Source organism: Podarcis melisellensis, assembly GCF_964234715.1.
Source record: "Podarcis melisellensis genome assembly, chromosome: 15".
NCBI classification, from domain to species: domain Eukaryota; kingdom Metazoa; phylum Chordata; class Lepidosauria; order Squamata; family Lacertidae; genus Podarcis; species Podarcis melisellensis.
This window is the reverse complement of record NC_138532.1, coordinates 22,571,167-22,715,345: the sequence shown is the minus strand read 5'-3', so window position 1 is coordinate 22,715,345 and position 144,179 is coordinate 22,571,167. Positions and strand designations below refer to the sequence as shown.

General features: G+C 43.9%; 3 protein-coding genes across 3 annotated transcripts; 1 reads left to right on the top strand and 2 right to left on the bottom strand.

Annotated features, from left to right (window-relative positions):
- Positions 1 to 26,330: 26,330 nt before the first annotated feature.
- SC5D (sterol-C5-desaturase) lies at positions 26,331 to 36,173 on the bottom strand. Its single transcript, XM_081890012.1, has 5 exons — positions 35,954 to 36,173; positions 32,706 to 32,923; positions 30,658 to 30,790; positions 29,457 to 29,557; positions 26,331 to 28,007 (listed from the first exon to the last, which is right to left on the bottom strand). The coding sequence occupies exons 2-5, from the start codon at positions 32,913 to 32,915 to the stop codon at positions 27,555 to 27,557; spliced, it is 897 nt and encodes a 298-aa protein (XP_081746138.1). The 5' UTR covers positions 32,916 to 32,923; positions 35,954 to 36,173; the 3' UTR covers positions 26,331 to 27,554.
- Positions 35,957 to 53,973, top strand: LOC309357656 (uncharacterized protein). Its single transcript, XM_081890022.1, has 9 exons — positions 35,957 to 36,181; positions 41,135 to 41,248; positions 42,263 to 42,330; positions 43,885 to 44,128; positions 44,244 to 44,387; positions 47,705 to 47,825; positions 49,423 to 49,535; positions 51,733 to 51,816; positions 53,770 to 53,973. The coding sequence occupies exons 2-9, from the start codon at positions 41,210 to 41,212 to the stop codon at positions 53,776 to 53,778; spliced, it is 822 nt and encodes a 273-aa protein (XP_081746148.1). The 5' UTR covers positions 35,957 to 36,181; positions 41,135 to 41,209; the 3' UTR covers positions 53,779 to 53,973.
- A 154-nt stretch (positions 53,974 to 54,127) lies between these two features.
- On the bottom strand, positions 54,128 to 137,333 carry TECTA (tectorin alpha). Its single transcript, XM_081890087.1, has 23 exons — positions 137,255 to 137,333; positions 128,260 to 128,393; positions 125,933 to 126,220; positions 116,105 to 116,242; positions 113,348 to 113,513; positions 105,451 to 105,863; positions 103,910 to 104,483; positions 99,975 to 100,567; positions 94,878 to 95,451; positions 89,670 to 90,280; positions 85,265 to 85,826; positions 77,800 to 77,999; positions 69,658 to 70,041; positions 68,199 to 68,485; positions 65,631 to 65,911; positions 64,802 to 64,912; positions 62,058 to 62,260; positions 60,645 to 60,808; positions 57,673 to 57,921; positions 57,416 to 57,578; positions 56,845 to 56,932; positions 56,412 to 56,528; positions 54,128 to 55,417 (listed from the first exon to the last, which is right to left on the bottom strand). Exons 1-23 carry the CDS (start codon positions 137,316 to 137,318, stop codon positions 55,320 to 55,322), a joined length of 6,462 nt encoding a protein of 2,153 aa, XP_081746213.1. The 5' UTR covers positions 137,319 to 137,333; the 3' UTR covers positions 54,128 to 55,319.
- Between the last annotated feature and the right edge of the window lie 6,846 nt (positions 137,334 to 144,179).

The window sequence follows — 144,179 nt, the reverse complement described above, 5'->3', positions numbered from 1 at the left end:
ACACTGGCGTCATGCATCCCTAACCATAGACCTATGCGCAGTCATTTCTGACCTGTGGGACTTCTGGAAAACCACGTCTTTTCCTTGGGAAGGCAGGTGTGAGAACCTGATGCGTGGTGTTTTCTTTTTTAAAATAAATAAATGTATTTGTATTTACTTAATCAAGATCATATGATTCAGTGGCTTATGGAAATAAAGAAATAAAGGGGTGGGGAACAATGCAATTGAATTAAAATTAAGATTGCATGCAAACACATGCAAATGTGGGTCATTTAATGCACAATCCCTGGAAATGAAAATATTTATTTATTTATTGGAAATAAAAAATATTGGTGTTGGCAGGGGAAGGTGGTAATCGTTTTCTTTTAAAAGGTTTGTTTTATTTATAGATATCAGGATATTGTCCTCAAGGTCTTGTGATATTCTCACTGTAGCAATTTCTGATAGCCCGCAGCAAGGTGGGGGTGGGGGGGGCTGAGTCATCTTCCTGCCTGAGATGTAGAACAAGATGGTATCTCCTCAGTTTGCACACAGGAACTGACCAGACTAGCCATTGATTTTTATTATAAGAAAACAGCAGACCCCGGGAGGCACACGGCCCCCTCCTCATGACATCTTGCTGCCCAGTCCCCAGCTTCTGCAGCCTGAAATACCAACCTCGCTCTGCCTAACGGTAGAGCCGGCCCTGTCCCAGCGGACTGTCACAAAGGCACCACACACAGTACTGCTACCCCCCAGGAGGTGAATGAGCTACTGTACGAGTGGAATGACCTGACAATTAGTGTGTGAGGTTTTTTTAAAAAAACTAAACAAAGACTGTACTGTTAGGTCTGGCTGACCATTTAACTGCTAGTGATAACACTTGCTAAACTGCACAGTATGGTCCACTGATGTCGCTCATGTCACAGTAATTGTTAGGGTACAGTTGGAGAAATCAAGTACTTTGAAAGCGACAGGCGTCCGATGGAGAAAGTGGCCCTCCCCTCTCCCCGACTAAGGGAAAGGACCTGATGCTAGTGGATGCATGAGAGGAAGAGTGTGAAGAATGAGTATTTTGCATTTGGACTACCGTGTACACTTCTGGTCACCTCACCTCAAAAAGGGTAATGTAGAGCTGGAAAAGCTTGCGAAAAGGGCATTTGACCAAGGGGCTGGAGAAACGCCCCATGAGGGAAGGTTCCATTATTTGGGACTCTTTAGTTTAGAGAAAAGGAGAGTAAGAGGTGACAGGAACGTTGTTGTTGTTGTTGTTGTTGTTGTTGTTGTTGCTGCTGCTGCTGGTGCTGTTTAAAAAAGCTATGTGGAGAAAGTAGATAGAGGAAAGTCATAACACAGAACTTGTGGGCACTAGGGCTGGGTCATATATCGATATATTGTCCCAAACCTGCTTGAAGTCCACATCGTGTTCTGGGTTTCATCAATTTTGACCTGACAATATATCGTAAATCATGATGTGCGTTAGGGCTGGGCAATATATCATCCGAAACCAGTTTCAAGTCCATATCATGATATTGGTTTCAGAATTTCAGACCTGGCAATATATCACAAATCATGATATGTTGGGGGAAAATATCAATGTGGGGAAAACCGTGAAGCCTCTACATAGTGCCATCCTTATTTCAGACTTTGTGATATATCAGTATATCGTGATGTTTAGCTGGTGATATATCATGAAGATATCGCCCAGCCCTACTGTTCGCCTCTGCATAGTTCCATCCTTATTTCAGACATATATCAGTCTATTGTGATGTTTACCTGGTGATCTATTACGATGTTGAAAGCCATCTGTCACCCAGCCCTAGTGGACACCCAATGATGCTGAATGTTGGGAGATAAAAGAAAGTACTTCTTCACACGGAACAGAAATAATGTATGGAAGAGGTAGCAGTGGCCATCAACTTGGATGGCTTTAAAAGAGAATCAAATAAATAACATGGAGGAGAAGGCTACAAATGGCTACTAGCCACAAGGGCTGTGCTCTACCTCCACAGTTAGAGGCAGTAATGCTTCTGGAAAACACAGGAAGGGAAGAGGGCTCTTCTTGATAGCTTCCCAGAGACATCTTGGTGGCCACAGTGAAGATGCTGGACCAGGTGGGCCATTGGTCTGATCCAGGAGGCTCTTTTTAAGTAGCTTTCCCACACACCCCTCCAGCGTGGAGCAAACAGAAAAAGAAGTGGAGAGAAGGAGCTGTGGATTAGCTCACCTGGAAGCCCCTCCCCCTTTGGGTTGTGGACCCCTCTGTCTGGGGAACTGATGTAGGGCATTTGATCCATTCCTTGATAATCCTGGTGTCCGTCTCTCTTCACGCTCTGCTTGCGTAGCTGCACATCAAGCAAATATTGCAAATACACACAAGCTGCAATCTATGCACACTTTCCTGGGAGAGTAAGTCCCATTTAACAGAAAAGGCCTTCTCTTTTGAGTAGACATGCATAGGATTCCACATAGACGCTGCACACATATCATAATTCTGCACCACTCTCTCGTTTTAAGGGAAACAAATCCTGGACAGGCTGCCTTTGGAACTTATAAACCTTCCTGGGAAAGTGGAGAACAATGGAGCAGTGTTTTCTCCTGACTGGAGGCTGATGCAGGTATGAGATGAATTGTTCTTTCCTCTTAAAGGAGGGGAGGGGCAGCATCTGTAGGGTCTTTTTCTGGTGCACATGGCTGTGCAAAGTAAAAACATCAAAGGGGGAGCAGGCTAACTGACCACACAGAAAAATGAGGGGGGAAATAGTACCTATACCAGTAGGGAATGAGTTGAGCCTACGTTTTTAAAAATTCAAACTGGGAAAGACGTGGGCCACATTCCCACCATCTATTCAAAGTGCTGTGATGCCCATTTAAACAGACATGACTTCCCTCCAAGAGTTATGGGAGCTGTAGTCCTTTAAGGGAGCTGTTAAGTTGTGGGTGAACATATCAGATGACACAGCGATTCTTCAAACAGCTCTTGTTTATTCACAGGCCAGAACAGAACTGAACTGAAGGGTTCAGCCTGCTTATATAGAGCTCCACTAGAACGCAACAGTAACCATTTTCTGTAACTATCCAATCACTGAATGTCACTTTCAATCCCTTATTTGCATATGTGGATCTGAGTGAAAACTATCTACAGTATCCCCCTGCTGGCCCAGGGTGAGAACTTCAGTACATAACAGGAGCTAAGAGTTCTTAGGGGACCCTTGATTTCCTCACAGAGATGCAATTCCTAGAATGGTTTAACCATCAGCCTCTTTCCCCAGGAAACTTTGGGAATTATCTGTGAAGGGAATATGGGTCTCAGCATCTTTAACAAACCATGGCTCCCAGAATTTGTTGGGGGAAGCCGTGGCTGAGTTGCTCTCTGGAAGGATCCTATGGCCCTGTTGCTCCCACAGTAAGCTTAATGGATGGGAATCACCACCACGAACAGATTTTTTACAGATACGAAAGCTGCCCTATGCCCAGCTTTCGTATCTGTAAATAAATGCACATATTGCAAAATGCTCCTGTCAACTCCAAAATATTGGGAACTGTTAGAAAAAGATGGGGATAATTGGAAATTGCAGAGTATGGAGAAAATGAAGGATAAAGTGCGAGACTGGTTACATTACGCTCAGATTAAGGAAATTTTTAAAAGTGACAAAAAGCTAGGATTCCAGGTGGAGAAATCGAAGTTGGAAACAGAATTGTTAGAACCTAAGACTAAGGTACTTTCAAGAATGTATAATTTGCTGCTGAAATGGAATACGCAAGACGAAATGGTTAAGTCGGCTATGATAAAATGGGCACAGGACATTGGGCATAACATTATGTTTGAGGACTGGGAAAGGTTGTGGACCACTGGGTTGAATTTCACTGCATGCAATGCTTTGAAAGAAAATGTAATGAAAATGATATACAGATGGTACATGACCCCAGTTAAACTTGCCAAAATATACCATTCGTCTGATAATAAATGTTGGAAATGTAAAGAAAATGAAGGAACATTCTTCCACCTCTGGTGGACTTGCCCCAAAGTGAAGGCCTTCTGGGAAATGATATATAATGAGTTGAAAAAGGTGTTTAAGTATACCTTTACCAAGAAACCAGAGGCCTTCCTTCTGGGCATTGTCGACCAGAAGGTGTTAAAGAAAGATAGAACATTTTTCATGTACGCAACAACAGCAGCAAGGATACTACTCGCTAAGAACTGGAAAACTCAAGATCTACCCACACTGGAAGAATGGCAGATGCAACTGATGGACTATATGCAACTGGCGGAGATGACTGGCAGAATCCGAGACCTGGGAGAAGAAAGGATTGAAGAAGATTGGAAGAAATTCAAGACCTACCTGCAGAAATATTGTGACTTAGTGGAATGTTAAGAAGGATGCTTGGTTATAAATAATTGGCCATCATTAAAATAGATTAAGAATTGATGATAAGAGAGATTAAGAGAAACTATTAGTAGGAGAATTATCTTATGGTATTTAAGCAAGTGGTTATAGATTTGGAAATAAGATGATAATTTGCTTGACAAAAATTTATTAAAGATGTAAATGGGAGCGGGAGACGTGAGGAAGTTCAAGGTTATCATGAAATTTTGTTAAAACAAAGCAATAATGTTTATTACTATTGTATTTTTTTCTAAAAACTCTAATAAATATTTATATAAAAAAACAAAAACAAAATGCTCCTGTCAACTCATTCCAAAGGAAGCCAATGAGGGTATACAGTGGAACCCCTGAAACCTCTCACCGCTTGGAAATTAGAACAGTCTGTATGGGAAAGTCTGCCGTGAACATTTGGCTAAGGCATTCAAAGAATATCTGTAGTCTTTTTCAGCATGGAAATTCAGAAAGGATAAATTCTGGCCTTTGTGCAGGTCATCAGCTACAAGCAGCTGACTTGAACAATGTTACTTTTCAGACCAAGGGAGCTTGCATTCCATTTTTACAAAACCTTTCTAATATTTCCAAATCCTCTTTCTGCAGGAAACTTGACTTGGACTGGACAGAGAGTGATGTTCTTTGCAAAGGAAAGCCTGGAGGCAAAAAGATTTTGCATGCAATTTAGTGGTTGCCGCATTATTCACCAAAGGTGACTCCACCCCCCCAAACAACAGTATGGGTTCCTACTTCCCTTGTAAGCCACAAGGAGGGTGAATCAAGGCTTGTCTCCTGATAAAATAACTTGTGAAGTGCCATCCTAAAACAATGTCCTCACAATTGTGTGAGGGAAACCCCTTTGGGGTTAATGGAGCTTATGCCTTACAGCTGTACTTGGCAAATAATTTAAATTTTGCTATAGGAAGAGTAAAATCAATGGTAATAAAGAGGTGCTTGTGTATATGAAATGCTTTTTTCCCTAAAAAAATGTTTAGTGGTACTCTCATTTTCCAACTCATATTGAAATACTGCCCCACAATGAGGCCAAACTTAGATTCACAAAATGTTTAGGGGTATGCGTACCCCACAGAAAAAGCAGTGTGTTTGTGAGAGAGAGAGAGTGAGAGAGAGACAGAGAGAGAGAGAGATGCAACATCACCATCTTAAAAGAAGCACGCTTCTTAATGTGGCAGAAAAGGAGCACTGCTCTTTAAAAATAGCACTTATGCGCCATAGTTTTTTAAATATTTATTGCATTTATTTCCTACCTTTTCTCCAGGTGGCCTACATGGTTCTTCCCCTCCTCACTTAATCCCCACAACAACCCTGTGAGGTAGGTCAGGCTGAGAGGCAGTGACTGGCCCAACGTCAGCCTGTGAGCTTCATGGCCGAGCTGGGATTATCCTCTTGGGTTTCTGGGATGGGTCACCAATAGACCTGAATGGAAACACTTACCCTTTTCTTTGCCACCTGTAGCTAGAGACAAACCTCTCTTGCCTAAATGCAAACCTCTCTGCATGGCGTTTTACATAGAAAGCATTCAGACATAGCATTTTATGCATACTGAACTTATATCTTTAACATACTTAACCATAGCGTACCAGAAACCTGTCAGGCCAGCATTTCTACCTGAATCTGGTGACGATATTCTACCTTCACAGTCAGAGGCACGAATGCTTCTGAACACAAGTTTCTGGAAACCACAGGAGGAGGACAAGGCTCTTGTGCTCAGCTCCTGCTCGCTGGTTTCCAACAAGCATCTGGGTGGCCACTGTTGAGAACAGGAAGCTGGATTAGATAGGCCATCGGCCTGATTCAGCAGGCTCTGCTTATGTTCTTACATCTTTAATGCGCCCAGTGAAAACATTCCCGCTCTAGTCCTTTTAATTTGCATTCTAGATCTACTTAGTGCTGCAGATGTTTTTAAGCTTTTTCTAGCACACACACTCTCTCTCTCACACACACAGTGTGTGCACACACACATTATTTTAATCGTTAATGTGTAAAGTGCCCTGGCAAGTCACAACTTACGCAGTGCCAATTAAAGCCCAAAAAATCCCCCCCAAGCCTTTTTATTCTAGGGTAAACACAAGCATAGACCCAAATAATTATCCAATTAATTACATGCACTTAAAAGGCCACTGGATTGTACTCTTGGAACAGCAGAGACACACGTCGAAGCATCCACACCATGCCCTGCAACATTTTGCAGTGAAAACAGACACACACTTGTAATGACCGTATTATCATGTCAAGAATCACCACCTGATTTCTTCCCTTCCTTATACATTCCTGGAAGCTCTATTCACCCGCAGGACCCTGCATTCATCCCTCCTTGCAATGGCCTCTCATGCCCTGTAACCAGGCCTTGGGCTGATTAATGTCCTGTGGCCTTTTAAATGTGTTTGAAGAGAGTGGTAATTGGTTTGTTTTTGCTTTATGATGTATTTTGTGTTCTCATTTTGTATTTTTACGCCGTGACTGCCTTGTGGTCTTCGGATGAAGGGCGACATACAAATTCAGTAAATAAATACATAAATAATATAAAATAATATTTCCAAAGCCAAGAAGGTGCCTTTTATTTATGCTGCAATGTACTGGGAAAGCCTAATTGTGCATGATCTGTAATAAAAAAACAGACCATGGTGGCTGCAAGGCGCAAAACAGCAGGCTGTGCACATCATAGCGATGCTTTGGCATTCAGGCGCTCAGGGATTTAAATCTCAGAGAACCTGGGGAGGGAGCTGAACTCGAAATGAGGGAAAGCTCTGCCTTGGCCCACACAAACAACACTCAAAGGGTAAAGAATAGGGTGCAGTTAGGGAGAGCGGTTTCCCAGGGTTCAAGAACAAAAAGAAAAGGTGCTGTCTCTGGTAAATGGGCACATGGGCACATATGTACAAACACACGGATCACTGCGTTGCAAGGTGTCATTTAGGCAGTTTTCAGAAGCAGCCTGTACCATGATGTTGACAGGATGTCCAGAGGTCCTACTTTGTTTGTTTGGTTATTCATTCATTCATTCTTGCATTTATATCCCACAATTCCTCCAAGGAGCTCAACAGGGCATTCATGATTCTCCCCTTCTCATTTAATTCCCACAACAGCCCTGTGAGGTGGGTTAGGCTGAGAGGCAGTGACTGGCCCAATATCACACCCAGTGAGCTTCTTGTCCTAGTAAGGATTCCAACCCTGGTCTCCTAGGGTCCTGGGATTCTGATCCTAACCACTACACCACACTGGTTCTTTAAAGAGGTGAGCCCTCTAATTGCAGGACTATTGAACCCAAATCTGGTTTAAAGGTAAGAAACCCTAAGAAGGGGGAACTGCAAAGACTATGGTGTTGCTCGTCAACCATTAGCAAACCCTGGTTGTCTGAAAACTGAGCAGCAGGAGCATAAAAGACATCTGGCTGGCCACAGTCTTTCTCACTAGGGTAAGATGGGTTGTGTTTCTGTTTAAATTGCAGTACACATTTCTAAGTGTGCATCTGTACGTAGAAATCAGCATATGCATACCCTCCAATATTTCTCCAATGAAAATGCTGACATCCTAAGGAAAAGCGGGACATTCCAGGATCAAATCCAAAACCAGGACAGCTTCTGTAAATCTGGAGCTGTTCCTGGAAAATAGGGACCCTTGGAGGGTCTGCATATGTAAATTTTATGCAAATCTCCATTCCCCCACCCCACTGTCTAAGTAGCCACCACTGGTAACCCACAGTGGAAAGAAAATCCAGCTTGCATAACAGAAGAATTCCTATGATGTTCTTGCCAGGCATTGTGTAGCTGAAACCTTCGGTAAGTGTATTTACACATAAGCGAGTGCTGTCCCTCCAGCCAGTGCTGGGTTCAATAGCATTTTCTGCCAAGTTAAGGGTGCCTAGGATTGCAGCCTCAAGAAAACCGTTCTCCTCAGTGTGATCTGCATATTCCTGTGGTTTGACGTGCCGTCGACTGAATTGCAGCTGTGACGTGGGCTCTGTGGCATTGCCAAGAACAATGTAAACATGCGTTTTTTCCTCCCCTCCTGGGCTGGGAGAGCGCTTTGATGTGCTTCCCCTTTGCCAGAACACGAAAGCATTTAATAATTAAATGAGCCTACCACCCAGTCCGAAGTGCCAACATGTACACAGACAATGCCAACTGTGAACAACAGACCTCACCGGCAGCCTTCTGAGGATGCCCTCCGGGATCTCAGGTTACAGAATCCATTCAGCTCAGTCCATCAGGCTGTAAACATTGCTGCTAGAGTGTCTGATGCTTCACCATGACTGATTCCCTCTCCTAGCCAGTCTCTTTGATCACTGGTTTCTCTGGGTTGGTTTTGTGGAGTCTAGTGGCTCCAGATGGCTCAATTTTTCCAAGACAGCCCTTTTATTCTGAGTCCTGTCCTTGGGATATCGCTAGGGATGAGTAAATATGTCAGTTTCGGTTTCTCAGGAATCTCAGCACGTGGTCCCTCATCCAATTCGAAGCCATACCAGGCCTTCCTTAGCCTTGCAAATGTTTTAGCAATTTTATCGCTTCTGAAATGTACCCCATGCATCCACATTAAATGTGGTCAGTAGCTAAGAGCTGTCACATGTCACAAAGGAAACATGTTTCACTATCACGGCTACAAAAAAAGTAGAGGCAATGTTCTTTTTCATTTGATTATTATACCTCAAGTCCTACTGGTGCTGATTGGATCTAGAAAGTTCTGACTTTATATATAAAATATTAAGGCAAGGGTGAGGATCCTGTTGCCTGTTGGATGTTGCCAGACTACAAGTCCTGTAATGCTGTGATCTTGTTGCTCTTTTAACTTCTGTTGTTGGAACTACAATACCCATTACCCCTGGCAATTGGCCATGCTGACTGAGGCTGATGGGAAAAGGAGTCCAGCAAACATCCAGAGGACCACAAGTCCCTCTTCCAAATTCTAGGGGTCCACAGTACCTCCGTGTCAAGACTGAGATGGGAGAAAGGATTATGTGAAGCAGAGATTTTTTTATCCAAGTCAGCATCTGTTCTTGGTTTGATTTTTTTTTTTAATTATCTTATTATTTATATGGGTTATAGCCTACTAAATTCTACTCAGATTACAGGTAAAGGTATCCCTGACTCTGGGGTTGCACGCTCATCTCGCTCTATAGGCCGAGGGAGCCGGCATTTGTCCACAGACAGCTTCCGGGTCATGTAACCAGCATGACTAAGCCACTTCTGGCGAACGCCGTTTACCTTCCCGCCGGAGCAGTATCTATTTATCTACTTGCACTTGACGTGCTTTTGTACTGCTAGGTGGGCAGGAGCTGGGACCAAACAACGGGAGCTCACCCTGTCGTGAGGATTTGAACCGCCAACCTTCTGATCGGCAAGCCCTAGGCTCTGTGGTTTAGACCACAGCGCCACCCGCGTCCCTTACTCAGATTAGATATACAGAAATTGATAAATGTAAGTTAGCCAGGTCCATTAAATTTAGTGTGTCTACTCTGAGTAGGATTAGCATGGGCTACAACTAATGTTTTTATGGAATGCTGGAATCGCTTCAAGATTTCTCATAGGAAGCAATTAATAAATGGAAATAATCATAATAATTATATATTTGCCCTTTAATTCCTGCAGCTTGTCTTCTTGGTGTTTGCAACTACAGACATCAGAGGACAGAAACTGAGCTACTCTGTACTCTTGATTGGTGACTAAGGGGATCCCAAGGGATGTTCAGGTAATAGGGCTGGGAAGAATTAAGCATTCCTTGAGCAGAGCCGCTCCATCAAAGTCATGTCCTCTGGCCACTGTCTGCACATTTTGTCTTGTGCCATTTCCCAGATGGATGGAAAGTCAAGCCAGAGACACTCATTGCTGGAGGCAAGAGGAGGCTGGCAAGGAGGTGGGGTGGCGAGATGATATTTCAAGGTTTGCTTATGCATCCTCTTTGCTGCAGACAGATAAAAAAAGAAGGGATGGGGAGACTATTTCATCTCATTAATGGGCAAGTGTCAACTTTTTGTGGATTAAAAAAAAACCTTCTAAGGGGAAGGCCAGCCTTGTTGATAATTCAGCTAATCACGAGCTTGCACTTAGAAATTAAACAAAACAGCTCATCCTTCCTTCTCACCTTCTAGGAATATAGGAAGCTGCCTATATTGAGCTTGGGTCCTTCTGCATGCAAAGCAGGTGATTTACTGCTGAGCTACAGCCCTTGCATTCTAGCTGTGGTCATCCACTGCAAAATGGCTTACCAAGCAGACTCCTTTGAATGGGTGCCCCCCCCCAATAAAGACAACATTTATATTGCTCACTGATTGCATTTATATGCTACCTTTCTGCTAGTGGACTCGAGGCAGTTCAGAGTTCTTAAAATAAAACTCCCACTTTGTTGAAATCCAGGACTGGAAATGAGGAAAGGAAGAATTTTCCCTTTGAAGTTGTCATAGGATGTCCAGTGATTGACAGGTGGGCCATGCTCATTCTGAGCCCTGTAATTATTACCCAATTAGCTGTCTTGAATCATCTGGAGAAAATACTCAAGCAGGGCTTTATCTCATGTGTCCACAGGTGAAATTGCTTAATTTGGCAAGCACACAAGGCAGGGCAGGGGCGCACAACTTGGATAAAATATTGTGGGGGGAGGGAGGTAAGCCCTGCCCAGCATAATCAATCCCAAGATGCGGCACACACAAACACCATTTGAATGGTGATGCCCATCAACTTTGGGCGGGCCGGCCTCCTTAAAGATTTTATTGAGGGAAGAGGGCTGAAGGGACATTGGGCCCTATGACACAGGAACTTTCCGGTGGTGGCCCTGCAGTTGTGGAACTCTCTTCATGTTAAGGGTCCCCCTGGGTTGGTGTTTTATTGCAGGTGTATTCTGTACCCTATCACTGGTGCAATAATAGCGCATTAGTGCTGGATTTATACATGACTGTCCACACATAATTCCACTTTATTAGCTATTCTGCAATGCATCCCCATTGTTACTGCATTAGTGCCCCTGGAAGGGGAACTCTTGTTCTACAGTGCAACAAAAGTAGAACAATATAGAGAAGAAGAAGAAGGAGAAGAGTTTGGATTTGATATTCCGCTTTATCACTACCCGAAGGAGTCTCAAAGTGGCTAACATTCTCCTTTCCCTTCCTCCCCAACAACAAACACTCTGTGAGGTGAGTGGGGCTGAGAAGTGTGACTAGCCCAAGGTCACTCAGCAGCTGCCTGTGGAGGAGCGGAGACGCGAACCTGGTTCACCAGATTACGAGACTGCCGCTCTTAACCACTACATCACACTGGCTCCCACTGGCCAGAACATTCATGGTACATGATGATTTAGGTAAGAATTTACTGGGCATGCTCTGATAAGAATGCAAGCAGTATGACTGCCCCAAAACATCTGCAGGTGCAAGCAGTACACAGGATGGTGTATAACTGCCCCAATACCATGAGCACAGTCCATGAGGAATGTGTAATAAAAAGGACATAGGTGGGGGGTGGTAAGTGGTAGCTCCTTAAGCGAGTCAAATGGGGAACAGTCATGATCTAGGGAAGATAGATCAGGGTCAGAGGGAGACAGAATGTCTCTAAGAATGGGGTGAGTGGCTGGGACTGAGATATAAGGCAGCGATCCTAGTTTAAAAGGACCAAAAAGCAAGTGTGCAGTGAAGCCAGACAGGGGTCACAACCCAAGACTGGGAAAGGAATTTTTGCAGACAGTTTCCTTTGGCCTGTTTCCATTTGAGAAGTAGGTTTTTATTTTTAAGTGCTTACATAAATAGATAGATTGCTGTTTCTTTGTCATCCCTTGAGAATGGATATCTTCTCTAGAAGCTAGGACCCAGATATACATCGCCACCAGATGAACGTATGTGCTACCAGTTGCACGTCAAAAAAATATTTCCCTGACAGGTCTCAACTCTGGCTCATCTGACATCCACTCTTTCCCACTGCTTGTGATGGGTGAGTTTCGTTGGCGGCAGTAACGGTTTCAATAACTTGATCTATGAATCATTCCCTTCCACACTCTGCTTTCCCCACATGGAAGATGGCCATGCATTCTGAGTGACCCCTGGCTGGATCGATGGGTGGCCTTTTCGGAGCCTCTTGCAAAATGTTGCCACAGAAAGTCTGCTCTTGCATTACCATCCCCCAGGCTCTGCTTCAAAAGGAGGTTTGGGTGGCCAGGAATTACTTGCAAAGACTAGGATCTGTTAGTTGGATCATCAATGGATGGGGGGGAGAAAGCTGCGGGAGGTTGAGAGTGTTGTTCAGAGCTGTTTCACATGTTTCAGAGATGGGTGGACCAGGCACTTCAAAGCAAACCGAACATAGGAAGCTGGGTTGTATCCAATGTGACGCTAAGTTAATGTTACTTTGTGGTATACTTGTTGCACCGGTGGAAGGGGAAAGACGAGCACATTCCTGAAGACTGGTGTGCAGCAGATTGCACAAGAATCAGCTGTTGCCCAACAAGAATCAGCTGTTGTTCCATAAACTTTAGTTAGCACAACTCTTGCATTCGATTCCTTTGTTGCGCAACCGTTCAGCTCTGCCAGAGTTTAAACAGAGAGCCTTGCTTGAACTATACCACTGGCCTATCTAGGTCAATATTGCATGCACCTCTGAAGTTTGGCCCTCCATATGTCAGGCGTCAACTCCCAGCAACCAGCATGGCCAATGGTCAGCAATGAGGGGCGGTGCCACCCATCAACATCTGAAAAAGTTTGCCAGTCTTGGTCCATGCCACCTGGTAGTGCCAGTGCTGGACTAAATGGCACCACAGGTAAGGAGCATCTTTGGTGCCTTTGTTCACGTATTGGAAACCTTTTTTTAAAGACACCTGTAGCTCATTTTATGACTCAGATGCATGCCTTGCATGCAAAATTTGCCCCTGTCGCATAAGATCAGAAATGCGCACACATGCTGTCTGATAAGAACCACTCAATGTCACTCTCTCTCTCACACACACCATCTGTTGGTCACTGATGTCATGAATTTTCTTGTGAAAGCTACCTGTCTAAATACATAAATGCATAAATATGCAGAGAAAGGTGGCCCCTGTTGCCAGCCTTACAATTGAAGCTGAACCTTTTGTACTGTTACGTTTCAGCCGTTCAACATGATGCAGAGTAGGCAAGTGGGACCTGCCACAAAAAGTTGAACTCTATTTTCACCTCCTAACAGACACGTTGGCTTCCTGGAGACTCCATTCCATTCTTCTCTTTGAAGATTCCTCTCTCTCTCTCTCTCTCTCTCTCTCTCTCTCTCTCTCTCTCTCTGTTTTACACAAATGCACATACTTCAACTGTCCATGCCTCGTTAGCATGTTCAGTCCTCTTTGGGCTGCTTATCCATTTTGGATGGGGGATAAATTTAGGGTGAGATTTTCAGGATTTGTCCCTAGTTCACGGGAATGGAAATTTGGATGGATGGATCTGTGGAGCTGGCTGGAATCTCATCACCGTCTGCATTTCAATACATCTATCTCTATCTCTAGATCAAACCTCTCCATACTGAAGGAAATCAACCCTGAGTGCTCACTGGAAGGACAGATTGTGAAGCTGAGGCTCCAGTACTTTGGCCACCTCATGAGAAGAGAAGACTCCCTGGAGAAGACCCTGATGTTGGGAAAGATGGAGGGCACAAGGAGAAGGGGACGGCAGAGGATGAGATGGTTGGATAGTGTTTTCGAGGTTACCAGCATGAGTTTGACCAAACTGCGGGAGGCAGTGGAGGACAGAGGTGCCTGGCGTTCTCTGGTCCATGGGGTCACGAAGAGTCGGACACGACTAAACGACTAAACAACAACAACAACATCTCTGAACCCTGTTGAGCAGTTTGGTGTCTTCTGATGCCACTGAGGATTCTGCCATCCATTCTGGATTTTGGTTCACTAGTTCTTAAGTGTGACTACTTGCTCATCACTACAGGTGAAGCTTCAAGGATTGAATGTAGTGTCAGGAACCTACAGATTTATGTGCAGCTGCCCCCATGTGATGAGACACTGAACTGCAGGTGGCAACTCATCTTTATATTCAACATTATTATTATTAAAACTCTCTGGTTTGTTGGTTGGTTGGTTTTTACAAAAAATAAGTCAAAGCTACTTAACAACAGTAAATAAGTAATGTGGGGTGGTGGGTGGCACTGTGGGTTAAACCACAGAGCCTAGTGCTTGCCGATCAGAAGGTCGGCAGTTTGAATCCCTGCGACGGGGTGAGCTCCTGTTGCTCGGTCCCTGCTCCTGCCAACCTAGCAGTTCAAAAGCATGTCAAAGTGCAAGTAGAAAAATAGGTACCACTCTGGCGGGAAGGTAAATGGCGTTTCCATGTGCTGCTCTGGTTCGCCAGAAGCAGCTTAAGTCATGCTGGCCACATGACTCGGAAGCTGTACGCCGGCTCCCTCGGCCAAAAAAGCGAGATGAGTGCCGCAACCCCAGAGTCGTCTGTGACTGGACTTAATGGTCAGGGGACCCTTTACCCTTTTACTCTAGATATTGTGCATTACAGCTTCCATTAGTCTCGACCAGAATGGTTGATAGCCAGAGATGATGGGAGTTGAAGTCTAAATATCTGGAGAGTAGCACATTGGCCACACCTGCTGTCATTATTTAAAATATTTTTTCTGCTTTAGACATTACTGTGTTAGTTTGTATCCTGCCCTTCCTCTAAGTACCTCAGGCCAATGTATCTTCACAACAACCCTGCGAGGTCAGTGGGTCAGGGGATAGAGGTTTGCCCAACTCCCGCCCCCAAACCCCCATGAGCCTAACTGCTGAGCAACGCTGAACAGTAAATTTATTATAAAACGTTATCTTTATATCTAATTAGGATGGGCCAAAGCTGCTGTTGTGAATGTTATAGAATTGACCAGATTCCAATTTATTGCTTCTTAAACACCCTGTTTCCTGCCTACCTTCCCAACTCCATCTTGCTTGCAATAACAAGATTTTAAAAATCGCATTTATGTGTGGGACAGGACCAAAAAGGCAGCATTGTAGAATTGCAAATGGAAGTGTTTCCTTAAAAAAAAGGTGCTTGTGTGTGCCCAGATTTTTAAGTGAGCGTGGATGCTTTTTACACGTGCTAACAACATCGCTCCCGGCGTAAAAATTTCCCGACCCTTTCAAGGAAATTAGTTACATTAAATAGATGATGTCAAAGCCAGGTCTGCAGCCTTGTTTACAAAATGTACGTGCATGGCTGATGATGCCCCTTGCCCCCCAGTTCCCCGGCATGGTTTTGCATTACCGTTTCCAAAGCCCTTCCAGCGACTAGAGTGCCTAATAACAAAACAGTGGTGGATATTTATTACGCTTCCAGGTTTCTCATTTTCTCCATTTCAAAACAAAACAAAACATAACGTCCTGGAGAGTCTGCATTGCAGCAAGATGGTGATTTGCTGCCTAGGAGACTGTCTTAAGGACCGGCAACCATTTATTTGCTGTGCCCTGCCGGCGACCTTGTGTCTTTATGGGCACCGCCTCTTTGTTAGACTCCCAGCGTCCTCCCCGCACGCGAATGAACTTGGATGGCTGTTTGCAGATTAACTCAGGATCAATAGTGGGGTCAAAGGGCGAGCAAGAATAAATAATCAATCTGGAGGGAATAAATTAAGGCCTTTCTCAGGTTATTCATGGACGGCCTTCATCTCTCCCAAGTACTCCTTAGGCCAATTAATCTCCTTCGTTTAATTTACGCCTCCCAGCATCTAATAGCAACGAAGGTCGTTTCTTTTGAACCAGCCTGAAAATCGCCAGGTTTTTGCTGCTACTCACAAGTCAGTGGGCAATTTGGTACAGCCGCTTACAGCTCTACTTCTCTAGGGACGAACAGGTATAATTCATCCTATCCTGTGCATGCAGAGATGTGTGAGCAGATGGTGACCTATAAAGCAAGGATAATGTGGGGTCCTACAGGTGGTGTTGGACTACAAATCCCATCATTCCTGATTGTCGCCCCTGCTGACTCCGGCTTGTGGGAGTTGTTGTCCCAAACATCCCCTTCCATAAGGCATTCTGGAGCCCTTCCAGCCAACCTGCACCCAGGCATACTACTACATCATCCGTTCATTTGTATGCCGCTCTTCCACAGAATTATACCTGAAGTAAGTGGCGAAGCTGCATGCTCCGGCACCGGGGGTGGAGAGCAAGCGGGGGCATGGCTGGTGTGCATCCTGGGGGCATGGTATGCCGTCCTGTGGGGCGTGGTGTGTGTCCTGGGGGCATGGCGTGCGTCCCGGGGGCGTGGTGCACCACCCGCACCTCCTGCTCTAGAGGGTAGGACTCGAACCAATGGCTTCCAGTTACAAGAAAGGAGATTCCAACTAAACATACGGGGGGGGGGAGACTTTCTGAAAGTAAGAGCTGTTCGGCCGTGGAACGGTCTCCCTCTGGAGGTGGTGGACTTTCCGAGAGCCAGTGTGGTGTAGTGGTTAAGAGTGGTAGTCTCGTAATCTGGTGAACCGGTTTCGCATCTCCATTCCTCCACATGTAGCTGCTGGGTGACCTTGGGCTAGTCACACTTCTCTGACATCCCTCAGCCTCACTCATCTCACAGAGTGTTTGTTGTGGGAGAGGAAGGGAAAGGAGAATGTTAGCCGCTTTGAGACTCCTTCAGGTAGTGATAAAGCGGGATATCAAATCCAAACTCCTCCTCCTCGTCTTCTGCCTTGCAGGTTTTCACGTAAAGGTTGGATGGCCATCTGTCATGGATGCTTTAGCTGAAATTCCTGCATTGCAGGGGGTTGGACTAGATGAACCTTGGGTCCCTTCCAGCTCTAAGATTCTACAATTTTTAAACCACTCTGGGAACTGTAGCTTTGGGAAGGGAAAAGGAAACCTTCTAAAAACCCTAAAAACCCTCAGTAACAGAACTTAACAAAACTACAATCCCAGAATTTTGCAGGGGAAGCAATGATGTTTAAAGTGGTATCATAGTGTCTTTAGTGTGTGGTATGGGTGTGGTCTGAATGTACCTCACAGCTCCCCCCCCCACCATCATTGCTGGAGTTACATGCCATTTCCCAGTAGGTAAGGCAACTGAAGGAAACAGCAGAGAGTGGGTTTGGCCCTACATGTCTAATTTTAGCTTGTTTAGCACTTGAGAGAGGATTAGCTAGGCTGTGATTAGCTGAGCTTATTTTCCTCTGCATTACATGTGAATTGTTCATGCTTTTATAGCCTTTAAGGAAAATCTTAGAATGACTTGGGGGATGGCGGGTATTAAGCATCAAAGGGTAATCCAACCACATTTATAATTTCTCTGAACATCTCTGCAGATGAATAAATATGATTTCTGGATACCTTATCATTTCTTCAAAGGTAATTTGGCCGCACCAAATATAAAATAAAATAAAATATTAATTATCCACATTTTCTCTTCTTCTGCCACAGGGTTTAATGATATGCACCCTGTCGTAGATCTCTGCTTTGCCTATGAAATGCAATTACCGCTCCCTCCTGCTTTCAAAGTGAAGGCAGATGTTATATGAAAATTTACAGCTGCAATCAGCACTCGACAGGTTATGAACCTAAATCAAAGCAGCAGCAATAGTTGGGAGGGGGGCCGCAGGATCCTGTATCTGGTGTCTGGGCTGGGCTATTGGTTGCAGTTTAGGAACCAGAAGCCCCAGTACAAGCTGGTGGCTAGGATCAAAGGACAAACAAGGAGGCAGAGTCAAGTTGCTGTCAGCTCCCCCTCAAGTCAGATTTCCCTTTCTTTGATGGAGGGGCCATCCTCAGAAGCATTTCTGTCTGATGAGCCTATGGGGTCAGCACCCCTCTGGCCTGATGGTGTGGCATTGGTGTCCCTGGACTCCATCTGCCTGTAGAACAATCCCCTGCTCAGTTCTAGTAGGAGATGACCGGAGCAGGTTGGGTGTCTTTTACTAAAGAATCACCTTCCAGTGCAGGTGGAGCTAAAAGCTAGGATGCTGCTGTCACTGTAGGGCTCAGACTTAGCTTGTTTGTGGCCGAAGCAACAGCAGAGGTCTCTGTGGCTGGAGTAATAGTGAGCCCAAACCAATGAACCACCAGGGATACAGTAACACGGCAGAGACCAAGAAGACCTTGTTGCTTAAGCAAGACTGGAGGAGGAAGCCCTCTTCTATTCATCCCTGTCTAGGACGTTCTGGTGAGCAGAATCATTTCAGGGCTGAAAGGTACTGAGCAGTACCTTTGGCTCAGACCCGCCCCTCCAACACCTTGAGGACTACCTCCCCACATTTGGACTGACCTGGATGCTGTGATCATCATCTGAGGCTCTTATCCATGTGTCTCCACCATGGGAGATCTAGAGGGTGGCAACATAATAGTGGACCTTTTCTGTGGTAGCTTCCTGTTTGTGGGCTACTAGCCCCAGGGATGCCTTCCTGACCCCCATATTACTAATCTTTAGGTGCTAGGCGAAAGCATTTCTTTTCTGCAAGACCTTTGTCTTCTCATTATCCTTGGCCTGCTTCAGTGGATGGGCTGTTTTAATCCTGCCTTTTAGTGTGTGCGTGCGTGTGTGTTTTAATATATGATTACTTATTTACTGTTGTTACTGTTATATGCTGATATGCATATATATTACACGCCTCTGATCGGCAAGTCCTAGGCTCTGTGGTTTAACCCACAAAAATCTAGAGGATTCTGTGTTAAAAGGGGTTCCTGTGAGGCCAAAACATTTGTCACAGGGAGACTGCTTAATGTATCTCTGTATGATTGCTTGCTCTCTGTTCTCATCAGCTTTGACTGTGTGGGGTTCAGTAGCGTTTGCACATGCTCACATTGGGTTTGAGAGCTGTGCTTGGGAGCAGCAAACCCAGGGTAAGTAACTCACAAAGAGACACATAAGGTGCAGTCTTATGTCAGAAGTCAGTCTTCATTGTGCATAGCCAAGGGCTTTACAATATCTAAAATGTAGACATACCTGCACGGTACACAAATTAAAAGAAAACTCAATATGGAAAATTACAGAACAATCACTAATAGCTATTTATTCAACCCTCCAAGGGCAACAAAACGTTGAATTAAGATTTAGAACGCATTGCAATTCTTAATATAACTAGAGCGCAGCTTCTTAGCTGCCAGTGAAAATTTAGCTGCCAAATATGGTTTATCAGGTAGAAGTTCAATTAGCACTTCCTGAGGTGATTGGTCCGACTACAACTGAAGAGAACAGAGGGCAATGTTTTTCTACTGGGCTCCAAATGGAAAGAAAAGCAAATAGTGCATAGTATCGCCAATCTGATTACAATCAAATATACAATTCCGTTCTGTGACTGAGATTCCAAGATGTCTCCCATCTATATATGCTGAGAGCATGTTCTGGAACCTAAGTAATATAAAAGCCCTGTCTGAAAGTGATGGCGCTTTGAACGATTTATCTTGATTTGGGGGTACCAGATGGAAAAGCAAGCAACAACTATTTCAAGGTCAAGTGATTCTCTGGCTGAGGTTCCTTTTAAACATGACAGCAGCAGCTGTTTTATGAGTTTATTTCCATGTTTGGCAGGAGTGTCCAAATACTCCTGCTCCCATCAGCACTAGCCAGCATGGCCAATGGACAAGAATGATGGGAGCTGTGGTCCATCACCACCCGAAAGGCAAGGGTCTTCTATCACTGCTTTAGTGGCTCATAATATGGATAGAGGCAACCGTGCACATCTTTAACATCAAATCATCCTAACCCTGATCTGGTTGCAGTGTTTTCACATTGAGTGAGTCCCCAATCTCTGAACAGTGAGAAGCTCCAGCACTTTCCCAGCATTTAGTTTCCTTGGAACGAAGGTCAATTGAGACTGTGGTATCTTTAGGACATGTTTTACTAGCAGGGAGTGCCTGGTGGTTGCTGCTCGGATATTGAGATGTTTAAATGGATAGTGCAATTTGTGAATTTGGACCTGCCATGCCCAAAATTAGGTGGAGTTGCACACAAGTCACAATTTGGTCTGCCACCTTGATTCAAAATGGCGTCTGGCATCCAAACTTCAAAAATCTTGGGAGCCTTTGTGCCAATTTTGGCAATGATATCTGCTTACCTGTAATTTCTATAAAGGTGGTCAAATTGGATTGGTGACCCCCATTCTCTCAAGATTTCTAAGTGCGATTTTTGAATATATCTGGTCTACCTTTCGGCAGAGTCAAACAAATGATTAACAGAGATTGTTGCTAGATTTCGCCTTCTGGCTGTAGAAACACAAAAGGAAATCTCCCCCAATTAAACTCACCCCATCCAGTTGCTGTTCTCATATACTACACTTTTTAATCTGGTTATATCATTTATTGGCTCACTCTTAGCTGCCATATTTTAAGGTATCGTGTTGGGCGTCATATTTATACATGTTTTAGATACTCCTGTTATTTTATACCATTTATATGACAACCCACTTTAATGTATTTTTATGCTTTGATATTTTACTTGTACAGTTGTTGGTTTTAGTTTGTTTGGGTCTATAGCCGTATAATAAAGAATTTGTATCTTACTAGATGGGCTATTGGTCTTCTACAACAGGGCTTTTCCTAGATTTTTATGGATTTATTGGATTTCCATCTTTTAGTTTGGAATGGGGGGGTTAAGGGAAAAAACCCTAAACATGGAGTTCATTAAATGCTTAATATGCATTCCACCCCCCCCCCAAGCTAATGAAGTATCAGCTTAAGCACACATTTTATGACCCACCAATAAACATGGGGCTACTGATTAGCCTCTGGCTCACTTGTCTGAAAGATAAATTGAACTACGATTGAAAGAAAGTTAATACAATTTAACTGCTAATATTGCAAATGTCACTTTAATTCAGTTACGGAGCAATTAGAGTGACCACTTCTGTGCCTGCATTCAAGAGTTATAGCAATTACAACCACGTGCAATTAATTTATTTTAAAAAGGCAATTTCAGGAAAGCATCCATTTGACAGTCACACTGAGGAGAGCTACTTTTTCTGACCTCTATGCCAGTGTGGTGTAGTGGTTAAGCCTCGTTATCTGGGGAACCGGGTTCGCGTCTCCGCTCCTCCACATGCAGCTGCTGGGTGACCTTGGGCCAGTCACACTTCTTTGAAGTCTCTCAGCCCCACTCACCTCAGAGAGTGTTTGTTGTGGGGGAGGAAGGGAAAGGAGAATGTTAGCTGCTTTGAGACTCCTTCGGGTAGTGATAAAGCGGGATATCAAATCCAAACTCCTCCTCCTCTTCTTTTACACAGATTGCTGTACTTCAGGTCTTGAGAAGCCATTTGTGCAGCTGCACAGGTGCTTGGATCTGGTATTCAGCACTTACCTTCCCCCATATTTACACAGGTCTGGAGGCTCCATCAAAGACCACCTATTGCAACCATCCCATGCTAGCAACATGATCTCTTTGTTACAAAACAGTTCTTTTAAATAGTAGTCTCCATTTTGGGAACCTGTTCCTGTGGGATAACCAGCCTCATATAACCAAGATGCTTAAATCTAATTGATGCATGAAAGGATTAAGACCGTAGAGTAAGCTATCCTGCCACGCTTAGCTCACCTTGGAAGGCACTAAGTAATCAAACCATTGTTCCTCTTCAGTCTACCTGGTGAACTCAGCATGTGAAGAAGCTAAGCTGGTTGCTTCAGCTTAGCCGCATGGCTTTCACAAGCCATTCTTGAGTTCCTTTAAAGGATCCCTCTTCTGCCTTGAGGCTGGGTACTGTGACATCATTGAGCAACCCCACATTGTACCTTCCACCTTCTCTAATGGAAAGCTTTAATGAGCAAACAGTCATAGATGGTGGCAGCAGTGATGCAGTTAGATAAATTTAGATTGTAATGGGTATTACTTCAGAATATGGTAAATACGAACTCATTCTTAGATGGATGGATAGGAAGTTATCCCTCACATTCTAGTCCAATACATTTCAAGGGTATGAGACTTTTGAGAAATAATTTATCCCCAATACACTTTCAGGTTCTCTTTTTTTAAAAAAATAAAATATTTATTAAAGATTTTCTTAATACAATAAAGAAGAAAAAAAACAAAATAACAGCAAAAAAGAAAAAAACACTTACATCTTATAAAGCCATACTTTCTTCGCTTTTTTGGATTTCCTCACATCTCTCGTTCCTGCGTTCCTGGTTTATAAAACTTTAACCAGCAATTTATCACCTTGTTTCAATTCTTATTTTATAATTTTCCAATATTGTGTCCCTAATTTTAGATACTTTTATCCAAACCTTAAAAACTTAATTTTGACATAATATTTATCCAAAATTTGTCTTTTCTTAAATTTCACTTGTCTTCATATTCCTTTCAACTAGCTTAGTGGTGCCATGTTATTTACAATCTTGCATCTTTCTTAACACTCATACAATTTGCAATGTTTTTGTAAATAGTCCTTAAATTTCTTCCAGTCCTCTTCCACTGCTTCCTCTCCCAGGTCTCGGATTCTGCCAGTCATTTCTGCTAGTTCCATATAGTTACACTTTCAGGTTCTCCCCCACCCAAGACACAATGAAAATAGAGGAAAATGCTGATGAGCTGGGGATCTTCACCATGTGCTGAAGAGGCAAGCCACTTGCTGCTTTAAACTTTTCAGCAGCACACACAACTGCAAATTCATAGAAACCGACAGTTGTGGCATTGTCAGCCCTCCCACCCTGTGCTCATAAAGTGCTATCAAACTGCAGCTGCTGAAGATAAACACAGAATAAAAATTGGTGGCCTTTAAACCAGCACAGCAGTCCTAACAGGAGGTTTCAAAACATGTTCAACATGCCCCAAACTCTCTCTGATTGGAGCGTCCTGTGGATCTTTAACTCAATCATTTGCTTTCTCAGTCTGCCTTTTAAAATAATCTGACATGCAGTGGGCTATTATTTTTGTTTTCTTGCTGGTGTCTCTGGCACCCTTGAAGGTCTCTTTCCATCTACCAGATTTATTTTCCAAGAGCAGAAAGTTCTGACTAGGTTCAAGGGCTCCCCCTCGTGGCCAGCCTGCATTCTTAGAACCTGTATGCTTTTTAGGGTCTTGGTCTGCACCCGCCATGTTAAAGCACTCCCCCCACAAAAAAAGAATCCTAGGAAGTGCAGTTTACCTCTCAAAGAACTACAATTCCCAGCATCCTTAGACAACAGTTCCCAGGATTCTTGGGGGTGAGGAGAATGTGCTTTAAATGCATGGTGTGGGCACAGCCTTTGTATTTTAGGAAAACCAGACTATAGGATGCAGAGCTGCACCTAAAATGGCCATTCTATGTGGCAGCTCTCAAAAGTGAGGAGAAGGCAACTAGGTCAACTCCAGCAGTCTCACTGGGACTAGCCAAAAGTGGGCTATTCCCTTCTGGAATCGCTGTGGCTGTTCCATCTTGTAGGCATTTAAAAAGATATATATACTAAATTCCACCTTCTTCTCTTCCTTTGGCATCATGTCTGTGTTATTTTTTGTTACCCTGCTTAGAACTTTAGGCAGTTTGCGAACAATAAATTGTGATTGATTGTACTATCAGCTAGCAATAATATTCAGTGCTATTGGACAGTATTCTAGAGGAGAGCAGGGTGGAAATTCAATCTGCAAGTTGGGAATCTGGATGGGAACCAACCTAATTTGCACATCCTGAAACAATACATGAACCAAAACACAGCTTTCTTTTGGCATTCACTTTCCCAAATGTTCTGATTTAATTCTCCAGCCAAATAATGTGTACAAACATGAATGTATTAGTGAAAATAGCATACAAAAAGGCATCCTATAAGGGGAACTGACACCATAAGATTGTGAGCATTAGGCATACAAAAAATATGTTGTAAGAGAAACAGACTCTAAAACGCGGACAAATTTTCATGAGGACTTTAAAGAAATCCATAAACTCATATAGAAATGTGGACAACTGGGCTAAAGACTGGAAAAATGAGAAACAGAAATTGACAGATTTATCCATCCCTATATGTAAGCGGCAAAAAGGGTGTGTGTGTGTGTGTGTGTGTGTGTGTGTGTGTGGAGAGAGAGAGAGAGAGAGAGAGAGAGAGAGAGAGAGAGAGAGAGAGAGAGAATGAAAGCATGCACTGTAATTCCCCAAAGGGATCCCATATAAGTTGAACCCACAATGAGCAAACGTCCAAAACTTTTAAGTGGTATCATTAATTACAAAACAGACAGGTTAAAAGAAAAGAAAGAAACAGAGAAAGCTTTAAAATGAACGTGACTGATGCTCTGACCTTTGGTTTTGGACATTCAGGGTCAAGCATGTGGCTCAGCTAGAACGATGGGAGTCCATATGTATTTGGGGAACAGATGCCTTATGTTAACCACAGAGGTATATGGAAACACACTCATTTATACCCAGTTCATTTTAAAATTCTTTATTATTTGCCACCAGGAAACATTAGTATGAGTGATCAACAAGCAGATCAACAACCCCATTCGACAGCCATTTGGAATCCACAGTCACTTTTTAATTATTATTTACAGACAACAAAATACAAAGCCCTATTATCCCTGTTTGTTTTGTACCTCTTTAGACAGACAGAATGTCTGACTTAACTAACAGTCATGCCAAGGCTGGGAGAGGGGGCAGAACCCTTTCTGCAAACATGGCACTTCAAACCAAAGGCGAGGAACCTATTTTTGGCCTGAGGTTGCCCTTGCCTAACCCTCCAGCGGCTGCATTCCAGTGATGGGCACAGCCAAGACAAGAGCTTGCATGGCCATTAAAACACATACCAACAGGTAAGGTAGCTGTGCACATGCATCAGAGGTCCCTACAGCCACATAAAATATAAACAAGATTTTCTCACTGCCTTCCTCTTGATCACTGTCCCGAACACTCCAATCAGAACCAGCTGATTTCTCTCTACTGCAACAGTTAACAACGAGGGATCTTCAAATAATGTCAGATAGCTTCAGCAGCTCCTTCTTCAGTGACAGCTTTCAAGAACCCCTAGACTGAATCTCACACAGCCTGTGTTAATTTGCATCTTCAGCTGAAGAGATGCATATATGTATTTTAAGAGAAGGAAAAACACAAGGTGTTCAGATCCTTCAGTAGGATGGAATTATTCATGATTCTCTCAACAGCAGAGATAGCTTTCCACATTAAAAAAAACAACAACCTGAACTCAGCTTTCTTCAGCTTCTCCCTGTTCCTACCCAAGCAAGGACATGGATGAAAGAGAACAAAGGAATTACTAGGGGATTTGTTTCATGAGTTCTAGGGGTTATGTGAAAGGACAGTGAGGCATTCACTATGAATATGCTTTGTTGCCTAATCAGTGGAAGTTCCTCTCCAACAGGACCCTGATGATTTCTGCCCACACAATGTCATGCACAAGAATGGGGGCTTTTAAAAAAATGCAAGCTGTATCCTTGCAAAATACAATTATCACCACATATACAGCGTATTACTAAGTAGCACTAAGTTGCTCCCCAGCGTGAGGAGATGCGTGTCACACAAAGGAAAAAGGAGCAAGAATGGATGCAATTAACCTAATTATTGGAAGGGCTGCCCAATAAAGGACCCAAAGTCGTTTACTACAGTCATCAATGACTCACCTCTATAATATGGCATGGTCTCACTTCCTGCCTTCCTTTATTCTGAAGGCCATAAATTTTAGGTCTCAAATCTTGTGTGGATATTTTTTGCTTCTTTACCCAGTTCAGGATACAAGGAAAATGGCACACACAAGCAAACTTACTTGTGGCATGTGCCTTATGTAGTTCTAGAAAGCTCACAACTTCCATTAATTTGTAGGTAATTTGTAAAGCTTCATAACTTTAATAGCAGTCATGCTTTTATCTCTTGAAAACCCTTTTTTTAAAAGAAAAAGACAGTTTCCACAGACTGCTGCCTGGTTTAACCAGAAAACACAATCCTTCATATGATATAATTACCAAACAGAGAACTCCTTTTTGCAATGTCTCTGAAATTCTATGCATTTGTCTATATCAAAGCAGTAAAGCATAGCACTGTTGAATGTTTTTGGCATTTAGACTTCAAAGTGACACATGCTGAGAGAAAGAAAGTAACAGCAAATTGCAAAAAAGAAGAGCCAATGAGACAGCTTAGAAAATGTGCTGGGTTTAATCTACTAATAAGTTGACTAATGCAAGCACCACTAAAATAAACTTACTGGTGGACAGGACCCACTAAAAAGGCTCAAAACAGAAGCCAACTCCACAATGGGATTCAGCTCTTTAAAAAACTTCCCAAGATGGCTTTTTTTTCACTTGACCAAACCTCTGTCCCCTTCACTCTCATAGGGCCCCTCGAGAATTGCAAAGAGCGCTCTACAGCCTTGAGAATCTGATCATTTTTGTCTTTAGCTAGATCACATTGCTCTGCTTCTAATATACAATGCACTCTATGGAAAGGCAACGTTACCGTGTGCTTCACTGTGATTCCCTATAAGATAATCATCCAAAGGATTCCTGAAAGTATAACAAAGGCATTCTGAAAACATAGCAATAGTCCCTTTGCTTTATTTTCTGCATTTGCATTATGGTGCTTTCAACAGAGGGACATTGAAATACCAAACAAGTATCTACTCCACAACTGAAGTCAGGCATCAACCTTGTGGTTCAATTAAGGAAAAAGGGCATTTAAACACATATTTTCTAAAAAGCTAGGGAGCATCTTTTGAAAACAACCTATAAAGCAATCTGGACATGTGATGCTTCATGAAAAACCACCCGTTTTATCTTATCTGATAAACTGGGGCACTTGGAAAACAGAAAGTGACATGAAAGTTGCATGTTTGATATTCATCCTGCAAGCCCATTTTCACGCTAGTAAATGCAGTCACAAAGGCAGCTATCTAGTTTGTCAACTCCACACACTGACTTCTAGCATCTTGCTGGAATTTTAACTGAACTGCAAACTATGGATTCAAGAGTGTTAAGGGTCGCACAAAGAAGCAAATGGCTTCTAAACTCATTCCAATGGCAACAGAGTTCATGTCAGGTTTCGGCTCCTATGTATCGTGCAAGAAAAAGCAGTGTTCCCAAATTAACTTACCATTAGCATCATCAGCTACAGGCATTTTCTCCATTACTGTATACAACAAAGTTGTTGCTCTGCAACTCGCAACTTATGTATTTCTGGCTTACCAAGTGTAGTCTTCATTACAGAACAACTTAGTTCTCAATTATATAATTCCATCACCAAGGTATCTGAGTGATGTCTACAGTGCCTGTCTCCCAGTAGTGTTACAGGAGAGGGAAGTTTATATAGTTATTTAAAAATAATGCATATAGGGCTTTCTGATCCTTGGAGAGGGAGGAGCCTATTTATTTTTAAAACTGCCTTCCTCTAGCACTCCCTCATCCCCACAGCCATTTTTAAAACTGCTCAATTTGCTTTCTTTGAGCTTTTTCAAATAATCATGGGGCCCTTTCCCTTCAAAAGAAGAAGGGTGTTTGTATGAGCCCCCAATTCTATCCCAGAGTGTAAAATACTGGCCATAGTTGTAATCAAAGTACAAATGGTGATCAGTGTGATGGGCGGCACCATTGATAATTTCCTTCAGTATGCCAGGAACATGATAGTCCCCGTCATGGATGGAGATTGTCCAGATATTGACGAAGACATAGAGGCCCAAATAGGTCATCTTGTGCAGAGGAAAAAGGAATGGGTAGATGTGATAAGGGATGCTTTGAAGGAAGCCATCCATGGGGTGAAAAGCATGGCTTGCAAATGGAGTTGGGATCTTCCACAGGTGATGGGGCTTGTGCAAACGCTGTGGAAGAAAAGAGAGGAATTAGAACCTTAGAATAGAAACAAGAAAGAGCCCAGAACACTTTCACTTTAATACAGCAACAGAAAGTGTCACCTGTCGCAAGGAAAGAACATTCTGAGATGCCCTGACAGAGAGGTGGTGGATTATTTGTGTGTGTGGCTACTACAAGTATGTGAGAATCAAGCTAGGCTTTTATTTTATTGAAAAATAAGATGGCAAAGATCACAATTCTGCTACATGAACCCCTGGCCCGGCTACATTTAAAACCTAGTTCACAGTCTTTAAAAAGCAAAGTGTGGAGAGTTGATGGGTGGAAAGAGAGATACAGAAAAGGGAAATGTAACTGTCAAATTGGACCACGCTTTCCATAAGGAAGAATTAATGCATCCAATGCTTTTTAGTTTAGAAAAAAGAGAGACAACTACTATCAAGTTATTTGGTGAAAAGAGTGAAATCCATATATTACTGAGTGTCTGAAATACTTCCTTTTGTTGGGCTACATCAATTTCTTTCTCTGTGCTATTCATGATTTATACATCTGTACTATGTCTGTCCTTGCAGCCACTATGTTCTGTCCTATGTTTTGATTACACTTTTAAAAACTTTTCTTTTAAAGAAAACGTTCCATTCTCTCATCATTTTTGCCACCCTTTTGGATAACTTTTCCAGCTCTACTATACTCCAATGCCTTGAGATCTAGCACCACAATAACGGTACCCCCTTAGCAGTTGGAGAAAGGTAACTCCTTGGTTTTCTTTTCTTATTGTCATGCTGCACCAACCTCGGGGCCGTACTATCCTTTGCACTTGATCCTATCAACACTGGGCTGCTGGTGCTAGTTTTTTAGTTCTCTGGCTTTTCCTACAAGTTAAGCAAGTAGCCTCTAGGGCCAGATGCATATTCATAAGTTTCCTACCTCAAAGTATACATTTATCACACAGCTTCACACACATCTGCCTTGAATCCTATTATTAGTGGTCTACAGTAAAGCAAGTTATGTAGACACTGAACCGAGAAATTAGACTCAAACAGCAAAACTCAGAAAAGCTTAAGAAGCAGCAACATGCTACCTGGCTTACCCTATTGCTGCATATGACCACATAACTGATTTGCTGCAGAGGAAACAATGCTAGAGAAGAGCACAGTGGATGCAAGTGTTTCCTATCTCCAAAATGGCTGATCCCTGTAGGAACTCTAGAAAAGCCTTCATGGATCAGACTGAGGTACATCTACTCTAGCATTCTATTTGCACCAGCAGCCAGTCAGAAGCAAGGCATGAAACTGAGGGTCCTTCCCTGCCTTTTGTCTCCAGCATCTGGTAATGAGGGACATACTGCCTTGATACATGGAGAGTCCCTTCACTCCACCTTCATCTGCACATGGAATGCTTCCTCCAGATTGGGTGCACTGTTCTCTAAGCATGTCTTACTATTTAACACTTTGCCATACCTTATACAAAAGCTTATGATGGAGAAATCGATGAATCCAGTAGATACACATATCAGTAAAGAAGAGGAAAGAGAGCATGCTGAGGATAACACCAAACCAACCTAGACAAAAAAAGAAAGGCGTGAGTTTCTTTTTTAACCAGACATTTAAGAATGTTTAGAATATTTCTAGATTTGTACAATATTGGATTATGAAAACAAAAAAGTAGTTTTTATGAAATCCATTTTGAAAGAAGTTTCCTTACTTGAGCCTTTGGCAAAGCTGAATCTCAAGCAAACAGAGCTAATTAATACATTGGAAAGGATCTGAAGGCTAAAGAGATAAAACCTGAAGAGCAACTCCAGCCAAACAAAGTCTGTTTACCATGGCAAGGTGTTCAAATAAGTACACAGGTGCTTTAGAAACACATACTGACTAAGCCAAAGGAACTGCTTTAGATGTTGCTGACTTACAACAGGAGCTCAGAACGTCTGGCCTGTAGACCATTCTTTGCCATCCGGGGGGGGGGGGGGGGGAGGGTCCAACTTGGCCACTTGTTTGTTAAACTGTTTCCCCTTGTCAATCAGACGATGTCATCTGACATCACTAGTCAATCATCTGTGGTCAACTGAATTGTTGCACCCTTGCCACAGCAACTTTGGGTGCTGATTGCTCTCTCCATGGCTAAAAGGTGAGCGTAATAGATAATTCTCAGACACACATAATACTTTGCCTCATTCACATATGGCTGGCTCATGGCCAGTCCTGTCGTGGAAGGAATTTGAAGGAGAAAAACAGTAGGTGGGGTTTTGCACTCTATCTTTTCCTGCTTTTGCACATTCAACCCCTTCCCTCCCCCAAACAAGAACAATGGGGAAATATCAGAGCTCAGTGGTAGCGCATGCAGAAGGCCCCAGCATCTCTAGGTAGTGCTGGGAGAGACACTTGCCTGAAACCCTGGAATGCTGCTGCCAGTCTGTGCACACAATACTGAGCTAGATGGACTACTGATCTGACTCCCTTTGTTTCTAGTGCTTGGGCTTTAATACGCATGTCATATGTAGCAAGGTCCCGTGAGAAGAAATAAATAAGAGGCCATCCTATGTACAACAAATGGTGGTTCGAAGAAATGAGAAATAAGTTACATAAAGTGGACTCTTGAGATAAGGATAGGACAGAGACTTTGACCCTATAAAGAGCACTTGCCAAGCAGTTTCCTTACCATAAGGAGAGTCTTCAATGTTATCATAGAGTTTGCTGTAACCTCTTACTTCAGCAAAGAAGATGGCAACCGTGGGGATACTGATCCATGGCATTGATTTGAGGGTGAATTTGATCTCACGCTGCACTTGATTCTGAACACAGGAGAAGACACTTTGTATAAAATAATATCCTGTACATTTACGGCATTTTAGAAAATTTAGCACAAATATTATCCCAGTAGTCCTTTTAAGGCAGAGACGTATTGTTATCTGCATACTGCAGGTCAGAAGCTGAAGCAAAGAGAGGATTGTCTAATGTCACATGACAAAATGACATTTGAAACTGAGATTTCCTAGCTTAGTTTTTGCCAGTATAGTACACTGCTTTGAGAAGCGTGCATGTTTTAAAAACATAAGTATCTATTATTCTGCAAAGCAGAAAGATAAACAGGTCATGTTTCTTTGTGAAAAACCTTGTTAAAAGGACTCATCTCAGACAGATGAGGTTTACTAGACCTGGTAAGGAATAATAATAATAATAATAATAATTTATTATTTATACCCCGCCCATCTGGCTGGGCCTCCCCAGCCACTCTGGGCGGCTTCCATAAAAACCAAAAATACAGTAAAATCACACGTTAAAAACTTCCCTGAACAGGCCTGCCTTAAGATGTCTTCTGAATGTCAGGTAGTTGTTTATCGCTTTGACATCTGCTGGAAGGGCGTTCCAGAGGGTGGGCGCCACTACCGAGAAGGCCCTCTGCCTGGTTCCCTGTAGCTTTGCTTCTCGCAATGAGGGAACCGCCAGAAGGCCCTCGGCGCTGGACCTCAGCGTCCGGGCAGAATGATGGGGGTGGAGACGCTCCCTCAGGTATACTGGACCGAGGCCGTTTAGGGCTTTAAAGGTCAGCCCTAGACCTGGTAAGGAAAGGCAAAACCTACACCCCATCAGGTAACAATGCTTGTGGCCAAGCTAGCTGTGAGATTCCTAGGACCCCGCCCCTTACTGTTGCCTGCATTCTGCTTTAGAGCAGGCATAGGCAAACTCGACCCTCCAGATGTTTTGGGACTACAATTCCCATCATCCTCGACCACTGGTCCTGTTAGATAGGGATGATGGGAGTTGTAGTCCCAAAACATCTGGAGGGCCGAGTTTGCCTGCACCTGCTTTAGAGCTACTACCCTGGGGATCTATACTTATGGCAAAATAGCTGTGAGGCTCTGCTTGCTTCCTTTCCCCCACAAAACTACTTTAACCTCACCCAAAGAGCTTTCCTTTACTAGAAGAGCTAAATCCCAAGGTTCAAACCCCAGTATCTCTTAATTAAGGAGGATACCACATATCAAAGCCTGTGAAAGAGATTTAGAGAGCTGCTGCCAGTCAGATAGAAACTTGTTAGGCTAGATCAGAGTTACATAATCCAGATGTTGCTGTACAACAATTCCAATTGACGCTGGCCACTGGGAATGCTGACTGGATGTTGAAGTCTGACAACATCTGTGAAGCCCTAAATTAGGTACTAGATAATCTTACTTGGAATGTGAGTAATTTCTTCATACTCCAGTAATCCAGATTAGTTTACATAAACGCTAGAGTCACCACCGCAATCTTAAGCAAGCAGGTTCAGAAAGAATAGGTGGAAAAATCACCGTTCTAGCTCTTTAAGCTCTGCGAATTAAAAAGGCTACCTCACTACACTCCAGAACCCAATGAACATTTGCACAAAATAGTTAGAGCATAACAACCTTAAGCAGATTAGGCCTAGAAATGCTAAGGGAAGAAAATGCTTTCACCGAAATAGCAAATCACACTGAAAACACCCATAGTTTAAATCTAAACTGTTTGCATTTCAAAATGTTAGTGTTACAAGGATGTTCCAAAATGACCATATTGGTTAAAACGTGACTGCATTTACTAGGGTGAAAACAAACAAACAAAAGCACCACACACAGCAGAGGTCTGTTTGCGTACAGAAATTCCAGAAAGGTACATACAAGACTCTCTGAAGTCTAGCCATAGACCACTGAAGAACTTAGAAAAGGGAAGAGCTGTGACACAGTGACTCACCTCCAAATACTGAGGATGTTTCTTTAGTGAGTGATCAAATATGAAGTAGTAGCTGAGACTGCCAATCAGCAAATAAAGGATAAGAGCACCCACATTTGTTATGACAATAAGGCTAATAAACTGTCGAAAAGGGTTATCTTCTGGCCATGCTGCTGGATAAACATAAGGCGTCAAAACGGAGTCATCTGCATATGCCAGGACAAGATCCATTGTTGTACCTGCATAAAATTGCCATGAATTAATGGAAGGGGGTACATCAAACCACAGTGAAGACATAAGAATGGTAACCTTGACAGGTAGGCTTTTCTAAAAATAGGCTACAATGCTGCAAATAAAAAGCTTGTCTTCCTCAAAACACTGAGTTGACAAGGACCCTATGCAAATGAGTTCCCATATATTTAGTGAACTAACAATATACAAATAATCTAACAGAATGCCAGCATGGCAAATGAGCAGAGTTAAGGAAGCAAAAAAGCTTTACCTTAAATGCCTTATTCAAACAAAAATAATAAGGAACACATAATGTGGCAAAACAAGCATTAGTGAATGGGTAATACAAGTGGAAAATAATTTGAAGAGCTTATTGGTAAGACAAACTTTTACATAGTTTTTAGTTACAGATAGGTAGCCGTGTTGGTCTGCCATAGTCAAAACAAAATAAAAAAATTCCTTCCAGTAGCACCTTAAAGACCAACTAAGTTAGTTCTTGGTATGAGCTTTCGTGTGCATGCACACTTCTTCATCGGAAACAGGAACATGGACATGGAAAGAAGAGGCTAGAAAAGCTGTACTAATTCCTCATTTTGGCCTTCACTCTGGGAGGTATCCTACCAACTTTCGGCACTCTTATTTATTTATTTTTTAACTTTTATTTTGCATTAAACAGGTACATATAAATATAGACAACCAAAATTACAAAGGAAAATTCCTTAATAGTAATGGAAAAAAAACCTTTAAAAACTACAAAAAATATCAGAGTACATAACACAGAACATAAGCAACTATGGAAAAGATAAAAGAAAAGAAAAAAGAAAAAAAGATGAGCCAAAGCAGCTATGGAGCAAGCCAAGGCAGCGAGCGGGATGGATCCCGCTCGCTGTTTTGGCTTCCCCTTTAGCCCCATGCAGCCTCTCCTTGTCGGGAGACGCTGCGCAGGGCTTTCCTGGCTGGTGGGGGGGATTCCCTCACCTCTCCCAAAAGCCTGCAGAACCGCGCAACCCCTTTAAAGAGATTGCGGCTTCTCCTGGCTTTTCTGGGAGGTGGGAGAAGGGACGGAGCTGCTTGTGTGCAGCTCCTGGGGGCTTTTCCCGCCTGCCTCCCCCCTGCATTCGCTCCATAGGATGCACACACATTTTCCCTTGCTTTTTAGGAGGGAAAAAGTGCGTCCTATGCTGCGAAAAATATGGTAAATAACCTAGTTTTGTTTTTGGGAATATTATCTGAAACCATTCCTAGTATAAATTCTTCCGGTTTCTTACTAAATGTAGTTTTTATCAATCTCTTTATCTCTTCATAAATCATGTTCCAAAATCTTTGTATCTCTAGACAGGACCACCACATATGATAGTATGTTCCTATCTGTTCCTTACATCGCCAGCACTTGTTATTGTTTGATTTATTTATTTTTACAGGGGTCAGGTACCACCTATAGTACATTTTCATAAGATTCTCCCTTATAAGGAAACAAGCCATGAATTTTATATTTTTAGTCCATAATTCATTCCAAATATTGGGTTTGATCGTATGTCCCAGGTCCCTCTCCAATTTTACTGTAATTTCTTTGATATCTTCCTCCTTTCTTTGCCTATTCAAAAGTAGTTTGTACATTTTAGAAAGTGTCTTTTGATTATTATATAAAATATCCTTCTCCAGACAGGATTTTTTTTTTGTCAAATCCTTCGGTTCTTTTATCCTTTTCAAGGGCGGCTTTTGATTGATAGTACTGCAGCCAGGTTATTCCCTTCTGTTTCAATTCGCTTCGGCCCTTTATTTTCGGATCACTACATGTTTCCTCTACTAAATCCTTATATGTTAGCCAATCGCTGTTCATATTCATCCTGTGAACTGATATAGATTCTATTGGTGACAGCCACCATGGTGTTTTGGTTACCACTGATTTTCCACTCCTCTCCCATACTTCATATAATGCCCTTCTCACAATATGATTTAAAAATCCTTTGTGGGATTTAACCTTGTCATAGCCTATGTAGCCATGCCACACGTACACAATATCCCATCCCTCCAGATCTAGGACTTCCGTGTTTTTAATTAATACAGTTTAATTAAGTACAGTTTAAGGTCAGGGATCGCAAAGCCTCCTTTTTCCTTCAACTCTGTTAGTAGCTTAAATTTTATGCGTGGGTTTTTTCCCTTGCCCAAAAAACTTGGCAAGGTCTTTCTGCCATTCCTTAAAACACTTTACGCCTCTAATTATAGGTATTGTTTGGAACTCTTAATAAACTACAGCTCCCATAATTATTCGGGGGGGAAAGACAGCTACGACTGTTTGTAGGCCAAAAACATGGAGGGCTTCTTCAAACTCAGCCCTCCATGTTTTTGGCCTACAACTCCCACGATCCCTAGCTAGCAGGACCAGTGGTCAGGGATGATGGGAATTTTAGTCTCAAAACATTTATCCCTTGAAAAGGATAAAAGAACCAAAGGATTTGACAAAAGGCTGAATTTGAGGACGCCTGGGAAGTGACTTTATATTGTGATGCCCGTGTGGTGCAGTGGTTAGCGTCAGACTAGGATCTGAAATCACCCATGAGACATCTGAAGGCAGCCCTGTTTAGGGAAGTTTTTAATGACTGATGTTTTAATGTATTTTTAATCTTTTGTTGGAAGCCACCCAGAGTGGCTGGGAAAACCCAGCCAGATGGGTGGGGTATGAATAAATAAATAATTTATTATTATTATTACTATTATTATTATTATCAGGAGGGCTGTTGGGCCAGCCACACACTCTCAGCCTAAACCTAACCCCACAGGGCTGTTGCCAGGAGAAAATGGGGGGAAACATACATGCCACCTTGAGCTTCTCGGAGAAAAAGGTGGGATATACATGGAATAAATAACTAAAGCATGTTTTAAATGTATGGCCTGAGTAAGAGGCAACTTTGAGGACAAGCTACAGAACCTGCCAATTTGTTCCTGCTGTTTCAAAAAGAGCTCCTGCAATTAAAAAGCCACCATGACGCCCAAGCAGATTGAATTTTAAGCCCCGCAAGTAGCTGCACCCTACTTACCCAAAAGGGGCTTGCGCACAGGAGGAGGACCAGAAGGCGGACTATTGGGGGGCTACACCCCGTTGCATTCTGGGAACCGTCCGCCCTTTGTCCTTCGAGCCCAGGGAGGCCCCTCGCCCTCCACAGGTGTTTCCTCTGCCTGATCCTGCGCCGCCTCCTTCCTCTTACTCCGCCAAAAGCGCCGCGCAGGTCGAAATCCAACGCTCTCGCGACGTGACGTGTGAGCAGGTAAGCGGTGGGCGTGGCCGCTGCGGATAGCGGCCCAATGGCTGAGGGGGGAAAGAGGGGGCGGGCAAAGAGAAGGAATCGCTAGCCTGATGGGACGACAGCGCCCCTGGCCAGGAGTCGCGCGACGCTGGCCTGTTGTGTGACGACACCCGCGCGTGGCTCAAGGTACGGCGTCGGATTGGACGGGTCTCCAGAGAGGGGCGGGGCAGTTGGAGGAAAGGAGGAGGCCGCGAGCCAATGAGCAGGCCGGGCGTCGAAAGAGGGCGGGGCTAGGCGTGTCGCGCGGTTTTGTTTTTCCGTTCCTGAGGTAAAAAAGTACCCTGTCAGAAGCTTCTCAAGGGGAGGATGGATCTCTGAGGGGGAAGTTGGCCTAGTTGTTTTTTTTTTACCTCAGGTGTGTCAGCCTCAGCAGCAGGTTGATGTGACCAGCGTTCAGTAATCAAGGGCGCGCACATCTCACTTCATAAAAATTATTCACCACGTCATGGTTAAAAAACCCCCTCAAAAGCGTTTTTGTTTTTTAAAAAAGAGAAAACTATATATAGTGGTCTTCAACTGGTTGAGATCCACCTCTGACTGCCCACTTTCACATGGTCACTATAGATTTTATGATGGAATAGTTTATTGTTTCAATATTAATGGTCATAATACCAACCACAGGGAAAAAATTATATAGAACCTATATATATATTAAAATATACCAAAAGTAATAATAATAACAGTACTCAAAAATGTTAACATACAAATGGTTAAAGGAAACTAATATATTAAAATCATCCCATTAAATACTTGCTGTTCACCATATTTACCTCAATAAAATTGCTCAGCTTTTGGGCAGCCGCTGCAAATCTTGCAGCTGTCCCAAATTAAACAACAGATATGTGATGTTCACTTGATCACCATCTGGTATCATGCTTAACAAATTCAGAATAAACTGTCCTTTGTTTAGAATGAAAAGAGCAGTAAAGTAAATAATGATAAAAGATCTGCTGCTTGACCCACACATATGGTATAATATGCTGTGCATGTACTATGCATTTGTTTGTTTTTTTAAAAAAGTTACTTTTTCACACAAAAAAGCGTTACAAATTTTTACATAAACCATAAGTTACTTTATCAATTGACTTCCCATCCTCCCCTTTCATGGTTTCTGTATCTACCCTCAAATGCTGTGTATTTTGCCTATAGTATTCAATACATTCAATTTAACCTAGTTATCTTAATATTTCACACTGTTGCTCATATTTCAAATGTATGGGGTATAAATAAATTTATTATTATTATTACTATTATTATTTATGTGCAAGAGAGGAGGATGGGGCAGAAACCTAGAGGACCTCTTTGCCTCCAAAGCAACCCCATCAAGTCCAGGGATCAAGACTTCGATGATATGCACACCTATCTAGAAGTCAATCCTATCCTATTCTGAATAAAACCTTTTCAGGATTGCATTGCATTGCAATCTTTCCTAACTATGGCCACACACAGATTGACTCCACAGGAATGGGAAGAGATTCCTTCCAGACTTTTGGCATGATGCGGTTGCCCTAGTTAGTAGCACTGACACTTCCTCACTTGGAGCCAGGTGTCCTGTGAGAGAAGGGCATCAGCATGAAACTTTTGAAGTTTGCTGGGTCCTATAATAAAGCCATGGTTTTCCCAGTAGTGATGTATGGAAGTGAGAGCTGGACCATAAAGAAGGCTGATCGCCGAAGAATTGATGCTTTTGAATTATGGTGTTGGAGGAGACTCTTGAGAGTCCCATGGACTGCAAGAAGATCAAACCTCTCCATTCTTAAGGAAATCGGGCATGAATGCTCACTGGAAGGGCAGATCGTGAAGCTGAGGCTCCAATACTTTGGCCACCTCATGAGAAGAGAAAACTCCCTGGTAAAGACCCTGATGTTGGGAAAGATGGAGGGCACAAGGAGAAGGGGACGACAGAGGACGAGTTGGTTGGACAGTGTTCTCGAAGCTACAAACATGAGTCTGACCAACTGCGGGAGGCAGTGGAAGACAGGAGTGCCTGGCGTGCTCTGGTCCATGGGGTCACGAAGAGTCGGACACGACTAAACGACTAAACAACAAATAATAAAACCCTGTGTCTCCTACTTAGTTCTTTGAGAGAGCTGGTGTGCCGAGGAGAAAGCGGGTGTGTAGAGCAGCAATGGAGAACCTGTTGTCCCTTCAGATGTTACTGGACTACAATGCCTATGAGTCCCAGTCACCCAGCCAGCATAGCCTGCACAGTCACTTACGAACTCATTGTTAAAACCATGTTTATGGAAGACAATCTTACTCGGCTACGAGTGATCGCCAAAGAAGAAGAAGACGACACACTCCTCCCCCATTTTACCCCCTTTTGGGGAGGGGAATGGGTCTTCCAGTTTTTACTACTTCTGCATACTTTGGAGATACACAGGATTTAACACACACACACATACAAACACTGGGGTATATTTTTGGGGGGGCAAAGTTGTTCAGTTTGTTTGTCTTTTTTGGCCAAAGTTGTTGAAGTTTTTTTTAGTTCTGCCCAAAGTTGATGATCTTTTTGGGCAAAATTGCAAAACTATAATAATAATAATAATCCGTTTTTGAGCTATTTTTGTGGGAAATCGGCAAAAACAGGACTTTTTTTTTTTGCTGATTTCCACCTGGACAATGCTGCCGACTGCAGTATTTCAGATATGTCTGCAAAATCCTGGACGTATGGCAACCCTAACAAACAGATAAAATAAGAATGTGGCAAAGAGAGAAAGCAGCTGAAGAGTGAGCAGGCACATAGGAAAAGGGAGAGGTTGAAAGAAAGAAAAAAGCAACGGTGCTTCACTGGGGAATTTATAGCAACATTTTGCTCTGCTTATTCTAATTTATTTGTGTACATAAATGTAACAGGTATTGGGCCTCCTTGTGAAGAAAGTGATTCTGGTGCAATTCTCACAATTTGGCAAATTTGGACTAAAAAGGAAGTCTGTTGCAATATTTACACTAAATGAAACCTTTCTTATTAAGTATAAAAGGAAATGCTTTGTATTTATTCTACAGAAGTTCTGTTGTACTACACTTTTGAGGCACCAGAATAATTCTTCTGTATGTTACTTCCTTGTGCTAATGAGCCAAAGTGTGCCAAGCACAATGCCCCTTAAATGACATAACGATAATTGCTGAGGCTGTTGACGCAGCAAAATGTTGCCCATCTGTTATTCCCCATGACATCTATAGCAATATCACTAAATACAGTAGCACAAAAACAGAGTCCGTGCTCTGTTTAGATAAGAAGTTAGGTCTGAATTGTGCCAGGCAAGCCTGTGCATGTTGATTCAGAAGATAGTTCCAGTGATTGCAATGCGGCTTACATCCAGGTAAAACTTGTATAGATCTACAGCGTTAATTGCCTTCTAGATTGTAGATAAGAAAATAATTAATTCATCCCCCAGTTAAGAAATCACTGTACTGCATGTGCTTCATGAATGCAAGGAGGCATACCCTGGAACAGTGACTCATGCAAACTCTCAGAGTTTGCCAGCCTCAGAGCTAGATTTTTTTTTTTGTAGAGACAGAACAGGTAATCTCTGAGGATGGGTATGTTGGGCTCTCAAGAACCTTTACTTACTTATTTCCTGTAGGGTGCTTGCAATTCACTTGTGGCACACCAGTATGCCCGAGTGCATAACTTGGACTTACTTTATTTGGGAAATGTTTTGTACCCTCTGATGAAAATAGGGACGTCTCATTCCATAATGATAATTTTACTATTTATACCCCATATATCTTCCTGAGTTGCCCCAGTCACTCTGGGCAACTTCTAACATATATAAAAACATAATAAGACATTAAACATTTTTTAAAAAGCACCTTCCCTATACAGGATTGCCTTCAGATGGCTCGGAGGTCAGATAACTCCATACCCTCCAACATTTATCCAATGAAAATAGGACATCCTAAGGAAAAGTGGGACATCTTCTCTAAATCAGGGATGTCCATGGAAAATAGAGGTGTTTGGAGATTCTGATGTTTTAAGATCTGGATTAATGATACTGCCATTTCCCCAACCATACTGAAGCTGCAATCGCATTTGCATTTGCAGTTGAATTCACTTCTAAGCAGACCTGCAAAGGATTGCATCATAAATGTTTACAGTTGTTAGATACTAGTCTGGCAGCTTGCTCAAAGACATACCCACATAATGTCTCTAATTATAATTCCAGTTTAGTTTAGGTTCAGTAACACAAAAGTAGGTAAATTTTAGTTAAGAGGTGCCCTACGAGCAAGATATTCTAATGATTGTGTTTTGCATAACTGGTAAATTGACATCCAGACTAGTCTGTGTATGTTGCCTCTGTTTTATATAATTGTTGTATTAAGGTAACCAGCTAGCAGGATCAACTAAATTTTGCAGCTTGTGACCCACAATTATGGAACTCCAATGAGTCACGCCTGTCTTGGTTCCCAGAGCCCAAATGTGTGGTGCATGAACGGTTTCTTGAATTGTTCATGTTGATCCTTCCTCAGTTCATAATATGGATCCTGTTAAAAAATAATTGTTAGCCAGAGCTATAGGGGTAACAGTATATCTGAAGATATGTAAACAACCCTCAAAATTGTTCCTTCTATTCACTTACTTGTTTATGAATGCATTTTTTTAAAAATACTGGTGCATTATTACAGGGACTGGAAATGGCAAAGAGTAGCAGAGGAGTTGGGACTGCCCAGTAATATCAAAGCTAGGAATAGCTTCCATCCTGTGGCTGTAATTTGATAGTCTGACACAGATTTCTCAGATTTCTGAGGTGCTGAGCTGTAGCTATTGCAAAACACACAGCCTAGCAACACAGGTAAGTACAAACACCATTGCACATTTCACCCATACAAAAGAATACTTAGAGAACTATGCTTCCTCCTTTTTCACTGTTCAGAGCTTAAATCAAGTTTTGCTCTCTGGATACTTTCTAGGAACCCAGAACCCCAATTCCCTGTTTCTGGGGAGGTGATGAGTTTGCTTTCAGATGTGCTAATCTGTTAATCCTCATGGAAATGCTCATGGAAGACTTCACAACTTTTCTCAAGGTATAGTGTTTTAAGACTAGTGCTTTAGTTTGCAATTGCGGTGCTTTATTATTATTATTTATTACATATTTTCAAACCTGCATGTGAACTGCTCTGAAAGGAATTTTCCCTGAAAGGCATTTTAGAAATGCTGAAAATACACCAAAATAATAGCCAGCAGTCCACCTCTCTTAGTGTCTTCTTCTCACTGTATCCTACCTAACACACACACCAAAAAGGTGATGTGCAGAATCCATAGGGGAGTTCTCCCAGAATACAGTTAGTTTTAATTATTTCTGTGGCACATTTGTAGGAAGCATTTGCAGTGGCTTGTGCCCATGATTTCTTTCCCCAGGAGACTGGAAAGCGGTGATGAATTACAACTGGCTTTGAAGGACTTGTAAAATGGTTGATACAGGTTCATGAATGAGGATAGGTCTATAAAGATGATGATGATAATATTTTTGGCAATGGCAGGGTTAACCCACTGGCACCTGGATGCATTCTGTATATCTGCCTGGAAGGATCCTTCATGGTAAGTGACCAGGGCTGGATTTAGGTTTGATGAGGCCCTAAGCTACTGAAGGTAATGGGGCCCTTTATATATCTAGCTGTCCTTTGTCAACAAATCGTTATTGTTTTTTCTGTTGAATATATGCTATATGGCAATTTATGGACCTAATAGGTATCTAAAACCATTTGCACATAACAAAAAATATGTATTTATCAAAGTAATTGTTGAACTGAAATACAATTAAGAGGAAGTATATTATAGTGAAATACAATTAAGAAGAAGTATATTAAGAGTGAAATAATTCCTAAGTTCTAACTTAAAATGATTTTTTCTTCATAACAAACTTAATAATGCAAACACATTGGCATTTGGCAATAACAAAGGTTCCTTTAGAAACACAATTTACAAAGACTCATAATTTTTGGGTGGCCCCCAAGAGAGTGGGGCCCTAAGCTATAGCTTGTTTAGCTTATATGTAAATCTGGCACTGTAAGTGACCAATGTTCCTCTGTATCACACAGATTCAGAGACTTCACCCTTTGAAATTCACTTACAGAAAACCTTCAAAAGGTGAACATGAAAAATCCAAGTAAGTAATAAAATACTTTCCCTTTGCATTGAAAGTTATTGAATTGCTTTTCCACAACAAATTCTGAATGTTTTTGCATGTTGAATATTGCTTTGATATGATCAGACTAGGATTTCTTATAAAATGACTTTCCCCACATCTGAAATGAATTGTTTTGCATAAATAAAGGTAAAGGTAAAGCGACCCCTGACCATTAGGTCCAGTTGTGGCCAACTCTGGGGTTGCGGCGCGAAGCAGAGCAGCACACGGAAACGCTGTTTACCTTCCCGCCGGAGCGGTACCTATTTATCTACTTGCACTATGACGTGCTTTCGAACTGCTAGGTTGGCAGGAGCAGGGACTGAGCAACGGGAGCTCACTCTGTCGCGGGGATTTGAACCACCAACCTTCTGATCAGCAAGTCCTAGGCTCTTTGGTTTAACCGACAGTGCCACCCACGTCCCTTTGCATAAATAATGTTCTGTAATGTGCCAGATTCACAAATGGTGCAGTCTGTGAGTGTACCCAGGGCAACTGCCCCCCTAAATCAAGTAAATAAATAAAAATACTTAACTATCTGACCAATCGCATCAAGTATAGCTCGGTTCTCCCCCCCACCAAACAAAACTCCTACCCCCCCCAACATAAATCCAGGCTATGCCCATGGAGCAGTCCCTACACAGAAGTTAAGCCTCACTGAATTCAATGGGACGTACTCAGAGGCAAGCATTTATTATTGTATGACAGCATAAGTGAGGCTGCTAAGTGAATAATTGTTGGTGGCAATAATGTGGAACAGCAAATAAGCTATTAGCATGATAAATAAGAGAATAGAAAATAAAGGATGATTCCCCACTCAATAAACACATAGGACACACCTAATGAACCCTGTCAGCAGAAGCCCTGTGCAAGAACATCTACTTGTGCAATGGGACTTCCCTCCTCTTTTCTCCCCCACTGCCCCAAATTGGCTCGCGTGGGTGTGGGTGTGGAGAACGCTTAGAACAGCTTGCAGGGAAAATGGGGATTGTTCCATCTGGCAAGCTGATACGCTTGTGCAGACATAATGTTTGTAATAGCACTACATTGAATTCCATCCATAACCAGGAGGCTATAGATGCTTTCAACCAAGTTTTATTCAGACCAGATCCATTAAAATTAATGGGACTAATTTAGTCATGTTTATTAATTTCAGTGGGCCTGATGTGAGTAAAATGTAATTGAATGCCAACCTATGCACACTGGGGTATATACAACTATTACAAGAATAAAAAAAAACTTTTAATGTATCAATAAAAACCAAAGTATCTTGGAAAATAAGCAGTAACTGTCCAGATACTTTGTCATTCGTAAAGATTACAAATACAAAACCTTGCACTTTTAACTGAAGCAGTTAATGAATGCAAATGTACAAGTATGGCTCAACTGCTGAATTATCCAATTAATTCTGAGATTATGGCTTTGCGTTTGTTAATAATGCTTGCTGACCAGGGCTGTGTTGATTAGTTCATCTCACCCATTAATTGTGCAAGAGCTTTGCACAGAGAGGCACAAACAGTTTATTGTCTTTCACAGCTCTCTGGATCAAGGCCAGTCTTTTCCCAGGGTTCCCAGACAAGAGCCTCTGTCAGACATGGAGAACTTCACTCACTCGTTGTCATTAGACCCATTCTTGGCAAAAGCAGCAAGAGATACATCTACTGATGTGGTCAAAAGCGCTGTGAAGGACTTTGCCGATGACTACCTCAACAGGGCTGCTATTTTCAATAGTATGGATGAAATAGTGACTGAAGTGGCCCATGCAGCTTTGCCAAAACTAGTGAGTAATATACAGTACTGGCCACCTCTCTCCCACATCTCCTCCTTCCTGCACCCTGTGCAAAATGAAATAAATGCAGAATTTCTCTGATGGTACTGTTTTACTGCTGGCTTAGATCCAAGAGGCACAACAAGAATTGGACCAAGAGGAACTGCTGGATGGGATCATCTTGTGTGTTGTTGAGGAGGAAGCCAACGCCTTAGTTCAGACTGTCCTTGATGAATATCATTCTGAAATGTTTAAACTGCAAAAGGGAGAGGTAAGCCTAGAACTTGTGCTCTGAAAATTTAAAAAGTACCTTGTCGGCTCAGAGCAAAGGTCTGTGTATTCCACCATCCTGTTTCGTACCTTTGGGAAGCCAGAAACAGGATATGAAGACAACTGATGCCCTCCAGTTTGTCTCCAGCCGAAAGTTACACTGCATGGAACATGGACTGTCCATTTTGCTGTCATGGATAATAATCATTTATTGACCTGCATTAATTTAATCATAAGTGATTACAATTATATCATAATGGCCAAACTATTCTATCAGTTAAGCTAGCTGCGCTTAAGAGAAACCATGAAATAGACAACTGGAACTTTTTATATTTTTTGATGCTATTGAACTATTGGGGGTCTATATTCTAGATTATATTTTATATATTTGCATACCACTTAGTACTTAAGACAAGCTTTTTACAAAACAACAACATGTATATAAATTGCAAATAGTGACTTTGAGATGTATGTTGCAATAGAAAACAGAACTACCATACTATGCAATTAAAATAATAAAGCCTCAAAAGACAAAAACATATCAGCTCCCAATATTGCCAACCAGCACTGCTGTAACATAGGAGTTGACTGGAGGGCACCAGCTTGGTGAAGGCTGCAGTATGGTATAGAGGTTAGACTAGGACCTATGAGATCCAGGTTCAAATCCCTACTCAGCCATCTAAGTCACTTGGTAACCTTGAGCCAGTTACGATCTCTCAGTTTAACCTACACCACAGGAGCATTGTGAAAATAAAATGGAGATGAGGAAGAAATCCGTTTACACAGCCTTAGGCACCCTGGAGGAAGGGTGAGATAATGTATCAGAAGGTAAAATAAAATAAGTTGGGGGAGGGCAGAAGTTTGGGTCCCTGTGACAAAACCCAGGATGCTCAGACTTGCCTTTCAAATGGGAAATTTAGCAAGTGACTCCTGGTGGTTTTCTGGATATGCACAGTCCCCTTCACCTGCCATTGAGCTTTTTCTCCTTCCACTGCCATTTTCAAATTTTATATTAATTGCCATTAATAAAATGAACTTCATTACTTCTAATCATCCCACAAGAGCAGTGAGGGTTGCACGCTCCCTCCACTTGATGCACTGAAATGAGTTTGCCTCTCTCACCACCACTCTTCACTGTCTGTTCAGTGCCATTTCTCTTTGAGATTCATCTCACTATTAAGGCACATCATTCAGTCTGGACTCTGTCCTTCACATTCTAATTACTTGGAGAAAGAAATAAAAAAGAAAGAAAAGATTGCTGTTATTGTCAGGCACAATGCAGAGACCTGTCTTCATTTATTTGCATATCAGGCAGGAGCACGTCAACCTCCCCTCTTCTGCCAAGGTAATCTCCACAAACAAGCATCTCTGCATGTACGTCAGCGAGGAGCTACACAAAATCACAATGCACTCTTCCTTATTAGAAACCAAAGCCATTACAATGCATGCCAAGTTCCCTACAACACGACAGGGTGTAATCTATAAATCATATGCCACAAGTATTTATGCCGCCTGTCAGTTCTTATCCTTTAGTACCCAAGCAAAGCATTTTTCCTTTTACTGATTCTCAGCATCAAAGTGGCATTTTAAGACCTCTTTTGAAAAACAACAGCAACCACGAAGCATATCAAAACTCACCCTTTGGCCAGGCAGAGGTGTGAAGGTGAGGCATATTTCATAGCCACCCTATTCAAGATATGAACATGGCATCAGGAAAACTCTGATTTTGTACTGGAATACATTATTATTTTGTACTGGAATACATTGTTATTAACAAAGCACTGACCTGTGCCATACTTTCCAGGCACAGGTCAGTGCTTTCCCCATGAAAACATGTTCTTTAAAGCTGAATTGGAGCAAACAACAATTTGGGTTTTCTACGGATTGCTGTTTGCCTTGATTAAGCTTTAAGGAGTGGGTTTTCGTGGGGACAACTCCAGAGCAAAAGGGCGCTTGGACATGGAGCTTTAAATCACGGACTGTGCCTGGAAAGAGCGGAGGAAAGGGAAGTGTGGATAAGCCTTATCTATAAAATCTATATATAGTGTTTCCTAAAAGAAAATACTTCTTCATGATCTGATCCAGGAGGGCTGTACTTGTGTTATTAGAAGTTAACAATTTAGTACAATTGACTTCACTTGAATATTTTGCTCTTTTGGAATATGGTTGTGGCAAAAATAAAAGGGCAAGTAAAAGCAAGAAACACACAGCAGCAGTATAAACAGGTAGGAATAAAATAATCAGGAAGTAACTACTGATGAAGGGGGTATCCTGATTCTTGAAACTTAACACAGGTTTTTTTGTTGACTTCTTAGACTGCAACAGAAATTGCTTGAGATACCTCAAACTTCTTCACAAAACCGGAAGGTCTAATAAAACTTGGTGTTGTTTTTTTTTTTAAAGAAAGAAGAGAAATCACACTTTGTGACATTTTTCAAGTTCAGTGCTGCTTGGCACAATCCTGATTAAGGAAATCAGCAGTGCAGCCTCTAGAGACAATATTTCTCTGACCCTAAGGTCACCATACTTGAGGACAAAAAAGCTTCGGGGGATGGATAAAATATGAGGCTGCTGAATTAAAGCACATTAACAATTTGACCCTGCACTATATGATCTGCCATGGATCATTATCTCTTAAAATGTCAGAATATTTATACACTTTTAGATTGTCCATGAGAGGTAAGCCGAATCATTCCAAATCTGTCATGCACTTGCTCTCACTTGAAGAAATTGGTTGTAATGCAGCAAGTTAAGTATGTGTAACCATCACAGTTAAATGCCATGTCACAGTTCAGTGTCTCAGTAATACTACAATACTTGTTATTCCCACTGATCTTGGTTGGATTTAGAGGCATCCAGTTTTTGCTGGATTGAACCTCTTATCTGAACTTTAGCTGGATACTGCTGCCACTTCCATAGGGGAATTGGTTTACCCCTTAAGTGGGCTGTGCTACATGTAGAGTTTGGGAATATATGTTCTTTCATTAATTCTCAGGAAGCAGATGTATTTATTTATTAATAAGATTTCTTGCCCATATTTCACTATAGGGTCCCAGGGCAGATTACAACAATATCATATTCAAGTATAAAAAAGATAAAACTGTTGCAAGAATAAAAACAAATAAAAACATATTTCATTATTGATCTTTTTAAAAAGAGAAACTAAGCTTGCTTTGTTTGCACACCTATAAGGGCAGCCACTGGAACTCTCTCTCCTTGAACACAATGAGAAACCTTAAGAAGCAGCTGCTGAAGAATGTTTTCTTTTTCTTTTAGAAATGTAATGGGGGTGTCTGTTTCTGTCTCCTCCCCTCCCAGGTTGCTGTGCTTGCCGCTAAACAACTTATTGATATATTTCTCCTGGAGCGTCTGATAGGGAAGATGGGTTTGCAGGGCCCAAGGTTTTCTGGGAAGGAGCACTCAAGCGCGATTTTAGATAGTGAGTATTGAACAGCTGGGGAGGGAGGGGAATGCCTGTAACTTTGGGGAAAGACATAATATCTTGGATTTATTTAACACTGGGGATCTAAGAAGCCTTTTGCAAACACTAAAGGGCTGGCGGAGATGTGAGCTTTGATTACATTTCCAAGGAAGGTTACTGTGGCATGAACAATGGTTGTCGGGCTTAAATATGACAGATACTAGGCATACCTACACTGCAGATTTAAAGTACCCTTAATATTCAGATGGTCAGGTGCATCTGCCAACAAGTGCAGGAGTCAGCCTTTGCATGTTACAGCAAATGAGTAGTAGTGTGGCAAAAGTGGAATCCTGTAGGCAGCAGCTTCTGCATGCCACTCACTGGCCATGATCTGGGAGTCAGACGGAACTGAACAGTCAAATAGACCCTGCATGCTCAGACATTTTTCCTAGAACAAAATTCACAGATTTTTTTTTTGGGGGGGGGGAGTATTTTTTTTAATATCTAAAATATCTGCAATATATTCAGTAAACAACATTTTGGCAAGGCCAGTAAAAATTCTCAAAGAGGCTCTAGTTATTCATAAATTGTTGTAGCTCACTGGCAGCCAGTGCAATGCTTTCAGGTCTGGTGATAACGCATAGTCACATTCGGCTGCTCCCCTTACCAACGAAGCAGTTGCATCTGCATGAATTGCAGCCTCTAGACCATCTTCAAGGCCAACCCTACATAGTGCATCACAGTAGACCAAACAGGAAGTCATCAGAGCATGGACAACTGGCAGGAACGGCTATAGCTACCCATAGTGCTACACTCATACACCGTGCTATTTTTCTAAAAAAGGAAGTGCTGGAACTCACCATGAACACATCCTTTGTTCTCTTATAATGGCAATGGCGTCCACCCAAGAGGTGCCAGAACTGAGTTCCAGTGAGTTCCGGTTGAAAAAAAGCCCTGCCCATACGGCTGTAGTGTCCTACCAACATTTCTCAAGTGGATATCAATTATCCCTCAAGAAAATCCTTGCACACCAGTTTTATGGGGATATAGCCACATTGCTGTTATGGCTGATTTTTCTAGGGGCAGGAAGGATACAGTGCTATTTGGTGGGGGAAAAGCTAGATCAGGACCTGTTACAGCAGGGCAGGGGCTTGATTGGAATCCTGATTAGAATTGCCTTCCCCATAACTGTTATTTGCATTGAGAGGAAAGTGCCCATTGGCACCTCACATTGCAAAAACAGGCACTCAGGTGAGGAGGGATTCCAACTGAGAAGATGGCAAGGAGAAAGAGTTAAAGCTGTTTCCCCCCCCCCCATGCCAGAGTCCCAGCCCGGCTCCTCTCTGCCCCCTGCTATTTCAGGTTTGTTTGTTTTTAATCTATGGCCTTTTAAACTGTGTGTTACTAGTAGTTTTGTTACTGTGCTGTGTATTTGTGTGTTTTTCTATTGTAAACTGCCCTGTGATCCTTGGATGAAGAGCGGTATAGATATTTAATTAATAAATAATAATAAATATAAAAAAGAGAGAATTCCAAGCTCACCAGGGCAAACTGCATGACAAATGCCATGTCCAGTTTGGCCCTCAATCTTCCTTGCCTACCTTTTTCTTTCTAGATTTTATGTTCGATATTCTCCTTAAGCAGTTATTTAGCATTCAGCAGCAGCAGCGAGTTACCTCTGAGAACATCCCCCTGGGAGATTTCCATCTGAAAGCTTTTACCGAGGTGGTAAGTAGGCTCATATTTTAAAATGTTGATTGTTTTGGCTGCCTTTTATCTTTCCTGTACTGCAGTGTCCAGAGGAGCTTCACCCACCCTGCCTCCACCTCTACCAGAGCAGGCTCAGAGCTAATTAAGGGGAAAGGGTCGGATGTAACACATACACACACACACACAGAGAGAGAGAGAGGGAGGGAGAGAGAGAGAGAGAGAGAGAGAGAGAGAGAGAGAGAGAGAGAGAGAGAGAGAGATTAGTCGAGAACTGCTTCATCATGGGCTGCTGGATTCCCCCTCCTTTGCTAATCATAGATTATTGCTCCTCCTAATATCTCTTTCCCTATTAAATATTCTGTTTAACCTTCACAGTGCTGAAATTAAGTCAAATACAGCACTCCAGTGCATTAGTTGTCCTAAGTGCCTCAATGCAGCAATTGCCCTAAGTACATAGTGGTAGTGGGCTCCTTACACTCACAGAACAGCAGCTTTGCATTCACAGTATCATATGTATCTGAGGTGGAGGATAAATCGAGGTCTTTGCCTTCCACACACATAGGCTGGTACAGAATGCTGCTGTATGTATTGTAAGTAAAACTATAATTAAAAAAGGCTTCCTCAAGGCAAGTGAGGAAATCCCATTTAAGTATGTGAAATTTACTTCCAAATGAATATGTAGATCTTTCTCAATACTTCCTACCTGATCATTTTTAACTGGAGATGGAACAGGGCACCATATTATGAAAGATTACCAAAGTCTGCCCCTGCTGTGGGAAACTTGCAAGCAAGATTTGAGAGCAACAGAACTCTCCCAACTTCTGTCCCTGGCAGCTGTTTTACAGAGACATACAGTACTGCCTTCAACGGTGGAGACAGATCATAGCCTTATCCTCCAAGAATTTGTCTAATCCTCTTTAAAAGCTATCTGAGTTGGTGGTCATCACTACAGCTCGTGGAAGCAAATTCCAGGTTAACTATGCATGGTGTGAAGAAGTATTTTCTTTTGCCTGTCCTGAACTATCCTTTCAGCCTTAGGGCGCTTAAGCTAAAACGGGCTCCCCCTCTGCACTGCAAACCTAATTCTTTGTGTCCAGTTGTCACTGAAAGCATAGACAACTGTGCTCCTTCAGTTGTTCCGACAACCTTTGAAATATAATCTGTTTGCAACATTCTGACAGTCTGGTTGCAGATCGTAACAGTCTTGTAATGCAGAAATCTAGAACCACTGGGTCTAGCTTATTTTTACAGAATAGTTTTACAGAATAGGTAGTTACAGAATAACTATCATCAGATAGTTCCTAGGAGTTAGAGCACACATTTTCAGGGTTTCCACCCCTGAATTATTATTTTTTGTTTCCTTGCTGTATTAAACACAACTTCCATTATCCTCAGTAGATTCTTGCTTACCTTTAGCCACACATCAAACGTAGAGTTACCAGAAGGTGAATGGTGCAATTATTCTGGACCAAAGGCTGGGATATGATTTATTTATAAACCTTATGAAAGTCGAAAAGTACCATTCTTGAGTCCTGAATATCGAAATCCTATAGCCACAGGAAGCATGCCTGTCCTGATACGTCCTTGAATGACCTTTCAAATGCCCATTACCTCTGGAGGCGCTTTGTCCTCCTAATTTGACGGAAGTGCTGTTTTTCAAGAAGTCATTGTTGTTTACCTTTGTACATTCTGCAGATCAGATGGACTACTGACTCTTAAGGGTTGTATATCATTATTAGAGGGGAAAACATTGTGATGTTGAAATCATTTCAAACCAGAGATTTGTAAACCAAATTTTCCAGCAGATGGCAGCAGAGTAAGCAAGTTTTAAACTCTACTTTCTACTGCAAGGAGCCTTAAAAATAGATCTTAAAATGTGAAAGATTGGCAGGGCACATGGTTTGTGTGTCTTCAGGCTCTGGCACATTCTTTTGACTCTAATCTGATGGGATATTGCTTTGTCTTAAATTACTCATGTGGCTGCCACTTCTTTTATTATGAAAACAGCAATGTGGTTCACATCAAATCAGATCTCTCATTTCATATTATTTTTTTTAAAAAAAACCAGAGCATGAAGCCTTTGTGCTGTAACCTGACTTGTGTAAAGGCCTCAATTTAAAGAAAGTGTTAAGCTTGTTTCTTTCCCTGGATCAGCTCCCGCCCTCACTTTTTCCTTTTTATCTAAATTTTGGGATGCCTCTCTTGTGTATTTCAGGCTTTAGATGTTATCTTGACAGAGCTGAATAAAGTGGTGGACGAGGACATGGAAGATCTGCTGGAATATGAAAAGAAAGCTCAGTAGAAAGGAATCTGTGGCTGGGGGGTAGTTTTATTACAAGCATTCTGGGGGACAGACAACTATATCCATCTTTATGCTCAATGCATAAACAACAGAATGTAAGCACTAGAATTCTCTTAAATCAGATCCATTGTGTCTAGCATCCATTTTCTTCAGTGGCCAGCCAGATTCTTCCAGGAAGAACATAAGCAGACTATGCGTGCAACAATTCTCTTTTGCCATTTGCCCCCACCCCTGGCAATTGCTGTTTTAAGGTTCTGAACGTGAAGGTTCCATTTAGCTATCATGGTCAATACCCATTAATAGACTTATAAATACATTTGTCTAATCATTTGCTGCCCACCACTACATCTTGTGGCAGTAATTGCAAATTCCATTAGTTATTTCCAATAGGCAAAGGCTAAAGGGACCCCTGACCATTAGGTCCAGTCGTGACCAACTCTGGGGTTGCGGCGCTCATCCCGCTTTACTGGCCGAGGGAGCCAGCAAACAGCTTCTGGGTCATGTGGCCAGCATGACTAAGCCGCTTCTGGCGAACCACAGCAGCACACGGAAATGGCGTTTACCTTCCCGCCGGAGCGGTACCTATTTATCTACTTGCACTATGATGTGCTTTCGAACTGCTAGGTTGGCAGGAGCAGGGACTGAGCAATAGGAACTCACCCCACCGCAGGGATTCGAACCACCAACCTTCTGATCGGCAAGCCCTAGGCTCTGTGGTTTAACCCACAGCACCACCCGTGTCCCGGTTATTTCCATTAGTAACTAGTTAATTTTGCATTATGTGAAGGACTTTTCTTCATGTGGTGTTTTGCAGATTTTGCATTTAATTAGTTACATGTATTTTCCCATCCCCCATAGAGGTATGTGATTCCATCTTAAGCCTCCTAAGCTCATGGCCATTACCACAAATTGTGGCAGGAAGCTTCATAAAATTAACTTATGTGTATAGAGACGGTCCAGCTCTTTGCTGCTCATATATGTGGGTGGAGTACAAGTGTCTGTCATAGACCTGGAGCTGTTTAATTCCCTTGACTGTAGATACCAGCTGTTTCCAGAATCTTATTTCAGGAGCTTATCATGCCAAAGAGTCTAGCCCCTGACATCTGATTGACTTGGGGCATTTGAGAGGTAGGACTACCCTTGATGAGGAAGCTTCACAGTGCACAGAGAGGCTGGATTGCCTGTGCAAGCCCCAGAATGTCACTCCCCACCATGGTATCTGAGTACCTGGGCTGCTTTTTGGAAGCTGCCTGGATTATCTCAATATGCTTGATTTAAGGACATTCAACTCTTATTTTCTAAGTGTGTGCTTACCATTGTTCCCTTGCACCAGCAAAGGGCAGAAGTCAAGACTCCTTATACCTGACCCATCCGCCAACTCAGGGGCTTCATACGGCCTGCCCAATCACAGCGAGGCAGTGTTAGAATTGTTATTCCTTTCTGTGCCTGAATAGTCCTTTGAGGCCTGAGCATAGGCTTTCTGGGTTGGCTTTCTGGGTTATCAATGCCTGCTAGCCAAAATAGCTGTGTTCCACCTCCACTCTCAGTATGCCTCTGAACACCAGTTGGTGGGTATCACAGGTGGGTGGAATGCCATTGTGGGCTTCCCAAAGGCATCCAGTTGGCTGTGAGAACAGGATGCTAGATTAGATGGACCATTGGACTGATCCAGAAGGTCTCATGTTCTTACATCAGCTTTGGGCTATTCATTTTTTTAAAGTCCTGTACTAAGTATGCCAAGTTTAATGCAGATGCCCTCTTCTGCAGATGACTGGAGGCATTTTGTTCTACTGCATCTAGTCCAATGCACCTATTAAAACCAGGATTTGCACTATTAACAGAATATCTCTCCCTTAACAAGAATGATATTCTGCTCTCATAGAGGAACTTGCTACATAATTGACTGAGGTACATGCTTAACTCATTCTGTATGATATATTTCATTTAAAGGGTATTTAACAGAAACAGAAGAGAGGAAAAGAGCACCTGAATAATGTAAGGCTTTTTTATACGCTTATGTTTCATTTCAGGGTAATGTATGTGAGTGTAACGCTACTTTATATTTATATTGATTCCCCATGTGATGCAATAACAAACAGGAAATGAGCATATCTGAACACAAAGTTTTATTAAGAATAAACCATGTTTAAATTATTTGGCTGAATGTATAACAAAAAGGGACAGAGTTTGAATTGGGATGGGGGTGGGGGAGGGAAGACACCCCAGCTGTCCAAAGCTCTTTTGTGAGCTATTTACTGAGTTCAGTGATAACATGTGAGCATAATTAAAGGGATAGGATCTCAGGCTGAAACACTAGAAGCTGTTATCAATCCTTGCCTCTTTAAATGTCATGGCTTCTCCAGGAATCCTGGGAATTGCAGTTCGATGAGGTGTTGAGAATTCTCTCCTAGAGATCCTTACACACCTCACAAAAAATTTAACTCACAGGTTTCTGTTTTAAACCAATGTAAATTTGTTATGTCCACACTGTATCAAAACCTCTGATAAACTTGGTAGTAGGTTGCACCACAGACATTTCTCTTGATGGATTTGTTTCTATGGTAAAATGCTATACCTGAATGTTCTCCAGCATATCCATAGAACCCCCACATTCAAAACAAGGTTTCCAAAAGCAAGTTGCCTGTTGTCTCGCCTTAAAGCTACTTGAACAAATATATCAAGAGAAAGAAGAGTGGTCAGAACTCAAGAAAAGAAGAAATGCTTTTTCATATGACCAAAAGTTTGCTCATTTAAACTGGATGTGTGAGTGGCAATGATGGCAGCTGCAACAAAAACTGGGATGGCTTCCCACATGCCAACCACTCTGTGGTGACATTTTCAAGGTACCTGTAGATTGCCCCCATCTATTCATTCTCTTAGCCCTGCTGTTTGAATGGAGAACTTCAATTGGATGTTCTATGAAGAAATTAACAATGATTAATTTCTCTTGTGCATGCAAGGCTCACAGCAACCACATAAAAAAGAAAATGAACAAACAAATGGCTAGAGCCTGAACTAAATGACAATGATGGGGGGGCCTCCAAAATAGGAGCCTACAGAGAGCAATTCATAGATTTCAGGGCACCAATTCCATGACTACCTACAGCCCTTTTTCCTTTTCTTCCAAGATCAAGTAGTGATCAAAGAGGCAAAATACTTTCCTCCAAAATTTAAACAGGAAGAGAGAGTGGGGTTTGTCCTAAAAATGAAGACAAAGAGGGAGAAACACAGTTGACTATTTGCTACGCATCATGTTGGACACATCCCTGATGTTTAGAAGAGTGCAGTGCCCTGTTAAATTTTTCCAGCTTTCTTTAGGATTAAGACCATTAAAAGCAGGCCAACAACTCCAGTGCAGCAACGGACAAAGTGTTGTCATAGATGGTGATGACTGTTGTCAGTGCAGGTCGCAGGTTTAGGGTTGCATGCGCGTATCCTACAGGGACTTAGAAGGGTTAAAGTAAATTACAGTACTTTAAGTAGAAGCTGAAGATTAATTATTATGTTGGAATCGGTTTACAGAGAATACACCATAACAATAGCTGGGTAACAATGAGGGGAAGCAGCCTGGCTTGAGGTCCACTTGATGAGCTGGTTGCTATAGAGAGAAGAAGAGAGAGAGAGAACTCATGAGCCACATTTTAAAGAGGCAGAGCCTGCATGTCTTGTACTGGTTTTGAATTTCTTAGTAGCCCCGGGATATAGCTAGTGGTACAATAAATTATACTGTGGCTGCAAATATATAATAAATTAAACCAGTTAGATTAATTGATTTAAAATACTTTTAAACAAGGACCTCCCAATGAATCAGGGAACAATTTTAAGAGGGTTTTTTTAAAAAATAAATAAATGAGGGCTTATAAAAACTGGAGATATCACAGCACCTTCAGAGGCATTCTTGTCCTCTTACAGTAAGATAATGCTTCTTCTAAGATGATGCCTGCTACACTATACCAGGCCTATCTAAAAATCAAAGAAAGTGTGCTTCCGAAATACAACTTTTCCCCATGTGCAGTTCGTTTGTTCAATCAATCAACTAAAACTCCTATGATTAATCAACTAAGCTGGCCCGGACTGACTCTCCATACATATTCATATAGGAAGGAGTGACATGTGGTCCATAAAGTATGTCACAAATTTTAGGGGGAGGAGGGTAAGTAGGGAAGGTCAGTGGTCAGCAACAGAGCACATACTTTTCATGGAGAAGGCTTTCATTTTAACCACCGAGGAGCCCAGTGCTATTTGTCTAGAAAACAAGGTGCTGGAACACACCATGAATGCTTCCCTTGCTGTCTTAGAATGGCAATAGCACCCACCTGAGAGGGCTGGAACTGAGTTCTGGTGAGCTCTGGCCGAAAAAAAGCCCTGGAGGAGCTACTGCTGAAGTAGACTGTACTGAATAGATGGACTAATGGTCTGTAGCATGAAGGCTGTTCATATGTTCATTTCAAAGTTACAACAGCCAGAATAGTAAAATATTTCAAAGGAAAGGGATGTCAGTTTTTGTAAGTGGGCAGTTTTTGGCATTAAAGGGAGGCCTTGCTTCCAAACCTTCCTAAGAGAATAACTTGTGGAATGCCTGGATACGTCACCTCGGCAGCTCTTGCCATCTTCCTGCAAGGTCCCTGTTACGCAGCTGCATAGAGGCCCATCCATCTGGCTTGTACATATCTGTTCACAGCCTCCATTGTCTTCACACCAGTCTAAACCTAAAACACAAGATGTAAAAAATGAAAGTGGAATATTTCCAATAAGGAGGAATGGTCGGGGTCACAGTGACATTGTGAAGTTACCACTGCTTCATATTAAAACTGACTTTTACACAGTGATGCTGGTTTATGGCTACTCAGGCTCTGAACCCTTCTACCTTCAATGCTCAAAACTTTTTCCTGCTACCTTGGGGACCAGAGAGCTTATTAACAAAGGCAGAATTCTGTCTTTGCAACATGCTGAATCCCACCACTGTGGCCATGGAGTAAAGTACACTCATCATCCTTCAGGAAATTGAAGAAATGCCAGACTTACGCTTTCTCCTGATTGGCCCCACAGAGATGATTTGCTCATTGAGCTCTTTGGTATAGTCATTGGCTCTCCTGGCGTTCTGAGGACAGTTCTGACCAAACAAGGAGAGAAGATTGCTATAAGTGTGTGCACTCTAGAAATCCACCTAGAAATCACAGTAAAGACTTAGAGCAGGTGTGGCCCACCAGATATTGTTGGGCTCCATGTCCATCATCCAGGGATGATGGTAATCCAACAACATCTGGAGAGCACAGGTAATCTTCCTGTGGATTCCAGAGTTTAGGGGTGACTACTGAGATATCCATAATGCATCACCATCCCTCAAAATGCATGCATTTCCCCATCTACACAGATGTTATTGTTGTGGGTTTCCTGCATTAGTTGGGGGTTTGGACTAGATGACTTCTGAGGTCATTTCCAACTCCATGATTCTGTCCCAGGGCACTTTGAGTAGAGTCTCTGCTGCAGAACATAAACACCGAGGTCAGCTTATATAAGATGGTCAATGACCCCTGTGTAGAGTCTAAGCTATGCAAATCTACCGGGCCAGGATATAACGCTCCATGCCACCTACTATTTTGCAAGAGTATCTTTCTGAGTCGCAAAGTGAAACGGCACAGTGGAGGTGAACCTCATCGTAATCACCGATGAACTTGAAGACAGTGACATGAAAGCGGCAAGTCAGTGAAACTCCATTTTCTTCAATCCCAATTGTGTTGTCCTTTATATTCTGGCACCTACAATGCAAAAAAAAAAGCCCCAGCTCTCAACACAGCTGTGAAGAATCTCTGGAATTTCCAAAACCGGGGAAGGAAAAAGGGTGTCACTTACCCTTCTTCAATGATGAAGTATCTGAGCTTGTCATTGCTGTCTCGGGAAGGTGTTGCATAACATTTATTCAGCATTAGGATGAGATGGGTGGAATCTGCCCCAAGGACGAAGACGCCAACATACAGCACGTCACGGGTGGTCAGCACCACTTCACCTTGCCGGTAGGGATGCTTGTAGGACGAGTTTTTGTACAGTGCCATCTTGGTTGTGAAACTGCCTTCTTGTGTAGGCACTGTCAGATTAATCACACTGAAAAGGAGAGTTATAAAACTTAACGAAGAGTGAATAGAGAAAATATCCTGGAGAAACCATGGAGCAAGTTTGCTGAGTCAGAGAAGCAAGTTTAAATCTGCCTCAGGTGCCTATTTATTTATTAATTATATTTTGCCCTTTCAAGTATATTATCAGGATGGATTACAATAAAATGCTAAAACACCATAAAGTGATGAATGCACTGAAATAAGCTGTAAACAGCAATTCAGCTACCTCATTCTTCAGACAAATAGCATAGATTATGACTCACTGTTCTTTTTCCTAATTATTTTATGGTGTTGCTTATGCATACATGAGAACTTTCAAACATTAGGCATCATAGGCCTCTACAGGAGGGACAATATCTTTTACAGTCCCAGGTACAAACATATGAGGATCAAAGAGTGATCAGAGCAGTACTAACTGGGCAGTTGCAGGGCTGGTTCACATCCTATGCTAGTGTAAGTTTTTGCAAACATAAGGGACACCCCATGTGGAAATCCTTATATGGTCTCAAGCAGAGTGCCAGGTGTTGGAACACAAAACTCACTGAGACATTGCTTTCTCTAGGTTTTCACCAGGGCAAAGCTGATTTGTGTGTGTTTGTCAAGGAAGAGGGGCAAAACAAACTGTATTGTTTATGTTTTGTTGATGATCTTCTGATGTTTTGGAAGAATCAGGCTTTGTACAAAAGCACCCTAGCTCAGCTGAAGGAGCACTTTGACATGAAGGATCTTGGTGAGGTATCCAACTATCTTTCTCTGCAGGTGGAGAGGGACCAAGCAGGTAATTTTCTGGTACACCAAACACAGAAAATTGCTGATGTATTAACCAGGTTGAATTTGGTTGATGCAAACCCAGCAGATACACCGATGGTGACAGGTTACCAGGTAGATAGTACTGCTGAAGCGTTTTCTGACACTATGCTATACAGATGCGTTCTAGGCAAGTTGAATTTCATTGCTAGATGCTCAAGACCTGACATTGCTGTAAGCACTAACCTGCTTAGCAGACATGCTAACAATCCTGCTGTTCAGGATTGGAAAGCTCTGAAGCGCATAGCCCGCTATTTGAAAGGGACTATGCACTACAGGCTGAGGTTCACCAGTCAGAAGACTGGAGGTCTTGAAATCTTTGCAGATGCTAGTTTTGGAAGTGACACCACAGATGGTACAAGCACTTCTGGAGTATGCTACATGTACATGTCTGTTTGACTGGCTGTGCAAGAAGCAGACGACAGTGAGCCTAAGTTCCTGTGAAGCAGAACTCAATGCTCTGTCATTTTCACTCATGGATTGTGAGTGGTTGATGCAACTGTTTAAGGATATCGGAGTTTCTGTGAAATGTCCTATACAAGTGTATCAAGACAATAGATCCTGTTTGGCTCTGCTGAACTCAGAGAGTTGCAAGCAAAGAACCAAGTACTTGCAGATTAAGCTACATCGTGCAAGAGAGTGTATTCAGAAAGGACTCATTCAGGTGTCCTACATGGCAGGAAATGAAATTCCTGCTGATCTGTTGTCTAAGGTTGTTAACAGAGAACAACTTAAGGTTTATGTACAGAGGTTGCAATTGGGTTGAACCACAGGTACTACAGGTTACACGGAAAGGGGGAGGATGTTAGGATATTTTAAAAATAGGATAGCTGCTAATTTCCTTGACATCTGATGGGAGGGCGTTCCACAGGGCGGGCACCACTACTGAGAAGGCCCTCTGTCTGATTCCCTGTAACCTCACTTCTCACAAAGAGGGAACTGCCAGAAGGCCCTTGGCACTGGATCTCAGTGTCTGGGCTGAACGATGGGGATGGAGATGCTCTTTCAGGTATACAGGACCGAGGCCGCTTAGGACTTTAAAGGTCAGCAGCAACACTTTGAATTGTGCTTGGAAACGTACTGGGAGCCAGTGCAGATTTCTTAGGACCGGTGTTATATGGTTCCGGCGGCCATTCCCAGTCACCAGCCTAGCTGCTGCATTCTGGATTAGTTGTAGTTTCCGGGTCACCTTCAAAGGTAGCTCCACATGGAGCGCAATGCAGTAGTCCAAGCGGGAGATAACTAGCGCATAACCACTCTGGCAAGACAGTCCACGGGCAGGTAGGGTCTCAGCCTGCATACCAAATGGAGCTGGTAGACAGCCGCCCTGGACACAGAATTAATCTGCGCCTCCATGGACAGCTATGAGTCCAAAATGACTCCCAGGCTACGCACCTGGTCCTTCAGGGACACAGTTTCCCCATTCAGGACCAGATTGCGAACCACCTGAAAGAGTCTCCTGCTGCTGTTTTCTGCGGATGCAACAGAGGTGGTGAAGACGGTCCTCTTTGCTGTCACCATCGTCACTTGGTAGGCTCGACATTGAGCTCTAGCCCATGTCTGGTCTGATTCAGAATGAGTTTTCCACCACCAGCGCTCTAGCTGTCTCAACGATTGCATTTATGCCAATTTTCAGACAGTGCTCTCATGAACTCAGTCACAGGAATGACATTAGCATTTAAAGAAAGAAAGAAAGAAAGAAAGAAAGAAAGAAAGAAAGAAAGAAAGAAAGAAAAGGAAGTCAAATTCAATATAACATGTAAATTGACTCCATATATTCCTGTGGGTGTCACCTCAGAGGATCCTGTACCCTTCCAAATAAAGTCAATGAGAGCGGGGCCTTTATCCTTTATCCCACCCAAATGACCTCTCCATGTGTACAAAGGAAGCAGGTGTTTCTATTACCTGAGCATTGGTCTCACAACGGAATCCAAAGAAATTTTGATGTCAAGCTCATAAGCACAGGAGAATTCAACATTGATAGTTCGGTCCCGAGTGATAATGTTTCCAGTGTTGTTTGCACTTTCGATCCAGACTGTGTTTTTGTACATGATGTGGGTGCTGTTGGACTGCGCAGAGGGGAAAAAATGTGGGGGTGGGGAGATACACATAGAAGGATTAAAGGCCTCTCAGATGTGCAGATGCCCACTCGACACTTGTATTATTCTCTTTAATAGTATCCAAAGCCATAATCTGTGCTTTAGACTTAACAGCAATACGCGTCTACTCAGTAGTAACTTGTATTGAGTTCAGTGGAACTTACTCTAAACTGGGTGTATACAGAATTGCAGTCTAAATTTCCTTGCTTAAGTTGAGTGAAATGGAGGGAACCATCCAACAGAAGACTAACCCAAAAGAAGCTACCTTGAGTGAAGAATCTCTTTATGTGGTCTGAGGATAGTCTGAGAAGAATGGAAGTCTGGCAAGTTGAGGAATCAATTAAAAAGTAGATGATCAGTTGACAAAACCTTCTTGAATTTGTGGATAGCCCTAAATAAAATTTCAGGATTACTTATAATAAATTAAAATTATTATAAAAGTCTATTATATATCATAAGCTTCCTAAGGGCAGTGGATTGGTTGGATACAGAGGAATAGTGGGAGGAACCAGTTGGGGAACCAACAACGGAGGAAGGCTCAGAGCTCAAGGAATGGAGGTGGGACAATGATGAGTGATCCAGAGGGAGAATAGAGGGAAGAGGAGATGTCGGGAGCTGAGGAAGTAACAGGACCAAGAAGCAGAGATGGGTCAGGCTGTTGAAGAGTCGTGGGGGTCTCCCCCTCCTTGTCTGGGAGATTAGCTCCCCTACCTGCTTGCCTCCCAGAACCAGAAGAGGCATTAAAAGGACAGAGGAGAGTTTGGCGACACACAAACACAGTCTCAGATTGCTTGGGAAGCACCCTGGAGAGCAGGAGACTTAGGCAGCTGTGGGGGGCAGGGACCTTCAGTCTCAGCAACTGCTTCATGGGGGCAACACCTACTGGAGATGAGTTGCTGTGTTCATTAGGCCCAACACTCATGTGCAGATCATGGGTTTTGTTAATAAAGAGTTAACTCCAACTTGCACAGTGTGATATACTGCTGCTGGCTCTCCTGACATGGCTTAATTTTTTGCTTATGAAACTCTGTAAAGTACCATATACACTAGTGGTGCTGTATGTATGTAACATTCAGAATGCATCTGATGATGTTTTGATGGCAGGGATGCAAAACCTTTCATGGCAGGACTCTAGTGACACAAGCCCAGAACAATCAATGAGCTGAAGAAGGGTGTCATGAGAATAGGAGCAAATCCAGAGTTCCTCAAACATTCTGACCTGCACTATGTTTCCACAGTTGCCCTTGGTGTTATTTATCTGAAAGGAGATGAAATCTTCTCCTTCAATGCCAGGACAGTGGCGGTCATTGATGCGCACCCCTTCTCTTTCAAAGCCCAGCTGAAACAGCTTGCACTTTGAGATGGACACCTCCATCTGGGCAGCTTTGCAGGTCACCTCAGCATCCAGGATGTCTTGCGTGTCTGCAATGAAAAAGAAAAGGAGTGGGGAGCTGTGTGCAGATAAGGGCTAGGCAATTGGCAATTGGATTTCTATCACATTTACTAGTCAAAATATCATTTAAAGGCCACAACACGGTCGAAAATAGAAGTAAAGGACGTGAACATTAACAATTCATTTCAATCAAAGCCTTAGTCCTGATGGCCAGCTGATTTCCTCCCCTATTATTTATGCAAGACTGAGGAAGTCAGATTAATTGTAAAATTAATTCATTAAGATGGAAGTGCATGGTGCCTAGGAATGACTGTTTGCATATATTAATGGCTTATCTAGTGTAAAGCTAGTCTAATATTTATATGCAGGTGATAGGTGCAGTTGTACAAAACTGCAGTGTGGTGTCAGCAGTATGCAGATAACATCCAGCTCTATTTTAAGTTTTACATCAGCTTCTGGTGCAGCACTCAATCCTTAGAGAGTACAAGTTGGAAATAAATCTCAAGAAGATGGTGATTTTGATGGATTGCAAGCCAAATGTGAGAGGTCTAGGAGTCTGTCCTGTCCTGGGTAAATTACATCTGCTTAGAAGGGTACTCCTTGACCTTGTTTTGCTTCTTGAGTTTCAGGTGACAAATAGATTTAACCCATTTTAATTGACTCTTAATCATTGTTTAATTGAATCTTAACCATTGTTAGCCATGCAGTCATGCCATACAATAATCTCTCATGTTGATTACTACAAAAGCTGTTTTGTATATCCTTTTGAATTTGGAGATGGTATTTGATTTGTCACCAAGGAAGTTTTTTTTGCCCATTCATGTGTTCTTATGTGATCTCCCAAAATACACCTGGCATTCTACCAGGACCAGAAGTCTTAAGTCAGACTCTCTGATGGGGATGCAGAATAAATCCCCTTCCCTCCTCAATTCAGGTTTGATGGACAGTTCCAAGTGATATTTTCCAGGGCTGGCGAGCTGAGGCTACAAGCAATTGACATTCACAGACAGCAAGGAAGATAGCTGTGCAAAATTGATTTTTAATGGTGTAAGGATTTTTTTAAATAAAAAAAAACCCTGTGTATTTGTATGGAAATCAGTTGAAGCCTCAGGAATCAGGGCAAGTGGAAAACAAGGCTGGACGAAGCAATGGAAAATTCTGCCACAGGAAACAATCCAGTGCTGAGACCCAAGGGAGAAAAATGAGATAAAATAAGGTGATGAAATAATGGGCCATTTTTATGTTCCCGTGGACTGACTCACCACTAAGGTAACTTGGCATTGCACAAACTACAATTGTTTGAACTAGAACAAAATGTATCTTAGCTGAAGAGCAATTCAAAGTTTCTGTGACAATATGAACCTTCCACCCCGTCCGAACAAATTCCATTCAAATCATTAATTTCTGTCATCTTAGTCCTACGATCGTTCTGTAACATCCTTGTATCTAAGAGCATGGACAGTATTCCAGAAACAAAAATTTAGCGTCATCACACCTACAAAACTGATGTCTGATCCTTCCTAAACCAGGGGTAGAAAAGATGGAAGATATAAGGGGGAAAAACAAGGTTCCTTTTGACTACACATACTTGATATTATTTGCGAGGAGAAAAACTCAAGGCTGCATCCAATGTTCTCCATCCACTAGGGCAAGAGTTCAAAGGTTGAGCAACAAAGGAATCCAATGCAGCGCCTGCAATTGTGGAAGCTGTTTGTGAAACAGCCAACCCTTGTTGTCCAATAGCTGATTTTTGTGTGCAGTCTGTTTCTTAACCATCTTTGGAAAATGTACTTTGTTTATCTTTGCGCAACAGTTTTCTGGCAGTGGAACAAATACACTGCTAGGTGACTTTAAGTTAACGCTGCATTGCATACAACACTCAGCCAACATGAAAACCAGATCTACAACCTCAACAAACCTTGAAATTACGAGCACCAAGACTGACATCACAAGTTACTCACTGGATTGTAGCAGACTTCTAAACTAGCCAATATGAAGCCTAACAAATGCTAAGCTCTCTTCAGCCCAGCCACCATGGCTGATGGTGAGGGATGATGGGAGTTGTAAATCAACAACATCTAGAGAGCACTGCATTGGCTACCCACGTCCTAAACTAAGGGATGGGAGGGAGAGAGATGGCTGGACTGTTCTTGAAAGGACAATGCACTGTTAATTCACTGTGCCTGGATCATATATGTGAAGGACACAGTGATACATGCAGAAGATCATGCCAGAGACTCAATGCTGGTTGTGACTGTCTAGTAAAGTTTTAATGCCCCAGAGTAGCTGGGGAAACATAGCCAGATGGGCGGGAAATAAATAATAATGAAAATTGATATTGATATTTCACATCACCAGGATAGTATCCATGATACAGGCACACTGCCTGCATAATTGGGGAATATATGAAAACACATGGAGTTGGGGGCTGCAGGTTTTAGGGAAGCCTACAGTAAGCAGAGAATGCTTGCTGTTTGGATCACCTATATGCTCCCTCTGTAACAGGGATGTGTTAAAGATGCTTTCCCAGTCACCCCTTGGCAGCTTCAACACGGCCACTGGTAACTCACTGTTTCCATAGGGTGGTGGTTCTATGCAGCCACACAGCTCTCCTCCATTCTCCACCTCACAAGTTCTGTTGGGACAATCTGCCCCCACACAGGGATCTTCAACCACTCCTGCTAAAAAGGAAAAAGGAGGGGGAAACAAAGAAGGACAACCAATTTATTTTAAGACCAGTTGCATGAGCTGCTGTTTATCACTTACACACAAAGTGCTAACACAAGAGAAGACCTGGGCCTTTTTTCCTATGTTAACCAGCCTTTGTTGGGGTGACGTGAATTAATCTAAGGTGCAATCAATCATTTGTCATAATCAAGGGAATTATGATAGGTCTTTATGTTCACCATTGCAATGATGAAGTTCAAGAATACTATCCAGAAGGGATCTGTAAGATTAGATGGCAAGGAACACAGTAAATCAACTGGCTGTAATGCAGGGCTGCATCCAACTAACTTCTACTCAGAGCAGTCCCATTGAAATCAATGAATCTATGTAGGCCATGCTATTAACTTCAGTGGTTTCACTCCAAGTATTTGGCTATAATTCATATATTTCAGAGTCTAAGATCTAATGTGTTTGGGTTTTTTTTTTTTTACAATGCCTCTTGCTTCCCTGAAATAAAAAGTTAGCACCCAAGGCTGTTACATGCTGAAAGTGTTGCCTAGATAGCCCTTTATTGTGCTCCCGATAAATCTGCAATAACGTAGCTGGTCAACAGCAGGATCTAACATGCCAAATGTGCCCTTGAATGGCTGTTTTATTGACTTAGGGAAGCCCACTGTGACAAAGTTTGAGAATTTCTCAGTAGGAAGATGGAACTAATCCTAGCTCGCTTACAGCAATTTTCCTTCTCAATCCATTCTGTGCTGAGAATTCCAAAGGAGCGGCAGGCCTCCCCATAGGCTGCCAGAGAGCCACAGAGCTGGTACTTCTTCTGGTTGTAGCAGCCGTCCAGAAAGCAGGATTCATAGAAGGGCATTGGGTCCAGCAGCCCGTAACAAGGCTGAAAGAAGCCTTTCATGTCAGTAAGCTTGAGGCAGTAGCTGTCGCTCTGCAGGACCTGGATCTGCACGTTGTCGCAGGTGGCAGCGTACTGAGCGTATTGAAGCTCATTGCAGCTGGAATCACAAAAACCACAAAAGACTGCAGAATACTGAAGATGTGGAAAGGTGTACAAGAAGCATAGGGAAGAGCACAGTGGTGGAAGCTGTATCAGGAAACCATGTCTGTGTGCAATGAGGCACTAGGGCTAGAGTATGGAACATATTTCTAGGCAGTGAGTAGTCTCCATGCAAGAGAGTGGCTCCACTCACCCAGACTGGCCATTGGCTTTTCTCAACAGGAGGGACTATAAAAAGCCTTCCTAGATGGGCTTGGACTTTGCTTGAGCAATAATAGTTTCTGCTGGCTGACGCTTGTTCCCTGACTTGGCCTCCTCACCTCTGACTCCTGGCATGATTCCTAGCTCCCACTTGCTTATGACCCAGTTCTGGCACATGAATGCGTGTTGCATGCAGAAGCTGCATCTCCTGGCCCCTGAAAGAACCAAAGCCCACCCTGTCTTATCTTTCATTAAATAGACATTGTCCAGGCCTTTTAAGATTTTCACTGCAACCAGAAATAGCTAAAAGTCTACTTGTTTTTATATAATATATAAAGAGACAAATGCAAATTGGGATTCTGCAGTCTCCGAACTCTTGTCCTGGCTTTTGCAGCAGGCTCAGGAAATGAGTATTTGTCCTTTCCTTCACCTAAGGTGAGGGTGGGGAACCTCAGGGCCCCAGGGGACTGAATGCAGCCTGCCGGGAATCTTTTATTGTAGTCTTAGTGGTAGTAGTAGTAGCAGTAGTAGTAGTAGTAGTAGTAGTAGTAGTAGTAGTTATCCTGTTTTCCCCCCTGATGGGACTCAAGACAGCTTACAAATAAAAAGAAGAATCACTAAAAACATAGAAAAAGCTATCACTGAAAAACAATTAGACACTGATAGTATCTAAACTACATACATATCTAAAATCTGTTTAAAACACATCAGTAATTACAAGAAGCACCAGCCCTTTAATTAAAAGCAGTTGATTCCCCAAAGCCTGTTGGAACAGTAATGTATTTGCCTGCTGGCAGAAGGACAGCAAGGAGGGAGCCAGTCTAGCTTCTCTAGAGAGGGTGCTCCAAAATCTGGGAGCAGCTACTAAGAAGGCCCTCTCCTGCACCCCCACCAAGCACGCTTGTGAGGGTGCTGAGACCAAGAGAAGGGAATCCCCTGAAGATCTCAAAACCTGAGCAGGGTTGTATGAGGGAATACAGTCTTTCAGACAGCTCGAACCTAAGCCATGTAGGGATTTATAGGTGATAACTAGCGCTTTGAGTTGTGCCTGGAAACAGACCATCAGTAGCCTGTGCAGTTCCTCTAGCAAGGGAGTCTATGCTCCCTATGATCAGCTCCGGTCAACAATCTGGCTGCAGCTCTTTTGAGGCAGTTGTGGTTTTTGAGCACATAGTGTGTGTTACAGCAATCCAAATGGGATGTCAATAAGGCATGGGATGTAACTGTGCCACTGTGGCCAAATCAGACATCTCAAGGAATGGGTGCAGCTGGTGCACTAGCTTTCACTGTGCAAATGCACTCCTGGCCATTCATGTTCAGGGCTGAGTCCAGGACCATCCCTAAACTGCGAACCTGTGTCTTCAGGGGAAGTGTTACTCCATCCAGCACAGGCTGAATCCCTATTCCCTGTTCTGCCTGCCGACTGACCAAGAGCACCTCTATCTTGCCTGAATTAAACTACAATTTGTTCACCCTCATCCAGTCCATTACTGATGACAGACGCTGGTTTAGAACCGAGACAGCTTCCTTGGCTCTGGGTGGAAAGGAGAAATAGAACTGAGGTAGAATCTACACACATAGAAAAAAACGTTGTGAAAATGCTTTTTAAAAAGTTTTTGGGGAAAAAAATACATTGACTTTGCCATAGCTCACTTTCGCCACCTAGTGTCACATTTGTATATTGCACTTTACAACACACTTAAAACGTTTTATTTGTAGCTGTATAGCTGAGTCCTGAGTGTCATCAGCATACTGGTGGCACTGAACCCCATCAACCTCTCCTAGTGTTTTTTGTTAAATAGCATGGGGGACAGAGCAGAACCCTGAGGGACCCCGCAGGCCAACAGGAGTCCCCCAGCACCACCTTCTGGGTTCACCTCTCTAGAAAGGAACAGAGCCACTGTAAAACAGTGCCTCTGAGTCCCATCCCATCTCTAAACCACACCTCTTCTCCTCCGGCCATGTCTTTCATTGGTGCTGCTCCACATCCTTCTCAATTGCTTTTGTCTTGCCCTGCCCTCAATTGCTTTTGCCTGGCTGGAATGTGCACCCTTTCCCCAGCCCCCCTGCATCACTCCATGTACCTCTTCTGCATGCCATTCGTCTTCCAACTCTGGGCCAGGAACACACTGCTCACCACCGGCTTCCCTCGCAAGGTGACATAATCATCTGTGCGATCCCCGTTGAAATTCCCGCAAAGGCCACATACTTTATTCTGCAGTCGCTCACTGATGGCGATTTTGATGACGTTGAAGCCATTGTAATGGATCTGGATATCTGGGCTGGTATCAATGACCAGGAAGCCCTCTATGCTGTAGATTTTGGTTGACAAACCAGTCACAAAGGGGACGTTCACCTGTGTCCCATTCACCTGATCAAGAAATCAAGCAATATTTCATGCTACATTAATGCATCTTTTTCTCTTTTCTGGCTAACTTATAAAAATCGACAAGATCATATGAAAAATTGTAAGACTCAGTTTGGAAGGTTTAAACTCCTATGTTCCAATTGCGTGTGAGAACTTGATGCCAGTCATCTTACACAATGAAGACATCAAATTAAGCTGATTGGTTTAGCTGAATTTTGGAATGAATAAATTTGAATTTCAGAATTCAGTGTTCCAAATTTCCAACCAGAAACTTTCACAAAAAAAGATTGGGACTTTCTGTGAGCAAGGAAAGCCAACTCTTCAGCTAGTGCTAGAGGGGCTTTCAATTTCAGAGGCTACAGGTTCAGGTCCTAGTTAACAGTCAAGACAAGCACCTAATATTAGCCTAAGTAGGTCATAACACCAGGATCAGATTTTCTGTACCTAAAGGGTGAGACCATGGACTTCAAGAAAGTGACAGATTGGAGCAAGGATTCAGTCTCAGCTCAAACCATCCCACTTTCCCTGGAGCCTGTTGTCATCACTCTCCTATTCCAAACAGTCCACTCCAGAAATTGCAGTTGAGCCTCCATCTTCACAACACTGCCAGAGCCTACTGAATAAAGCACGGCCCCTTTAAATACAGGGTCTTTCATTGGTGGGGGTTAAGGTAGCCACCTGGAATGATGTGCAGCCTATTTAGAACCTCGGTGAACTCCAAATTGCTACTGAAGCACCATCTGATCCTTGCTGGTGTGTAACTTCTCTACGCATCCAGGAATCTACTTGGATGTGTCAAGAGCCCCGTTTGTACATGAACTCTTGGCTGAACACCCCTTCCCCCATGGGCTTGCTTACTACCTGGAATAGGATGCTGTATATCATTACTGGAGTCTTGGGATTTAGACAGTTCTTAGGGGACCACCAGCTACCTATGGATTAAATTGCCCCTGATGGCTCTTGTTCTGCTTCCACTGTTAGGTGCAGAATGCTTCTGAATACCAGTTGCTAGAAACCACCAGAGGGGGGCAGCACTCTTGTGCTCAGGTCCAGCTTGTGGGCATCCCATGGGCATCTGGTTGGCCACTATGAGAACAGGATGCTGGGTCTATGGGCCACTGGTTTCATCCAGCAGGCTCTTACGATTTAGCATTCTAAATGAGTCAGTACTGTACCTTGACAGTATTACGATCGCTGATAAGAATCTGTTCTTCATTGATATAGAAGTAAACAGGTGAGATGACTGTCAGGTTTGGGGACGACCACTTATCAAAATTGATGATGAGCTGGAAGGAGACATCAGGGAGTTTCTGGCAGATTGTGGAGAGGACAAAGGCGCAGTTGGCAGGGAAGCGGAGGAAGGCACCATCAAACGTGCGGAACACCCCTCCACCTGCCGCAATGCAGTAGGAACTCTTCTTGCTGAAGCAGCCACGAACTCCATTCCGGAGGGCGCACTCCTCATCCGACTTGCACTGCCGTGGATCGCACTGGATGAGGTTGCGGCGGAAACAGCGGCAGCGTCGGGTGCAGTCGCTGCTCCAGAAGAGCTGCTTGGGCTGCAGGAAATGAGCAAGAAAGAGAAGGAAGCAATAAGGTGAACGAAACATGAAATATGAAAAGCAATAACATGAAAGCTGACAGCGGATCCATCCAAAAAAGGGTGTACATGTGGTCACAGTGAATGCCCAAATCAAAGACAAGAATCCAAAGCACATGCACTTTTCCCAACACCTGACGTTCTGGGTCGTGTTCTGTGCCTGCTGGCTAACAAGTGGGGTGGGTGGGTCTGAGGAGTGATACCTTTTTGGTCATGATGCCAACCCTACAGAACACTGTACCCAGGAAAGCATGCTGGCTCCCATCATTTAAAGCACATTTCCACTCCCTCGGGGAGTTCTGGGGATTAGAGTTTGTTAAGGGTACTGGGAATTGTAGCTCTGTTCCCAGGATTCTTTGAGGAAGAGAGTGTGCTTTAAATGAATAGTGTGTACACAACCATTGTCTGTCAGCCTTCTAGATACGATCTGACTCTTCTGGGAGGCTTTTAGTGGTGGCTGACTGCCATTTCTGAATGTCCTTCTTGTTGCTGTTGATGAGATTGTGTCTTCATATTGATTTCATTTCTTTGCTTACTGCTTTGATGGGGTTATGCAGGTTTGCTTCAGTGCTTTATTGTTTGCTGTTGCGCCAATTTTGTTTAGTGTTGTGATGGTCCAGATTGTTTTAATTATACCCACATTGTTAGCTGCTTTGATTTCTTTTGAAGAGAAAGTGAGAGATACATTTTAAAAAGAATCAAATGAAATTGCTTTTTTCCACATTCGGACAATCGTGTGTATTAAGACCCCTACCACGTTTCCACTGTTTGATGTGATATACCTGGATTGAGAAAAAGAAATGATGCTCCCTGGTCAGAAAGGCAATGTGAGAAATGGATCCCATTCATACAGAGCAATGCTAGCTACAAAACAAGAATTATTTTTGTTGTTGTTACTACTGCTAGGTCCCAGGTACCTTAAGAACTCACAGAGCCCTATATCCCAGCCCGAACACTGAGGGAATCTGGAGAAGTGCTGTTGTCTGCTGCATTATAGAGGCCCAAGAAGAAGAAGAAGAAGAGTTTGGATTTGATATCCCGCCTTTCACTCCCTTTAAGGAGTCTCAAAGCAGCTAACAACCTCCTTTCCCTTCCTCCCCCACAACAAACACTCTGTGAGGTGAGTGGGGCTGAGAGACTTCAGAGAAGTGTCACTAGCCCAAGGTCACCCAGCAGCTGCATGTGGTGGAGCGGAGACGCGAACCCGGTTCCCCAGATTACGAGACTACCGCTCTTAACCACTACACCACACTGGCCTCCACTAGGAGCTGAGCATTTAGTGTTGCTATTTCCATCCTGCGAAACACTCTTCCAAATCTGTATTTGGCAGGCATCCTTACTATGGGCTTTCAAGAATCTCCTGAATACCTTTTTATGCCAGTACACTTGAGCAGTTGCCTTAAAATGTCCCTTGAGTAGCCACTCATTTGTATACTACCCTGGTGTTTCGGGAGAGGACATTATATAAATACTTCTCTTTAGAAACAAAGAGCATCATAATCTTTTCAAGCAGATAGTGGCCTGACCCTAAAACTTACTTTGGTTTGGTTTCAAGACATTTGCAACAGAACAGGGCTCTGCAGACTCTTGTGCTGATTGACATAGAGTGTTCCTTGCAACCAGGAGAGGGCAGTCATGTAGTACCTATTTAAACAGACACCCTGCATGTTGTCAGCTGATCTGCGGGTGGCTGGGACTTTAGGCATTTATCACACTGAAACCTGTGGATTTTGTCTGTGTGCTTCTCCCCAGAGTACATGCAGGCATCCCAAAGGGTCGTTTCCTGGAGAATGGCTGCCTATCTGTGATGTGATGCCTGTGTGTGCTCCTAAATATGGCCAGAAAATCCTTAAAGTGCGCACTAGTAGGCCTGGCAAAAAGCAACAGTCATACATACAAAAGAAAATCTTGGGACTTTCATTATATTAAGTGCACATCTGGATTCATCTGTCAGCCTCATTCCCAGATGCATGTTCATCAGTTGGTGATCATAGCAGTGGGTGATGATTTGCATTTGTGACTTAGCTATTTTGGGTCAGCTGCCACTGACAGAACTTCCATATCATCTCTAAAACATGGGTTATGCTCAGTTGTAACACCAAACTATGGTTTGGCCTTACATGCATGAGCAGAGCCTCGTGCTTGTGCATTCCTGCTTCCTTCTCCATTGTTTGCCATTGTGTCTGAACACAGAAAACTATGGTTTATTCAAAATACAGTTTGCCCTCAAACCAGGATCCCAATCAAGGAAATAAACAAGGTTTTGTGTCCTGGTTTAAGGGCAGGCCATGGTTTGCTGAGAACCTAACAGTAAGTGAAGAAGTTGTGTCATGCGATAGAAAAAAGAAACAGCTGAACATGAGGCTCTGTTTGCACACACAATGCCAAACCATAGTCTGGTGTTACATTTGAGTGAATGAAGAGTTGTAGGGTGGAAATAGTTCACATTCAATTGACAGCTATCAACGGCTGAATAATCAAGTGTCATACATACATGTGTGAGCCTGCCCTTAGCCTAACACAATTTCTGAACTATTGTTAACTGTGGGAAAAGGTCACTGTTTATTCACCATTCATCCCGATTTGTATGTCCAAAGTTTGCAGGTAGGTTAGACAACACTGGTTATCTGCTGAGTTTTCATTCCGGTTCATTTGCGGGCAGAGATGACATTGTATCAAGAAATTGTTTATGCCCCACTTTCTAGTGCATTTTCTCGACACTTTCCTTATCGCATAAAGTCCAATTTTGGGAGGAAGCAGTCAGGTTTGTTGCACAAGAGAAACAGCTTTAGTTTGACAACTTGAATTTGCCAGTATGTGACTGAATCCCACCTGAAAATACAGTGGTACCTCGGGTTAAGTACTTAATTCATTCTGGAGGTCCATTCTTAACCTGAAACTGTTCTTAACCTGAAGTACCACTTTAGCTAATGGGGCCTCCTGCTGACGCCGGGCTGCCAGAGCACGATTTCTGTTCTCATCCTGAAGCAAAATTCTTAACCCGAGGTACTATTTCTGGGTTAGTGAAGGCTGTAACCTGAAGCGTATGTAACCCGAGGTACCACTGTAGTGACAGTCTGGAATAAAAGCATTGACAGTTGCCTTTCCACCTAATCAGCCTTTTTCTTAGGAACTGGGCATGGTGGATGGGGGAAGGAATAGTAGAATCGTAGAGTTGGAAGGGACCATGAGGGTGCGAGGAATGTACCGTTGAGTGGGGCCAGAAAAAAACACTGCTTCCAACAGACAAGGGTAAATGAATGAAAGGAGACTCTAGATTGCTTCCCTATAAGTCGGCCAAAGCACTGCAAGGTCAGCAAGCTTTCCAGTGCTCCTTGCCTTCCTCCCCTTCCTCCAGGTTTGTTTTTACACACAACCTGACTTGAGGGCAGTGACGTAGTGTGGGTTGTCAGCACCCGGGGCAAGGCAAGTAATTTGTGCCCCCTAACCCGTGGATTTTAGCACTGATTTTAGCACTGCGAGTGCGAGCACCCCCCCAGATGTTGCGCCCGGTGCGGTTGGCCCCCCTGCACCCCCACGCTACGCCACTGCTTGAGGGCTTAATTCTGGCCACCCAAAAAGGGGTGTGAAAAATTGCAAACCAATACTGCTCGCTGACACCTTTATCGCTCGTAAAAGCAAGGAAATTCAAAGTTACAGTTTCCACAGCAACCTCTCTTCTCTCCTTGTTCCAAACAGAGCTCAACAAATATCCTGTTGACCACCGATGTGTACTTTTGCAGAGGAGCACGCATTACATTCCACCCCTCTTGTTATTAGATTTATAGAATAATTGAGCGCATGAGCTTACTTCTCAGTTGATAAGGGGCTGTGGTAGCCACATTGTAAAAGAAAGTAACTGCTAGAAAGTGGAGAGGCAAAGCTGGCTACACGAGTCATTATTCATGGCAGCCATCCTGCAGTCCGAACTGGCAATACAACAGACCTTGCGACAGGGTTGCAATTATGACTTTGAAAGAAGAGGTAAAGGGTGCTTTTGAACATCAAAATAATTCCATAACAAATTATCTATACCCTTCAACATTTCATGGGAGACATGTAGGAATTTGGATACAAACTGATTGGATCTGCACCTTTTTGTTTGCATCCACATAGTGATTTATTCCATTCCCCCCAGAATTACCCTGCCTCTTAATTTTTGTATTATATATGTGCTTTCAAGTGACATAATAGTCACTTTTGGAAAACTGAAGGAAGGTAACATGTTTAGCACTCACTTCCATGTTATTTGATTTAGAAAAATGTCAATTTGCTGACCCTTTACACTGGAAAATCACAGGAGCAGAGTGAGGAAATCTGGGGTGATATACAGGCATACAGTTCTTCCTTCCTCTTTTCATGGGGGAATCATGGGGGAGCAAAAGGCATGTGTAGAAAGGCTGGGGGAGTAGTGATGTTGTTTAATGACAATCATTCTTTTGCTGCAGCACGCCCACTGATGTGAATGAAATTTAGCACAGCGTGCCAGTATATCGGTCAAAAAGCCACAGTTCCATAATGCAACAGGTACTGCAGTGGGAAAGGAACATTAAAAATGAGCTAGAAGTGTTAGCATTATAATCAGGAAAACTAAAATATTATTCCCCACATCTGAATGCAAACTTAGACTAATGTGTGGATCAGAATGTAATTATCCCGATGTTGGAATCTCTTTTCTTGTAACTTGGACCCGAGACAATGGATTCAAGTTAGAAGAAATGAGATTCTGACGAAACATCTGTAAGAACTTTCTGGTGGTAAGAGCTGTTCGACAGTGGAGCAGACTCCTACAAGAGGTGGTGATCTCTCCTTCTTTGGAGGTTTTTGAGCAGAGGTTGGGTGGCCATCAGTCACAGATGCTTCAGTTGACATTCCTGCATTGCAGGAGCTTAGACTAGAGATGACCCCCAGGGTTTCTTTATGACTCTACAATTCTATGATTATATGTGATGTATGGAAGTGAGAGCTGGACCATAAAGAAGGCTGAAGAATTGATGCTTTTGAATTATGGTGCTGGAGGAGACTCTTGAGAGTCCCATGGACTGCAAGAAGATCACACCTCTCCATTCTGAAGGAAATCAGCCCTGAGTGCTCACTGGAAGGACAGATCATGAAGATAAGGCTCCAATACTTTGGCCACCTCATGAGAAGACTCCCTGGAAAAGACCCTGATGTTGGGAAAGATGGAGGGCACAAGGAGAAGGGGACAACAGAGGACAAGATGGTTGGACAGTGTTCTCAAAGCTACCAGCATGAGTTTGACCAAACTGCGGGAGGCAGTGGAAGACAGGAGTGCCTGGTCTGCTCTGGACCATGGGGTCATGAAGAGTCAGACACGACTAAATGACTAAACAACAACAACAACATGATCTTTCAAGTTTTGTGGTTCTCCAGATTTTCAGTTCTTCAAGGCAGGGCTTGAGTCCTCATGCAAATCATGTGCTCTTATCACATGACAGACTGCCAATGAACATACATTTCAAAGCATGTGCGCTAGATGCAAGAAGAACCTGCTTCTGACCCAGAGATATAACTTGAGTTGGAAGCTCAGCTCTGAAGACTGGCAACAACTCTAGCAACTCGCACTGCCAAAATCTTTACAAGGCATCAGCACACAGCAAAAATAGAGACGAACAGGGATAGTGATTTATCAGGACTTGTATTAAAAAACGAGGGCTGTCACAAGCTGGAACTATGGGCATCACTGAAATGCTACACATTTATTCATTATCCCCAAAACAAAACAAGAAGGCTCCATTCGGGTTTCTGATTGTGCTCCTGTCTCACCCATTTATTATTTCAGATCAGTGAATTCAAAGCCTAAAAATCTCTTTTCTCCTGAATTTATATCTTTCACCGATATAAACTAGGAGTAAATCCTTGGGATTCAGTAGTCACACTGGCATAAGCAACAGCGAAGGATCTCCCTCTCGGTTCATGCAAATGAGGTCATCAAATTAAAGTTTAATTTTGCCGTATTCCCCCGCACCCCACCATGCAAAAGCAAGTCTGGAAGCTCAGCCTCATTACAGGGAATTTGTCATTCCATTGTGTGGATTAAACTGATTAATATTACATAACGCACAGAACTATGCCACTAAATGCACCACCATTGTTCATTATTTCAGGATCACGCTGTAAGGTAATGGAGAAGGAGACCGAAAGCTGACAGCAATGCAAACTAGCATAGCAGAGAGAGAGATACGGCTGCCTGCAGCACCCGCAAATTATCTATGAGGAAATTTCACCCTTCTGAAGGAGCGCGAGCGAGTTCCCAAGGGCATTGTGTTTACATCCCCCAAAATCAAGCTATTAAGGCAGAGACATTGTCAGACGCAACGGCGGCAGATAGAGAGCATTCCATCTCCATCCTCTGGTTTCTTCTCATTTGGAAACCATTTACGATCCAATCCCACAGGCAGCTTAGGGTAGAAAAACACCATAATTTGCAGTGTGCGATTTCAAATTCTACAGCTGGTTTTTATTTTTTTATTTTTTTTGTCATTGTTGCTGCTGCTTGGAAGAATATAGATGAGGAGTACTCCTTGAAGAAACCCTCGTTTTTATGCAACACTTATGACAGCATGGAAGCATCAGAGCCCGCGTTAAAACAGAGAGGTCCTCCCTCCCCCCCATTCCTCCTTAAAGCAACATGAACCATGAAAGCTGTGCTTCAGATTTGCTGGCACATGTTTTAAAAATGAATCTTGATGAATGCAAAGGAGCTTTTGAGCAGGATCTCGCTTCATTCTGATATCCCCTTTGGATATTTTAAGCCTGATCCTCATGGAAAATTCATCCAAGTCACAGAAAGAATATAATACATATATGCATTTTTAATTGTTTTTTTTTAAACAACAACCATGCAAGCAAACACTCAAAATTTCAATTTAAAAGTAGTTTGAACTTCTAAGATGAGTTTTGCCTTAACAAGGGAGCTTATCTGAGTCCACCAAAACATAGACGCTGCCAGACAAGGTAAAAAGAAAGCGATAAACTTGCTCCCCATTCAGATAAGTAGCATCCCCACCACCACCACATTGGCAGATCCCTGGGGGTATTTGATAATCCTGACCCTGGGGTTATTTGACGGAAAGACACTTTGCAGGGTGCTTTGATCCACCATCAGTCAATATTTTCAAAAAGAGCCGATCCCTATTGCTCACTTTCATCAGATACAGAACTAGGGTGGGGAATAGCACTCTTAAGCCCATCGAAATCAATACAACGTACTTCAAAGAAAATATTTGTAGGATAAGAAAGTTAATGTGAAACACGCCAATATTCCTAAATTTTAACCTGATAACATAAAGAAGAGCCTGCTGGTTGAGTCCAATGGCCCATCTGGTTCAGCATGCTGTTCTCATAGGGGCCAACCAGATCTGCCTGTGGGAAACATGCAAGGGGTGCCAACTTGAACAAAATATTGTGGAGAGCCCAAATAAACCCTGCCCTGCATAATCGATCACATGACACAATGCACAGGCCCCATTTGAATGGCAAAGTCCATCAGCGTTGGGGGGGGCAGCCTCCTCAAATATTTTCTTGGGGGGCTGTAGACTTCTCAGCCTCTAAGAGTTGGCTCCTGTGCTTCCACCTGTGAAGGCAGATCATAGCCAATGTGACTAGAAGACTCCTTATATACTTATGACTAAGAAGATGCTCACAAAACAATTGAGAAGCCCTGGGAGCCGCCATTTTGGAATTGGTGCCTTACCTCGTAATATTTGCCATCAGAATAGCAGCCACAGTTGTGAGGTAGGATGCAGCTCTTGCCGTTGAGGACGTAGCCCGCATCACACTGGCATCCTTCAACACAATAATGGTTGCACTCACTTTTCAGCCGGATGGCAGCGCAGCGGGGCTGGCACACACTCACACAACTCTCATAGTGGCTGTTGGGAGGGCAGCTGACAGCTGGAAAAAAAGAGGAAAAGCTTCTTAACACGGCAACACACCCCTACCTGATGGCCAAACTTCAATGTTCCCCTCTTGCCTTCGAGAGCGCATGCACACCAGAAGGCCCAGTATGACCAAGGGCCTGAGAAGAAGAAGAAGAGTCTGGATTTGATATCCCGCTTTATCACTACCCTAAGGAGTCTCAAAGCGGCTAACAATCTCCTTTCCCTTCCTCCCCCACAACAAACACTCTGTGAGGTGAGTGGGGCTGAGATACTTCAGAGAAGTGTGACTGGCCCAAGGTCACCCAGCAACTGCATGTGGAGGAGCGGAGACATGAACCTGGTTCCCCAGATTATGAATCTACCGCTCTTAATCACTACACCACACTGGCTTTTTGTAATTCCCAGAGATGCATTGCCTCTGTCCTTGAAACCAAGTGGGAGAAGCAGCGGGCCCACCCCCTTGTTCAGCACTATTGCCCCCAACAAGGAACCTGAAATATGGGGAGGGGGGAATTGCCGCCATCTTCCTCATGCTCCCTCTAAAATTCAGTGCTGCAGTTGCCACCAAGGAAAAGACTAAGCCAAAAGGAGTGCTTCCTTTTCTCCCTCTCCAACTGATGAAGACAATGCTTATTGAGAGACAAGAAAAGGGGAGGAGATCTACATGGCACATTGGCTCCAGACACTTTACGGTCAAATGAGAAAGAGATGCAAGCATAGCCTGATAATAGGCACAGATGAGTTGAGCAAAGGTTCTGCGGGGCCTAGAGATAAGCCACTATTATTATTATTATTATTATTATTATTATTATTATTATTATTATATTATTATTATTATTATTATTATTATTATTATTATTATGTGGACCCCTGTGAGAACAGAGTTGGCCTGGCTTTTTGTCTGACCTTCTGTACTGAGGAGAGGCAGTCCTACCATGGAGCAGTCACCTATTACCTAAATGGGAACTATAATGAAAAAGGCTCTATTCTGAACACAAGAAAATCTGGAGATCTGAAGAGAGACAGTATATTGTTCAGAGTTCTGAAACCAGTGGGGCGAAGGAAAAGCACCCGGTGCGCCTGGGGGTGGCGGGGCGAGCCCTCCACGGGGTGCCGTCTTGTCACCCCCCCCGAGAAATGGCACCTGGGGCGGACCACCTCCCGGCCCTTTCCTCTGGCACTGGAAACCAGTATAACAGAGACACCTTTCTTCAGCTTCACCGACCAACACAGGAGTCAGCAAATGGCAGTCTTGAGGCCAGATCAAGTCCTTTGAGGGCACAGTTTGCTCCCTCTGCTATTGTCCACCTGACACAAAAAGGTGGGTAACAGCAGGCCATGGTGGGGGGAGGAGGAGGTTAGACTCCTGGCTGTCCCCCACTCCAGCAAAACCAGTTCCTTATAGCCTCTGACCTAAGTGGGGTGGTGTTATTTTTTTGGTAGTGCATCAAAACTTTGATCAGAAATGACAGGAGGATTAAAAATGTGTGTGTGTGTGTGTGCACACCAGATTCAACCAAAGTGGAGGCTAGTCCATTAGAGTGCACGACATACTACCCTACCAGCTTTAGTCTGCCCTCCACCAGCTCCAACCTGCCTGATTTCTTCCTTACATCCAGTTCAGGGGTTGACGCTGATGGGCAGCTGCCTCCCGCTTGGGAGTTGCTTCCACAGGAGGCATTGATGGCCACCAGCTTGGAAGAGGATTAGACAAATTCATAGAGGAGAAAGCGATACATGGCTACTAGCCATGGTGACTATGCTCTGCCTCCATATTCAGAGGCAGTAATGTTTCTGAGTGCAAATTGCTGGAAACCAGAGGAGGAGCAAGTGCTCTTGTGCTTAAGTCCTGCGTGAGGGTTTCCATGTGGCATGAGGGTTTCCTTCTGGCATCTGAGGGTTTCCATCTGGCATCTGCATGAGGGTTTCCATCTGGCATCTGAGAACAGGATGCTGGACTAGATGGGCCATTGGCCTAATCCGGCAGGCTTTGCTCATGAAATGAAATGAATAACAATCTAGCCTTGGTTCTCTTCTTGAAGAACTCAGCTAGAAGAAGGATGGGGATGAAACTAGAATGAGTTGGTTGTGCCTGCCAGTGGCTCTGTCGCCACCTACTGTTGACCTCCCTGCCCACTGGATGCAGCCATGACTGCTCTTCCAGAGCACCTTTCTGTGCCTCTGAAAAACAACTGTATCCACCTTATGAGAGTCTGAAAAGCCAAGTTACTGCAAACATTCAAAAGATGAAAGGGCAGAATGGAGAACATCCACAAGTCCTCTGCTTCTCCTCTTTCCCCCATCTAACAGCTGCATTCAGGTCCTTGAATTTCAGGAGCAGAGCTGATTTAGGCCATCAATTTGTGAATAGAAAATGATCCAAATTTAATTTTTAAATCTTATTAGTGATGAAAATGACTTTTCAATTGATTTGCCAAACGGTCTGCCTGCCGGAGGAGCTTTGCATCTTCATTTACGAGGAGCGTAATTGAACTGTACGTTGTAATCCTATTGACCACAGAGACAAGCCTCCTTAGAACAAATACGTACTCTTTCGCTCGCATGTATAAACTAATAACATTTGCATTTGACAAATGAAGAACAACTACCGCTGGGACTAGAGATTTAACCGATATCTTTCCAGAACGGGGTTTGGATGTGCAAGAAAAATACCTTGCTTATTTAACAGTTCTTCCCATCTAACCAGGGTGGGGGTACCTGACTCCCCTTCCACCTTGGTGAAGGCACAGGACACCTGGTGTAGGGGGTACATTGGCAGGGGACAATCTGGTAGAATGCTGTAGCTGACTGTCCTTCCTTAGGTTTGTATTCAGTGATGAGGTTGTAGCGGGTTTAAAATTCATTACTATTTCTGCAGTAGGGTCCCTGTCTCCAATGTCCTAGAGCCACACAGTCAACATGAAAAGAGAGCTTTTTAGTCACGGGATGCTCCAAAGCAAAGCATTTAAGAACTCTGAAAACACAAGGTGCTTCAGTTTCAAGAGAATGGTGCGGAACACTCCAAATCATTTGCCCATGTGCATGCACAGAAAATACGTCTGACTGAAAGACAACACAGAGATATCTGCATTGATCATTGCAATGCATCTCAAATTATTATTATTGTATAATCTTAGATGGTTGTATAATCTTAGGAGTGTGGCTGTGACTATTACTAAGGGACCCAGCACTTTTGAATTTGCTACTGCACTGCTGGTTGTAGCCAACTAAGTTTTACTGAGAGCAGACCCACCAAAATTAATGATCCTATGTTAGTCATGTCTAGTAACTTCAGTGGGCCTACTCTGTAGCACAACAGGTTGGAAACAAGCAGTCTGGACAAGTTTAGCATTTCTCATTACAATTAGGCAGACTGTGCTTGGCTCAATCCAGTGAGCCACATCTGTCTCCCTCTGTTCCAAGGTCCCCCAGAAGCTTACCTTGGAACTTTGAATGGCAGAGGTGGTGGTTTTTCGTGCTCCCAGATCCCAGTGATACGTCTTTTCCTGTCAAGGACCACAAACAAGACCCAGCATCCCTGGCAGAGACACTGACACTCTGCATGCAACTCACACTGAGAAGGCTGTTTCTCTCCTCTGCTACAAGTAAAATTTCTAGGCCTTGGAGCAAGGACCATAGTGATAGCAAGTGCTTTGTAAATGTTGGATTGGAATACTCACAAAGCCCCAGTTCTTTTTTGGATGAGGCAAATGCATTTATTATTTAGACAGTGCTTCAAAAGCAAAGTGAGTGTATGGACCTACACATCTGACCGGTGGCATAGCATGGGGGGCTGGGGGGCCTTGCCCCAGGTGCATTTTTTTGAGCAGGTGCAATCAGGAGTGACCTGTTTCAGCCTGCAGGACCAAATGCAAAACTGAATGGAGCAATTAACATGTTTTGTTTTTTTTACCTTTGTACAGCAGACCTGTTACTAAATACACCCCTCTCTATCCTCCAATGAATATCCAATGAAGCACATGTTAGTATCATTTCCTTATTTGTTTGCTTGCTTTCCTTCTAATTTTATAACTTTCATCATCATCACATTTGCATTATTATTTGTTGCTATTGCTTATTAAATTTATGTCCCACTCTTCCTCCCAAAATAGCCCAGGGGCAACAAACACACAAGTGGTTAAACATCTAAAAACAACTAAAAACAATTCTAATACAGGTGCAGACTGTATTATCAGAATTCAAGGACACAAGGCAGCCAGGAAAAAATACTCAAGGTTCTGCAAAGCAAGGGGAGTAGGATGCATGGCTAGGGAGAGGCTGTGGCCTGGGAAGATCCCTGAGGGCCAGACAGAGGCTTGGAGGGCTGAACATTGCTCCAAGGCCTGAGGTTTCCCACCCCTGTGCTAAAGACTGAAACTGGGACCTTTTGCATGCACAGCTTATGGGCTCTCCCCTGTTGGTGAGCTAATTTCTGGGGCAAATTTGTCCCACATGGCACTCCAGACAATACAAGGACAACAGCTTCAACTTTTACAGCAGCCAGATCAAGGGCAGGCTGCTAGGAGATGCCACCGTAGGTTTGCAGCAATGAATCCAAGGAATTGCCAAAGTCAAAGTGAGCTTTTGTGCTGAGTGCTTAAATATCTGTCAGATTTAGGGAGCAACCCATAATTCATCCTCTTGTGGCTGCGTTTCCTTTATGAAGCCGGTGACATGAGAGATAATCTTCCGTGACTCTGGTACACATCTCTTTCATGTTGAGGCATTTGTTGAGCTATTCTTTTCCGCTGTCTCCTCTTATCTGTGTCATTTTTATCCAATACTTTCCATTTTGTCATTAGGTGCCCTAATCGGAGTCTCTGCCTCTCTCTGGGAAACCTTGGCACAGAGAAGCTCTCTCTCTCTCTCTCTTTCTTTCTTTCTTTCTTTCTTTCTTTCTTTCTTTCTTTCTTTCTTTCTTTCTTTCTTTCTTTCCATTCCTAGCAATTCACTCACTGTCTCCTTCCTGCAAACCTCAGCATCATGAAACTGTTCTCCATCTTTGATACAAGCCGAGCTCCGCTTCTGTGTACCTCAGAGGGTCTCGCAAAGATTATAAACAACAACAACATGCTCTCCATTTAAAGATCAGTCATTAAAGGAGGCAAAGAAAACTGAGAGGGAGGTCAGAGGCAGAACTGAGGAGATTTCAGATGTCTCCCTGAGCAGTTAATAACACTGAATCTGCTGTTGCAAAGTGGACCACAAAGTGACCTGGAACTGGGCAGAAGGATGGTTGCTACAGGCCAGCCATACTGATGAACTGTGGAACAGTGCCTAGCAGCTGACTCTTCAGCACCCAGGGCAAAAGCCTCGTCAGCCAGCTTTGTGCATTTAAAATAAGAATCCATGCCAATGCTCAAAGCTCACAGCCCTTGTGAAATCTGAGGCCTGAGAGGTATCATTAGGGATGAGGGGAGATATCTGATTCAGCTCGCATTTAAAGGCAGACCTGCCCAATTCAGCTTTTGCAGAGCGATATGCGAATCAAAACACAGTCATCCTTTGACATTTGCGTTTATCCGAACCTTGCCATGCATGTCCCCAGCCTAGTAATACACACAAACATTCATCAGCTAGGAGGGTCAACTTAGTGAGGACAGAGGACAAAATTGTACGGCACTAGGGGAAACTGCTTTGTGAAAACAATGTGTATGTAAAGCCAAAATGCATAGGAAAATGTGCACTGAAATGTGGTTGAATTTTCAAAAATGGATGTAGAAATGTGGGAAACTGAATTTTTGTTTTTATATGTGTTGGAAGCTGCCCAGAGTGGCTAGGGCAACCCAGCCAGATGGGTGGGGTATAAATAATAAAATTATTATAATTATTATTAAGATGGGAAATATGAGAAATAGCAAGAAGCCGAAATTGACAAATCCATCATTCCCTTTGCTTAAAGTGGGCACTCGACCCCTGTACAACACCAAGCTTCGGCCAGTGAGGAGGCGGGTGACAGATAAGAAGAAGAAGAAGAAGAAGAAGAAGAAGAAGAAGAAGAAGAAGAAGAAGAAGAAGAAGAAGGAGGAGGAGGAGGAGGAGGAGGAGGAGGAGTAGTAGTAGTAGTAGTTTGGATTTGATATCCCACTTTATCACTACCCGAAGGAGTCTCAAAGCGGCTATCATTCTGCTTTTCCTTCCTCCCCCACAACAAACACTCTGTGAGGTGAGTGAGGCTGAGAGACTTCAGAGAAGTGTGACTAGCCCAAGGTCACCCAGCAGCTGCATGTGGAGGAGCCGAGACGCGAACCCGGTTCACCAGTCTACAACTCTACCGCTCTTAACCACTACACCACACTGGCTCTCAGATAGACTAGCCAGGAAGCTTCTTACCAACTATAGCCTAGATTTTGCCCCCTATAAAAGCTTCCATGTCAAAATTTCTGACTCGCCTAGCCAACAAGACTCTTCTCTGCTGTTGTTCCCAATGACAAATCATCTCTCTCTGTGTTTTTACTGGCCCACCCCTTCCTTTTAGCATGAAGTGAGGAACCTCTGCCTCTTCAGATGTTGCTGGACTACAACTCCCTTCATTGCTGACCATTGGCCATGCAAGTTGGGACATCTCAAGGGCCATAGATTAGCAGGAGCTACGTCTAACAACACACAGCCAGCTATTTTTGAAGCTGTTAGAACAGGAAAGGAAATTAGGCCTAAGTGTGGTGATGAGACTCGAGATCTATGCACTTGCTTACTAAGAACCAGGCCTAGTCCTAGTCAGTTTGCTTTTAGACATAGTAACATAAGAAGCTGCCTTATATCACGTCATACTGTTTCTCCCTACACTAGGATGCTCTATTCTGATAGGCACTGGCTCTCCAGGAATTCAGACAGAGAATCATTCCCATCACCTGCTGACTTGATCCTTTCAACTGGAGCCAGTGTGGTTAGAGTGTCAGACTAGGACCTGGGAGAGCAGGGTGCAAATTCCCAGTCAGCCATGAAGCTCAGTGAGTGACCTTGAGCCAGTCACTGCCTCTCAACCTAAAATATCCCACAGGGTTGTTGTGAGATTAATTGAGGAGGAGCAGAACCAGGTACACCACCTTGAGCTCCTTGGAGAGAAAGGTGGGGTGTGAATGCAAGAAACAGATAATAAACTTGGACCTTCTGTGTGCTCTATCCCTGAGCTACAATCGCCTCCCCAAATTTACTTTAAGAAGAAAGCACTCCCTTAAAAAAACAACCACCCAGAAATACATCAGTGGAGCTACTGTAGATGGAACAAAAGGATAGTTTTCATGAACAACAACAGAGATTAAAACAGGCTCAGCTCACAGCACAAGGTGAAGTTTCTCCAGCCGGTGACAGCAATCCCTTGGGTCTGGCAGGTGCTGGCGTAGTTCTGCAGCCAGCTGCAAGCGGTTTGCACTGCGCCACCATCAATGCAGGTGTCAAACAGGCAGTTCTTGTAGAAGAAGGTGGGGTTGACCTTGCTGTGGCACCTGGAGAAGACACCGCTCTTGCTGGGGATCAAGCTGCACAGCTGCTGGGGCTTCCAGAAGCCTTCCACCTTACGGCAGGCAGGGCACCTGTCACCACAGCCAACCTGGCAAAAGGGGTCCCTCTTGGCCCAACTGTGGCCAAACTCATTGATGCTAGAGACGGCAAAGCCACCGGAGGTCTGGAGGTCGTCGTCAGGGTTGCTGTTGTATCGCCCACAGAGGCCGTACGTGTTGTTCTGAAGGCTCCGTGGGACGGTGACAGAGAGGAAGGTTTTCCAGTCATAGACAACCTTCAACCCAAAGTCGGTCTCCACGACAATGTGGAAGCCAAAGGCAAAGATGTTCACTTTCCCTTGTCCAAGCTTCAAGGGTAGGTAAAGGCGCTCATTGTTGATCTGCAAAGAGATGCAGTGAAGTTAGCTAGAGACTAAGACAACTGGTGTCACACCATTCTCATTCTGCATTTGTAAGTAAATAACCATTTAGTGTGGCAGCACCCACACTTTGGAACTCCCTGCTTATTGACATCAGGCAAGCACCTTCCCTTCCCTTTTTGGCACCCACTAAAAACATTTTTCCTTAGGCTAGCCTCTCTAGATGCATAGAATGTTGACTTGTTTTAATCCAATGTTTAGCTTATTATTGATTTTAATCTCTTTTTTGAACATTCTAAATTGTTGTTTTTAAACTGTTTCCTTGTTTTTGTTTACTGGTAATTTTATTACCTAATACATTTTGTAAACCACTTTAAGATTTTCCTACAACCAAGTGGTATATAAATCTTGCAAAATAAATAAATAACTAGCTTTGGGAGGTGGGTTTCAAAGAAAGATGGCCTGGCGCAGAAAACCCGGTCTTCACTCAGGTTGTGGAAATTGTTGTGTAGCTTTGGGCTAGTCACCATTTTTCTGTCCAACTTGCTCATGGGGTTGTCGTCAAGCTAAAATTCTGCTCTGAGCTCCTTGGAAGAAAGAGAATAGAACACCAGTGCCATGAAAAATTGAGTGAAAAGGGGCACATCTACCTAGCAGTTGAGAAGCACCACACACTAGTTTATAATAGTGAAACACACAGGTCACAATCCAGCTCAAAGTTGGGTTCACTGAAACCCATTGAAATCAAGGTGGAGTGTGTCTACAGGTTCATAATAAACCCTCCAGGTCATCTGGCAAATGGGGTGATTAGGGTGCAGCAATATTTACAGTCCGTAACTGTAACAGTAACAGTACACGTGCCAAATATTTGGTTTGAGTAACCTCCACCCACTTTTGACTCACAAAAACCCAACAGACCATGTGTTCATGTACAGATGGAGAGGGAGCTATGGGCAGCCATCTCATGTCAGATGGTTCTGACCTCTTCTCAGCAGGAATCCACAAGGACTGGCAGCCGGGGTTTCAGGACCTTGGCTAGCTCCAAGCACACAACTTTCTCCAGTGAAAGTTGGGCCTTGATTGATGCCTTATAAGAGCCTCCCTCTAGTTCAGTGTTTCCCAACCTTGGGCCTCCAGCTGTTTTTGAACTACAATTCCCATCATCCCTTACCACTGGTCTTGCTAGCTAGGGATGATGGGAGTTGTAGTCCAAAAACAGCTGGAGGCCCAAGGTTGGGAAACACTGCTCTAGTTGACTCCTTCTAAAGCTCCACCCACCCTGCCTGAGGAGTGTGACCCCTTAAAGGGACAAGCCTTTGACCGGAGGGTGGGGGTTGCTTCTTCCTTCTGTGGCTTCTTGCCTAATCCACTCTCTCATCCTTTGGGCAGCCTTGGCTCCTTGGGGGAACCAGGCATAGGAGAAGCTGTCTGGTTTAGGTTTGCAGGTTTGTGGCCATCAGCCTCAGATTTGGTATCTGGAACCTGGTTGTGTTCCTAAGCCAGCAGTATAGCAACTCCAGACTGGTTATCGTTGGACTAAAACCTGGGACACCAAGGTTCAAATCTTCACTCGGCCCTAAAGCTCTCTGGGTAAGCTTGGGTCAATCACTGCTCCTTAGCCTAGCCTACCTCATAGGATTGTTGTGGGGGTTAAATGTGAAGGGAGCAAACCATGTACTGCACACCACATTGAGTTCATTGGAGGAAAAAGTGGGGTATAAATTCAACCAATCAATTAGCCTTATCTATCATCTGAGGCCAAGGCCATGATAGGGACTTGTCTCTATGGAGACATTGTAATGTCCCATTACTGAGCAGTGCCAGCCCTACTGGTAGGCAAGCTGAATCAGTCCATCTTAGGTAGCAAATTCTGGATGCCATTAGGGTGAAGAACGTTGCCAAATATTTATCTTACTGCTGTCTTTTTACCATCACGCAGGGCACATTTATATTTCCTGCCTCAGGCATGAAACAACTGTTTCCAGCTGACTCTGTGACTGAGAGTCACTGAATGGCCAACTTCATCCTGACCATGATGCTAAAAGAGGTTGAATTCAAATTTTCATTTCAGTCTTTTGGGATTCCTGTTTAACACTTCTGTGGATTTTTTGCTATTTAAAAGAGAACAAGCCAACAACATTCTGCTCCCGGGAGGACTGAGCCCAGACATGTAAAAACAGTGACAGAAGAGTTTCATCCATGACAGTGTTTTCCTCCTTCAACTGTGCAGGAAAAAAATAAATACACGAAGCTACCCTTGACAACCCAATATGCAAAGGAAACAATATTTAACAGTGCATTTAAGCCCTGTTGGTTTCCACAACACTTAAACATATCTAGCTCTTTCTGGTTTGCAGTCACTGCAAAGTTATATCCTGGAAATAAAGGCTATCAATGACTACTAGGCATGATGACAAGGTTCTCTCTCCACTGTTGGAGGCAGTATGCCTCTGAATGCCAATGAAGGGATCCAGGGATAGATTCACTATGAAAATGAAAAAAATTAAGCTTCAGGGACACTAATCCCAGAGGGGCTCCAGAAGTGACTTTAATCCACACTGCTTAAAAGATTGGGTCTGGTAGACCCAATTTCATCATTTTATGATGCATCATGCATGTATATAACATTTCTCTAATTTTCATCCCCCAAACTATAAGCCATAGGAAATTTTGATTCACTTTATTTACTTTGACATGGGATATAATCCAGTATAACAATTTTAATCAAAATATGAGATGTTCGTGTGTGTGTGTGTGTGTATGCTAATTCTTGTGGAACAACCCCATTGAAGAAGATAGCAGTGGCTACCCAGACCTCGTTGCTGGTTATGAAGGGGCCCATAAATGTAGGTTTTCTAGTGCTGGGATCAGACCAATGGCCCACCCAGTCCAGCATCCTGTTTGCACAGTGGCCAACCAGATGCCTGTGGAAAACCTGCAAGCAGGACCCGAGCACAAGAGCATCCTACCATCTTGTGGTTTCAAGCAAGCATTACTGCTCCTCAGACACAGGAGGACAGGAGTTGACAGTCATCTTTCAGGAGTTGCTAGAGCACCCTTTCTCAACCTGTGGGTCCCCAGTTGTTGCTGAACTACAACTCCCATCCTCCCTGAGCTCTGGCCTTGCTAGCCAGGGGTGATGGGAGTTGTAGTCCAACAACATCTGGGGACCCACAGGTCTGCTAGAGGATGCCAGTCCCTCAAAGGCGGTCCTGTCCTTTGCTCCCCAGAAGAATTCGCCATGAATTTACATCTCCATCCACCTATTCTCTTTCCGCTCCCTTGCCCAACGTCCTCAACCCCTCGAAGCATTTGTCATCTCCCCATCATAAATGGAGAGCTGCTTGGCTCTCAGACACAATGTGACCCCAGTTCAATATCTAATTGAAGTTAAAACCCAAAGTCAAAACAAAAAAATTTCCTTCCAGTAGCACCTTAAAGACCAACTAAGTTAGTTCTTGGTATGAGCTTTCGTGTGCATGCACACTTCTTCAGATACCTGAAGAAGTATCTGAAGAAGTGTGCATGCACTCGAAAGCTCATACCAAGAACTAACTTAGTTGGTCTTTAAGGTGCTACTGGAAGGAATTTTGTTTTGTTTTGACTATGGCAGACCAACACGGCTACCTATCTGTAATTAAAACCCAAAGGTTTCACTGACAGTGGCTGAGTTTGTATCAGTAGCAGTGAGAACAAGAGAAAAACTCACCACCTAAAACTGGAAGGGGCTAACCTGAGATTGTTGTGGTTTCTATGTTCTACTTTTCCATCTGTTTTGTTCTGACATTTGTATGTATTGCATGCTTTCTCAATTCTGGTCGACAGACTGTCATAAATCGATTCAGTGTCGCTGCGTTAACTCACCAGCACGGTGTGCTTGTAGGCCCGGTGGATAATGATGTTGTAACTGAAGACCTCCACTTCCACCTGCTTCACCCACAAGGCCAGGGAAGGATCCCGATCCTCATTCTTGGCAGTGACCGTAAACTCGGGGAAGGTTTCCAACCTCTCTGACCTCTGCCGGGAGATGGTGGTGCAGAGGACCAGGGGGCAGCTGCTCTGAAAATCGAAAGCAAACCCATCAAAGGTCAAGTAATGGCCGTAGCCGGAGACGATGCAGGAGGCGTCGGTGCGAGCCTGGCAGTAATAAAGGCCGCTCTCCTCCATGCAGTACTCATCCTCTTTGCAGGGGATGTTCTCGCAGTGCACGCTGTTGTCGGAGCCGTTGCAGTAGCAGAAATACTGGCAGTCAATGTCCATCCAGAAGGACTGGTTGGTAGAGAGCTGGTGGCCTTCAAAGCTGCAGCCGCACTCAGTCCTGGGAATGCACTGGGTACCCCGGAGGGCAAAGCCATCGTCACATTGACAGCCCTCCGTGCAGGTGTCCAGGCAGATGGGACCCATCCCTAGGCTTTCGCAGGACTCCGAACAGGTCATGCACTCCTCAAAGTGGCTGTTCTCCGGGCAGGTGAGAGCTGGAGCAAGACAAAAAAGGGGGGAAGCACAGGTTCAGCTGGCAGCCAGCCACTTTCTCTTGAAGTCCTGCCATGCTGTGCCTCGACATTAGATAGATAAACTTTATTTGCATTAGCCAATGGCCGTAGCAACATAAAACAAGCAATATATACAATTAAAAAACAACAACAATGGATAAAAAGGACCATCAAATGACCAAGACCATTGTTCAAATAGGGGCCCTTAATGTGAGGGCGATCTGGCTGCGACATCTGCCTCGACATTGTAGCATGGCTCAGGGTAGAAAAGCAATGAAAAACTCAGGAGATAGGGGTTAGTTCCGATCCTGAATTACCTTCCCGGCTTCCACACCTAAGGGCTTACCCACTCTTACCTTTTGCCCGTCTCTTCCCAGTCACAGGTCCATGCTTAAAAGTTCCTTGTCTGAGCATTTCTGTTTTCACCCTGGAGCTTTTCCTGTGAAAACCCGCCACTCAGTGAGCAATCGGAGCAAACATCAATTCAGGTTGTTTTTTCCCCCAGATTGCCATTTGCTCCAATTGAACTTTAAAGAGCAGGTTTTTGCAAGGAAAGCTCTGGGGCAAAAATTAAGTTAAGTGTTCAGACACAGAGCCTGTAAAGAGCAGAGGAAAGGTAAGTTTGGATAAACCCTTAGTCTTGTCCGGGTCTAGACAGGACTGTGTTTTGCACCTATCTGCAAGGAAATCCTGTAATGAGCATAGGTGTCGATGTCTTTAGAATCCCAAATTGCTGTTTAAATTGGGGGAAAGCTACATTCTAGTCCTTATGCTTTTGAACAGAAGCCTGGAAATGCATGCAGGCAAGGTTAATTCCCGAAAAACATAAACAAAATGTCAGCACAGGATTAAAAATTCAACAAGCCGAGCACACTCCGGTCTGCAACTGTCAAAGATATCAGGGAGAGGTTTAAAACCATTCTGCTTCTCTGGGAGCTCATAATCACAGGCTCCAGACCAGGGCTATTCATCCCTCTCTCCTTTTTTGAGCAGAAGGATATGGGCTGTCAGGTCTAACTAAGGCCAATCACTCTGGGCTCAGTCTTGCCCAGCCCCTCCCTTATACAATCCTAGCGATCAGGGTTGATCAATTGTTTGCTCAAGTGCTTTGTAGTATAAACGCCCTGGATGTGCCATGTGCATTCCCATTTTCAAACTAAGCAAGAAAGGTGCATACACAAGCCTCTCTCCATGGCAATATGGATGGCCATCTGTCAGGTGTTCTTTAGGTGTGATTCCTGCATTGCAGGGAGTCCCTCCCAACTCTACAATTCTATGGTTCCATAAACAGTTTCCCCCATGGCTGGGTGGGGTTGGGGGTTATAATCAGGATCATACAATGAAACTGATTCAGGACAGGCAACAGGCAACCCCAGTTTAACATACTTAACCTTTGGAACTCACTGCCCCATGATGGGGTGGTCACCAGTTTAGAAGGCTTTAAAAGGGAGTTAGATTTCTCCTCCATTCATTTGCCCATCAGTGGATATTAGATTAAACAGGGACTGCCATGTTCAGAGCCAGTATACCTCTAAGAGGTCTGATTCTCTTCCCTTTCTTCCTTCCTGCTTTGTGTGTGTCGGGAGGAAGGATCCTTGACCCTCTGCACTAGTTTGGTAGCTACGAATTGCTCTTGAACTTGATGCTGTAATGTTCAGCAATTTAGAAACAGGAGGGAAGTCGGGATAGCCTAGGATGCTTTCAGCTAAATCCTCCGGAGGGAGTTTTATTAGGGGAGAGACAATGCAAAGCCTTGCAATATTACTGCATGGTTTTATTCTTATTCAAGCTGCATTATTACTTGCTTTGTCAATTATTGTCATTCAAATTGTCATTGTGTTGCATTGCCTTGTTTAGTGTCCTTTCAGCGTTGTGCTACATTACACAGCCTTGGGCTAGATGGAGTTTCCTTCCTGTTTACCCTGTTATTTCTTCCTCTCTTTTTCCTGCATATCAATAGGCTGTTAAATGCCCTCTCCCCTTCTGAGGTTTCGAGCAGCTGGTGTTCAGAAGCATTACTCCTTCTGACCCTGGAGGCAGAGCATAGCATCATGACTAGTAGTTATTGATAGCCTCCTCCATGAAGTTTTCCCATCCCCTTTTAAAGTCATCCAAGTTCATGGCCATCACTGCCTCTTCTGCGAGTGTGTTCCATAGTTTAACTATCAGGAACCTGTGGCCCTTCTTACTGGTTCAGCTTTATTCACTTGGGTGCTGAATATCAGCAGATCCACAAATCTTGGGAACGAACTAGGTCTGTTGCCTTTAAGCCCTGCTTTAGGGTTTCCTGAAGGCATCTGATTGGCCACCATGAGAAGGAGAGGGCTGGACCAGGTCTTATCCAGGAGGTCTGATCCAGGTCTGATCCAGGAGGGCTCTTTTTATGTAGGTGGTTTCTAGACAGGAAACCAGGTTTCTGAAACCCCCTTTTACATATTATGATTAAAGGAGTCCTTAGTCCTGTCCATTCACTTCAGTGAATCTACTCTGAGCAGGACAAGCATTGGATAGAGCTCTGTGCTTCAGTAAAGGGCCGCTCAGTGGCCTAGTTTTGTACAAAATGCTAACTCGTTTTTTGTTTAGCTAAAGTGTGGTCTGAGTGTCCAAACCTAGCTCTGGCAACAAACCATGATTCTGGCAACAAATCACAATGCGAAACAGTTCCCTAACTGTGACTTCTTTTAACTCTGGTTTCAAGTTCGTAAGATGATTTGTGGGTTGTTGTTGTTGTTTTTTAAAAAAGCTTAGTTAAAACAAACCATAGTTTAGCATTATGTATGACTGCACCCTTAAAATATTCGCAGACTTCTGAGTTTGTGTGAAAGCTCATCGCCTGCCAAATCTCAAATTCCACGTCCTTCCATTTGCATCAACTCGCCTAAGCCTTCTTGAGCTTCCGCAGTGTGAACTTCCTACATCTGCCTTTAGATTATGATAATAATACCACTGTCAGCAAGAATATTACCATAGCTAAACAACTCCCCCCCTCCCCCAACCATCTCGCTCATTCAAATTAGCCTCTGTTGTTACAGCTTAAGTCGGGATCTCTACTGCAATTCAAGAATACGGCGCAATAAAACTCCTGATGTCTCCTAGAACGCATTCTATGAAAATTACTTAATTAAGAAAGTGCATCTAGAGGCAAAAAGCAACTGGAAAGAGAGAGAGAAAACACCCCAGGCTCAAAGGTATTGTTTTCGCAGCACAGTTTTAATTTATATTTTACATAGATGAGTGAAATGCATTATGATGGGTGAGATGGATGTGTGTATTTTGCAGGTATGTGTGTGACATACCTGAATCCTGTTATGGGTTCCAGGTTCTCATGTCTAGGAGGTGGAGAGGCAGCCTTCCTTGGGTGTGGTTGCACTCCTCTGAAAGGAGCAGGTTTGCACTGTGGTGGTGCTTCTGGATTCAACACTATGGCTGGAGGCTCAAGAGGCCTCAGTGGCTAGAAGGGCCTTTAAAAAAAAAAAATTCCAGCTGGTTCTCCAGCTATGACCTATTTTTGTTAGAGATCACTATACTCCACGCATTGGAACCTTCAAAGTTGGATTATTATGATGTGCCCTACGTGGAGCTATCCCTGAAGACGACTGGGAAATTCCAGTTAGCTCAAAATGCAGCAGCCAAATTCCTGGCTGGGTTTCCACCTACATCTCATATAAACCCTGTTTCAAAACTGGTTGCCAGTTCATTTCCAGGCCAATTCAAGGTACTCACATTGTTGTTTAAAGTCCTAAATGACTCAGACCCCCAATATCTGAAAAACCACCCTTCTTTTCTACAGACTCTCTTGGGTGCTGAAACTGGCAGAGGGAGCCTTCTTAGTTACCTTCAGAAGCTCAGGTGACTGTGGCCCAGGAGAGGGTCTTCTCTGTGGTGGCCCCTAAGCTGCAGAACTCTCTCCCCAGAAAGGTCTGCCTGGCACCTTCATTATACAGCTTCTGGAGAATGCTGCCCTTGGTTTTTGACACTTGAGGTGTATGATTTGAGGACCCGCCTTATTTTTTATTATTGTAAGTTGTTTTAAATTGTTTTTAATATTGTGTTTTAATGTTGCAACCTGCCCTGGGGGCCTTAGCGTGAAGGATGGGAAATAAATAAATACAATACAGTGTTACCTTGGGTTAATAACTTAATGTATTCTGGAGGTCTGTTCTTAACCTGAAACTGTTCTTAACCTGAGGTACCACTTTAGCTAATGGGGCCTCCCGCTGCTGCTGCGCTGCCGCTGCATGATTTCTGTTCTCATCCTGAAGCAAAGTTCTTAACCTGAGGTACTATTTCTGGGCTAGCAGAGTCTGTAACCTGAAGCGTCTGTAACCCGAGGTACCACTGTACAATACACTGAGCCTTTGCGGATAAAAGGTACACACTGAATGGCAGGACTCAAAGGACCACATATAAGCCTTTGAGCACACAGTGCAAGCTCCTTAGATCTTAAGCTGTATAAAATAAATAATCCATGAAGACTAGTAATTTACTTTTTAAAAAATGGAACCCAGGTTTTAAGGGACTTGTGGAGGTCTGCTCAAATGGCCACACCTTTGACAAAAAGATGCATGCACTGACTTACGGCAAAAGTCAAAGCTTCTCCACGGACCGATGTCCACTTCTGCATTCTTGCAGGCGCTGGCATACCGGGCTACTGAGTCACAGAGCTCTGACTGGTTCCCCCCACTCTGGCACAGGCGGAAGAGGCAGGTCCGATAGTAAGCAGAGACATTCACCACTGAGTGGCACTCCAGGAAGGAGCTGTTGGTGGGATCATTGATGATGCCACATTTCGATCGGCTCCGGTAGTCCTTCAGGAGCTCCGAATCGTTGTTGCAGGCCTTGAGAAGGTCGCCGCACTCCCCGTTGCAAATCTCATTGAAGGTTGTCCAGCTGTCCAGGAAAACCGCCAGGTTGTCCGTGCACTTCCGGTTAGGGAAGCAGAATTCGTCGCTGCTGTTCCCGTTGAAAAAGCCACAGAGGCCCCCGGTGCAGTTGAAATAGATAGTTGAGAGGCGTATCTCCAGCATGCCAGAGTCCAAGTACAGGATATGTATGAGCCCTTCGGACTCAACCACGGTCCCGTTTTTGCTGCGGTAGATTTCCAGTTGGCCGGAAGGATGGAAATATGGAAGCTCCATTTCATATCCATTCACCTGCAAAAAGGGTGGGGGTGGGGGAAGAACAAATGAATGAACGAAGAGGAAAGCTGATGAGATGAGCAAGTGGTGCCTAGTGTCGATTGGGAATAGGAGGGTGAAAAGCAGGGAGGCTAACAGTAGGTGGCGCCAGAGCCAGAACAAAGGCTTATCCACATTTTGTCTTGTTCTTGGTATTTTTTACCCCCACTATGCAAAAATCTCCAAATGAATCCAAACTTCAATGTCTAAAATCCCTGGTAGAGGACAAGGATCCTGACATCATGTTAAGGGTAGTCAAATTCTGTGCAATTGCCATAAAATGTAGGGAACAAGCTGTGCTATCATAATGATTAAGGTTTTAAATGATAATTTTAGGTTATATGTTAGTGACTAAGTTTTAATTTATATATATATTTAACTGTTGCTATATCTATATTGTCCCTCTTATACCTAATTGCAAATTCAAATGTTTCCCTATCGTGTTTTATGACTACCTTGATATTGTATGTGGGCTGGAACTGGTCTGTGACCGAAATAATAAAATTCATTTGTTCATTCTTGTTCTGGTGCCTTCCTCTGGGGAAAACCGCTCTTTAGCGCCTATTTGGAGCAAACGGCAATTGGATTTTCTGCTGTGGCTCAGTAGCAGAGCACCTCTTTGCATGCAGAGGAACCCGGGTTCAATCCCTGACATGTCCAGGTAGGGCTGAGAGAGGACTCCTGCCTAAAACCCTGGAGAGCTGCTGCCAGCCAGAGCAGACGATACTGCACTAGATGAACCAATGGTCTAACTCAGTGTAAGGTATCTTCTTGTGTCCCCATGTTCTATCAACATCCCTACTCCTGCATTTAAGCCTCTCAGCTTAATTGATTCCTGGCCTTTCCCTCCCTTTCTTCTCTTCAAAACTGTTGAAATGTGCATTGGAAAGTCCTTGGGCAAGGAAGAACAGGGCTGGCTGTGTCTGCCCAAGCTATTCTCTTCTTCTTATGGTCTCTGGGGTTCAGCAATAGGTTTGGGATGTGGGTAGCTGAATGACAATGCTAGCCAATTGACTACTGGCTTTGCTGAGTGGTAGACTACCTTTGAACATGGGGGTTTCTTATAGCTATCATGGCTAGTAGCTATATGGACTGTCCTTGAAAAGGCCTAATCCCAAAGATGTGGGATTGGTGCAGTAATACGGTGATCTGTAAGGGCTCTTTGATGCAAAGAAATCACAAGGATTTCTTCAAATAAACCATCCCACTCTCTAATTCATGGGTAGGCAAACTAAGGCCCGGGGGCTGGATCCGGCCCAATCGCCTTCTAAATCTGGCCCATGGACAGTCCAGGAATCAGTATGTTTTTACATGAGTAGAATGTGTGCTTTTATTTAAAATGCATATCTGGGTTATTTGTGGGGCATAGGAATTCATTCATTTCTTCTTCTTCTTCTTCAAAATAATAGTCCAGCCCTCCACAAGGTCTGAGGGACAGTGGACCGGCCCCCTGCTGGAAAAGTGTGCTGACCCCAGCATCTAATTTTTGGGAAGTGATTTGTTCCTGTGGTTGTTGCAGAGCAAACCATTCTAGGCACTTGCACCCCTGATATTTTAAAACAAACAAATCTGAGATGATCACAGTATGCAAGTCAGAGACGCTTGATCTGACAGAGGTGTGTGTGAGACACATTGATCTGCAGATGCAGACATCCAGTGTGTAAACATGCATTTGTTGGAATGAACAGGGGGGTGGGGGTGGAAAGAAGCAGGGATGGAGTCTGACTACTAAGCGTGGGTTTGCAAAATCAGTTTTTACAGCAAAATGTCATCACAAAATGTCACCACCAGATTGACGAAAAGGTGAATTTGTTTTTATAATGTCTCTCCTCTGCTTCCTATCACACATTAGCAGTGCCCATACATGCAAGCAAATCGTGTGAGACAGGTTCGAAGGTGCTGTTTGTGCTGAAAACTGCTTTAAATAAATTGTCCAGCGCGAACGCTTGCTAAAGCACACATCCTTCCACCAGGTGGCAGTGTTGCCTATGCGCATGAGCCTAGGATGTAGAGAGGAGTTTCCCAGTGTTCAAGCCAGTGGGCAGAGGCACTACTGCCTGGGACATGTAAATCCATCTTGCTCCTATGTCAGTCCAGAAAGTCTGTCAGGTTTCTGTACGGCTTTGGAAGCCTGCAAAATTTAGGGAGGGGGTTGAAAATAAAACTCATAATATCTCTATGTTGTGACTACAACCTGGGATATTGTATATACAGTTCTCATCAGCTCACCTTGAAAAGGATATTGTAGAGCTGGAAAAAGTTTAGAAAAGAACGATCAAGGGGATACAGGAACTCCCCTAGGAGGAAAAGTGACTAGGCTTCAGGCTTATTAGTTTGGGGGGGAAAGGTGAGTCTGGGGCAGGGACATGATAGAGGTGAATAGGATTGTGTGGAGATATGTTTGTCTCCGTCTCTTAGGATACTAAGACCTGGGAACATCCAGTGATGTTGAGTGTTAGAAGATTCAGAACTTCTTCACACGACACATAGTTAAACTATGGAATTTGCTCCTGCAGGAGGCAGTTATGCCTACAAACTTGGATGGCTCTAAAAGACAAATTCACTAAGGATAAGGCTACTCCTTCTCCTTCAGTTTCCAGTAACTGGTATTCAAGAAGCATTGCTGCTTCCAGCCGCGGTGGCAGAGGATAGCCATTGTGGCTAGTAGCCACTGACAGCCTTTATCCTTCATGAATTTGTCCAATAATCTTTCAAAGCCATTCAGGTTGGTGGCCGTCGCTGCTTCATGTGGAAGGGAAGTTTCATGTGGAAGTGAGTTCCATAGTTAGGGGGCTCCACACTCTCATCCTACAGTCCTGACTGAAGTTGCCTAAAATTTCATATTTTACATTTGTGATTCGACATTCAAACATAAAATACAAAAATTAAATATTGAATTATCTGAATTCTCCGGCCTCCTTCCTCCCCTCCGTGGAGTCCACCAACATTTTCTTCTCCATCTCATACCATTTTCTATTTATCTATATAACTCAAATTTTAACCATAGTCAAAGTTTCCTAAACTTTCTGCTATTTATATATTTTTAAAGCTGCATGTAAATTTCGCTCATGCAGATAGCATCCTCTCCCTCCCTCCCTCTCTCTCTATCTGTCTTTTTAAGAGACACACAATTATTTTAACTGTGAGCAGCACAGCGTCAAGCTGAGGTTGTTTGATCACTCATGTAAACTCATTTTGTGTCTTCCGTCATTAGTGTTAACACTGCCTGATAAAATGCGTATCTGGGGGAGAATGTCAGCGGCGGGTGTAGCTAATGAGACACTCTGCATTTCCTATCACAGATGATCCTCCGTCTTGGCAGGATTAAGAAAAGAACCAACTCTTGTTTTCATCAGGCAGCCAGGACAGGGGGGCAGATGACACGTTCAGTATGAACACACTTGTTATTATTGCTAAGCATTGTTTTGCTGGCTTGGAAGACCTGCATCTTAACCACTGGCTCAGCATCTGAGTGGATATTCGCAAACAATCACATATTTGCAGTACACAATGAATGTTATATTCAGTTCCACCAGAACTCTTTGCTCTGCTGTGTCAGGCTGTGGATCTGTCCAGGCCAAGAGTGGGGAAACTTTTGGGCCTGATCCAGGCTTGATTATTGTAACTCACTCTACCTGGGGCTACCCTTGAGACTGACCCAGAAACTCCAGCGGGTGCAGAGTGCTGCAGCGAGACTCCTTACGGGGTCCTCGCCGTGGGATCACATTCACCCAGTGCTATACCAGCTGCACTGGCTCCCGGTGGAGTACAGGATCAGGTTTAAGGTGCTGGTTTTAACCTTTAAAGCCCTATACAGCCTAGGACCCTCATACCTACTGGATCGCCTCTCCTGGTATGTCCCACAGAGGATCTTACGGTCTTCAAATAAAAACATCTTGGAGATCCCAGACCCCAGGGAGATTAGACTGGCCTCAACCAGAGCCAGGGCTTTTTCTGCTGTGGCCCCGATCTGGTGGAATGCTCTGTCACAAGAGACTAGGGCCCTGCAGGACTTGACATCTTTCCGCAGGGCCTGCAAGACAGAGCTGTTCCACCAGGCCTTTGGCCAAGGCACAGTCTGACCCCCTCCTTCTGTAATCCTCATAGAACTCTAGCCCAATACAATTTCATTATATTATTATTATTATTATTATTATTATTATTATTATTATTATCAGGATCAGCCTTGTGGGCCACGTTTGACAAGTGGGCACAGCTGCCTACCTGTCAAAATCCATTGTGCTTACTCCGAGGCTTAAAAATGAACCAGGAAGAGACCAGCAAAGTTTTTTCCACATCTCCCCATGTTTCCCCTTTAAGTCTCTAAGATCAGAGACTTAAAGATGGGAGGTGGGGAAACCCCCAGACTGCATTTAGGGGGCACATAAGGGGAGGACAGTAGGACCTGGGAGATCAGGGTTCAATCCCCACTCAGCTCTGAAGTTCACTGGGTGACCTTCCACCAGCAGAATTTACTGAGCATTGACTCAAGCCAGTACCTTGATTTCAGAGTTGTCCACACCTCCAATTTTGACTTCCTGGCTGGCAAGATGGATGATCAGGCTCCGAAGCCAGTCAAGACTTGATTCTGGTTTCTTTTTGCTGATGTCCACTTCCAGAAAGCTGGGTCTGTCCGGGCAGGTTTTGACCAGTGTGTAGGAGTTGTCTGGGGGGTAAGCGAACGTGACGCCGTCAAAGGTATGCAACACCTGATCCTGGGAGACCAGACACAACGTCTCCCTCTTGGGATAGCAGCCCTGGTAGCCATTTTCCACGGCACAGACCTCTCCTTCTTGGCAGGAGGAGTTGAAGCAGGTGACCTCCCCTCCGTCCTCGCACCAACACTGCACCGTGCAGTCCACCGAGGCCCAGAACGACTCTCCGATGGCGTGGTACTGGCCGTCCACATCGCAGCCGCACTGGTGGATCGGGACACACAGGTCTGTGCTGAGGACGTAGCCCTCGTTGCAGTCACAGCCTTCGGTGCAAGGGGAGGTGCAGGTCAGGGGGGCAGTGAGGTCCGAGCAGGTGGCCGGGCAGCTGCTGGTACACACAGAGTAGTGGCTGGACTCTGGACACTGCACAGCAGCAGCTGGAAGAAGCAGACAAGGGACATTGATTGATTTAGCCAGTTCATTTATTGCATTCATAGTCATTCATAGTCCACCTTTTTCTCCAAGGAGCTCGCAGGTGGCACACATGGTTCCTCTTCTTCCACACAACAATCCTGCAAGGTAGGTTAAGTTGAGAGTGAGTGACTGGCCTGGTGAGCTTCATGGCTGAGTGGGGATTCAAACCCTGGTTTCCCAGGCCGGAGCCCAACACTCTAACCACTACACCACACAGGCTGTCATTTAGCTTAAGAACATAACAAGAGCCTTGCTGGATCAGAGGCCAATGGTCCATCTAGTCCAGCAACCGGATGCCCATGCAAAGCCCACAAGCAGAACCTGATCACAACACCACTGTCCCCATTTGTGAGTCCCAGTGATTGGCTTTCAGAGGCTCACTGCCTCTGGCAGTAGAGATGGAACATAACCTTTATGGCCGGTAGCCATTCCTAGCTTTATCCTCCATGATAGCTTCTGGGGTTGTGCTGTCTGGGGCTGATGGGAGCTGTGGTCCAAAACAGATGGTCTAATAATCCCTTACTTACGCAACCGATCACAGCATCCTCTTAGGAGTCTCGTTCTGCATTATGTCAAAATTGGCCCAACAATGTGGCAGCCTTTGGAACTCCCTGCCACACAAGCACTCCTCTATTGCCTTTCTGGTGCCTGGTGAAGGAGTTCCCCTTTCAGCAAGCCTTCCAAGTGGAGAACTATATCCCCAGTTTGTACTTGTATGGGATTTTGAAATGAATTGCTGCTGTTGTTTTGAACTGTGTTTACATATTTAATTGTGATTTAATCAGTAATATTTTTCTAGAAAAAAGGGTGCCGGAATGCACCATGAACACCTCCCTCATTCTCTTAGAATGGCAAAGGCGTCCGGCTGAGAGGTGCCGGAAATGAATTTCAGTGAGCTCTGGCTGAAAAAAAGCCATGTGTTCTGTTGTTGTTGTTTTTTATGTGAAATCTGTGTTATTCGTGCAGGGGTTGGACTGGATGACCTTTGGAGTCCCTTCCAACTCTGCAATTCTATGGTTCTATGATTATACTGTGTGTACTGATTATATTGTCAATCACTTTGGAATGGCTCACGGGAAGCGATTAATAAATGACATTAATCATCATCACATCTGCAAGGCATCAGCTTTTATAAGGCTCTCTTAAGCTAGCAGATGGTTATACCTGAGACACATATTAGTGCTAGTCCGAATCAGAGAAGACCCTGCCTGAAACCCTGGAGATCTGCTGCCAGTCAGTGCAGGCAATATTTAGCTAGATGCATCAGTATAAGGCAGCTTCCTATGTTCACAGTTCCTTTTCCTTTTCTGAGTTGGGCAGGTGAAAATCAAGATGAAATTGGCTGTATGATGCAGGTGACAAATGAGAGAGAGAGAGGCAAGCCAGTACAGATGCCCCCAATTTATCCAAGCCCCAAATGTCAGCCGTAAATCCTGCCGTGCCTCTCACTCGAATTCAACGCGGGCACTTAAATTCCTTCCACCGACCCAGCATTGAATTCCACCCAGGGAGCAAAGAACAAGCTAGAGTGGTTTCGCTTCTGCTTGTCCTTTGCTTGTTGCTCCTTAGTTACTTCAAGTGTCCCTTTGTCTTTTCTTGGATTGTAAACAGGGAGAGGGCTGAATCAGCTTTCATGGCAACAATGCTTACTTGAATCCCAGACCCTCTTGGCTTTTCTATGTTAAGCTCATTCAGTGTTTGGATGGAGAGCTTTTTCCCCCCTCCCCCCCCCTTGCTCCCATCAACGTTTCTCGAAGGCTGCTGAAACCACAGCTCTTCTCAGAAAGGGAATCCAAAGTTAACCTTACATTCCTCACCCTCAAGCCTGGGTACAAGAAACTGCTCTGTGACACAGCCACTTGCTCTGTCCTCGCCTCTCCTTTTCCTGTGTATGTGGTGAAGAGCCTTGTTGAGCAATGGATTGTTAATGATGTGTGCTGCTTGGAAGGGTGAATAAGAAAGCAATATGGAAATGTCTTAAGTGAAGAACTCTAAATGTGCATCGAGGGCACTAGATCAGTTCGGCGTTAACATGCATGCCAGAGAATGATGGAAGACTCCAATTCTCTTGTCAGCCTGTCAGTTTTTCTCCAAAAACACAGCAATGCTGATTGGGGACAAAGAAGGGTAGAGTGAAAACCATGGAACTCACTCCCACAGGAGGCAGTGATGGCCACGAGCTTTGTGGGCTTTACAAAAGGATTAGACAAATTCATGGAGGAGATGGCTAGCAATAGCTGTCTGCCTTCACTGTTGGAGGCTTTCTGCCTTTGAATTAACTTGGGGTCATAGATGGGCAAGGGACGCACGTGGCGCTGTGGGTTAAACCACAGAGCCTAGGACTTGCCGATCAGAAGGTCGGCGGTTCGAATCCCTGTGACAGGGTGAGCTCCTGTTGCTCGGTCCCTGCTCCTGCCAACCTAGCAGTTTGAAAGCATGTCAAAGTGCAAGTACATAAATAGGTACCACTCCGGCGGGAAGGTAAACAGCGTTTCCGTGCGCTGCTCTGGTTCGCCAGAAGCGGCTTAGTCATGCTGGCCACATGACCTGGAAGCTGTACGCCGGCTCCCTTGGCCAATAAAGCAAGATGAGCGCCGCAACCCCAGAGTCAGTCACGACTGGACCTAATGGTCAGGGGTCCCTTTACCTTTACCATAGCTGGGCAGAATGCTGTTTCACTCATGTCCCCCTTGCAGGCTTCCCACAAGCATCTGGTCAGTCTAGGGTTTCCCAAGCTTGGGTTTCCAGCTGTTTTTGGACTACAACTCCCATCATCCCTAGCTAGCAGGACCAGTGGTCAGGGATGATGGGAATTGTTGTCCAAAAACAGCTGAAGACCCAAGTTTGGGAAAACCTGGGTTGGTCACCTTGAGAACAAGAAGGTAGAATAAATGGGCTATTGGCCTGATCTAGTATGGCTTGTCCAATGTTCTTATGTTGTTAAATGTGGGTTTGTACCCAATGCTACTCAGAGAAGACTCATCAAAGTTAATGGACATGACTAGCTTAGGTCCATTAATTTCAGTGGGTCTATGTTGAGTAGGACTTAGTCTGGGACAAACCTTGTTTTGCACCAGTGGCCCTGCTTCTTCATCTTTTTACAAAAATAAATAAATCACAAATTGACAAGATGTGGAGAACTGAACTGAAGATTGGGAAAACGAGAAATTGAGAGAAATGGAAAGCAACAAATCTATCCATTGCTTGGGATGATGGGAGTTGTAGTCCAAGAACGGCCCCTGTTCCCATCTTGTTTGCTCCTTGAAGTTTGCATCTTTCTGAAGCGCCATTGTATGCCCACTTACCGCATCCTGTCTGGGCTCTCCACTCTCCGATGGGGATGCCAAGGGCTTGGCAAACCAAGGCATAAGCCTGAATGGCTTGGCAGAGCCCTCCAGTGCCGTTATCTCGGATGCTACACAGGTCGTAAACACAGCTGTGGACAAAAGCCGTAGGGTCAACGATTGCGCCACATTCCCAGAGAGGACCTCCAGTTTTGTTGATAAAGCCACAGTGCTCGGGGCCAAAATAGAGGGACTCGGTCGCTGCATCGCAAAGGCTGCAGTTGTCTAAGCAGCCTGGGGAGCACTTCCATTCAGGGTGATAGACACGCCAGCTTTCCCCCAGATCCAGCACCGACGTGGCCATTTTCCCATCCGAGCGCAGCACATCGTCCTCGGGGTTCTTGTTGTAGTTCCCGCAGAGACCACATGTGGCATTGATGTAGGAGCCTGGGACAGAAATAGCAGCATAATGGTCTCCATCGTAGGTCACTAAGAGGCCAAAGTCTGTTTCTACCGCTGTCGACAAACCACTCTGGTAGATTTTTATGGCCCCCAGTTCCAGAAAAACGGGTAGAGACATAACCAAGTCGTCTATCTGCAGGATGGGTACAAAATACAAAACATTGTTTTCTTTTATTTAAAAATAGAATAAATAAATAAATAAATAGGGGTGGGGAGACATAGGGAGAGGGGGAGAGAGAGAGAGAGGAAAAGAGGAGGATCCAAAATGCATTTATTTACTATTTTATAACAAAACAGTCTGCTAACCAGACCATTATTATTTCATTCAATGCAGTGCTAAGTCACCATCCTGTCAGCACAAAGATTTCTGCATGTGCAACATCCTTGGGGTCAAGGAAGTGACCTCCCACCCTTTTCTCAAATCTGCTCTGAAGTGTTGGGGGAACCCCAAATAGGTTGAGGGGGCACACAGCGGAGGTGGGTTGTTTAAATGGAGTTGGAGGAGAAATTCAATACAGTTCTCTTTTGAAGATGAAGTGGCTTAATTTGCTCTTTCCAAAACAATGTGTGAACAGAAACACAACCATCCTTTGAAATTTGCAGATCTCCAAATTTTGCAAAACATTTCTTCAGCCAAGTAATATGCACACAATGCATATGACTGAGTAAAGTGTGCATAAAATAGCACGTATCAGTGAAAATCATGTAAAAATCATGTAAAAATATCACTTTTCTATGAACTGCCCTGAGACCTCCAGGTACAGGGCAGTATATAAATTCAAAGAAGAAGAAGAAGAAGAAGAAGAAGAAGAAGAAGAAGAAGAAGAAGAAGAAGAAGAAGAAGAAGAAGAAGAAGAAGAAGAAGAAGAAGAAGAAGAAGTGTGCACTGGGAGAAATCCACTCTAAAATGCTGGTGAATTTTCGTGAAACAAATAAATAAATCACAAAAAGAAGTGGAAATGTGGAGAGCTAATCTTTAAGATTGGAAACGTGAGAAATTGAGAGAAACCAAAATTGATGTATTCGCTGGTCCCTAATTTTAAACGAATCAAGGGCCCTTAATTGAATTTTCTCCCCATAATGAAAAAATTGACTCTCACCATAATTTTCCCAAAGCTGCCTTTGGGGATGACTATCTTGTGCGAATAAACCTCAACAGAGATGTCCTTTAGCCAGGAAACAGAAGAGCCACCTCGATTCTCATTCTTGGCTTCCACACTAAAGAAAGGGAGGATGGATCCTGGCCAACACTGCCTGGCTAGGAGGTAGGAGCAAGACCCCTGGAAATGGAAGAGGAAGCCATCGAAAGTGTGGTAGTGAGGGTCCCCAAAGACCACACAAGTGCTGCTTTCCACTGGCACACACTGGTAGAACTTATCCTTTGGCTCACAGAGTTCGTAGGGGCCGCAAGACACCTCCTGGCAAAATATCTCATTGTTGAAATCCAGGCAGCGGCATTTGATGGAGCAGTTTGCGCTTTCCCAGAATATCTCTCCTTGACGGAGAAACTGGCCTAAAAGAATAAGAACAAGAACAAGAATCAGCCCATTTTGTAGCTAAGATCTGGATGCAACGATGTTTTACTCCGAGTAAATCAATTTTAAAGGGACGCGGGTGGCGCTGTGGGTTAAAGCCTCAGCGCCTAGGACTTGCCGATCGAAAGGTCGGCGGTTCGAATCCCTGCAGCGGGGTGCACTCCCGCTGCTCGGTCCCAGCGCCTGCCAACCTAGCAGTTCGAAAGCACCTCCGGGTGCAAGTAGATAAATAGGGACCGCTTACCAGCGGGAAGGTAAACGGCGTTTCCGTGTGCAGCTCTGGCTCGCCAGAGCAGCGATGTCACACTGGCCATGTGACCCGGAAGTGTCTTCGGACAGCGCTGGCCCCTGGCCTCTTGAGTGAGATGGGCGCACAACCCCAGAGTCTGGCAAGACTGGCCCGTACGGGCAGGGGTACCTTTACCTTTAAATCAATTTTAAACACACACACACACACACTTCAAATGATAGCAGTCCTGAATTGCAAAAGCTGCTTGAATTTAGTAGGTGTCACTTCTATGTTCATAGCACGAGAAGACGAAAACTCAACATGTTCAAATCGCAGTGCATTGACCACAATTAAGCTCCGACAAAGTCTTCTGGCACCAACAAATTACTACATCCATGCAGCGTGAATTACATCTCAAATACGCCAGCGCTGCTGTAACTGAATTCTAGTAACAATTGGGTGAGTTATGTTTGCAACTCAAGGGGCATTAATTTGCAATTGCTTAGTTAGGCTCATTTTCCTCCAGTATGAATTAGCAGTAATTAAACATCAAGCAGCATAATTTCGAAGCAACAATACTTCATGATAGACACGGCATTACAGAAACCACTGTGTGTGTGTTTATCTATAATACAAAATTTTGTATCAGGGGTGCGGGATGTTTTTCAGCTTGAGGGCTACATTTCCTTCCAGGCAAACTTCTGGGGGAGATATGCTAGTGGTGGGTGGAGCAACGAAGTTGAATTTTGCCTTTGCACAGTAGACCAGTTTCCACACATACTCACACACATCTCTGTTTGCCATCCAAACAAGTAAGAAATATTATCAGAGTTCAAAGACATGTTGCTGCCCTGGGTTCCTCTGGGAGGAAGGCTGGGATGTAAACCGAATGAAATCAAATCAATTGAAATAAATAATTCTAGACAGACCAAAGAGGAGGCACAACTGGTGAGGGGTGTGGTCTGGGGATGCTAGATTCTGCTGTCTGCAGGTTACTCGATTCAGGTTGGAAAACCATCTCTTTGATTAGGTTATCCAAGCCTTTTCCTCCTGACACATGTCCCAGATGAATGAAGAAGAGAGTGGCAATTGTAATTTTGGCCATCCCCCTGCTGAACGTCACTGAGCAGGCGTGGATACACTCTCTTCCCACACCTGTTTTCACATGGAATGAATGAAACCAGTGTGGCGATCACACAGGGTCCCCGGACGTTTGACGGTCTATTGATCCCTGTGCCACCACTGTGGTTGCTTCCCCGCTGCCACCAACCCATTTCTCTCAGGTACGCACAGAGTCCAGACAATTGTTAACATTAAACCAAATAAACAAGTTTATTTTATAAGCATTATCAAGTTTATGGTTTCAGATAATTTTTCTTGTCAGTTTCTTAATCTTAGCTTCTTTACCGGCCTATACCTTCCTAATAACTTCTGATTATCCCAACTGTTAAGTTGTGGGTGAACATATCAGACGACACAGCGATTCTTCAAACAGCTCTTTTTTATTCAGAAGCCAGAACAGAACTGAACTGAGGAGCTCAGTCAGCCTGCTTATATAGAGCTCCAGTACAACGTTACTGTAGCAACTTTCTAAAACTATCCAATCACTGAACGTCACTTTCGATCCTTCATTTGCATAACTATCTACAGTATCCCCCTGCTGGCTCAGGGTGAGAACTTCAGTACATAACACCAACTGTCTATCTGACTCCTCTTAACAGATTCTCTCACTCTTTCACATCAAACTATCCCAAACCCACAGACTTATCTTCCCTCTCTCTTCTCTAACACCCGACTGACTCCCCAACAACTCCAACTCTAACGCCAACCTCCTCCCCTTGTGTTCCTACTGGCCAATCACTTCACACTCATTTAACCCTTTCCTTATGACCCACCATGATATCACACACCCAAGAGGGCAAACGCCACAACCAGCTTTTCAGGGGCAAAGAAATATGGCATAGTTGTAGGTTGTGTATGGTCTGCAATAGCTAAAACCAGTACTCAGTCTAGAATAAAGTGTGTCTGCAGCTGAAGTTCCCTTGTCATTTCCACCATATTGAGCTTGGGTCATTGCCTGGGCACCATCCAGACTCTGGTATATGGCTCACTAGCTTTGCTTTAGGTATCTCTGCCTCTCAACTTGCCTGTTCCTCCTTTATCTCCCTCCATCCATGCTTCCATGTCTGCCAGTTTCCCCATCTGTTGGCTTGCCTTCATCCTCATCCCAACCCACTTCTGCCCTGAGCTTTGTACAGGCTTCCCAGCTCAGCTTCTGGCTTGCAGTCGCCTCTGCCTCCAGGCTGACTCTCCTGTCTGTGGGTCAGCCCTGGGGCTCTCCAATCCAACATGGCCAGATGGACAGATGCATGCTCTGATCCCAGCAGTGTGCAGACAGGTGGCAGAGAAAGAATATTCTCAGACCTGTGGCAGAGAAAGGATATATGCTCTTTTAAATTCCTAAAAAGCTAATGCTATAATCTCCCTGCACTCAAGTCCCTGTGGGGTGGCAGAGAATGTTTTGGTCCTGTTTATACTGATGCTCACACACACATTATGCAGGGAGGCCTGTTAATGCATCTGAGATCCATAATTCAGGAGCCGGGGAAATGTTTGATCAGCCATAGCATCTTTTCAAGGCAATGGCATTTCCAAGGGAGTGTGCAGGAGGGGCTCACTTGTTATCAGCTAGCATGTTGTGTTTGTAAAGATAAGGTTAATAGGATCCCTATCAGTGCTGGTATTTTAAAAATCTAGCACAAGAGGACCATAACTTAATAGAAAAGTAGTAATGAAGCAGTGGCGGCCTTGTGGTGTGGCTCTTGTTGTTTTGATTCATCTGTTAGTTGCAAATTACGTGAGCACAACCTGCACATTTTCTGTTAGCTGCAAACTATGAGAAAGCCTCAGTGTCTCAGGACATGCTGGGGCAGATAAAGAATGGATGGGGAACAGTGGTGATTGGTGTCCGTTGGGACTGGTAGGGTGCAAGGCCAGGAGGCCACCTGTAGGTGGAGCCAGAGGCAATATCAGGAAGAGCCAGCTGATTTTAGTTTTGTCCCCATCCTTCTCCTCCTTCCTGCTGGGTTATACAAGGGCAACACTGAGATTAAGGAGAAGGAAGATGACAGCCAGGGGTTGTCCCAGGAGGGTGGGAGCTGGCTGAGATCAAGCGGAGATTGCCCAAATCGACCAGCCTCCACTGATGAGGAAACTGTGGCCCTTTCGTTTTTCTTAGGCAGCATGCCCAAAGGTCATGAGATGTTGGGGAGTGGTAGCCCCAACAACATCTGGACAGCCGTGTGTTGTTGTTTTTTAAAAAACAAATATTATAGAATGCTTCAAAGCACAGAGCCAACCTACATGGTAAAAGCAAAAGAAAACACAGAAACACAAGCTCATAAAACCCATCCAGTGAACTCTTAAACAATAAAACCATCCATAGAAACTGATGCTCTGTGGATGCCTCTGTTGATGTTCATGGCTCATCTGTGGCCCTCTGTCTGGTGTTAGACTGGAGCTCCCATTGGCTCCAGCCAGCTTGTCCAACGCTCAAGGATGCTCAGACAGTAGAACAAGAGACTCTTATTCTCAGGGTCGTGGGTTCGAGCAATATGTTGGGCAAAAAAGATGGCAGGGGGTTGGACTAGATGACCCTTGTGGTCCCTTCCAATACTACAGTTCTATGATTCTATGATGTGAGCCCAGCCATATCTGGAAGGCCACAGGATCCCCACTGCTGCGATAAACGGAAGTGCCGTGGGATTCATTGCTACTTTCACTTCAACAGACTGACCTGGCTTGCGTTTCCCATTAATTGCTACTCTCAGAGATAAGAAAGGAAGTGAGAGAACAATGCAACCTACTAGCATTAAATGAGATCATTTTTTTTAATGTAGGAGGCTCTTAGCGGTCTCCACTGCATTTGTCCTCTATTATCAGACAGGTTAAGATAATGACTGTAAGGTACTCTGCGCTAATTAACATCAACATTACCAGCGAGAATGAACAAATATTAACAAATTATGACAATTCACTACCACGCTCTCATAGCTTATTGCTCCCCCGCCATCCCTTCAAACTACAGTTCCTATAATTCCTTCAGGAGGGAAACAAGAAATTCCTCTAAGCAATTTCACAGAACCTTTCAGCTCCCCTTGTAATTCTGTGGGTGTTCTGCCTGAGTAGGAATTTACTTTAAGTTTCTCAGTTTAGGATGAAATGTGATGACAACCCCAGTTAGGTAAAGGTAAAGGGACCCCTGACCATTAGGTCCAGTCGTGACCGACTCTGGGGTTGTGGTGCTCGTCTCGCTTTATTGGCCGAGGGAGCCGGCGTACAGCTTCGGGGTCATGTGGCCAGCATGACTAAGCCGCTTCTGGCAAACCAGAGCAGCGCACGGAAACACCGTTTACCTTCCCGCCGAAGCGGTACCTATTTATCTACTTGCACTTTGATGTGCTTTCAAACTGCTAGGTTGGCAGGAGCAGGGACCGAGCAACAGGAGCTCACCCCGTTGCAGGGATTCGAACCGCCGACCTTCTGATCGGCCAGTCCTAGGCTCTGTGGTTTAGCCCACAGCGCCACCCACATCAACAACCCCAGTTAAACAGGCTTAAAAGCAGAGATATGCTTGTAGCACAAATGTGGTCTCCCCTCTTACACCGTTGTAAGTAATGAATAAGGTGCATTGTTCATGCACAGGTGTCAAGGCAGGGGCCTTCCTCCCGCCCAGGACTAATCTTACCTTAGAGTTATCCAGGTGATGTTCAGCAAACTGCTATTCTCTCAGGGCCCAGTCTGCAGTATGGAGACTACATTGGCCTACTTTACATGGTTGTTGTAAGACAGCCTTCCTCAGCAAGGTGCTCTCCAGATGTTTTGGACTACAGCTGCCATCAGCCCCAGCCAGCACAGCCCATAGTCGGGAAACATGGTAGTTGTAGTCTAAACCTTCTGAAGGGCACCAGATTGGGTGGGAGGGTGTTTTAAGGTTTGTGGGACTGGTGCCATCACTTTCTGTTTTTGAGCACTAGGAAGATACATTGATACTCAACAACTCCATTGGATCTTAAATTTCTCTTAACAGGATGAAGTGTCATTGGATCTATCTATCATCTATCTATCTATCTATCATCTATCTATCTATATCTATCTATCTATCTATCTATCTATCTATCTATCTATCTATCTATCATCTATCTATCTATCTATCTATCTATCTATCTATCTATCTATCATCTATCTATCTATCTATCTATCTATCTATCTATCTATCATCTATCATCTATCTATCTATCTATCTATCTATCTATCTATCTATCTATCTATCATCTATCTATCTATCTATCATCTATCTATCTATCTATCATCTATCTATCTATCTATCTATCTATCTATCTATCTATCTATCTATCTATCTATATCTATCATCTATCTATCTATCTATCATCTATCTATCTATCTATCTATCTATCTATCTATCTAACATCTATCGTCTATCTGTCTATCATCTATCATCTATCTATCATCTATCTATCTATCTATCTATCTATCATCTATCTATCTATCTATCTATCTATCTATCTATCTATCATCTATCATCTATCATCTATCTATCTATCATCTATCTATCATCTATCATCTATCTATCATCTATCTATCATCTATCATCTATCTATCTATCTATCTATCTATCTATCATCTATCTATCTATCTATCTATCTATCTATCTATCTATCTATCTATCTATCTATATCTATCATCTATCTATCTATCATCTATCTATCTATCATCTATCATCTATCTATCTATCTATCTATCATCTATCTATCTATCATCTATCATCTATCTATCTATCTATCTATCTATCTATCTATCTATCTATATCTATCTATCTATCTATCTATCTATCTATCTATCTATCTATCTATCTATCTATCTATCATCTATCTATCTATCATCTATCTATCTATTTATCTATCATCTATCTATCTATCATCTATCTATCTATCTATCTATCTATCTATCTATCTATCTATCTATCTATCTATCATCTATCTATCATCTATCTATCTATCATCTATCTATCTATCTATCTATCTATCTATCTATCTATCTATCTATCTATCATCTATCTATCTATCTATCTATCTATCTATCTATCTATCTATCATCTATCATCTATCTATCATCTATCTATCTATCTATCTATCTATCTATCTATCTATCTATCTATCTATCTATCACCATCTATCATCTATCTATCTATCTATCTATCTATCTATCTATCTATCTATCTATCATCTATCTATCTATCTATCATCTATCTATCTATCATCTATCATCTATCTATCATCTATCATCTATCTATCTATCTATCCATCTATCATCTATCTATCTATCTATCTATCTATCTATCTATCTATCTATCATCATCTATCTATCATCTATCTATCTATATCTATCTATCTATCTATCTATCTATCTATCTATCTATCGTCTATCATCTATCTATCTATCTATTATTATCATCTATCTATCATCTATCATCTATCATTTATCATCTATCTATATCTATCTATCATCTATCTATCTATCTATCTATCTATCTATCTATCTATCTATCATCTATCATCTATCTATCATCTATCTATCATCTATCATCTATCTATCTATCTATCTATCTATCTATCTATCTATCTATCTAATCTCTATCATCTATCTATCTATCTATCTATCTATCTATCTATCTATCATCTCTATCTATCTATCTATCTATCTATCTATCTATCTATCTATCTATCTATCTATCATCTATCTATCATCTATCTATCATCTATCTATCATCTATCTATCTATATCTATCATCTATCTATCATCTATCTATCATCTATCTATATCTATCAACTATAGATTTGTGTATTTGGGGTTGTTTTACCCTAGGTTTTTAATGTGTTCTGTGCCCTTTTTTTTGTAAGTTGCTTTGATTTTCATTCTTTGACCAAAAAAGAAAGAATAAATAAATATAATAAACAAATATTTAATATGCATTATGAGTTTTGAACGCATATGTCAAACATTGCCGGGTTGCAGAGGCTGCCTGCCAGAGCAGGTATTCCTTGCTGCAATACACTGTCCAAAACACTGACGGTCAGAGTGGCCAACATTTTGCTGCCTGGATCAAAAGTTGGAAACAACATAAAGTGGGATTTTAAAAAAAATATTGCTTACCTCTAAAACTGCACCCATTGGCTGGGTCAATTTCCCTCCCATCGATTCGGAACACCCAGCGGCCCGGCACATTGACGTTGGTTGTGTCTTCTATGTTGGCTATATCTGGGGTTCTGGAACCAGGTATGCTGAAAAAGTTGGTGCTATTTCCACCGTTGAAGCCAGCCTACAATACATAGGGGAGAGGGGGGCGGGATATGAGTAAAAGGCTGCAGCCATGGTTGGCCCACCCATGAGGCAAGGGGAGGTGGTTGCCTCAGGCAGCAGATCCAGCCTCTACTGCAGCTGCATTTTATGTCATTTTATTCCTTTTAGATCACAGCACATCCCTGTTTTCCAGGGTAACTAAGTGTTGTGCATAAAACTCACCAGGGTTAATATCAGCAGTGTTACAACTATGTTTTCTGTGCCTGGTGTTCTATTGTATGATTCAATTATTAGTAATTTTATTGCTGTGGTTTTCTGGGGGTTTTGCAGAGGGCCTTCTCGGTAGTGGCGCCCACCCTGTGGAACGCCCTTCCAGCAGATGTCAAAGCGATAAACAACTACCTGACATTCAGAAGACATCTTAAGGCAGCCCTGTTCAGGGAAGTTTTTAACGTGTGATTTTACTGTATTTTTGGTTTTTATGGAAGCCGCCCAGAGTGGCTGGGGAGGCCCAGCCAGATGGGCGGGGTATAAATAATAAATTATTATTATTATTATTATTTTGGACATTTGCACAAAGTTTCCTTCTGAATATTGGTCACTGGCCGTCATCAAGAGATGGATGAACTGATTGATGGAACTCCCTGTTAGGATATAGTTCTGTTCCACCTTAAAAGGGACAGGCATGACTATTGTGTGTCACATGCCTGTTTACATTTCCAGCACAGTTTGCTGGGAACTTCCGTTTGTATATAGCTTTTGTGTTACTGCTGTTTTGCTGGAGACGAAGGGAAGCAGACATGTTTTCCTTTGTTCCTGAACTGTGCTGAATAAAATGCTGTACATTATGCTTACACATTTCTTTGTCCGCCTCTTCTGCTGTGAGAAGATTTACACACTCTGCTGACAGAGCGTGCATGGGTCTCTAAACGTATCAGAGGCTTGTGTCGCTGACCGATGTTGTTCCAAGGGAGACCGGTGATCATGTTCGTCCGGCTGCCGGCCAGTGGCTGGAGCCAGCGGGGGCCTGCCTGATGCCCCCATCTCCCCGGCAGTATCCCAACACTCCCATCAGTAGTGATGACGAGTCCTGATCCAAAACACCCAGAAAGCAATGCAGCGGGGAAGGCAGGTGCAACCTTTTGTGGAGCAGGGTACACTTTGTCAGCTGCGCGGTTATCTTCAGTCGGCAAGTGTATGCATAAGCATGTGTGATACACACACACTTGGGGGAAATTGCAAAATGCAGTGGAAAATGGCGAGTGCAATAAAAGTAGAGTCTCTTGCAATTCAAGGAGAGCTTAAGTGGGGAAATAAACACAACAACTATTCATGAAAGTGGTGTCCCATGATATGCCTCCGATGAAGTGGGCTTCTAGCGTCTATCATACAGCTTATGGTGGAACAAATTCGTTAATCTTTCAGAGCTACAAGACTGCTGTTTTTGCTGCGACAATCCTCTGGGGTAAGAACATAAGACGAACCCACTGGATCAGGCCAGCAATGGCCCATCTAGTCCAGCATCCTGTTCTCACAGCAGCCAATCAGATGCTTGTGGGAAGCTCTCGAGCAGGAACCAAACGCAGGAACCTCTCTTCTTCTGTGGCTTCCAACAACTGGTATTCAGAAGCATTTTTGTCTCTGTGCTGAAGCAAACACTGAACTTACAGGGAAAGGCCATAGCTCAATGGAACAGCAGCTGTTTTTGTGCAGAAGGTCCTAGGTTCAACCTCCATCATCTGCAGGTAAGGCTGGGAATATCCCCTGCTTGAAACCCTGGAGAGCTGCTTCCAGCCAGCATGGACAATATTGACCTAAATGGACCAGTGGTCTGGCTCGGTCTGTTTCTTGAACCACACTCTGAACGGTGAGAGGTGGCTCTGCCATTCTATTCCTATTGTGATTCCTATTGCTACTAGCCACGGGGCCACCAGGTTTGATGAGCCATAGAGGAATGGACAGATGGACGCATGGATGGATAGATCCAGGTCTTACTCCAACTCCTTTAAAGGTAAAGGTAAAGGGACCCCTGACTGTTAGGTCCAGTTGTGACCGACTCTGGGGTTGCGGCGCTCATCTCGCTTTACTGGCCGAGGGAGCCGGCGTACAGCTTCCGGATCATGTGGCGAGCATGACTAAGCTGCTTCTGGCGAACCAGAGCAGCGCATGGAAACGCCGTTTACCTTCCCACCGGAGTGGTACCTATTTATCTACTTGCACTTTGATGTGCTTTCAAACTGCTTTACTTTCAAACTTCTTTACTTCTTCCCAACTTCAAACTGCCATATCTATCACTAAGATCTTTGCCTCAGGGCAAGGCACAGGCCCACTTTTCAAAATGGGCTCTGCCTCCAGTTTCCTCAGGCTGAACATAGTCTCTGGGCTTTGAAGGGGAGGAGGAAAGGAACATGTCCCTTCTTCTCAACTTGGATGCTACAGGTGGAGAAATAGGCAATACAACCCCTCTCCAGAACTTGGGACCTTTTTTTGGAGAGGGTGTTAGATACTGTTCCCTACACCCACAGAGCTGCCTGCTTTTTCCTCATGGATGCCAGGCACCAAAATGATCACTGGAGAAGACAGCCTAAGGAGAGAAACTCAAGTTCCTACCTGAGCCATCACACCACCAAGGCCTGTCAGAGGGTCTCCTCCACTTGCTGTCCCTGTGGTCCAGTTGATTTCCTCATAGTTGAAGATGGCAAATGAGGATGTTCCATCTGAAACCAGGAGAGTCTGGAAGGTGTTCACCTGTTTGAAGCACAAATGCTTGTTTTAGACAGTGAGATAAATGTTTCCCTTTGGCCAAGCTTTTCCTTTGAGTTTGAATAATTTCTCCAAACAATTTAAAAAATATATAAACAAATAAGTGCAACTTTTTAATTTATGAAATTAGGGTGCAACATCTTAAGCACACCAAATTTCAATATTTTCTTTTCTAGTCCCTAAAAGCCCAACAGCACCTTTAGTTGGCTGAAAACATTTAGTACTGAAAACATTTAAATTGGGATATAATCTTGACATTTTGTAAGCAAGACAGAGCAGAGCAAAGAATTAGTCTGCCCCCCCCCCAATGCACACACTGAATTTTCGTTCCGCTGTTGATTCAACCTCAACAGATGTTGCTCCAACAAAAATATCTTAATTTACCCGTTTTGTACTTCGTACGTCCTATAGATGGCAGTGTTAGAATAAGCACTGAAAAACATGAGTAAAACTTTGTTCTGGAACTTCTGGCATCAGCCTTCCCACCATCACATTTTTATCCATACAAGCGTTATCTTATTCGGTTACCTTCCCTATTCAGATAGTATAATAATGCAAACCCTGGCTTTTGTAGAACAGTAAACAGGATTTTGCACCAAAACCTAGGCAACAGAATATGTTGGCCATCGATTTGTTTGTTTATTTAAGTTTAGAAGACCTTCCTACTTGGAAGAGAAAAGAAAAGGGCCTGGAAATTAATCTAATAGTGAATAGATTTCAAAGCCACAACCAGGAGAGGCTGGTCTGGCCTGAATGTGATAATAATAATAATAATAATAATAATAATAATAATAATAATAATAATAATAATAATAGAATTGGACGTCCCTATTTTCATTGGAGGGTATGCAATTTAAGTTTGAGAAGTTTCAACAATTAAAACAAATGCTATATTAGATAGGCACGGAAATGCTTCAACTGCAATAAGCCCATTGATAGTCTATGTAGTCTATAGTAGTATGCTAAAAAAACACAAGACTGGGCTGTCCATAATGTGCGAGTTAAAAGGTGGCGGCAGTAAGCATAGCTGTCTGGATCTGTCCCCCTGGGACTTGTCTCACTGGGATGCAGAGTGGTCAGGCTAACGAATCAATGCCTGTTAAAGCTGCTTTAAAGTCTCCTCATGCAATTGGAAGTTCAAAATACGAAATCACAGAATATTAAAATAGTCCAGCAGATGATACATCAAACGGCAGCCGCTCAGAGCCACATGCTCAACCAGAGTTAAAATAGCTCCGCTTCAGAGAATTAAGTGCATGAGATTCCAATTTACATCGGGTCGGGATACTGCCCAGTGCCTGGAAGAGGCCCAATTTCAAAGCAATTTTGGCAGTGTGTAACTTCTCCTTTTATGGCCCCTCCATGACATGTGTTTTATAGAACCTCCTATTTCAACCACCATAAAAGTGGGCCCAGTGGAGCAGCTCTCTCCTCCCTCCGGCCAGCATCCTTAATTCCCCTGACTTTAATGGAATGATTAAACCAAGAACCAATTTGGCCCAATAAATCTAAAACCCACAGTAGTGAAGCAAATGCTCCTCTTAACTTATGAAGCCATTTCCCTTGGCTTGTATTTTTGGGTGGAAAGGTGGAGAATGAGTTGGGTGTCTGGCTTTTACAGCCCATCAGTTGTTGTTGTTGATGATGATGATGTTTTTCAGCCCAATCAATACATACACTGATGTTTGTCCAACCACTTTCCAGTATGATAAGGTAAGCACTAAAAAGAGAGAAGATGACTTTTCCTCCCCCACCCCCTATATTTTTATAAAAAGAGACACCATCCTGCAATGTCCTTCAGAAGATGTGTTGGGACAAAGGTGAGATCTGGACCAGGGATGACATGTTTGCAGCTGACATCCTTAACTAGAGGTGTTCCCACTAAGCAAAGTCCCCCTCCACCAATTTCACAGTCACATTGACACTATACATTTAAAGCACATGGTGCTTCAAAGAATCCTTGGAACTATAGTCTACCTCTCACAGAACTGCATTTCCCAGTGCCCTTAACCAACTACATTTGGTTTTGGGGATGGAAGGTGCTTTCAATGCATGGTGTAAGATGTGGTGACCAGCAGGGCTTATTCCCCAATAACTATGGATAATAATAATACCTTTATTGTCAATGTACAACCTGCATACAATGAAATTGCAGGCTTAGTTGCAATGAACTTCAACTGGATCATGTTCAGATCTCATTTATTGATATATCCCACCTTTTCCACTCAGCAGACCCACAACATTTCCTTCCGTTCCCCAGGCTGGAACACCACAGGGAAAACTCAGCTGCGCTCTGCTTCCAGTTTATCAGCTCCAGACCTTGTGCTTGGAGCTGTCAAGTGCTGCCAGGGCTCAAACTGGGAAGCTTTGCGTCTCTGTGCAGCTGGGGTGAGTCACTGAATATCAAGGGTACAACATCGTACAGTGAGGTACCCTCAGATCCTGGGGCTGACTCCAGCCAGCCAACTGGACAATGAATCTTCCTCATTTTCAGCAGCCTGGGCTCCAGCTGGGAGGGGCCGTTTGGCTCTGCCAGGCAGTAGAACTAAAGTAAGAAACCAACCCAAGCCCCAGCACCACATCCAGGTCTAAACCACAGCTTGAGAAGAAGAAAATAAGAAGAAGAAGAAGAAGAAGAAGAAGAAGAAGAAGAAGAAGAAGAAGAAGAAGAAGAAGAAGAAGAAGAAAGAAAGAAGAAGAAGAGTAGTAGTAGTAGTAGTTTGGATTTGATATCCCACTTTATCACTACCCAAAGGAGTCTCAAAGCGGCTAACATTCTCCTTTCCCTTCCTCCCCCACAACAAACACTCTGTGAGGTGAGTGGGGCTGAGAGACTTCAGAGAAGTGTGACTAGACCAAGGTCACCCAGCAGCTGCATGTGGAGGAGCGGGGAATCAAACCTGGTTCACCAGATTACGAGTCTACCATTCTTAACCACTACACCACATTGGCTCTCATCAGCTCAGTGACTCTTGAGTCAGGGACTTCTGAACAGGGACCTCCAGTGTCTATACCCCAGGCCAGCATCTTCCCTGCCCAAGGAACCAATTTCTCCTGTGGCAGAGACCACATTGTCAACACAGGCAACAATTGTGGAGGGAACTGTCAGAAAGGAGGAGGAGGTGGAGTTCTGGGCAGCAAACCGGTGCCCCTCCCCTTTTAAGATCTTCCACTTCTCAAAGAAAGTGCAGAGCCTGGTGAGAAGGATCTGGCCCTGGAAACATAACAGTCTTTAGCACACTGTTGGACTTTGTTGGAATACTTTGCTTACTAAGAGATGCATCCAGCGTTTTCTGCGCACCAGCACAAGGGCTCTTGCACATGAGTATTCATGTTGAGCAACAGAAGAATCCAATGCAAAAGTTACGCTAACAGAAACTCATTGCGCAACAGATTGTGAAGTCTATTGCACAATAGAGTCACCAGAAACCAGCTTATGAGTTTTCTTTCAGAACACCATTCTGCAAGGGTACAAGCCAAAACCATTGGACGTTGGGGGGAAGGCAATGTTGCTACAAGTTCCATTGAAGGGGATGAATGTCACCCCCTCCCCCGCCTTAAGTGCCCACATTCTTTTATATTCTGTATGTAAATCTTCAGTGTCTTTTCCTCGCCGTCTTGTGTGAAGGATGGTGCCGTTCAAAACAAATTGCACTGCGCCGCAAATGCAATTCCCTCTCCCCAAAACAATCCATGCTTCCTCAACCTTGCTGCCTCCTCCAGGCGTTTGGAATTGAGTGAGAATGAGATTGGTAAAGGTCGTTTCGGGAAAGGCAAAGAAGCACGAAGGAGCATGCCCTTTGGTTGAAGCTGATTTGAGTCTGTTGCTTCAGAGCACAGCCACAGTTTCCCACTGGAGACAGCAGGGGAAACAAACAAAACAACAACATTTGTCCCCCCTGGGAAACAAAACCGTGGCCCTGCTTAGTGGGGGCATCTCATGATGCTTCATTCGGGTATCATGTAAGTTGATCAGGTTTGAAAAATGGCTGAAAGGTGTATTTGGTCAAACACCTGTCCAGAGCTCAATGGTAGAGGACATGCATTGAATGCAAAAGCTGAGGCTGCTGAAGAGACCAGAGACCATCTTGGCAGTGAGTCCTGGAAGACCTGCTCCCTGCCTTGCAGGCCTTTTCCCAACTGGCCTGGGAAGGGAGGGCCTGGACTGACTCCAGCTACAAAAGCTGAGGCCACAGAACATACTCTTGGGCTGGCGTATTGTTTACAGGGGGCGTTGTTGGGGCAGGGCATTGTTGCTGTTAGCTTTTTATATCTTTATTTTAGAACTTGTGATTTCTATGGAAATAGTTCCTTTCAGTTGTGTATTTTGTTTTGTTTTGTTTATTGCTTATAATTACTTTATTATGTTGTAGTTACAGGCATCCTCCTACTTATGTGGGGTTTGTGTTCTGGGCTCCGTGCACATAACTGAAATAGCGTAAAGGGGGGAGTACCTCATTTTATCAGGGCATGCAGGGAGGGGGGAGAGAGAGAGACTCACATGTGCCACCAGGGCCACCTCCTGATGGGCCTTCTCTCACTTGGGGCTGCTCCTCCAAGCCTTCTCTCCAATCCCTCGCATCACAACAAGTGAGTGACCAAGAGCAACTTCCGGGCAGCAGCCCCGAGCAAGGGAAGGCACAGCATTCCAATCAATTTATTTATTTTGCGGCGACCTGCATAAAAGCAGCCACACACAAATAAAACGTGCATAACTGGGGGAATGCCTGTATGTGGTTTTTCCATGTTGTAAGCTGCCTTGAGCATGGTTTGAACTGTGGAAAGGCAGCATACAAATAACATGTTTGTTATGTATGTAGATGGTCCCACGTTCAACCCCTCCTATATTTATTTATTTATTTATTTATTTATTTATTTATTTATTTATTCACTATAGGCGGTTACAGAAGCATCAGACAGCACCTCATGCAAACTTGCTCTGGGTCTATTATAGTATTCAGTTAATCACTAATATAGTATATAAATTACTGAGATCATTAAGTAGAGTGTTTTTTTTTATTAGTGTGGAAAAATGTTTTGCCTACCACCTTCATCGGCTGCTAAAACATTTTGCCACGTTGATAAAAAAGATGCTTTGCTAATCACAGTAGCACACACACAATATTTGCATTATATTTGTGTTTTCCACACAACATATAATAAGTGGTTTATGAGATAAATGCATACACACACACACACACAACTTAAACCCACAGTAATGCAATCAAATGTGATGCGGCATAAAAATCAGTCAAAATTACTATTGGGATCAAAGAGTGGAGAATAGAACATAAGAGCTAGAACAGATAGAAAAGGTCACAACAAGATTTGAAAGATGGGTGGGGGTTTGAAAGGTCCTTAAAGGTAAAGGTAAAGCTGTGGCCGATTCTGGGATTGCGGTGCTCATCTCGCTTTATTGGCTGAGGGAGCCGGCGTACAGCTTCTGGGTCATGTGGCCAGCATGACTAAGCCGCTTCTGGCGAACCAGAGCAGCGCACAGAAACACCGTTTACCTTCCCGCTGGAGTGGTACCTATTTATCTACTTGCACTTTGACGTGCTTTCGAACTGCTAGGTTGGCAGGAGCTGGGACCGAACAACGGGAGCTCACCCCGTTGCAGGGATTCGAACCGCCGACCTTCTGATAGGCAAGTCCTAGGCTCTGTGGTTTAACCCACAGTGCCACCTTGAAAGGTCCTTACTGGCTTCCAAAAGGACATTAGAGGAAGCAGCAGATCGTCATCTGTGAGGAGGACCTTCTGCAACTGGGGAACCTTCATCAAACAGAACACTCTGCACCAGCCACCCACAACTCCCCATCTAGTGATGGCACCTGTAGAAGGCTTTCTGACAAAGACCTCAAGGTCTTTGTAGGTACATGGGAGAAGAGGAAGAGTCCTTCAGATATTGTCCCAAGCCATGAAGGCCCTTAAAGGTCAACACCAGTCCTTTGAATTGGACTGCGAGCCAGTGAAGATGGCAAAGTACTGATGTGATATGTTTGCAACACAACATGTCCCAGTTAGGAATCTGACAGCCATATCCTTGACTGAATTTTCCAGGTTGTTTTCAAAGGTAGCCCCAGGTGCAACACATTGTGATGATCTAAACAGGAGATCACCAGGGCACAGATCCTGGAGGCAAGATGGGATCCCAGCTGGTGTATTAGCCCAAACTAGTAGAAGGCATCCCAAATTAGAGAGGCCACTTGTGTCTCTAATGACACAGAGGGATCACTAAGAATTCCAAACTAAGAACCTTTACAGTGAATGCAACCTTCTCCAGAACAGGCTGACACATCATTCACCCGGGCAGGTAAGCAGCCCACTCAAAGTAACTACCCTCTGTCTGGTGTGGATTGAGTTTCAAGTTATTGGCCCTCATCCAGCCCATTACCTTATCAAGGCACAAAAATGAACTAGATCAGGTATGGCTAATCTGTGGCCCTCCAAATAATGTTGGACTCCCAATCATCCCCAGTCAGCATGACACTAGGCAAAGATGATGGGAGTTGAAGTCCAACATCATCAAGAGGGACATAGGTCAGCTGCCTCTGGGCTAGATAGGTTGATGGTCCAATACTGGACCAAGATGGACTAATGATTCAGCAGACTGAAATGATATAATCATTCATATGATCTCTAAATGAGCGGCTATTATGTTGGTCATCATAAGATACAGTGGTACCTTGGGTTACGAACTTAATTCATTCCGGAAGTCCGTTCTTAACCTGAAGCATTCTTAACCCGAGGCACACATTCCCTACACAGGCCTCCATGGCCCCGGAAGAGGAATTGTGTTCGCAGCCTGGGACACCTACTTCCGGGTTTGTGGAGTTTGTAACCCAAAGCGTTTGTAACCTGAGGTACCACTGTACAACAAGGGCAGCAGAACAAGATTCTTTTCACTTGTGTTTTTTTTTGTGGTGGAACTCACTGTTACAGAGTGCATTCCCCCCATTTTTGTTGCCCATGGCAGCCATTTTGTGCTGGCACCCATGACACTTTTATCAGGGTTTGAGTACTGAACCAAATCTCTCTCTCTCTCTCTCTCTCTCTCTCTCTCTCTCTCTCTCTCTCTCTCTCTCTCTCTCTCTCACACACACACACACACACACACTGCCAATCGACTATGCCCTCTGCATCATTTGAATCTTTAAAATAGTCAAATACAAAAATAAATAAATACACCAACCAAAAGCAAACACAAAGCGGAAAGAAAATCAAATCCTAGTTATACTCAGAGTAGACCCATTGACATTAATAGACGTGACTAATTTACATCTATTAATGTCAGTGGGTCTACTCTGAGTTGAAGCTAAGTGGATACAACCCATAAACACACCACTCGATGATGCCACCTTTATTAGATATTCAACATCTGTAAGATGCGTGGGTAGTTTTGGTCTCTGCACTAGCGACTGGGGAACAGTGCCCCCTCCCCTGATAATATCAGCATTAGCTGCAATCAATGAATGAGCACTGCAGCCAACTGCGATCAATCCCCTCTTTGACTGGAGCTTGATTTTTGTTGTGATAGCGTTGCAAATGGCTCTCTTTCATTTTTTCCCTTCTATGCTTTTAAGAACCCTGTTGGGATTTTTGTGTGGCGGTTAGATTCTTTGGGACACACAAGCAAGCAACCTTCATTTCTGAAATAGCCCTCCTTCCCCGCCTGCTCCGATTAACATCACAGAGGAGAAATTCCATCTGTGCTTACTTACATTTAAAAGCCATAAAGTTCTGGAAATCAGATCAGTCGCTTGGGCCAAAACATTTTTCTTTGATGGGGAGGGGGGCTATTTTCTTCTCCCAAAAGGCAGGCTTTAAGATGATGGATGGCAGCCAAAGATTAATTTATTGTGGCAGAGGGGACACTGAAGGTGGGCTACACGCACACACACATGTATATCTATAGATATACTTCATTTATATACTGTATCTGGAAGATCTCTCTTGGTTCCATTAAATATCCACTGGGGACCAGTTGGTGACTCGAGAGACTGGCTGGGCTTACCAGGTCAAACAGCATTTTCATTCAGGTACTGCCCCTGACAACAGCACCTACCCTTTTCCCACCCTGGAGCCCACAATTTAGATGAAGCCTCTCTTCAATAGAGAGACCCACTATCAAGTTGTTAAAAGCAGGGACACACTAAGTGAAAATGCTAATGGGGTGGAAATGAGCAAAGCTAAGAAGCTGGGCTCCAGACTTCTGCAGTAACTTAAGCAGAGCATCTGGAAACTGGTTTAGTGGAGAAGGAAAAGCACAGAATTAAATAGTCTAAAGAACTCTAGAAACAGCAAGCAGACGTGGTAAACTCATGCTCCAACTTGGTGTCACTGAGCCTCATCCAGTAACTTGTGGACACAACACTGTCCCGGGAAGAAATCAAGGGAAGATATCAACATTTCAAGCACTCGGCGACCTTTCAAAATTGACTTCAAATGGAATTGCCACTGATTTCTGCTTACAGATATATTTTTAATCCATGGGTTTTAAGCACACACCATCGATGCATTTAAGATGTTCGGGATGCAAGGCAGATCTGAAATGGATCCACTTTGGACCTCCAGGGCCCAGCACATTGTCAGGAGATTAACCGCCACATGCCAAGCACTGAAACAGAGGTGGGAGAACTAGTGGTTCTGCAGATGTTGTTGGACCGATTCTCATTGTCCCAGATCACTGGCCATGTTGACGGGGGCTGATGTGAGTTGGAGTCCAACCATCTCTGGAGAACCACAGGTTCCCTGTCTCTGGCCTAGAAGGGGCTTGCCTCTGCTGCAGAATTCTTGCCACAAACTGGGTGCTCTTGTAGCTTTACTATCAGCTTTGCATTCAATTACTGCCTTACAGTTTAGCACATGAAACCCATGTATGGTTCCATCACTTCCAATACTCTCACATACAAGTTTTCTAAGCACGTCGTGTGCAAGTCCAGAGAGGACAACTAGAATTCCTACCACTGGCGTAGCGTGGGTTGCCAGCGCCTGGGGCGGGACAAGTGTTGTGCCCCCCCTGGACTGCCCAGTCCAGTCCAGCTGGAGAAGGAGCATGTGCCAGGGGGGCACAAACATAGCCCACACAGAGGGTGAACGGAACCCACCTCCAAGAGGCTCATAGCCTGCTGCCTCCATCCACCTGCCTGCTAGCCCAACCTGCCTGTCGCTGCATCTCAGCTGCCAGGGATCTGTGCCTGTCATGGAGTCACTTGATTGTGTCCTCTCAAATATGTGAGCCTGGGGTCACGGCCCCCTCTACACCCCCCACAAGATTCCTACTGAACAATCATGCAACAAACTCCTGCTCCCCATAGGTAGGATCAGCAAACATAACCAGGTATGTGCAGATTTTGTACTTATTGCTATACAGAAGTGGCTTCCTTTTGGGAGTTTAGTGTTGGCTCCTACTTAGAACATGCACTTGGACAAAATAGTGGTAGAGTCTCTCTCTGGCATACAGAAGGCACCAGGTTTAATCCTTGGCATCTCTGGGGGGCAGGGATAGACTCCTGCCTGAAACCCTGGAGAAACCCTCCCAGTTAATGTAGACAGTACAGAGTGAGATGACTCAGCATGACACAGCATGAAGCAGATTTCCTAAGTTCCTCCACTGTGAAATAATTCTAAACTTGGTTTTAGCACATCACATCCCGTCAATGTTCCACCCTTACCGGGGTTGTGCTGCTGCCTCCGTAGAAAGTGACCTCTTCCCAAGTAGCAACAAAAATGGACACAGCGTTGAATGATGGCAGGTTCTTGAAATACTTCCGGATATCTTTGGAGACCTTCTTGAGGAGATCAGCATCCGTGCTCTCCCGGTAATAGACTTCCCCTCGGATGCCGTTGTGGACGTCTGCCCAGAAAGGAGCGATAAAAGCCCTCCCGTCAGCCAGGGGGAAAGACTCTGGCGTGAACTGGCTGACCAGCACATTAAAGGAAACGACGCCATTGTTGTTGACCTGCGAGGGAAAGCGGAATGGTTTGATTTAAGCCAGTGGAAGGCTTGGCAGCGAGAGGCAGAAATGTCAGCTTAAAATTATGCTTGCGTAGGTTGAGTTGGTGGCAGAGGCTGGGCTATGCAATTATGGGTTGTAAATAGGGCTATATTTCTAGGCTCCTCTGTGGCCTTCATCTCACCCTGAGGCTGGGATAGAACTGAGGTTCAAAAACCCACAGAGAAATGAAACCTAGAGGTCACCCCACCCCCCTGGAAATTTCCATACTCTGCATTCTCATCATGGCCACCTTTTCACAGAATACTCACCAAAGCAGACTGGTCTAGAGAGATTTGTGGGAATTATCTTCTGGGGAAGTCGTATGCTTCCAATGTATGGTGCGTAGTCAGCCCTATCCTGCACATCCCCTGCAGTCTTCTGCTCCATTAGATGCTAGTTTCCCATGGGGAAACAACCAGACCAGGGCCGTCTTAAGCATATGCGGCGCCAGGGTGCAAAGATCTGCCCAGCTCCCTCCGTCCAGGTTGCCCAGAGTTGTTGACCTTTTACTGGGGGAGGGGATCCCAAAGTTGTTGACCTTTGTTTAGGGCAGGCCAGCGAGGTGCACATGGCAGAGCTGGCCTAACTGGCCGCCTCAGTATCAACAGAGGAGCTTGAGGCAGCGGCGGCAGCAGCAGAGCAAGGTCGGGGCTGGGCACCTGGGGTGGGCAAACAGAGCCCAGCACAACAACAGTCAAGCCCGAGGTGGTGGCAGTGGCGGCTGAGCGAAGCTGGGCACCTTGTGTGAGCAGTGTGTGCTGGGCAGGCCTCTCAACGGCCCACCAATCCCGGGCGTGCAGGAGGTTGGAGTTGGGCGGCTGCCTCAGCGCCTCGCTTGCCCATAGCAGAAGAGCTGCGCTCCAATGGGCTCTACTCTGCTGCGACTATTGGCTCTTCCCAATCCTCGGACTCCAAATCTCAGCCCTGGACTCTCGGCCTGGAGCTCCAGAGAGCCCTGTGCCGGGGTGCCCTATGGGTAAGATAGGGTAACCTATGAGTAAGATGGCCCTGAACCAGACATCCACCTCTGCCCCCATCACTTTCTCAAGTGGTAACATCCATCAAGAGCTTCACCGCACAATTCTGCTTCACTGTTGGAGCCTCCTTGGGATTATACCACATCTAACTACAGGTTGAGGATCTCTAGGAAACTAGAGAGATGGGGAGCCAGAAGGAACCAGACGGTGGAAAAGGTCCTCTCTCCAGTGGCGTAGCATGGGGGGTGCAGGAGGGGCCGGCCGCACCGGGCGCAACATCTGGGGGTTAGGGTTAGGGGGCGCAAATCCACGGGTTAGGGGGTGCAAATTACTTGCCTTGCCCCGGGTGCTGACAACCCACGCTACGCCACTGCCTCTGTCTGAGACCTTGGAAAGTTTCTTGCTGGTCAGAGTACAGAATCCTGGGTTGGATGGGCCAGTGGTCCGACTCAGCATAAGACAGCTGAGGTCTCTTTCTACACATTTTGCCCATGTATTTGCCCAGCCCTTGATCCTGCACTAAAGAGGTAATTTTTTTTAGTCTTTTCAAGCACCACCATGAGAGATCATGTCAGCCGAACAGCTCGTCTGCTAAACAAACAAACAAAACAAATAAAGATGCAAAAAATAAAAATTAAAAAAAATCCCCGAAGCTGGGACGAAATAAATAATCTTCATTTTCCTGCAGCTGCTCCCTCCATACGCTTGTTGCGTGTCATGCAACAGGAATAATGTCCGACGTGTCAAGGCCCTCGCGTCTCTCTGGTGTTTAATCACCTGCAAAAGGCAAGTTATTGCCTTTTATATCCCTGCCCCACGAACATTAGCCCATTAAATATACCTCTGACTTTCTTAATCATAAAACCTATCAGTTCATGAAATCTAAGAACTTGTCAGGAGGGATTCCATAAATCTTCCTCTGGCCTGAAATGCTGGAGGGAAGCTGTGTTTAAAATGCAGACGTTAATGGCGGGGAAAATGAATAATAGGGTCCGGCGGCTTCCGCAGCCCCAGCCCTGTACTTACAAAAATGGTTCGATATGGGACTCCGAAGAAGATGAATGGGAAGGACAGCTTGATCTCCGGGGAGCTGCCGTCATCCACTTTGGGCGTTTTGGTGTCGTTGGGCCAGAACGGATACAAAATTGCCATGGCCTGAGCTGTAATTGGGACATATGTTCTATTATTCAAATGCCAGCACCATTGCATTGCGGTCACCATTGACACACAGTCAGAACCATCTCATCTCCCTCGCCCTGAAAGCCCCTTTAATATTTAAAACAAACAAGCAAAATGAGTACCCGTCCACTAAGATGCACCTCCATCTGTGGTGAGTCATAGCTGGTAATTTAGAATGATGCATTCACTATACTCAGGCAAGATATAAGGACCAGCAAAAGTGACACCTGTGGACCTTAGAGCAGACACATGCAAATTCAGACCCCCTCAAATGTCCCTATTTTCCAAGGAGAGTCCCGCATTTACAGAAGCCGTCCCGGTTTCTGATTTGGTTCCAGAATGTCCTGCTTTTACATAGGACGTCCCTATTTTCATCAGAGAAATGTTGGAGAGTGTGGAGTTATGCGACTCCTGAGCCAAGGAGATAAGTAACTATACATCCTTTAGAAGACACCTGAAGGCAGCCCTGTATAGGGAAGTTTTTTAATGTTTAATGCTTTATTATGTTTTTATATATATTGGAAGCGGCCCAGAATGGCTGGGGCATTCCAGTCAGATGGGCGGGGATATAAATAATAAAATTGTTGTTGTTGTTGTTAAATAGGACATCCCTATTTTCATCAGAGAAATGTTGGAGGGCATGAGATATGTCCTTAATGTCAGTCATGACAATTGATTTCAGTGGGTCTACTCTGAGTAGGCAGGATGAGATTGGATATAACCCCTAAAGTTTGTCTGATCTGCCATGTTTAAAGTTATTTTTCACATTGATTTAAGCTGAGCTGAGTGCCAAACCTCCAGTTGCTCATACATTGGTACCTTGGGTTAAGAACTTAATTCGTTCCAGAGGTCCGTTCTTAACCTGAAACTGTTCTTAACCTGAGGTACCACTTTAGCTAATGGGGTCTCCCGCTGCTGTCATGCGATTTCTGTTCTCATCCTGAAGCAAAGTTCTTAAGCCGAGGTACTATTTCTGGGTTAGAGGAGTCTGTAACCTGAAGTGTCTGTAACCTGAAGCGTCTGTAACCCGAGGTACCACTGTATAAGGCCCAAGCCTGAACACGGATACAAGTTTGCAGATGTTCCCAGAGAAACCACTTGCTAAAATGGCCTTACTGGCAAAGGCGAAATGGCAACAGCTCTGTCCTGAAACATTCCCATGATGGGCAGAAACCCCTGCTCACACAACATCAACTGAATTGTATCTGCTTGGCTGAGGTTTCTTTCCCTGATGTTTTTACATGAGGGGATAATGCCGTCTCGGCTAGAAAAGAACTTTGCTGCCCTCGTTATAGTCAATGAATGCTCAGCCGAGCCTCCAAAGGTAAAACAATTCACCCTCTGTTTAAGACTCTTTGCTGCAGTCCTATGTTAAGTTTCATATGGGCGCCTACCAGTGCCCCATGGAGACCTTTAGAGGCCCTAAGCACTGAGAAGGTGATGGATCCCCCAGGTGCAATTCAAAGTAAGAACAATAGTTAACAGTATAAAATAAAAAAATTAAAATAACAATGAAGCATAGATTTATTGTAGCACATGACAGGACCTGATGTCCTTGCATTATTTCCATCTACGTTAGTAGGACGTCCCCCTGGTTTAAGTGGGGATAAGTAATTGAAAAGAGAATGGAAGACAGGGGGAAAGCGTGGAGTGTAAAGAAATCTAACAAAGTTCTGATTTTCCCCATGATGACTGCTCAAGACTTTAATTTTTTAAAAAAAATAATCACATTTTTTGAAAATAAAAAAATCTCATTTTGTGTGTGTGCACTCTTTCATTGAAAGTGCTTTAAGCATGTGCTTAAATGGAGATTAATGGAGATATATCTGCAGAAACTGAAGAACTGGCCAATGAAATATGAACTTTTTAAAAGGAGTGGAATGATTTTGGACAGTATCTCGTGTATAATATTTTTGTCACGCACCTGCTGGATTGTTCTAACCTACACAGAATGGAAGGAGTAAAAATGTTGTTGCAATTTTTTTGTTGTTATTGGTGTTCTTGTTGGGAGCCGCCCAGAGTGGCTGGGGAAACCCATCCAAACGGGTGGGGTATAAATAAATCATCATCATTATTATTATTAGCCCAGAATGGCCTATTGAGTCATTCAGCACTGGCACCTTCCCACTGCGTCTTCCTGGATTTTGAGAAAAGGAGAGTCCCCTTGGCTGTCCTGCTGCTCTTTGGCCCTTCAGCAGCACTTGTCTTAACAATTCGATCAGAACACCTAAAGGCCAAAACTAGGGATGGAAGGATCTGCCTTCTATCTGCTTTCCTGGATTTCAGTTCACTCACTTTCTCATTTTTCCAGCCTTAAATTCAGTTCTCCACATTTTGCAGCTATTTACTGATTTTCTTTCTTTTTTAAAAAATACCTCTTGAAAATTCATTGGTTTTAGTACGAATTTTTCCTAATAATCACATTTTTATATGCACTTTTGACTTATTTTGCAAGCAATCTTCCCTGCCGTAGCGCATTTCGGTATATTATTTTCACTAATGTTTTTTTATGCACGCTTCCTCCCAGTGTATGCATCTTTGTAAACGTGGTTCAGTTGGAGAACTGCCTTACAAAATTCAGAGCAGCGTGAATGTCAAAGGCTTAGCTGTGTTTCGGTGGACATATAGCTTTGGAAAGTGCAGATTTGATGGGTTTGCGTGCTGCATCCAATCTCTCCACCATCCCTGGCCACAACCTCAGGGCCCTTCGCCATTTTCTGAATCACATTACGCATTCCCACCTCTGCTTTCAGCCACGGCAAGGTCTTCACGCAATGGCATTTCTCCTAATTTGCTAAATGCCATAATGGCAGGTAGAGTCGTCAGGTCCTGACCCAGATTCAGGGTTTGGGCCTCCTTCTCACAGTTTCTGAAACACTTGAGTTCTTTGCACACACTGAGGTGTGTACTAGGAATGCATGCATGTAGTGTGTGTGTGTGTGTGTGTGTGTGTGTGTGTGTGAAAGAGAGAGAGAGAGAGAAAGAGAGAAGGAAGAGGGGATCACCAGGACAGAGAGAGAGAGAGAGAGAGAGAGAGAGAGAGAGAGAGAGAGAGAGAGAGAGAAGAGGGGATAACCAGGACTGTATCTGGTGGCCCCATTCCTGCCACAGCACTGGTTGGTGACTAGGCCCGTGGCTTGAATCAAAAGGTCCCGCCCTGATAGAAAAGCATTTTCTGCCCACAGAAAAAGCTCTTTTGGATGCTGTGTGAGAAATTAATGAGTCCGAATCTTGCACAAGTTCCTGAGCAAGGCCTTTGTATTGCCATCTAGAGGGGAGCTGCAACAAATATTGCAGTGTGCTGTTTCTGTTCCAGCGTCCAGCCGGTCATTCCTTCTTCCAATACATTTCATCCTACACCCTCTCCTCATCTCCAACTCCCCATTTCCCTTCTCTTCACCAACAGATACTCAGTGTTCTGTGGGCTCTGAGCATGCTGCCTACTTGGGTATTTTTCCAATAAGAAAACTACAGTGGTACCTTGGGTTACATATGCTTCAGGTTACATACACTACAGGTTACAGACTCCGCTATCCCAGAAATATTACCTCGGGTTAAGAACGTTGCTTCAGGATGAGAACAGAAATCGTGCTCCAGCGGCGCGGCAGCAGTGGGAGGCCCCATTAGCTAAAGTGGTGCTTCAGGTAAAGAACAGTTTCAGGTTCAGAATTGGATTCAGAAATGCATTGGGCTAGTGAATCTGGTTTGAGAATGGCCTTTACTTTTTGCACATCGAGAGATGCTGGTAGGGAAGAAAATAATAAAGTTGTTTATTGCAGGAAAGATGCTGAACTTGGACAGAAATGTTTCCAGTTCTAGTCCCACTAGCTAGTCTAGAGAGGAACAAGGCAGCCATGCTTGCTCCCTTTGTTCTCAGAGGATAGTATGAAGATGACCTCTCATCCAGAGGTCTGAGAGAGAGAAGTGTGAGGAGAAGGAGGAGGAAGTTGTAAACAGGATGCAACCTGAGACATATCAGGCCAAACAAGAAAGAGATAAGAGAAGTAAGCTGATAGGTTAAAGGTACAGGGATAGTCTGGGAATGTGGAAGGGCCCCGCGCTATCTGCCTTAACCCCATGTAAAGCTCTCTTCGGCAAGCTGAGTTGCACCCAAACTTCCAACAAAAGCCCTTCGGCTTGGCACCACGACAAGCATGAAGGATCTGTTTGTGAAAGAGGGCAACTGTCCTGGCTCTGGAGATCGGTTACAAGGACTTGAGATCGTTGAAATAAATAAATGGCCCAGCGCAGCAGGATGCAGGCTCCACCCTCTGCTGTGATGAGGGAAATCCCTGGTCTCCCTGGAGCTTCCCCTCACATTCTTCAGGCGAATACGGTCTCTCAATCCCATCAGCATCAGAGGCACAGCTGGTGGTGACACGAGGGAGAGCCTTTTCTGCGGCTGCCCCCAGATTGTGGAATTCTCTCTCAAGAGAGGTCGGACAGGCTCCCTCCTCGTTGCCTTTCCTCTGGTAGGCTCAGACCTCCCTGTTCTGGCAGGCCAGACAATATTGACCACTGGGAGCTGGTATTTGGGGCAATCGGTATTTGAATTGCTGGTGCTAAAAGCGTTTTATTGTATTTTAACTAGGGTCTTCAGCTACACTTTTAAACTTACTTTGTGTTTTATCATGATGCTTTAAAATTTTTGTGAGTCACCTTGAATCCCATCTTGGGAGAAAGGTGGGATATCCATGCATTAAATAAATAAATAAGGCCCATGCAGGAAATGTATTGTGAGGTTTTTTTCATATTCGTGTCCAGGCAAAGTGTGGATGAAGGAACTGTAAACTCCCATAGGGTAGTGCCTTGCTGAATTTCTAACAACTTGGAATTAAGGTGCTTGCATATGCTTAAAAAATAATTGATAGGATCTACAGGAGAGAAAGAATTGATAGACTCTACAGGGCCTAAAAACACCTGGCCAATTACCAGTGCGGTGTAAGGATTAGAATAGGGGGTGGGGGGGACCTGAGACCCAGGACTTCCAGGTGAGTCTATCTGGCCCCGGGGAATCTCGCCAAGAAATGGCCCTTCCTTAGGTGTTTTAGACTGGCTGGAATGTGTCCTTGAACCCTCAAATGCCTACTGCTTCCTTGGATACTTGATAAAGTGAGGTTGTGCAGGGTATGTAGAAACTAACCTACCATGCAAATGCAAGAATTACTTTTCTCCTCCTCCCACTTTGCATCTGGGTGCACCCAGCATTGGCACGTGGCCCCCAGTCTGTAGAACCAAATGGTGAAAATGACCTGGAAGGCCTGTAAAGGTCAACTTGGTAGCCCACAATACCCTGGGGATATGCCATTCACTGCAATATAGTCATACCTCGGGTTGAATGTGCTTCAGGTTGAGCGCTTTCGGGTTGCGCTCCACGGCAACCTGGAAGTAACGGAGTGCGTTACTTCCGGGTTTTGCTGCTCGTGCATGCGCAGATGCTCAAAATGACGTCACGCGTGGAAGCAGCTAAACGCGGCAGCGCAAACACGCTGTCACGTCTTACGTTTTATTCAGGATGCGAGGTACCACTGTATGTTCATCCGCTTGCTTTGAGAGATGCTAATTGGCTGGCTTTGATGCTATCTGCTGACTTGGGATGCTTGGCTGTTGGCCTTGGGAGGGGAGCTTGGATGCCTGCCATCTAGGCCTTCATTGGTCGGGTGGACCGATAGAAATTTCTGGCCAAACTGACATATGATGTTTTCTGAATAAGTAATGCTTAACACACTCCTCTCTTGTGGACAATTATGACAAACGTTTTCCGTTTCAGGGGTTTCCCCGAGTCTGTAAAGGCAGGAAAGTTTCTGGCACTGCATTGTAAGTTTTCACTTTTCTACAATAAAGCACTAGAATTGACTTCTCTGGCATTTTTTTACCCCTGCAACAAACCACTCGCACAAGCTCTCCTTTGGGCCTGTGGATGAGGACACCCAGAAAGCTGCCCAGAATGGAATGTGGCTTCCTGGCTAAAAATGGTTCCCCATCCCTGGATTAGGGAGTGTTAGGCCAGACCTGGGGATACCAGGGTTTGAACCCCCACTTAACCAGAAAGCTCACACAGGGTGCTATGAGGATAAACCAGGCATAGCCAAACTCAGCCCTCCAGATGTTTTGGGACTACAACTCCCATCATCCCTGACCACCTGTTAGCAAGGGATGATGGGCGTTGTAGTCCTAAAACATCTGGCGGGCCAAGTTTGCCTATGCCTGGGATAGACCAAGAGGGGAGGACTGTTGGCAGTGAGATGCAACTCGGCCCACACTGAAGGCTAATGTGTCTGCACACAAAATAGCAGAGAGAGTCGGGGGGGGGGACACACCTCCAGACTTCCTAGACTGCCCTTTAACCTTTCTTGCCCTTCCTTCAGGCTAGACCGATACTCTTATGGTTGCTGACCTCATTTCTTACTTTCCTCTTCTTCACTTCTCAACTTGTGAGGTGCCTTTTGTGTATTTGTTGCTGAGATGCAAGAGCAGGTGCAGCTCATGGTATTCTCTCATCTTAACTTTATTAGAACTAGGATATTTCCCACCTAGCATGTATTTCCTGCGATAAATGCAGCTTCCTCGTCTTCCTAAACCCAGAGTCTCAGTGAACTTATATCAAGCGTAAAGTGTGCTCCTGCAACAGTGATTTGGTTTTAAGTTCAATTTCTGCTGATGCATTTGAACTCCAAATGCCACCAAGAACCACATGGGACATGCTGTGAACCCTGGAGGAATGCTGGGCTCCCCACAAAAGCAATTAAATAAATACCACCCCAAAGCTATTGTCTAACCTCAGCAGAGATGCCCCTTAGCAGAAATTGCTTGCTGCTTCTGTTTGCTCGCTGCCACGCCACCCTAAGCTATCATGCACAGGAATGGGAGTGGGTGGGTGGAGAAATTAAATTGCATTTAAAGGTGAATCTACCCAATTCACACTTTCTGAAATTGCATGAACAGCCATCCTTTGAAAACTGCACTTCTCCAAATCTCCAATGCATTTTCTGAAACCCAGTAATGTGTACCAAAATTTAAAAAGGAGAATAAGCATAGGGTAGGGTCCAGTGTGAACTGAAATGCACATATTCCTGAAAGCAACATGGAAAAAATGCATTATATCGGGGAACATTGCTTTGCAAAAATGTGTACATTAGGAGAAATTTGCACTAACATGCCGATGAATCTACACAAGGACTCTTTCTGGAGAAAGAAAAATCCACAAGCTGAGGTGGAAATGCAGAGAACCCAAGAAAAAACGAAATTGACGTATTTGCCCATTCAAAAACACTACCAATTTCTTGCACACAACGCAAAACACATATATCTTAATCATCTTTGCAGGTGACAGAGGGCTTGAAAGATATTGCTATGAGACATTCTCTGTCTCTGGAACTCTTTAAAAAAAAGAAAAAGAAAACTGTTTAAAATGCAAACATGTAAAAGATAAGTTGCCATAAAACAGAGAGACTGGCAGGCAGCACAGCCAATCAGATAATCAACATGTTTTTGCATATGGATACGGACGCTGTTAATGTCTCTGGCAAGCATTCCTTTGCCAGAGAGACAGTGAGCGAGCAAAATCATTTCCCAGCTGTTATGTAATAGCTGAACAATTACAGCTTGGGTCACAGCTGTGAAATGTAGGGGTTGTTGTTCTTTCTTTTTTCCAAGAGTGGAACTGAGCCCAACTTTTCCTTTTAACAGCTGCTTTAAGAATCAGCAATGAGCTGCATCTTTGCAGGTGCAGCCTCTTCAAACATCCCCAAAGGTTTACCTGTGGAAAAGCGCTACAACCGTTTCCCTTTATTGGGAACAAGTTCTACAGGGTAGATCAAAGCTTTCCACCGGGATCCGAAACTAGTCTGAATAATGGCTTCTGATATCAGTCCCTAAACACACTCACCTATATAGGGGAAGGGACAGGCTATTTATTACAACACCATTTCCCTCCCATTTTGGGGGAAAAAAAATCCATACAGAAACAAGCAAACAAATACTGTACTGAAACAATAAAACCACCAACTTAACAGAAGCTACACTTCATCAAACACAAAATCACTTCTGTGAATCTCAAAAAACTTTCTGAAACAGAATTAGATTCACCTGAAGCCTAAAAACTAAACCAGAATGGGAGAGATGAGCCTTCTTGGGGTGGTAGGCCCATAAACCAAGTGCCACCACAAAGAAGACTCTGCCCCACATCATCACTTCGTTATTTCTCTAAGGGAATGGGAAAAGGGGAACATCGGGCAAGACTTCCTTAGATGACCTGCCTGTGCAATTAGTTGCGTACAGGAGGCGACAATGGGAGTGCTCAGGTAAGCTGACTGTATAAGGCAGGAGATAACTGCCTCTCTCTGCTGGTACAGAAGCGAAAGCAGGTGCTATGTGGATCCCACAAAATAGGGTGCCTTTTGCATCCACCATGGCAGCGTCGCAGTTGCTTCCACATGGTGTGATTCCACACGGCTGTGGGATGCAGGTGAGTTGCAGAATCACAGGCATTACTCACTTTCCCTTCCGGCTGGTGACAATCAGACTCACCCAAGTGACCCTGCTTATCTGGTACTTTAACTCACACCAGTTCTCCAGTGGGATGGGAAGCTGCCTCCCTGCTGCCGTGGACATCTGTGGGGTGGGATGCTAAGGTCAGGGCACCAGTTCTGGCGTCCCAAGGATGCTCTTTCTTGGAAATAAGTCCGGCTGCAGCCCGCGAGATGTACTTACTCTGCTTTCAAAACTGAGAAGCCATTAGCTATACATGCCTGGTTCTTATGCAGCGTATCTTTGACGGGAGCGGTTTGCTAATTACCGGGGAAGTATCAGTATCCGGCCGCTGACGAGCCGAAATACTAACCTTGCTGTCGAATAATTATGAAGGCAAAAGCCACCCAGCTTCTAAAGAACGACGGGTAATTCATCCTAGAGGAAGAGGAAGGAGAAAAAGTGCAGCAAATCAGTCGCCCATCCAGAACCAGATCCCATATGTAAATCCCACCGTAAAGCGTATGTCAAGATTGCCTCAGCATCGCTTGACGGGACCAGACGGCTTGAAATTTGGGAAACCAGTCACTCCATCCGTGCCCACAAACACAAAACCTCTTAATTAGGTCGCGGTTAACGACACCGCTCTTGTTTGAAAAGGGGAACAAAGGGTTTGTTTGGCTCATTTTGTCGGGGCAAACTGAGGGAACAATGTCGGAGGGGGCAAGTTTGCTAGAAAGTGCTACCAGTGTCAGCTTTAATAGGTCTGAATATGAAAATAGCTCAGAGAGGAAACACTCATTCCCCTAATAACCCCAAACGATTCCTCAATGATCTCCACACTACAAAGCTTTTGGCTGAACAGATTCTTATTGTATACCAAAACGAGAGCCAATTATCTACCGTGGAGTGCTCTCCTCGCTGGAAGACTTTCAACGCTGCTTTAACTAATCCTTCCTTCTTCTTCTTCGTCTTCTTCTTCCCTTTCTGTATCAGCTGGTGAGGCAAAGAACACTTCACATTTCTTGACTGGTAGGATGGGAGGACAAACATTGACACAGCTGCCCATCTTTTGCGTTAACACAGATATCAGTTTTGCAAAGGGTTCGACGGGAGGGGCGGGCGTGTGCGGAGACAAGATAAAAACGAAGCTCCATAAATAATACAGAAATCCTACGTGGGTATTTTAATTCCTTTCGTGCCCTGAGGAATTTGTTATACATTATTAATCCGGTACAAAATGGCTCTCAATGTAAAGTGCTCAGAGTTTCATTACCTTTGCATTTTTATTAAATCAGGGCCAGATTTTTGCATTTCTGCCCAGGAATCTGTTGTTGCAAAAGAGAGAAGCATGGACTGCCACTCTGGACCAGGTGAAAGGCTCTTGTATTAATTTGCAAGGCACTTAATGACTTGGGTTCAAGGTACCTCAAGGACTGCTTAATCCCTCTTATCCCTGCCCGGTCACTGAGGTCTTCAGGAAAGTCACTGCTTTTTTTGAGGCAAAAAAGGTGCTGGACCGAGTGTCCCTCAGAAGACCCACTGCAGAGCCCAAAGAGGATCTCTTTGGGTTGGGGGGTGGGGAGGGTCTTCTCATGAGCCAGAGGCTTGTTGAGGCTGCTCAGTTGAGGCAAGGTGGGGGGCCTTCTTTGCCTCAGCTGAGCAGCTTAACAAGCCCTCAACCCACCTCTCCAGCTCATGTGAGCCGGAGCAATGTGGGGGCTTGCTCAGTTGAGGAATAGGACATCCTCTGCAGGCTCCTGAAAAGGTCTCTTCACAAGCTGGAGGTGCACCAGAGCTTTGTTGAGGCTGGTCAGAGCTCTCTCCCCCCCCCCCCACTTCCGAGACCCAGCTGAGAGGTGCCGGAATGCTGTTCTGGCCCGTTCTGGATGGGAAAAAAAAGCCCTGCTGCTAATGGTCACCATGGCTCAGCTGCATGGCTTAGATCAGCAGTTCTCGACCTGTGGGTCCCCAGATGTTGTTGGACTACAACTCCCATCATCCCTGAGCTCTGGTCTTGCTAGCTAGGGGTGATGGGAGTTGTAGTTCAACAACATCTGGGGACCCACAGGTTGAGAAAGGCTGGCTTAGATCCACCAGAAGCTGAGATTCATTCAGTAGTGTGGACCCAATTTTGTGGTACTACAATCCAGTTGAGGTCATTCAGGCCCCTTCTCTCTGCTGAACTTCTGATGCTTAGTAAATACTTCTTTTCTAGCAGGCATTTGAACACAAGCCTGCTTTTAGTTTTAACTAATTATCGCCTTTTCTGTATTGTGTTTCTTGTACAGCACTTAAGAGACGACTGCCATTAAGCGGTATCTTACTCATGTAGATAAATAATAATACAGAACTCACATGGCTGTCTTCAACAAAGTTCAACTCAGAGTAGAACCCACTGAAATGAATGAACCTGTTTGCTGTACCCATTAACTTCAATGGGTCTACTCTGGGTAGGTCCATCACTGGAGACAACCCACAATGCCTCCTGCATTTAGTTCAATGGTGGGGGGAGAGCAGCCCCAGGACACCCACAGAGCTGACCCTCCTTTGAAGGGAGCTGTGTGGGGCTCTGAATATGGTGCAAAGCAGTGGCATAAAGGGGGTTTACAGATTATTATTATTATTATTATTATTATTATTATTATTATTATTAAAATCTACAATTGTGCCCAAGTCAGTCTGGAGCACTGAATGTCAGCACAAGTCGTACAAAGATCCCACGGATAAACTCAGCTGGTAGAGCATGGAGACTCTTGAATTATTATTATTTTATTAAAGATTTTCTTAATCTCAGGGTCATGCCCACACTGCTCAAAAGATTCTTGCATTGCAGGAAGCTGGACTAGATGACACTCACGTTTCCTTCCAACTTTATAATTCTTCGATACTATGAACCCAGAATGGTTACATACACACGTATATGCTAGGAGATGGCAATGGGACTAGTATAGGATTCGATATATCTTCAGAAACCTGAGCAAAAGCCAGCAAAATACAGTAGCAACTACAGCTGCAGTCATCTGCACATACCGGGTTGTAGCCAATTGAATCCATACTCATAGTAGACTAAGGTTACGAGACGTCCCCGGTTCCTGGGGACAGTCCCTGGATTTACAAATCAGTTCCCTGACAAAATCCATCTATTTAGTAGGAAGTTGAAAAGTGACCCCGGATTCACTGGGGGGGGGGAATCTGGTAACCTTAGAGTAGACCCACTGAAATCAATGAATTTTCATTGGATCCACTCTGAGCATGGATTCAGTTGGATACAACCTGCCACCTCCAAGTCCCGCTGTAAATGAGCAGAACTTACTTCTGAAACAAGCGTTGGGTCAGGCTGTATCATGAGCCATTGAAAGCAATGGAGCAGGACTTCAATATGATGAATTTCAATCAGTTGATTTCAATGGGACTTTGCTACAAATAGCTTTCCCACCATTTCCCCAATCTATTATTATTATTATTTCTTAAACTTGTTTACCACCCTATTCTCACAGGTCTCAGGGCGGTTCGCAGTCTTGAGGGGACAGGAAGAGGAGGGCTCCCATGCATCCATGGTTATCATAACTAACTTTTACTGGATTCAGATGTCGCCTTTCTTCTGCAGTGTAAAGCTATCATTAATCAGAGTTGCTTAAATTCTTCAACTAAAGGCTTGTAAATGTACCTGTGTCTAACATTCTCTCTCTCTCTCTCTCTCTCTCTCTCTCTCTCTCTCTCTCTCTCTCACACACACACACACACACACACGTACAGATTCATTTTCCTAAAACGTAGGAGTGACAGAGATATAATTATAAAACTGTACAATGGAAAAGAGAGATATATGTAATGACATACTAACATTCTATGTAAGTTTAATGTGTGCATGATAGGTATAGGATAAAGATATCAAGATGAAATTTCAGCATTTATCTATATATATAACCAGGAACTGACATTGATATAGCAAATGTGACATGTTCTATCAAATAAATCCAGAGTTCCTGGAATACTGAACATATTTCTGGATTGTTACAGGGGCAGAATTAATTTTAGCTTCTCAATTTTTTTGCTGGGCTCCTAAATGGCAGACAAAGAGAAGTTCAACTCTGCCTATTTTACAAGACATCACTGAAATGCTGTCATAAAAGCAGGCTTGCAAGGGACAGACTCAGAGGAAGTTAAGATTTAAAAAACATATACATGGAAAAGAAATCACCAACCTGGTTTGTGGCGAAGAAAATTTAAATCTGAAATAGAAAACCCAAAACTTGGAAAAAACCTGGGGGAAAGAAATGATGTCAAGGGCACATGCCAAAAGCCCTCTTACTAATTATGGTTGATGGCTGATGCCCCTCAAAAGTCCTTTTGGTCTTTCTATTGAAAATCAACACAAAGCAGTTTTTCTCCCCCTTTATGGAGTACTGTAGTGACGAGTTCCAATTCAGGACAAAATCCACTTTCCCATTCTAATGGTTATTGACAAGTTGGCTAATCAAAAAACGCAGATCAAAAATGTGGGCCGTGTAAGTCAGGAGCAGCCTCTCGCTCTTGTTCTTTCTGAAAAGTTAAACCTTCCAGTAGTTCCAGGAGGGAAATGTCAAAGCTACAAGGAACCAGGTATGTGGCTGTTTTGACCAGAATCACTTTTCACTTACAAGGGGGGAGAAAAAAAACACTACAAAAGGGGGAGGAAAAGGCACCCCTTCCTTCTTTGTGCTCCTGACGGAGGGTCTATATAGTATTACAAAATTAGCATTAAACAGCATAGGAATTAAGCACGCACACACACACACACACACGAAGTGAGGGCTGTTGGCTTCCAAGTAAATTGTACTGTGGACATCAAACAGATGTCCAGAAACCAGTTGAGGTTTTCCAGTCTGCCAAATCCATGCCCCACCTTTCAGCCTGGCAAACCTGTTGCAAAAAGGCTAAGGGGGGTGGTGTTGTTTCAGGAAAGAACCTGGCTATAGAGTTGCCAATTTATAAGGGAACAAACCAGCACTGCCTGTTCTAGCAGCTTGTTCTGCAGCGTTTTGTGACTTGGCGATTTAGCACAAAGTGCTCAGTAACGTCTGCAGAGATTCAGTGGTTGTTAAGGGCAGAGGGACAATTGGTTGAGAAGCTGGTGACCTCTTATCTATCCATTCCCCCCCCCCCCTAGCATTTTGTCCATTGCAAGATGTGTTGGAAGCGGGGATGCCAACTTGAATGAATTTTTTTGGGGGGGGGGTCCTAGGTAAGCCCCACCCTGCATAATTGGTTCTGCACCATTTATTCACCAACACCCCCCAACTGCATTGCAGATTAAGCCAACTCCCTAGTCTAGTTAGTGGCACAAAGACATGTGAACTGAAACTAAGAGAATAGAATTTGGATATCCAGTGTCCCAAGATAATCCACACAGGATCCCAAAGCAAAAATGGAGGCACGAATCTGTTCTGCAAGACACACCAACGGAGACACTGCAACACTGCCGATGTGTTTCAGTCCAAATTACATGTGCATTAATCCACCCTGTTCCCATTAGGACACTAGCTTTGGCACTTTTTATCAGTTAGAATATGTCTTAATTGGTAAAATGGTCACACCTGTCATTTCTAGTTATTTTAAAGAGTTGCCAAGTGATGATATAATGTAATTTGGGAAGCACTGCTTGCAGAGAGACTGATGCAGAAGTTTCAGGTGGATGGAGGACAAAAACAGAAAATTTCATGACAGACAGATGGCCATTTATTCAACATTAGAATGAAGACTCTGTAGGAGTATCTGTCCAAAATATACCGCTGTGCTCATTTCTTTCCTTAATACTGGTTTCAACAACCTTCAGACACTCTCCACTTCAGCGGTCAAAGGAACCTGACGGTTATCATTCTGACCTAACTTATGTCTTCAAGTTTGGAAAGGCAGGATATTTGGTTCAATTCTATTCCATGTGCAATAATTGATAATAATGAAGGGACGCCATTGGGCACCAAGGAAGAAGACATGTATTCTCAGAATGTATTATAGGATTAGGTCTAGTTACTTGCCCTAGCGAGGTTAATAGTTGGAAGAGTCTTGTGAGGAAGGTGGAGTGATCAGTGTCAGCTAGGATTCAATCCCAGGCTGCCTTTCCCTTCTGCCTGAAGTAATTAAAGAGACCTGCCCCAACATTTTGCTTACTGAACAAAATCAATGCCATCTCTTCTACAAAGGACATGTGACAAAGTCTTCAGTCTTCAGGCCATGAGTCTTCCATGAGACTTCTGGTAACTAAATCTCGGGTAGCCTAGCATGAGCTCTCTGAAGCTCAGGGGTTTCAAATCTCTACATTCCATTTGGAAGTCATTGCCAATGCCTGGGTTACAGTTTTGTGGATCAGCACAGCTGCAACCACTGCGGCAGTTATCAAATGAGATGTACACTGGGCCATTACAACTGGAGTGGTGCAGGTGGTCTTTGTTGTGATGGAAGGAACTGGATCTTCTGGAATCAAGAAGCTTGAAATAACTCGCTTTTCCGTGTGGCCAAGGCACAAGAAGTTGGTTGGATAAGTTATTTATTAGGTGCATTCAATATATCATAGCACTGCCAGCTCCATGGGTGGCTTTGCGGCATGACACTTTAGTGGTGGGGCACTCGTCCTTGCTGCTGTTACTCCTTGCCACCGTTGAATGCTCACATGCCTGAGAGGGATAGGCAACTGAGCAAATGTATCGCGACAACTGCTCCTCCTCACCGTTCCTGTTTAAGCCGCTTAATCCAAGCCAGAGAGAAAGAGCAGCCACAGCCAAAGTCAGGAAGCTCTTGCCATGCCAACCTCCAAAGGTGATCCTGCAGACTGAAATAACTTCTATCCCGGGTGCTCCACTCTTGCTCAACCCCATCTCCTCCTGTATTTAAACTAGATGGCCAGAATTGCTACATCAACTGTGTGATCCTGTATGTGTCTACTGAGTTTGATCGGACTTGGTCCCCAGTGAGTGGGCATGGGATTGCAACTCAAGGACCTATGGCAAGTCTATATGGCAGCATTAGCAAACAATGCCTGATTAAATTAGCATGCAGTCTGATGGACCAGCAGATGCTGTAGCAGCTTCTTGAAAAGCCATTACTTGTTTTAAAATGATATATGCTATATAATTGACCTGTGTTTTTCCCCACACCCCTAGCTATAGATATAAATCTGATGTGGCTTCTGCTTTTAGGGATATGGATCATTTATACCCAGGGGGTCATGCGCAGCCTGCACACCAGTGGCACATGTGTTGCAGAGTTCAGCAATCTAAGAATGTCAGTGTTGAGAAGTTCCAAACCACCATGGTTGG

Excerpts from the sequence above, each read along its gene's own strand:
- LOC309357656 (XM_081890022.1), top strand. The coding sequence starts at position 41,210 with ATGGAAATGCTCATGGAAGACTTCACAACTTTTCTCAAG. Across the intron at positions 44,388-47,704 it reads TTAAACTGCAAAAGGGAGAG|GTTGCTGTGCTTGCCGCTAA; the intron begins GTAAGCCTAGAA and ends CTCCCCTCCCAG. Across the intron at positions 47,826-49,422 it reads CTCAAGCGCGATTTTAGATA|ATTTTATGTTCGATATTCTC; the intron begins GTGAGTATTGAA and ends TTTTCTTTCTAG.
- SC5D (XM_081890012.1), bottom strand. The coding sequence starts at position 32,915 with ATGGATCTTGTCCTGGCATATGCAGATGACTCCGTTTTGACGCCTTAT. Across the intron at positions 30,791-32,705 it reads AACATCCTCAGTATTTGGAG|AATCAAGTGCAGCGTGAGAT; the intron begins GTGAGTCACTGT and ends TCCTGTGTTCAG. Across the intron at positions 28,008-29,456 it reads ATCATAAGCTTTTGTATAAG|CGTTTGCACAAGCCCCATCA; the intron begins GTATGGCAAAGT and ends TTTCTTCCACAG.
- TECTA (XM_081890087.1), bottom strand. The coding sequence starts at position 137,318 with ATGAATTACCCGTCGTTCTTTAGAAGCTGGGTGGCTTTTGCCTTCATA. Across the intron at positions 105,864-113,347 it reads CAATGGGTGCAGTTTTAGAG|GCCAGTTTCTCCGTCAAGGA; the intron begins GTAAGCAATATT and ends TTATTCTTTTAG. Across the intron at positions 60,809-62,057 it reads ACTGTGGAAACATAGTGCAG|TCCAACAGCACCCACATCAT; the intron begins GTCAGAATGTTT and ends CCCTCTGCGCAG.